The 144,179-nt window shown below is 39.5% G+C and overlaps 3 protein-coding genes across 9 annotated transcripts; 2 read left to right on the forward strand and 1 right to left on the reverse strand.

Annotated features, from left to right (window-relative positions):
* Window positions 1-5,233: 5,233 nt before the first annotated feature.
* On the forward strand, window positions 5,234-31,333 carry NEXN (nexilin F-actin binding protein; the record flags this gene model as incomplete). Of its 2 annotated transcripts, XM_080692307.1 has the most annotated exons (12): window positions 5,234-5,275; window positions 7,343-7,534; window positions 8,272-8,350; window positions 8,437-8,585; window positions 15,411-15,452; window positions 16,635-16,826; window positions 16,915-17,091; window positions 21,277-21,465; window positions 23,451-23,648; window positions 26,263-26,484; window positions 30,590-30,775; window positions 30,965-31,333. In XM_080692307.1, the coding sequence occupies exons 1-12, from the start codon at window positions 5,249-5,251 to the stop codon at window positions 31,331-31,333; spliced, it is 2,022 nt and encodes a 673-aa protein (XP_080548433.1). In that variant the 5' UTR covers window positions 5,234-5,248. The 2 variants fall into 2 exon arrangements, with proteins under 2 accessions (XP_080548433.1, XP_080548434.1); XM_080692308.1 differs by lacking the exon at window positions 7,343-7,534.
* Window positions 31,334-34,440: 3,107 nt separating this feature from the next.
* On the reverse strand, window positions 34,441-72,191 carry FUBP1 (far upstream element binding protein 1; the record flags this gene model as incomplete). Of its 6 annotated transcripts, XM_080693184.1 has the most annotated exons (22): window positions 34,441-34,471; window positions 35,378-35,424; window positions 37,975-38,120; window positions 46,346-46,420; window positions 49,179-49,307; window positions 53,311-53,390; window positions 53,473-53,624; window positions 56,566-56,726; window positions 58,115-58,256; window positions 58,848-58,948; window positions 59,037-59,139; window positions 59,621-59,722; window positions 59,853-59,951; window positions 60,048-60,210; window positions 62,627-62,684; window positions 62,790-62,861; window positions 62,961-63,010; window positions 64,032-64,071; window positions 64,531-64,569; window positions 65,345-65,407; window positions 66,152-66,242; window positions 72,072-72,191. In XM_080693184.1, the coding sequence occupies 22 exons, from the start codon at window positions 72,189-72,191 to the stop codon at window positions 34,441-34,443; spliced, it is 2,064 nt and encodes a 687-aa protein (XP_080549310.1). The 6 variants fall into 6 exon arrangements, with proteins under 6 accessions (XP_080549310.1, XP_080549312.1, XP_080549311.1 ...); XM_080693186.1 differs by lacking the exon at window positions 65,345-65,407; XM_080693185.1 differs by lacking the exons at window positions 34,441-34,471; window positions 35,378-35,424 and adding an exon at window positions 36,361-36,399 and having other exon boundaries at window positions 49,170-49,307; window positions 62,961-63,013.
* A 27,085-nt stretch (window positions 72,192-99,276) lies between these two features.
* On the forward strand, window positions 99,277-115,114 carry DNAJB4 (DnaJ heat shock protein family (Hsp40) member B4; the record flags this gene model as incomplete). Its single annotated transcript, XM_080693218.1, has 3 exons — window positions 99,277-99,487; window positions 110,793-111,361; window positions 114,881-115,114. The coding sequence occupies 3 exons, from the start codon at window positions 99,277-99,279 to the stop codon at window positions 115,112-115,114; spliced, it is 1,014 nt and encodes a 337-aa protein (XP_080549344.1).
* Window positions 115,115-144,179: the final 29,065 nt, after the last annotated feature.

Consider the following 144,179-nt stretch of genomic DNA (forward strand, 5'->3'; position numbering starts at 1 on the left):
ATTCTTTATTTTTGAAGCAGGGTCTCACTGAGTCGTGAAGGTCCTCGCTAAGTAGCTGAGGCTGTCTGCGAACCCTGATCCTTCTGTCTGCCTCCCAAATGCTGGGATTACAAGCATGCTTCACCACACCCTGTTAAGATTTTTTTGTGTGTGTGGTTTTTTTATACTGGGCATTTAACCCAGGGACATTATACATCTGAACTAAACCCCCAGCCATTTTAATTAATTAATTTATTTATTTATTTATTTATATTTTGGTGGTACTGGGGTTCCTGGAAGCCCGTCTATCTCCGGACTACACTCCCAGACCTATTTTATTTTTGGAAACAGGGTCTCCTAAGCCAGCACGGCTGGCTTCGAACCTGCGCGATCCTCCTGTCTCTGCCTCCCAAGCGCGGGGATTACAAGCATGCGCCACCACGCCTGGCATTTTTTTTTTAATTTTGATACAGGGTCTCACTAAGTTGCTGAGGGGTTTGCTAAATTGCTAAGGCTGGTTTCAAATTCTGAGATTACAGGCATATACCACCACATCCTGCAAAACAGTCTTTTCAACAAATGGTGTTGGAACAACTGGACACCCACACGCAAAAAAAAAAAAAAAAAAAGAAAGAAAGAAAGAAAGAAAGAAAGAAAAGAATCTAGTCACAGATCTTATATCCTTTACAAAAATGAACTCAAAATAGATCACAGATTTAAATATACAACCCCTGGATGATAATACAGGCAAACATGTAGATGACCTGAGATTTGGAGCTGACTTTAGATACAATACCAAACACCAATCCAGGGAAGAAAGAACTGACAAGGCTGGACTTCAATAAAATTTAAAATTTCTGCTGTTTGAGAATCAATCCCCAGCACCAAAACACCAACAACAAAAGAATAAAAAGTAATAGCCTGACACCACATCACAGTGCGTACATTATTCACCGTGCTTCATCTTATCTTATAGGCATTGTATAGGCCGGCAGAAAATATTTGTAAAACACATCAAAGAAAGGAATGTTACCCCAAATATACCAAAAACTCTTAAAACTCAATTAAAAAACACCCCAAAACAACCTGATTAAAAAATCAACCAAAAGCCAGGCATAGTGTCATATGTATATAATCCTAATACTTGAGAGGCTGAGATAGGAGGAACACACGTTCAAGGACAGTTTCAGCAAGTAGTAAGACTCTTATCAACCTAGTGAGACCCTGTTTCAAAATAAAAACAAAATAGGACTGGGGGTGTAGTTCAGAGGTAAAATTCCCCTGGGTTCAATTCTCAGTAACACACACACACACACACACACACACACACACACACACACACATTAGCCAAACTGAGCATGATGATGTATTCTCAGTACTTGGCAGTACTTGGGAGGCTGAGACAGGATTGCAGGTTCAAAGCCAGTATGCTCTAATTTCACAGGACCCTGTTTCAAATTAAAAATAAATAGGACTGGGGATATAGTTGAGAGGTAGAACACCCCTGGGTTCAATCCCTAGTACTACAAAACAAAACAAAATCAGCCAAAGACCTTATAGACACCCCACTGAAAAAGACATACAGATGGTGAATAAAAATATAAAAGATGCTCAACATCGTATGTTGTGAGGGAAATGCAAGTGAAAATGGCAATGAGATACCACTCTGCTCTTACTAGAATGGCCAAAATCCAGCACACTAAGACACGAGCTGGTGAGGATATAGAGCAACAGAAGCACTTATTCATGGCTGGGCAAAGATTATAGGCACTTTGAAAACAGTTTGGTAGTTTCTTATAAAACTAAATTATTATTGCCACATGATCCAGCAGTCACGCTTCTCGGTATTTTTACACAAAGAGAATTGAAAAATTATACTCACACGTAACCGGCACATGAATGTTTCTATCAGTTCTATTTACAATTGGCAAAACTTGGAAGCAGCCAAGATGATGTTGAGTAGGTGAATGGATAAATAAAGTAGTACATCCAGACAATGGACTATTATTCAGTTTACAAATACACAAGCTACGGATCCCTGAAAAGACACGAAGGAAACGTAAATGTATGTTATTCAGTAATAGAAAACAATCTGAGAGGTTTAGGGGAAATGGGTCAATGGAAGAAGAGCATATGCTTAGGCTGTGAGGGACCTTGGGGGGATCCCCAGCAAGGAAGAGTCAAAAGAAGAGGAAGGAGGGAGGAGCAAGAGGAGGTGGAGGGGAAAGAGGAAAAAGGAGAGAAAGGAAAGAAGAAAGGGAGGGAGAGAAGAAGAAGCAGCTGCTGCCAATCTGTAACGTGTACATAGTTCTAACTATATGACAATCTGGAAAAGGGAAAGCTATGAAGATAGTAAACAGATCAGTAGTTGCTATGGGTTGGGGAAGAGGAAGGATGAATAGGTGGACACAGGATTTTAGAGCAGTGAAACTATTCTGTATGATATTATAATTGTAGTTACATATTATTGTACATTTATCTAAACCCATAAGATGTACACCAGGAATGAATCTTAATGTAAACTATAGACTCTAAATCATAACCATGTAAGCCGGGCGTGGTGGCCCATGTTTATAATCCCAGCATTTGGAAGGCTGAGACCAGAAGACCGTCATTCGAAGACAGCCTCAGCTACTCAGTGAGGCCCTTTGCAATTCAGTGAGATTCTGTTTCAAAATAAAGAATAAAAAATAGGGCTGGGGGTATAGCTCGGAGGTCAAATGCCTCTGGGTTCCATCCCCAGACCCGCAAAAAAAAAAAAATAAAATAAATCATAACCATGTGTTGGTATTATTTCAGTTTAACAAGTGTACCAGCCTGGTGGGGGAATGTTGATAATGGTGGAGGCTATGAATGTGTGAGGGTAGGGTATACATAGGAAATATTTTAATTTGCACTTGATTTTGGTGTGAAACTAAACTGCTCTAAACTAATAAAGTCTATTTTTTGTGTAGTACTGGGAAAGGAACCCAGGGACATTCTACCTCCAAGCTATTCCCCAAGCCTTATTTTATTTTTATTTTAAAACAGGGTCTCACTAGGTTGACGAGAGTCTCACTACTTGCTGAGGCTGTCTTTGAACCTGTGATTCTCCTTTCTCAGCCTTCTAAGTACTGGGATTACAGGTATGCATCATCATGCCTGTTTTATAATAAAGTTTATTAAAAATAAAATAGCCTTATGTGGTGGTGCACATATGTAGTCTCAGCTACTCAGGAAGCTGAGGTGAGAGGATCACTGGAATTTAGGATTTGAGACCAGTCTGGATATCATAGAACGATGATGTCTCAAAATTAAAAAAATAACATGCAAAATAGTAGAACCCAATCCATTCATATCAATAATTACACTAAACCAGGTGTGGTGGCGCATGCTTGTAATCCCAGCATTTGGGAGGCTGAGACTGGAGGATCGTGGTTCGCAGACAGCCTCAGCTACTTAGTGAGGCCCTCCACAACTTGGTGAGACCCTGTTTCAAAATAAGAATAAAAAAAAAAAATAGGGCAAAAGGTGTAGCTCAGAGGTTGATGCCCCTGTGTTCCATCCCCAGACCCGCAAAAAAAAAAAAAAATAATTATAATAATTACACTAAATGTTAATGAGCTAAACACTGCAACTAATAAGTGTGATGGCACATACATAATTCCAGTATGTGGGAGGCTAAGACAAGAGAATGGCATTTTCCAACTTAACAACTTCGTGAGACTCTCAGCATCTTAGTGAGACTCCATTTCAAAACAAAAATAAATAAAATAGGGCTAGGGATACCGGGCATGGTGGCACACGCTTTTAATACCCATGCTTGGGAGGCGGAGACAGGAGGATCACGCAGGTTCGAAGCCAGCCTAGCTGGCTTAAGAGACCCTGTTTCCAAATAAATAAATAAATAAATAAATAAATAAATAAATAAATAAATAGGTGTTAGGGAGTATAGCCCAGAGGTAGAAGGGTTTCCAGGAACCCCAGTACCACCAAAAATAAATAAATAAATAAATAAATAAATAAATAAATAAATAAATAAAGCTGGGGAGTAGATCAGAGGTAGAAAGCCTCTGGAATCAATCCCCAGTTCTGTATACACAAAAAAGGTAGATATAATCAGAATTTGTAACAGTGTAGTATACCTGCAGTCCCAGCTACTTGGAAGGCTGAGACAAGAGGATCATTTGAACCTAGGAATTTGAGGCCAACCTAGGTAACATATACTCTTGGGACTTGGTAAGTTGCTGAGACTGGCCTTGAATCTGCAATCCTCCTGTTTCAACCTCCCAAGTACAGAATACACTTTTTTCCAAGTGCATTTGATATGTTAACCAAGCTATTCTGGGCCATAAACTTTCTGGGGTCTTAGTTTTGTTTTGGTACTGGGGGATTGAACTTAGAGCAAGTCACCTTTTAGCTATACCTTCAGCCTTATTTTATTTTTATATTTTGAAATAGGGTCTTTCCAAATTGCTGAGAGTCTTACTAAATTGCTGAGGCTGGCTTCGAACATTCGATCCTCCCAAGTACTAGGATTACAAACATACACCACGCCCATATATGGTGTGCACCACCACATATGATGTGTGTGTGTGTGTGTGTGTGTGTGTGTGTGTGTGTGTGTTACTGAGAATTGAAGCCAGAGGCATTCTACCTTTGAGCTACACCCACAGACTGATTTTATTTCTTATTTGGAAACAGGATCTCACTAGGTTGATGAGAATCTCACTACTTGCTGAGGCTATCTTCAAACCTGTGATCCTCTTGTCTCATCCTTTCAAGTACTAGGATTACAACTGTGAGCCACCATGCCCAGCTTTCTGGGATCTTTTAATACCATGCACCTTGTGTTTTCCTTTTTAATTTTTTTTTTCCTTTTCAGTACTAGGGATTAAACCTAGGGGCATTCTACCTCCAAGCTACACCCTCAGCCCTATTTTATTTTTTAAATTTGGAAACAGGGTCTAAGTTGCTAAGGTCCTTGCTAGGTTGTTGAGGCTGGCTTTGAACCTACAATCCTCCTGTCTCAACTTCTCAAGCACTGGGATTACAGGCATGTGCCACCATGCCCAGCTTTACCTTGTATTTTTCATACCCTGGGAAAGGAGCTGAAGGCTATCACAATTTAATACTTGTGTTTTGGTAGGAAAATGAATAAGCTATTTCTATTTATAAAAATATGTAACATGTTAAAATGAAGTCATTAAAATTCTTATGCAATATTAAAATTTTTTACAGGTGCAAAAATATACAAAGCTTTACCAGTCCAAAATCACCTTGAGCAAACATGAATGATATTTCCCAAAAGGCTGAGGTAAGTCTCAAAAGTTAAAACAAAACAAAACAAAAAAAGGGCAATGTAGGCTTGAGTGTAGAATTGTTGAAAAGGCAGTCATGTGGCTGGAAAGTCATGTTGAAGAGTATGGAATTAATTACATAATGTCAAGAAGTAAAACAGGAAGTGTTGGATCAGTATTTTCACTTGGATTCTAGAAAACATGACTATTAAATCTGTGAATAGTAGCAAAGTAGAGATGATAGCTAACATGTTAAATAGAATCTTAAGTATTTTATTAAGCCTTAGAAATTATTTTTTCAAGCCAGGCATTGTGGCATAAGCTTGTAATTTCAGTACTTGGGAGGCTAAGATAGGAAGATTGCAGGTTCACGGCCAGCCCCAGTTACTTAGTGAGGCCCTCCACAACTTAGTGAGACCTTGTTTCAAAACAAAGAATAAAATAGGGCTGGGGGTATAGCTTAGTGGTAGAATGCCCCTGGGTTCAACCCCCAGTACTTCCAAAAAAAAAAAAAAGAAGAAGAAGAAAAAACAGAAAAAGAAAAAGGTATTTTCACCCAATACTCACTAGTTTGGGCATATTAGAGAAAATATATGTCCCTTCTCTTCTGTGCTTGGCTGATCTCACTTAACATAATGTTCTCCAGGTCTTTCCATCTTCTTGTGAATGATATGATTTTGTTCTTCTTTATTGCTGAGTAGAATTTCATTGTGTGTATTTTTATTTCTAAACAGAGTCTTGCTAGGTTGATTCGAATTTCATTACTTGCTGAGGCTGTCGTCACATCTGCAATTCTCCTGTCTCAGCCTCCCAAGTATTGTGATTACAAGTGTGTGCCACCATGCCTTGCTCCTCCTTATCATTTTTAATGTCACTTAAGAAAATTATAGATGGGTAGTAGCAGTAGTAACTACTATATATTACATATATAACTTATTTTGCTTATAGACCCTGGTATACCTCAAACACTAGTGGGGAATAAAAGATTGGCCTTTGGTTTGCTAATATGAGATGAGAAACCCAGTGAGAATATAATATGGGTCTGGGCGTGGTGGTACACACTTGTAATCCCAGTACTTGGGAGACTGAAACATGAGGACCATAGGTTTGCAGCCAGCCTCAGCTACTTAGTGAGGCCCTCCATAACTTAGTGAGATCCTGTTTCCAAATAAATAATAAAAAATAGAGATTGGGTGTGGCTTGGAGGTATAATGCCTTGGGTCCCATCCCCAGTACTGCAGAGGAGGAAGAGGAGGAGGAGGAGGAGGAGGAGGAGGAGGAGGAGGAGGAGGAGGAGGAGGAGGAGGAGGAGGAGGAGGAGGAGGAAGAGATAATATGGGAATTAGGCTTTAAGGTTTTTTGGTTTTGGTTTTGTTTTTGTTTTTGCGGTACTGGGGATGGAACCCGGGGGCATTCTACCTTCCAGCTGCATCCCCAGTCCTATTTTTTAGTCTTTATTTTGAAACAGGGTCTCACTGAGTTGTAGCAGAGGACCTCAGTAATTGGCTAAGTCTGCCAGCGAACCACAATCATCCTGTCTTAGCCTCCCAAATGCTGGGATTACAAGCGTGCGCCACCACTCCTGGCAGGCTTTAAGTTTTAAAGCCTAAACTTTTACCCCATTTTCAATTTTATCTAATTTACCCAAGTTAGTCTTGGTACCTTTTAAGCAAGTGATAGCAAATCTGAATCTTTAATAATGGAATAAATTAGAACAGTAAAATGCAAATGGTTTTTTTCATTGGATTTTAGTATTTGATTTTCATATTTTATTGGCCTTTAGCTTCTGCAGAAGACTGCCTATAAGATGGAACTTCCTTACTAAAGAAGAATTTTATATTAATAGAATATATATTACTGAATATTTATATGAATAAAATGTCTGCTCTCATATTTCCTGTAATTTCACTTTTCATATTTAGATTTTAAAGCATATCTAATTACTTTGTGTTGTTTCAAATAAAGGTTTCCAGCTAGTTTCTATTTTCTGTTTCAATAAGTATTTTCACATTGCTTATTCTTATCTTTAATTTCTTCCTATCTTTTTTTTTTAACTTTCTTCTCTTTATTTTCTTCTAATGAAGATTCTGCTTTCTTCATCTAAACCTGTCCCCAAATCCTATGTGCCAAAACTTGGCAAGGGTGATGTAAAGGATAAGTTTGAAGCCATGCAGAAAGCCAGGGAAGAAAGAAATCAAAGGAGATCTAGAGATGAAAAGCAAAGAAGAAAAGAACAATTTATTAGAGAGAGAGAATGGAACAGGAGAAAGCAGGAGGTTGTTTTCTTTTATTCTTGTGCAAATATTTATTTTTAATCGTTTTGGTTTTATTTTATTTATAGTAACATTTCATATTAACTGTATTTGAAATAGTTTTCTGCATTTGTAAACTAATTTGAACTCTGCATATACAGTAGTCACCCCTTAGCTGCGGTTTTGCTTTCAACCATTTCAGTTGCCTGCAGTCAGCCACAGTCTGAAAATAGTAAGTGGAAAGTTCCAGAAATAAGTCACACATAGGCTTTAAATAAATTTTGCTACATTGTTATCATCGTTATATTTTGTAATTATTGAGCTGGGCGTGGTGGCGCACGCTTGTAATCCCAGCGCTTGGGAGGCGGAGACAGGATTGCGCAGGTTCGAAGCCAGCCGCGTTGGCTAAAGAGACCCTGTTTCCAAATAAAAAAAGTATAAAATAGGTCTGGGAGTGTAGCCCGGAGGTAGAAGGACTTCCAGGAACCCCAGTACCACTAAAAAATAAAAATAAAAAATAAATATTTTGTAATAATTGTTTTTATTTTCTGACTGTGCCCAATTTATAAACTAAACTTTATTATATATCTATGTATATATAAGAAAAAACATAGTATATACAGGGCTTAGTACTCTCTTGTGGTTTCAGGCACCTATTAGGGGTCTTGGAAAGTATCACCTGTAGATAAGGGGAGGCTACTGTAATATGATTTGGTCTAATTTGTGGACATGTGTTCATATTTATTTATGTAATCATCTAGATGAAAGAAATGCTTGCTTCTGATGATGAGGAAGAGGTATCTTCTAAAGTAGAAAAGGCTTATGTCCCAAAGCTAACAGGTAAGAAATTTGAGGGGTAAATTGTAAATAAAATTGAAAAAGAAAGAAACATAGCAAAGTATCAAATATATTTTATATATTATTAGGAACTGTTAAAGGTAAATTTGCTGAAATGGAAAAACAAAGACAAGAGGAGCAAAGGAAGAGAACGGAGGAGGAACGAAAACGCAGAATTGAGCAGGATATGTTAGAAAAGAGGAAAATACAGCGGGAATTAGCAAAAAAGGCTGAGCAGGTATACACTAAATATTAAGTTGGTATTTGCTTCTGAAACTAATTATACAAAGGAAAACTAATCAGTATGTTACCTAATTAAAATATTTTAATATAACATAAGCCTAATAATACTAGCTAACCTAAAAACAATATCTTACGTAAAAATATTGAATATTAGATGCCCAGGAGGATGTGGGCAGAATATGCCTATTTTAAGGTAAAATACTGAGATGGTTCTTCTCATTTATGGTCTTATCATTCTGTCCACATACTTTATTTTTCTTGACATGCGAGAGGATTTTACAAAGTTGTAAGACAATTTTCACACATAACTATCTACAAGCAGCAAACAAAATGATGCCATTTTATGGTATTTTATTACATGGTGTTTGTTCTATTATAGAAAAACTTCAGTGCTGTTATTTTATTTTATTTTTATTGGTGCATTATAGTCTCATCTCATAATGCAGCTCATAGTGCTAATGACATGCAAGCACACAGCACTTGGTGAGCTTTCCCCAAGCTCCCTCCCCACCCCCTTTCCCATACAGGATATTGAGATTGGCATTGATATTCTAACATATGTACATGACGTCAATGGAAGTGTTTTAAATCTACTTGCTATGCTTCCTTCAGTTTCCTTCCTTCCTTCCTTCCTTCCTTCCTTCCTTCCTTCCTTCCTTCCTTCCTTCCTTCCTTCCTTCCTTCCTTCCTTCCTTTCCTCTCTCTCCTCTCTCTCCTCTCTCTCCTCTCTCTCCTCTTCTCTCTTCTCTCCTCTCTCTCCTCTCTCCTCTCTCCTCTCTCCTCTCTCCTCTCTCCTCTCTCCTCTCTCCTCTCTCCTCTCTTCTCTCTTCTCTCTTCTCTCTTCTCTCTTCTCTCTTCTCTCTTCTCTCTTCTCTCTTCTCTCTTCTCTCTTCTCTCTTCTCTCTTCTCTCTTCTCTCTTCTCTCTCTCTCTCTCTCTCTCTCTCTCTCTCTCTCTCTCTCTTGTGATACTGGGGATTGAACCTAGGGGTATTCTACCTCAGAGCTATACTCCCAGACCTATATTTTATTCTATTTTTATGTGTGTGTGCAGTAGTGGGGATTGAATTTAAGGACATTCTACCTCTACGCAACACTGCCAGCCCTATTTTTTATCCTTTATTTTGAAACAGGGTCTCACTAAGTTGCAGAAGGCCTCACTAAGTAGCTGAAGCTGTCCTCAAAACCTGCCATCATCCTGTCTCAGCCTCCCAAGTACTGGTACTACAAGCGAGTGTCACAAGGCCAGCCTCCACTTTTTTTTTTTTTTTTTTTTGGTACTGGGGATAGAACTCAGGGGCATTCTAACTCTGAGCTACACCTCCAGCCCTATTTTTTATTCTTTATTTTTAAAACAGGGTCTCACTAAGTTGCAAAGGGCCTAAGTAACTGAGGCTGTTTGCGAACCGCAATCCTCATATCTCAGCCTCCTGAATGCTGCGATTACAAGTATGCGCCACCATGTTCAGCTCCTATTTTTTTTTAATCTTTATTTTGAAACACAATCTCCCTGAGTTGTAAAGGGCCTCACTAAGTAGCTGAGGCTCTCTGAGAATCTCGATTCTCTTCTCAGCCTCCCAAATGCTGGGATTATATGCATGCCCCACCATGCCAAGCCACTACCTTTATTTTTTTTTAATTTTAATTTTAATTTTAATTTTTTTTATAGGTGCACTGTATTCATACATCATAGTGGGATACAAACTTTTGTAGACATACATGCACACATGGCCCAGTCAGCCCCCACCCGATCCCCACCCCAATCTTTCCCCATCCCTCCTTCCCATGCTTGGCTTAGTGGTTGACATCTAGTATTATAGCACTTTATCCAAAATTAAAAATGATAATTTCACATAACAGTTTCATTTGTATGATACCAAGCTTTTGATGACTTAAAGATAACATTTCAATATTTCTTTTTGCTTTCTTTCTTACCAGAGAATATATTTTTTTCCATTTTTTAGGTGAAACTATCATATATTTATATATTTATTTTTCAGAAAAAAAAATCTATCCTAATATGGAATATGGACTCTAGATACCCAAAATGATCTTGAAAAAGAACAAAGCTAGAAGATATATATTTTCTGATTTCAAACCATATAAAGCTACAATAATTGAAACAGTGTACTGTTCTAAAGGCAGATATATAAACCATTGGAGTTAAATAAAAGCCTTGAGCTAAATTCTTCCCTATATTGTCAAGTTATTTTTGACAAGGTTTCCACGAACATTTGGTGGTGGAAATAATAATCTTTTAACTAAATATTGTTGAAAAATAATAATTACATAAAAAATAATAAAATTGGACCCTTACCTAATCCCATATACAAATATTAACTCAAAATAGATAAAAGACCTAAATATAAATCTTAAGACTATAAACTTTTAGGAGAAAATCTGGGTCATAAAACCTCTCAACATTGAAATTGGCAATGATTTCTTGGATATGATTTCTATGGCACAGGCAACAGAAGAGTATACAAACTCCCTAAAAAATAAAAAAAATTGTATATCCAAAGACAATGTAAACAGAGTTAAAAGTTACTAATAGAATGGGATAAAATATTTCCAAATGCTATATATGAAGGTATATTAATATTCCAACTAGAAATCCTAAAAATTAACAACAATAAAGACAAACAATACCATTTAGAGATAGGTAAAAGACTAACATAAATAATGAATCTCCACAGATAACCAATCTTAGTTGTCTGTTGGATGGAAACTCTTGTTTCTCTGGTTCTGGTGTGTGTTACCTATTTCTTCTGTGTAGTTAATCTCTTTGAGTATTTTCTCTAGCGCTGGTTTTGAAGACATAAATTCCTTCAGTTTCTGTTTGTCATGGAAGCTTCTTATTTTTCCATCTAATTTGATAGAAAGTTTTGCTGGGTAGGAAATTTTTGGCTGGAAGTTGTTTTCTTTCAGAGTTTGGAATATGTTACTCCAAGCCCTTCTGGCTCTCATGACTTGGTTTGGGAAGTCTGGAGTGATTCTAATTGGTTTGCCTCTGAATGTCACTTGGCCCTTTGTTTTTGTTGCCTTTAAGATTCTCTGCTTGGCTTCCACATTGGTCATTTTGACAATTATGTGGCGTGGGGATCCTCTTCTCCGATCCTGTCTAAAGGGAGTTCTATAAGTTTCCTGGACCTGTGTATCAACCTCTTGATCTATGTTTGGAAAATTTTCTGCTATTACTTCCTTGAAGAGATTGTTGATCCCTTTGGTTTCACTTTCTTTTCCCTCCTCTATTCCAATTATTCTTAGGTTAGCTCTCTTAAAATGGGCCCATATTTCTTCAATGTCAGATTCCTGCTGTCGTATATTTTTTCCTAGATTAGAAACTATGCGTTCATTTTTGGAATGATCATCTTCTAAGAGCGAGATTCTGTTCTCCATGTGTTCTAATCGGTTGTTTGTGCTTTGAATTGAGGCCTTTACTTCATTAATTGCATCCTTTATCTCTTTTTGGCTCTCTCTGAATTCTTTTCGAAACACCTCTATTATTTCTACAGTTATTTTCCTGATTTGGTCTTCTATAAATCTCTGATTTTCTGTTTTATCGGGTTCTGATGTTGTGGGGTTGTGGGCATTCATTGCTCCAGTGTTATTCCTCTTTCCCATGATTTCGGAAGTTTGTGCCTTCTCTGGGTTCTTCCCTTGGGTCACTATGACTTCACTTAAGGTGCTCTGGATCTCGAGTCTGTAGTATCTCTGACCCCACTACTCCTTTACTGGTTGTATCACAGAGTCTCCGACCCAGGGAGTCGATAGAGGCTGCTTTAGACTGTGGGGGGTGCCAGGTTGCACGTTCTCCTATGGTGTGATATCTCTGCCACCGCCACTCCCCCACTGGGTCAAGTCCCAGGGAGTACAGTACTGGGATTTCTCCTCTGTGGCCTGCAATTTGACTCACTGTTCTTGAGTACGCAGATGTAGCTGTACTGGACTCGGTGAATTCGCTGCTGCTGCTGCCGGTGGCAATATGGCACCGCTGCTACGCCCTCGGCCGTGAGGCTGGCATATTTTTTCTTGGTTTTGAGTTCCACTCTGAGTCCCTGCAGCGTGTGCTGAGCTCAGCCACTGGGAACTTTAGATGCTCCCTGCACCGAAAGATCCCGCCTGGCTGTTCCGCAGCGGCTCACCTCGGCTTGCTGTAGCCATCCGGTGAATTCGCCGCTGCCGCTGGCAGTATGGCGCTGCTGCCGCGTCCTCGGGCATGAGGCCAGTGTATCTCCTCTGTGGCTCTGAGCTCTGTTCTCAGTCCGCTTTCTCTCTGGAGCCTGGTGATTTTTTTGTTTCTCTGGTGATGGTGTTTTCTGGCTATGAAAGGTGCTGATTTTGTGGTACTGGAGATTGGTTGTTAGCGGGGCTCTTAAGCCCCGCTTTTCTCGGTCGCCATCTTCCCGGAAGTCAAGCCACTACCTTTATAAAAGGAAAAGTGGTCATGGAAACAAAGCATGGTAAACCTGTGGGCCAAAGATTTTACTCTGATTTAGCAAATAACCACTTCCGGGGCACAAATAGCCCTTTGTATGGTGGCAAGTGAGACATACCAGGTGAGATACAAAAGAAAATGAGAATTTCCTATATTTTATTACATTATACCTCCTTATCTGAAAAAAATATACTATATTTCTTTCCTATTGCCCCTCTGTTCATTAAAAATTTGTATTCAGCTAGGAGTGGTGGCACACTATTGTAATGCCAGTACTTGGGAGGCTGAGACAGGGGGATTGCCTATTTGAGGACAGCCTCAGCTACTTAGTGAAGCCCACTGCAATTTAGTGAGACCCTGTTTCAAAATAAAGACTAAAAAAATAGGGCTGAGGGTGTAGCTTGGAGGTAGAATGCCCCGGGTTTAATCCCAAGTACCAAAAAAAAAATTTTTTTTACATTAATTTTGCAGTGAAATTTTGCAAAGAAATAAAATTATATAACATAAATCATATATATTACCGAGGCATAATCAAATCAACCATATGTAAGTACATGATTATATTAGCAATATAATTACATTATAAGATAAGGGAATAAGCCAGGTATGGTGACACATGCCTTTAATCCCAGTACTTGAGAGGCTGAGATAGGAGAATCAGAGGTTTAAGGACAACCTCAGCAAGTTGTAAGATTCTCATCAACTTAGTGAGACTCTGCTTCACAATAAAAATGAAAATAGGGCTGAGGGTATAGTTCAGAGGCAGAATACCCAGTGGCTCCCCATATACACAACACTGGAATAAGATTATAATAAAATCTAAAGCCAGGTATGGTGGCGCACCCTTGTAATCCCAGCATTCGAGAGGCCGAGACCAGTGGATCAGGGTTCGCAGGCAGCCTCAGCTACTTAATGAGGCTCTCAGCAACTTAGTGAGACCCTGTTCCAAATAAAATATAAAATAGGTCCGGGAGTATAGCCCGGAGGTAGAAAGCCTCTGGGTTCCACCCCCAGTACCACCAAAACAAACAAACAAACAAACAAACAACCCCCACACACAATTAAGGATGTAAAGGTAGAGTTAAATATTAACTAATTTTTTTAAATAGGTGAAATTTAATTTTAAGCTAGGCATGGTGGTACAAGTCTGTAATTCCAGTATTTGGAGGGCTGAGACAGGAGAATTGCAGGTTGGAGTTCATCCTCAGCAATTTAGCAAGGCCTCCAGCAATTTAGTGAGACCTTATATCAAAACATAAAATGGGCTAGGAGTATATCTCAGCAGTAGAACACCCTGGGGATCAATCCCTAATACTACACACACAAAAATAATAATAATATAGTTTAATTTTAAAATCTAAGTGCAAACTGTGCTGGGCATGGCGGTGCATATTTGCCCAGTACTTGGAAGGCTGAGACAGGATAATTGAAGGTTTAAGGCCAGCCTCAGCAACTTAGACTTTCAGCAACTTAGCAAGACCCTGTTTTAAAACAAGAAATAAAAAGAGCTGGGGTGTACCTTGGAGGTAGAATGACCCTGGGTTCAGTCCTCCATTAAAAAAAAAAAAAAGAGTAAGGCCAAATCAAGCTCACATGTTTTAAATGAGGGTCTTTCCTACTTAGATCATGTTAAAACATAGAGAAAACATGACTATCAGAATTATTTTCCCTTCTACACTAGCCTACAGGTTTTGCCACACTTTGATATTATGTAAGTTCTATTTTTTCCATTTATTTGCCTATAATAACAATTATTCGATTGTTTGTGATAGGTTTTCCTTTTTGCTGGGGGCAGGAACCAAGAATGGAGGAATGTTTCTGTGTAACTTAAATTGCTAATTAATAATTGCTGCTTATAAGCTCACCTCCAGGTCAAAAAAATCTATGGTCAATTATTAAACTTCCAGATTTACAAAGGTAGGCTTTACCTTAAATTTTTCATAATATGCTGTTCCCTGGTATCAAAATGCAAAAGCTAATATGCGGTTTAATCTCATTTAAATGGAAATTTGTCTAATTTGAAGCAACATTAAAATATTTCAAAATTTAAATTTGAAAAAGTAGCCAGGCATGGTGGTGCATGCCTGTAATCCCAGTTCTTGGGAGATTGAGACAGGAGGATCACAGATTCAAGGTTAGCCTCAGCAGCATAGCTGAGGCCCTTAGGAACTTAGTGAGACTTTGTTTCAAACTGAGAATGAATGAATAAATAAGGAAATAAATAGGGCTGGGGGTATAGCTCAGAGGTTTAATCCCCGATACCACAGAAAAAAAATTGAAAAACAATACCATAAACAACAACTAAATTATTTTTCAGTTGTATCTTTAAAGGCAACAAGCAGAAATCCAATGTAATGTAATGATATGAAATTCTCATTCAATAGATTGAGGACATAAACAATACGGACACTGAATCAGCATCAGAGGTAAACAGACATTTCCTTTAATGAAACATTCACCCCCAAATTATCTGAGTCACAAGTTATTTTATAATCTAAGAAAAATCAAAAGGGTATTTAACCATTTTTATTGTAAATATAGCAATAACAACAAAAAAAGAAGAATATTTTACAAAAGCAAGATCATACTTTTGCACTTTCAAACACTCTAGCATAGTGTTTTTAAAGAAAAGTATGTTTTTGTTCTTGTAGTTAGATTAGAAAACTAAGTGTCATCTCGGTTTGGAATATTCTGCCAAGACTGTGTATTTCTTGAACTATTATTACTAACAGTTGAGACTGTCAAACGCTAACATTTTTAAGGGACGTTTTCTTTTCATCATTTGTCTTCTTTCCTCAGAGTTCCTGATAGTGTGTGCTTGGTTTTCATATATGCATATAGCGTGCAGTGTGTGCATCACTGTGTACCAACAACCACAAAAATTGTAGTCATCTCTTTTTAATCTCACAGAGAAAACAAAAAATCAATCAATTTGATGGTGCACCTAAAACTATAACCACTTAAATTGGGAAATTTTTATTTCAGGGTCATCTTCTCTTTATTTTTGAAGAAAGAGGCAACAATAAATTACAGTAGTAGGACTAATTGAAACTGATTTGAAAAAATAGTAAATTTCAAAACATATGAATAGGGTAAAATACTAAATATTTTGATACTACAAATGTTTAATAAGTCACTTGGCTATCTTGTGGGGGTTTTACATCAAATACAAGTTTTGTTAATAATTTAAAAACTTGCATGGGGAGGAAAATCATACAGAAACGTTTTTGTGTGTGTTGAAGTCGAATCTACCCACCATCAAATTGAGTGCACTCACATGCACATTACCTTATGTCGGATTAATGCACGGAGAGCTAAATTCAGGCAGTGTCACTGTGATGTCTTATGTGATCATCAATATTAACTCCATCTTCTCGGAAACAGAATGTTTCTCAAACCTTGTCAACAATGGATTTCAATAAGATTAACTCACAGTACACAGTGAATTTAGAGAAACATATTTAATAGTCATCAGCAAAAACTGTTTTTGTTCTTTGTGGTAATATTGACAACAATGTAATGAAATTCACCAGTGATGGAGGTAAAGTACCCTAAAATCTAAGTTTTTATTAAAAAGATATATGCTAATTGTGGATCTTATGAAATAGGAAGGCGATGATTCACTACTTATAACAGTGGTACCTGCCAAATCATACAAAACATCTGGAAAAGTCAAAAAGAATTTTGAGGATCTAGAACAAGAAGAGAAAGACAGGATTAAGCATGAAGAGGACAAAAGAATAAGATATGAAGAACAACGACGATCTCTCAAAGAAGCAAAGTGTCTTTCATTGCTCATGGTAATTTTTCTTTTTTCTTTAAAAAAACAAATCATACTAGTGAAGTTAGTAGCATTTTCCTTCATGAATAACAGGTGGGTTTTCATAGGATGATGAAATGGAAAACGAGGTAAAAAAAGAATCACTCTTTCCTGGAAAACTGAAACTAACTTTTGAAGAACTGGAACGACAAAGACAAGAAAACCGAAAGAAGCAAGCTGAAGAGGAAGCAAGACAACGTTTAGAAGAAGAGAAGCGCGCCTTTGAGGAAGCGAGGCGGCAAATGGTAAACACGTATGCACAAACCTTACATTAATAGGAGGATGATAACTAGCTTCGGATAAGTTTTATTTTTACAAATTCAAGGTGATTTCCTTTTCTTTTCTTTCTTTTTCTTTTTCTTTTTCTTTTTTTTGGTGGCACTGAGGGTGTAGCCTAGGGGCTTTTCTAACCCCAGGGTATACTCCCAGATCTATTTTATACTTCATTTGGAATCAGGGTCTCACTAAGTTGCTGAGAGCCTCACTAAGTAGCTGAGGCTGGCTTCGAACCTGTGAGATCCTCTTGTCTCAGTCTACCAAGCGCGGGGATTATAAGCGTGTGCCACCACGCCTGGCTTCAAGGAGATTTTCTATTTCAAAGGGCCTGTTATTGAAGCTGTATGCATGTTTTTTGTTGTTTTTTCTTTTTTTGTGTGTGTGTAGTACTGGGAATTGAACTCAGGGATATTACACATATAAACTACACCCCCAGACCTATTTTATTATTTATTTAGAGAAAGGATCTTGCTAAATTGCTGGGAGCCTTGTAAGGTCTCGCTAATTTGCTGAAGCTGGATATGAACCTGTGATTCTCCTGTCTCAGCCTCCCATGTACTGGTATTACAGGTGTGCACTGCCATGGCTAGCTAAACCGCATTCATGTTCTATATATGTTAAATGTTTCTGAATTGTTTTAATGCTTCCACTTTGGGGCATTTTATCCAGTATGCTTTAAATTTTTGTTTATACATTATTATTAATATGTAAATATAAAAAAATCACTGAATGTACTTAGTTTATATCTTCAACCTACAATATACTTAATGACATGGTTGCCTAATAACATTTTAATTTTTATAGTACTAGGGATTGAGCCCAGGGGCATTCTACCTCCAAGCTACACTCTCAGACCTATTTTGTTATTTTGAAACAGGTTCTCACTAATTATCTGAGGCTGGCTGTGAACCTATAATCCTCCTGTCTCAGCCTCCCAAGTACTGGGATTACAAGCATGTGCCACCGTGCCCAGCTTAACATTTTCAAGTCTAATTATAAGTGTGCATTTTGTTTCAGTCTAGTTTTCATAATATTTTGTTTTTTTTTTTTATGGTACTGGGGATGGAACCCAGGGGCATTCTACCTCCGAATGACACGCCCAGCCCTAATTTTGAAACAGGATTTCACTGAGTTGCAAAGGGCCTCACTAAATTGCTGAGGCTGTCCTCGAACCGCAATCTTCCTGTCTAAGCCTCCCAAATGCTGGGATTACAAGCGTGTGCCACCATGCCTGGCCAGTTTTTTATAATATTTCAATGTTTAAAAATAATACTCTGGCACATACTTGTAATCCCAGCATCTGGGAGGCTGAGACCGGAGGATCGCAGTTCCCAGACAACTTCAGCTACTTAGTGAGGCTCTCTGCAACTCAGTGAGACCCTGTTTCAAAATAAAGAATAAAAAATAGGTGTGGGGATGTAGCTCGAAGGTAGAATTCTCCTGGGTTCCATCTCCAGTGACGCCAAAAAAATAATAAAATAAATAAATAAAAATAATACTCTAGCCGACACAGTGGCCAAGGCCTGTAATGCCAGTATGTGGGAGGATGAGAAAAGATTACAGGCTTGAGGCCCAAACAGGGTAATTTAGCCACACCTTGTTTCAAAAAAAAAAAAAAAAAAAAAAAAGAGTTGGGGATGTAGTTCAGAAGTAGAATGCCCCTAGTTCCATCCTTGAACATCTATAATTTTAAGTGCTAAGACAACTTTTTGTGTGTGTGTGTGTGGGTCTGGGGATGGAACCCAGGGGCATTTGACCTCCAAGCTACATCCCCTGCCCTGTTTTCTATTCTTTATTTTGAAACAGGGTCTCACTAAGTTGCAGAGCGCCTCACTAAGTAGCTTAGGCTGTCCGTGAACTGCAATTCTCCTGTCTCAGCTTCCCAAATGCTGAGATTACAAGCATGCACCACCACACCTGGCAAAATTCAACTATGTTTAACAGAGGTTTTTGGTAGTTACATTTCTCATTTTGTAATTTTTATGAAAATTCTTATTATAAGTTATGGTGCTTTTCCATATACTACTCAGATAAAAATTATTTGGAAATATTTTATATAAAATTCAAGTTTCATGATTTTATATTAATTTAATAATTTAAGTATACATTATAATTTATTTGATTGACAATATTTCTATTTATTGACTACCAGTGATACCTAAAAATATGAAGTAGGCCGGTTGTAGTGGTGCATGCCTGTAATCCCAGAATTTGGGAGTCTGAGACAGGAGGATCAAGGTTTGCGGACAGCCTCAGCTACTTAGTGAGGTCCTCTGCAACTCAGTGAGACCCTGTTTCAAAATAAAGAATAGAAAATAGGGCTGGGGGTATAGCTCAGAGGTAGAATGCCCCTGGGTTTCATCCCCAGTACCACAAAAAATAAAATAAAATATGTAGTAGGAACTATGCCACAATAATTACCCCAAAGTAGTAACATTTTCAAATAAATGTCTAGAAAATAAAAATTTTGGAATATAATCCTTAGAATCTCATTAATAAAAGCTGATCAAGAAAGTTGTCTTAAGCCGGGTATGGTGGTATATGCTTATAATCCCAGCATTCAGGAGGCCGAGACTAGAGGATCATGGTTCACGGACAGCCTCAGCTACATAGTTGAATTTCAGTTTAAGTACACAAACATTTTTGTCACTAGTGATTGTGTCCAGGAGCATTCTGCCTCCAAGCTACACTCCTCTATCCCTTTTTACTTTTTATTTTGTTTTGTTTTTATGGTACTAAAGATTGAACCCAGGGTCATTTTACCTTTGAGTTACACCCCCAGCCCTAGTTTATTTTTATTTTTACACAAGGTCTTGCCCATCAACATGAGCATCTCACTACTTGCAGAGGCTGTCCTCAAACCTGAGATCCTCCTGTCTCAGCCTCCCAAGTACTGTGGTTACAGACATATGCCACCATACCCAGCTTATTTTTTTTAATTTTGTAATCAAGTCTCACTATGTTGCTGAGAGTCTGGCACATGCGTATAATCCCAGTACTTGGCAGGCTGAGACAGGAGGATTACAGGTTTGTGACCAGCCGCAGGTACTTAGTGAGATCCTGTTTAAAAAATAAAGAATAAAAATAGGGATGGGGGTATATCATCTTAGAGGCCGAATACCTCTGGTTCCAATCCCCAGTACTACACACACACACACAAAAAAAAAAAAAAAAAAAAAGTTGCTGAGGTTTACCACATTGCTGAGGCTGGCCTTGAACCTATCATCCTCTCATCCTCCTCCCAAAAGTTGGGATTACAGATGTGGGCCACCACACACAGCTATGTACATACACATTTTATGTTTGCTTTGGGAGAGTTAATATTCAGTGTGACTGCTTTAAAATTGTCAAATATTCTATCTTATTTACAAGCTTGATTTGATTGAGAAACTTTAACTTGAAATACAGTGTGTGTATGTGGTACTGGGGATTGAACCCAGGGGTATTCTATCTCTGAGCTACACTCCCAGCCCAATTTTATTTCTTATTTAGAAACGGTCTCACTAGATTGATGAGAGTCTCACTACTTGATGAGGCTGTCCTTGAGCCCGAGAGCCTCTTTGTCTCAGCCTCGCAAGTACTGGGTTATAGGTGTGCGCCACCATGTCTGGCTTTGAGTAAATCTTTATTTGGAATGTCTCCAAATTTGAAGATTTTATCATATAAGACACTAAAAAGAAAGGGGATTTTGAGAATACTAAACATTGAAATATTCCTGTTTGAGACAGCTAGTCCTGGGCCTTTTGATCATTTATTTCTACTTTTAACGAATCTCAGTTCTTAGAATGGTTTCTTTGGTTAGGTAAATGAATTGGTAATTCATTTCTGCTTTTTTTTATGTGTGTGTAGGGGGGTATTGGGTATTGAAAAGGAGGATTTTACCTCTGAACTATACCCACAGCCCTATTTTATTTTGCAACAAGGTCTCCCTAAGTTGCAGAGAACCTCACTAAGTTGCTGAGGCTGGCTTTGAACTTGCAGTCCTCCTATCTCAGCCTTCCAAGTACTGTGATTACAAGCCAGGTTCATTTCTGCTTTTAATGAATCTCAATTCTTAGTAATGGATTGTTTCTTTGGTTAGATAAATGAATTGATAATTCATTTCTGCTCTTAATGAATCTCAGTTCTTAGTAATGAGTGGTGTCTTTGGTTAGGTAAATGAAGAAGAAGAAAACCAAGACAGAGAAAACATTTTTAAAGGGTACCGCCCTGGTAAACTCAAACTCAGTTTTGAGGAAATGGAAAGGCAAAGGAGAGAAGATGGAAAAAGGAGAGCAGAAGAAGAAGCCAGGAGGAGAATAGAGGAGGAAAAGAAGGCATTTGCCGAAGCAAGGCGAAGCATGGTGAGGCAACCCCACTGCACAACGTCCAGGAGTCAGCCTCGGAGCATGTTACTAGGAATTGTTAAATTGGGGGATACCCTCTTAATTCTGGAATCGGTGCTAAGAGTAGGAATGGCAAGTAGGTTTTAAAGTCTCCCATGGAATAACACCAGGCAGGGGGAAGCCATTCACTTCAATTTTCTTTTGGGAAGCTTTTAATTAAGTAAGTCATCATGTGTGGTATAAAGGAATGCATATCATCTTCCTTCTCTGGGAAGGTGTGTTTTCCAGAACTGAGTGTCTAAGGAAGAAGCAGAGCATTTCCTCTCCACACGTTTCCCTCCTTCTTCTCCGTCCACACTACCTCTAACTCTCCTCCATCCTTTTTTTCATTTGTCCTTTTCTTTTTTTCTTTAAATTTTCATCCCTTCCAGTGCATGTTAAATCACCAGAGCCATTTATTCTTAATTATTTAACTCTCCAAAGTGCTTGCCCATTGCTCCAGGATACTGATACCTAACTTTCTGTCACAAAAAATTTTATACCGTTTTATTTTTTTAATTTAATTAATTAATTTTTTGTGGTACTGGGGATGGAACCCAGGGACATTCTACCTCCGAGCCATACCCCCAGCCCTACTTTTTTTATTATTTTAAAACAGCATCTCACTGAGTTGCAAAGGTCCTTACTAAGTAGTAGTTGAGGCTGTCCTCCAACTGTGATCCTCCTCTCTCAGACTCTCAAATGCTGGGATTACAAGCACGCACCACCATGCCCGGCTTTTATATCATTTTAAAGTTTGTAAAATTTTGCAGATCTGACTTTACTATATAAATGTATTTCTCCCTTGTTTATTGCTTTTTACCTTTATGCTTAATGAGACCCTGCCTCAAAATAAAAGGTAGAGATGGGAGTGTAACCGGAAGTTCTATTTTAACCTAATTAAATGTTCTCTCTCTCTCTCTCTCTCTCTCTCTCTCTCTCTCTCTCTCTCTCTCTCTCTCTCTCTGTCGAGGATTGAACCCAAGGGCTTTCTACCTCTGAACTACAACCTCAGCTTTTGTGTGTGTGTGTGTGTGTGTGTGTGTGTATGTGTGTGTGTGTGTGTGATACTGGGGGTGGAACCCAGGGGCTTTTCTACCTCCAGGCTATACTCCAAGACTTATTTTATACTTTATTTGGAAACAGAGTCTCACTAAATTGCTGAGAGCCTCACTCAGAGGTGAGGCTGGCTTCGAACCTGTGCGATTCTCCTGTCTCAGCCTCCCAATAGGATTACAAGCGTGTGCCACCATGTCCTGCTGATTTTTTATTTTGAAAGAGTCTTGGTACATTGGGAAGCACCTCATTAAGTAGTTAAGGCTGGCAGTGAACCTATGATTCTCCTGTCTCAGCCTTCCAAGTACTGGGATTACAGGAGTGTGCCACCACACCCTAATGTTCTCAATATTTAATAGCCAGGCATGGTAATCCCAATATTTGGAAGCTGAAATAGGAAGATCACAGGTTCAAGTCCAGCAAATTACTCATAGTGTAATGATATTCCTTTGTGTTACTGGAACTGTTAATAGATTGTTATCATTTCCTACATAACCACAAAATACATGAGTCTTTTTTTTTTTTTTTTTTGCGGTACTGGGGATTGAACCCTGGGACATTCTACCTCCGAACTATACCCCCAAGCATATTTTTTATTCTTTATTTTGAAACAGAATCTCATTGAGTGGCAAAGGGCCTCTAAGTAGCTGAGGTTGTCCTTCAACCGTGATCCTCCTGTCTCAGCCTCCCACATGCTGGGTTACAAGCGTGTGCCACCACGCCCGGCCAGTCTTTTGTTTTCTAACAATTCCTTCCTTGTCATTGCTTTATACTTTTGAAAAGAATATATGACTTCCTGGTTTATTAATTCAATGTAAAACCTTTCAAGTTCAATCCCAGGTCCTATTTGAAACATTCCCATTTTAGTATGTATAATTATGTCAAAGGTGATAATTTTTCTAAAATAGGTATTAGATGATGACTCCACAGATATATATAAAACCATTTCTCAAGAATCTCTTACACCGGGGAAACTGGAAATTAATTTTGAAGAATTATTAAAACAAAAAATGGAAGAAGAAAAACGACGAACAGAGGAGGAAAGGAAACACAAGTTAGAAATGGAGAAACAGGAATTTGAACAACTGAGACAAGAAATGGGAGAGGTAAGATTTTAAGAAATATCCATTTATATTTAATCTAAGTATATTTCCTTACAGCAATTATATAAGTATTATAAAGGGTATTCAACATACTCCTACAAAGCATATCCTTGTTATGGGCTTCAAACCTGTGTGATCCTCCTGTCTCAGCCTCCCAAGTGCAGGAATTATAAGTGTGCGCCACCACGCCTGGCTCTTCAACCCTACTTTATTTTGAAACAAGTTCTCATTAAGTTGCTGAGGTTGGCCTCAAGCCTATGATCCGCCTGTCTCAGCCTCCCCTTCATTGGGATTACAGGTGGAAACCACCATGCCTGGCTCCCTCTCTCTTTTCTGACAGATTATATAATTGAAAATATAAGTGAATACACAGGGACATATAGGCATTACAAGCATGTGCCACCACGTCTGGTTAGGTGTGATTACCGTTAAAGCCAGACTGCATCTCCAAATGTTCTCGAGTATTAAGTATGTATAGTTGGATATGGTTGTGCACACCTGTAATCCCAGTACTTGAGAGTCTGAGACAGGAGGATTGAGGGTTTGGGGACAGCCTCAGCAATTTAGCCAAGACTTCAGCAACTCAGCAAAATCTTGTTTTATTTATAAATTTTTTTTTTTTTTTTGCAGTACTGGGGATGGAACTCAGGGGCATTCTATCTCTAAGTTACATCCCCAGCCATATTTTTTGAAACAGGGTCTAAGTTCTGGAGGGTCTAATTAAGTAGCTGAAGCTGGACACGCACCTGAGACCCTACTGTCTCAGCCTCCCAAGTACTGGGATTACAGATGTGCCCCACCATGCCCAGTTTAAGACCTTGTTTTAAAATAAAAAATAAAATAGGGCCGAGGATGCAGCTCAGAGGTAAAACTGCCCTGAATTCAATCTCCAGTACCATACCCTTCAGAGTTTGATACTCATTGGATGTGTATTATGTACATATATATTATATATATAGAGAGAGGGAGAGTGTACGTGTGTGTGAGCATGTGCATTGAGGAGGGGGGACAGGAGATTGAACCCAGGAGCATCCTACCTCTGAGATAGATCTTCAGCTTTTAAAAATTATTGTTATTTTGAAATAAGATCTTGTTAAGTGCCCAAGCTGGCCTTGAACTTGTGATCCTCATGTCTAAGCCTCCCAAGTACTGGGATTATAGGCATGAATCACTATGTCCATTTAAAATTAATATTTAACTTTGCCAAAATTATAGAAAAAATTTTATAGAGATACTCTGGCTTTAACGGTAATCATACCTAGCCGGATGTGGTGGCACATGCTTGTAATCCCAGAGCTTGGGAAGCTGAGACAGGAGGATTGCACAGGTTCGAAGCCAGCCTCAGCTTAGTGATTTCCTGTTTCCAAATAAACTATAAAATAGGTCTGGGAGTATAGCCCGGAGGTAGAAAAGCCCCTGGGTTCCACCCCTAGTACCCTCCCCCCACGATTCATACTTTGTGAATTAAGCAACTAAACAAATGGTTATAAAGCTGAGCTAGAACTAGAATTCCTAACTTACTCCTAGCCCAGTGTTCTTACAATTCTATTTCTTTGCCTTCCCCTAACAAAAATCTTACCATTTCTTGTAAAAATTATCTTGCCAAGCATGTATATTTTCAATTTAGCAAATAGGTTATTAAGGGATATTAGAGATTTGTAGTCATTTTTCCTGACAAAAATATTTTAAATGTTTTCACCATTTTTATGGTGAAATATTTTCCAACAAAAAAAAATGAACACATTTTGAACACATTTAGATTATTATACAAATGATAGTAGCTGCTCCCCCCTTACCTGCAGTTTCCCATCCTATGGCCAACCATTTCCATGGTATAGAAATATTAAATGAAAATTTCTGGAAAAAAGCAATTCACAAGTTTTTTTTTTTTTTTTGGTGGTACTGGGGGTAGAACCCAGGGGCTTTCTACCTCCGGGCTATACTCCCAAACCTTTTTTATATTTTATTGGAAACAAGGTCTCACTAAGTTGCTGAGAGCCTCACTAAGTAGCTGAGGCTGGATTCGAACCTGTACAATCCTCCTGTCTTAGCCTCCCAAGCGCGGGGATTACAAGCGTGCGCCACCGTGCCCGGCCGCAATTCGCAAGTTTTGAACTGCACATCATTCTGTGTAGTATGATAAAATCTCTCATTGTTCCATTCCATTCTGCCTGGAACATCAATCTTCATCTCTCTGTCCAGCATATCCACATGTATACACTATCCCCTGTAGTCACACAGTACCCTCCTCTGTTATCAGACTGTTGGAGGGCAGCAGTGCTGGTGTTCAAGTAGCCCATATTTTACCTAGTAATGGGCCCAATGTGCAAAAGTAATGATGCTGGCCATTTAGATACATCAGAGAAGCTGTAAATGGCTTTCTAAAAGTCAAAAGGTAAAAGTTCTTATAATAAGGAAAGAAAGAGATTTGTATGTTGAAATTTCTGAGATCTATGGTAAGAATGAATAGGCAAAAATTAGTACATATAGGATTTAGTACTATCTTTGGTCTCAGGCATCTACTGGGTATCTTGGAACATATACTCTGTGGATAAAGGTGAGTGAGGAAACTACTGTAATTTTCTGCATTCATATATAAAATATTAAATTTTTGAAGGAAGAAGAAGAAAATGAAACGTTTGAGTTGAGCAAAGAATATGAAGAATTAATCAAACTAAAAAGGAGTGGTTCTATTCAAGCTAAAAACCTAAAAAGCAAGTTTGAGAAAATTGGACAGTTGTCTGAAAAAGAAATACAGAGAAAGATAGAAGCAGAACGAGCAAGAAGGCGAGCCATAGACCTTGAAATTAAAGAGCGAGAAGCAGAAAACTTCCATGAGGTATGTTATTTTTATATTTACTAAAGTTATTGTACAGTAGTGATTTAAAATAACACTGGCTAGCCGGGTGTGGTGGCACACACTTATAATCCCAGCATTTGGGAGACTGAGACTGGAGGACTGCACTTCACAGACATTATCAGCTACTTAGTGAGGCCATTTGCAACTCAGTGAGACCCTGTTTCAAAATAAAGAATAAAAAATAGGGCTGGAGTTGTGGCTCAGAGGTAGAATGCCCCCATCCCTAGTAGTGAAAAAAAAAGTAGTACCAATGGCTTTGAAATAAGTTTTAAGTACTTACAATTAACCATTGATTATATATATATATATATATATATACACACACACACACACACATATATATATATATATATATATATATATATATATATATATATATATATATATAGAGAGAGAGAGAGAGAGAGAGAGAGAGAATGTGTCTGGGAACTAGAAAGCAAAAGCACATTAAGATCTAGCACATTAAGATCTTTTTTTTTCTGGTGGTACTGGGTTTCCTGGAAGCCCTTCTACCCTCGGGCTACACTCCCAGACCTATGTTATACTTTTTTTTTTTTTTTTGGTGGTACTGGGGTTCCTGGAAGCCCTTCTACCTCCGGGCTACACTCCCAGACCTATTTTTGCATTTTTATTTGGAAACAGGGTCTCCTAAGCCAGCGCGCGGGGCTGGCTTCGAACCTGCGCGATCCTCCTGTCTCTGCCTCCCAAGTGCAGGGATTACAAGCGTGCGCCACCACGCCCGGCTATGTTATACTTTTTATTTGGAAACAGGGTCTCTTAAGTCAGAATGGCTGGCTTCGAACCTGCGCGATCCTCCTGTCTCTGCCTCCCAAAAGCGGGGATTACAAGCTTGCGTCACCATGCCCGGCTACATTAAGATCTTAATAGACTTTGAACGACTTCCCCGCTCCAGCACTGTTTCAAAATGAGCTTTATTAGTGCTAAAACCGATAGTGGACATCAAATCCAAAAGTGGTTTAAAAAATATTGGTAGCGGGTGTGGTGGCACATGCTTGTAATCAGCATTTGGGAGGCTGAGACTGGAGGATCAAGGTTCACAGACAGCCTCAGCTACTTAGCAAGGTCCTATGCAACTCAGTGAGACCCTGTCTCAAAATGAAGAATAAAAATTAGGGCTGGGGGTGTAGCTTGGAGGTAGAATGCCCCTGGGTTTTTTTTTTTTTTTTGAAGATTTAAAGAAGTTTATTAGAAAGATAGAAATACAGAAAATAAAAGTACAGCTCCATACCAGACTGGCATGGAGGGGTGACTCGAATGAGTACACCCCTGCCCCTGGGTTCTATCCCCAGTACTGCAATAAATATATAAACAAACAAACAAAGACTGGAGGTATAGCTCAGAGGTACAATGCCCCCGGTTCCATCCCCAGTACAAGAAAAAAAATGTTTTTTAAAGTGCTAGGAGTGTAGCTTAGAGATAGAATACCCATGAGTTTGATCCCCAGTAATGTCTGTCTGTCTGTCTCTCTCTCACACACACACAGACACACACACACACACTTGAAGTACCTTCATATGTAATACTCATTGACCAGTAATGTCCTTCATTTCATGTTATGACTTTGGTTTAAATGGGATCTGAGGTTGCTTTTTTTTTTAAATTAGGAAACATCTTTAAATAATTGAATTGGCATTCTATAATATTTAACCTATATTTGTCTAAAAATACTTCTCAGTACTAGTGATTGAACTCAGAGATGTTCTACTTCTGAGTTACATCAGCTCTTTAAATTAGTTTTGGGACAGGCTGGGCATGGTGGCGCACGCTTGTAATACCAATACTTGGGAGACTGAGACAGGAGGATTGTACAGGTTTGAAGCCAGCCCCAGCTACTTGGTGAGGCCCTCAGCAACTTAGTGAGACCATTTCCAAACAAACAAACAAACAACAACAAAAAAAAGCAAGCTAGGTTACCACGTGCTGCCCTTGAATCTGGAATCCTTTTGTCTCAGCTTCCCAAGTACTGGGATTATAGGCTTGTGCCACCATGCCCAGCTCAGGGTGCTAGGGATGAAACCTAAGGGTATTCTACCTCCAAGCTATACCCTCAGCCCTGCGATCCTCCTGTTTCAGCCTCCCACGTACTGGGATTAAAGTATGCCACCATACCCAGATGCACCTGGTTTTAAAAGTACATTTTTAGCTAGGTTTAGTGGCACACACTTGTAATCCCAGTGCATGAGACGCTGAGATAGCACAGGGTTAACACCTTATTTTGGCAATTAACACCTTATTTCAAAATAAAAAAATATAATAGGCCTTGGGATATAGCTCAGAGATAGAATGCCCCTGGGTTCAATTCCTCCGGTCTGTCCATGCTTATCTGTCTCTGACACACCCACACACACCACACATCTTATTTTTGGTGGTACTAGGGATGGAACCCCAAGGGCATTTTACCTTTAAGATATTACCCCCAGAGCTTTTTTATTTTTGGAAACAGTGTCTAAGTTGCTGAGGGTGGCTTTGAACCTGTGATCATCCTGTCTCAGCCTTCCAAGTACTGGGATTACAAGTGTGCCACCACACTCGGGTCAAAGTACATTTGTGTGTGTATTGTGTGGTACTGGGGATGGAACCCAGGGGCTTTCTATCTCTGGGTTATACTTCTAGACCTCTTTTTTTTTTCCTTTGGTGGTACTGGGGTTCCTGGAAGCCCTTCTACCTCCGGGCTACACTCCCAGACCTATTTTTTTTTTTTATACTTTATTTGGAAACAGGGTCTCATAAGCCAGCATGCGCGGCTGGCTTCGAACCTGCGCGATCCTCCTGTCTCTGCCTCCCAAGCGCAGGGATTACAAGCGTGCGCCACCACGCCCGGCCCCAGACCTCTATTTTATTTGGAAACAGGGTCTAAGTTGGTGAGAGTCTCACTAAATAGCTGAGGATGGCTTTGAACCTGCGAGATCCTGTTTTAGCCTCCCACACCCAGCTTCAAAGTATCAGTATCAGCCTAGCATGGTGGGACGTGCTTGTAATCCTAGTACTTGGGAGACCGAGTCTTTAGAACGCTTGATTACCACATACTTTTAGCTTGTGTACTGGGATAGAACCAAGAACATTCTCTGATCCACATCCTCAGCTTTTTAAAATCTTGCAAAGGGCCGGGCGTGGTGGCGCACGCTTGTAAACCCCGCGCTTGGGAGGTGGAGACGGGAGGATCGTGCAGGTTCGAAGCCAGCCGCGCACGCTGGCTTATAAGACCCTGTTTCCAAATAAAAAAATGTATAAAATAGGCCTGGGAGTGTAGCCCATAGGTAGAAGGGCTTCCAGGAACCCCAGTACCACCAAAGAAACAAACAAAAAACTTTGCAAAGGGATTAAGTTGCCGTGGTCTGTTTTGAACCTGTGATCCTACAGTCTCAGCCTCCACTTAGTGAGGCCCTCTGCAACTTAGTAAGACCCTGTTTCAAAATAAAGAATAAAAAACAGGCTTGTTGGAGGTAGAATGACCCTGGGTTTCATCCCCAGTACCGTAAAAAAAAAAAAAAAAAAAAAAAAACCAAACACATAAGCCAGGTGTGGTGGTACGTACTTGTAATCCTAGTACTTGGAAGGCTGAGATAGAAAGATTACAGGTTTGATGACAGCTTCAGCAATTTAGCAAAACCTGTCTGTGGCTCAGAAGTAGAATGCCTCTGGATTCAATACCCAGCATCACAAAACAAAAAAAATGTTACAGTAAGTGTAGCTGTTACTTTCCCAAAAGTGAAAAATCTGTATTTCTGCATTATAGCAAAAATTTTTCACACCAAACATGCCTTTAAGTAACAGAACTATTAACACCTCCATTCTTGGCTTTTGTAAGATAAGTAATTGTGCTGGGCATGGTGGCACATGCTTTTAATCACAATACTTGCAGGACTGGGACAGGAGGATAGCAGGTTTGAGAACAGCCTCAGCATCTTATCAAGGTAGCAACTCAATGAGACCCTGTTTCAAAATAAAAGTAAAATTGGGCTGGGAATATAACTCGGTAGTAGAGTATCCCTGGGTTCAACCCCCAGTACCAAAAAAACAAGAAAAACTGAACAACTGTTACTTGTGGCCAAACTTCTTGAAGGAAGAAGATGTTGACATAAAGCCAGCAAAAAAAAGTGAAGCTCCATTTACTCATAAAGTGAATATGAAAGCTAGATTTGAACAAATGGCTAAGGCAAGAGAGGAAGAAGAACAAAGAAGGATTGAAGAACAAAAGCTACTACGAATGCAATTTGAACAAAAAGAAATCGATGCAGCACTACAAAAGGTATCAAGATGTACATATTTTTCAAGAATGCTCTTAAAAATGATAGTTTTGGCATTCAGGTCACTGGAATAGTAAAATACTTTGTAGTGAACATGTTCTTTACTTTTACCTTTACCTTTTACGACTATGTTACTGCTCTGAAAGTACTATGATATCAATTCCTATCTAAATGCATTTATTTTAATATAGAAAAGAGAAGAGGAGGAGGAAGACGACAGTAGCCTCATAAATGGCTCCAGTGTTGAAGATGAAGAGCAAACCAGATCAGGAGCTCCATGGTTCAAGAAGCCTCTAAAAAACACTTCTGTTGTAGATAGTGAGCCAGTAAGATTTACCGTTAAAGTAACAGGAGAACCCAAACCAGAAATTACATGGTGGTTTGAAGGAGAAATACTGCAAGATGGAGAAGACTATCAGTACATTGAAAGAGGAGAAACTTACTGCCTTTACTTACCAGAAACTTTCCCAGAAGATGGAGGAGAGTATATGTGTAAAGCAGTCAACAATAAAGGCTCTGCAGCTAGTACCTGTATTCTTACCATTGAAAGTAAGAATTAATCAATCTTTTCATCTTTCGTTCAATTAAAAAATTTTTTCCTTTAAAAAATCATTCTTCTTTTTCTCTTTTTTAGCTGACGACTACTAGGCTCCATTCTCCTCCCCTCGGAACTTTCTCTCTCCAACTTTCTTTCTTACTACATCCATCTTTTCTGTGGCGGGGCCAAAAAGGAAACCAGAAGTGCCAATAGGTTGAATTCTTAATTCCTTTTCCTGTGTTTCTTCACACACAAGCTCATCTTTCCCAAGTGATTATCAGATTTACCACCATATTTTGCAGTAGTCAATAAAATATATTTAACATAGTGGGGGAGTTTACTCAATTATTCTGTCAGAACCTAATTCAAAGGCAGTGTGTTACCCTTAAGTTTATAGCAATTGTTTTTTTTTAAAAAATAAACATCATTTTGCATGAAATTGTCATTTATGAGCGCTTACACCTAAAATTAGTCTCAAATAGCTGAGACAATGAATCAATTTGAGTAGGCTTTTTCTTATAGTATAATTTTTGATGGTTGTAGTTTTAAAGCCTTTCTGAAGCAGATATATGCAGGGAGAAATTGATCATCCCTCCCACCCCCGCCAAGGGAAAAGGAGAGCATGGAGAAAAATTAAAAAGTAGGATTTTAAAGAAACAATAAGCAGAAAATGAGATAGAAATCACTGCCTAGAATATTTAGTATATATTTTTCAAATGTGTGTAATGTATCAGACTTACAAAGCAAATTTACATTGTGATCTTGCCTAAAATTTAATGAGGAAGCTTTATATTAAGTTTGTGCAGGAGAAAACATTTTCAATATAATTGAAGGTTTCAAGATCTAAGAAGATTAGACATACATAGCCTTCAGTTCAAATATTAGTCTTTAAGTTTGTAAATAATTAAGGTGTTTTATATTTTAATTTTTTGGGAAAAATTTTATTTTACAATTGTAAACCCACAATAAAGTAACTTGTATATTAATACAAGAAAAAAGTCTTTGTTTTATTTATTTATTTATTTATTTTTTGAGGTACTGGGGATAAAACCCAGGGGCATTCTACCTCTGAGCTATATGCCTAGTCCTATTTTTTTTTTTGTAACAGGGCCTCACTGAGTTGCAAAGGGCCTAAGTAGCTGTGGCTGTCTGAGAACCATAATCCTCTTGTCTCAGCCTTCCAAATGCTCAAATTACAAGCGTGCGCTACTATGCCCGACCTTTCCTTTTATAAAAAGACTTGTACAATCAGAGCTGTGTGTGGTGGTGCACACTTGTAATGGGAGGCTGAGACAGGAGGACTGCGCAGGTTCAAAGCCAGCGGAGGCTGGTTTAAGAGACCGTTTTCAAATAAAAAATATAAATTAAGTCTGGGAGTGTATCCCAGAGGTAAAAGGCCCCTGGGTTCCATCCCCAGTAACAACAAAAAGAAAAAACAAAACAAAACAAACCAAAAAAGACTTGTACAATCAGATACTTACCTACTACCGATCATTAGAATTTTACAAAACTCAGTATTTTCTCATGGCAACCTTTTAATGACAGTCAAGTATAAAGTAGAAAATTCTTTACTGAGTATTGTGTATAAAAGACACAAAACACTCCCATATAATATTCATCAAAGTACATTTATTTATTTTTTATTGAGACCACAGTGAATACAAAATTACAGCAAGCACGTGTTCTTTTACATACAATATCATTAAAGCAAACTCCAAACCACAGTTTGTAAAGTATTCAATTTACCTCAAGTCCAAGCTGCATCTCCCTAAGACACTGTTCCCATCACAGTAGCCATTTTAAGCCAATCTTCTTTTTACACACGGGTAGTTTCTGTAGAGAACACTTTTCTCAGGACGAAAATGCATCGAGCATGCATAAGAAAAAATATATATATTCGCAAATACATTTAAGAGTTTCTTTAGGGGTGTTACTGAAGAAAACAAAACCCTGGGATTTATTTGCTTCTTAAAAGCACTAATTTTAAAAAATCCCTTGGAAGTTTTATTGTGGTAAGAAAAAGTGACTGATTAAACAAAATGTTAAGGTTATTTTCAGAATCAGAATTATCTTTAACTAGGTACTGTTAAAATGCATTTTATAAATGAGGCAGAATTTGCAGAAAACAAAACTAAGACATCCTCATTGATTAGTAAACTATATCATTAGACAACATGTAACTTTCTATGTAGAACTTGTTCTATTGGCAGAGTATCTACACAACTAACAAAATGTTAAGACTTGTAATACACTCCTATTTCCTCCTAAGGTACTCTGCTACTCCTAACCAATCCCACCCTTATGAATTAACTACCAATATATTTGTTTAAGAATATATTTTACCATGTTAATAAACAACTAGTACCAAATCACTAGTTTTAGTATTAAAACCATTTTCATTAATTATAAAACAAAACTACTTCTCAATTCTAAAAGAAACATCAAAACACAGAATTCTAAGTTTCACCACACTGTCTTAATTTGCTTTAAGTGCTAAATCAAATAAATCAGTTCAATTTAAACTAAACATTGCATCTACCACTCCTAACATCCACTGCATTCACATCAACTGGCTCACCTTTTCTGCTTTCCGTTTATTCCAATGTTAATATTAGTGCCATTTAAAAAAATGCGTATAGTATCAGTGAAGGCTTATGGTAAAAGGAATTAAAAAATTTTCATGAGATAAAACAATGCCTCAATATCTACCAGTATTAATTTAAATTTTCTTTCATAAAAATGCAAACTACAACTAACCAAAACTCAACAGGCTTTCTTAAGGTTGAAAGAGCCTTTTAAAAGCATCTACTTCAACATACCTAGCATTGACTATCAAAACACACATACACATGAATGTGGTGCAGTAACTATGTAACTTAAGAAATTTAACAGTTCATGGAACATTTAAGATCAAGTGAATAGCACTTTAAAATGAGAAGTGATCAAAAGCAGGTACATTACACCCTAAATCATATGTATGGGAATACATTTCATATTTCTCAATTATGATTTGCCAATTTTACCTTCTACATTGAGCCCTTCTATGGTCCATGCTCATCGGCTCACCAATGGCATACACTCAAAGGATTCCTCTTTATGGGTAACTATCTCAGGACCTGATTTTATGAGCTATGATTTGGTGCTTGCAGCATCTTCAGCACTGTGTGTGAAAATGAAGGCAGTATTTTTGAATATTTTTCTTTGTTGTAGAGATAAGCAGGAGTTTTAAAAGGATCAGCACATTTTAGAAATTGAATAAACAAAACTGATAGGATGCTGCCTTAATACATTCATCTTAATTAAAAATATGTACCAGTTAAAATAATCTATAAAAACACACAAACATTTTAAACTGGCAAAAATAAAATAAATGCACCGTCAGTTATTAAAATATTATAAATCAGAAAAATATTGGTTGCTACACAGATTATGAAAGGTTATTTGCTATACAGTTAACATTTCACTGATGTACATGCCTTTTATGAAAACATACTGCCAGTATTCCATAAATTTTTTTTTCAGCATATAGTTAGGAAAACAGAACTGTCTAACAAAAAACCATAAAACTGTCTCATGTTCTTACTGAATCACTATAGTTCAAGGAAAAAAAAGAACAAAAGAAAAGAGAAAAGAAAAAAGAAAAAACCTATAGCTCCAGGGGGGCAGAAAGAAAACGTCCTGTTAATCATATATAAACAGACTGTGAAGGCTGTTGAAGTTTCTGACCAAATGATTTCCTATATTCTAAAAACTATGTTAACTGCCCTTTCTTAACTGTAACACTTATATTTAGGGAAAAAAAATGCAAAAAGGTTTGGATGTAGTTCAGTTACAGCAGCAATCTACTCATTATTTTGTTTTTTAAAAAAAATTAAAATAAAAAACATTACCCAGAAATGTACACAGTTGCTTGAACAACTTAACAGACTTTCCACTAAAATGGTAGCATAACAAAATACATTTTGGGGAAGCAGATTGCTTTCGAGTACACAACCACAAAAACCTCACAGGGACAACATTAATGTACTGAAATATTTATTTATATATGTCCTTAGGTTGTGCTTACCTGTTGCTTTTTGCAGCAGAACCTAAGGTGGAAGGTCTGGGAAGGCACTGTGAAGTATAAATAATTGCACTGTTTGCAATTAATAAAGATTTTAAACCTTAAATGAATCAAAATCAACAGCCTCCAATTTGTGAGTTATGATAGATACTGAATCCAACTGAACTATTTCTTCAGTTTAATTAATAAATGCACCACTTTCCTAAAAGGTCATCTATACAATAGTATCATGCAAAATACTGAAATTGTTTATGTCAATACCCTACTCTTAAAGATAATAAATAACTCCTTAACTATTAAAACTTCAAACTAGAACTACACATCCAGATCTAAATAAGGGTAAGGGAAGTCATTCTAAGTTATATAAAACAATCAAAAACATTTAAAAATATCTACAATGAACTGTACTGCTATTTTCCACCCTATATGTAATCTCAACATTAAATGTTCTTGTACATCTTCCTGTATAGTATATTTAAAGCAACAAATGGTGCTCCCTACAAATGACTGAATATATATTTATGAAATGGTGTTAAAAGTGCTACATTGCTTATTATTTGCAAACTGAAAACCACTTTTCTGTCTTAAACAATTTAAGTTTTTCATATTAATATAAGGATATGCATAGTTTACACTGAAAAACAATATTTTAGGAGCACCCATGAGTAATACTATTCAACTTTGTTAATGATCAGTTTTCTTTAGCTATAGCTAAAGCATATAAAAAATACTTACCCATTAAAGCTCACTTAAGAAAAATACAGAACTATGTATTATTCTATGTTAAGAAGCAATTATGGTTTTCCAATATATCAGCACTGTATTCCAACATAATATTCACACAAAATATGGCATTTGCATTATGTGGAACATTGACAAAAAGATACTGTTGCAGTTCATCAATTTGTCATTCTGATGTACTTACAGTGCAATGCTCCTTGAAGGAACACAATCAAGGATGATACACAGCACAGTCCTCCTCACCCCTACAGAGCTAGTTCTATACTGGCTGGATCAAACCTGCACTTCAACAGACAATGGCAAGACAGACTGTATTTGCATGTAGTCTAATATATTAATATGCAAAGAGCCAACAAATACGCAGAGTAAAACAATGGATTCAACAAAATATCAGAATTTCAGCATGAGTGTTAAAGAGTAATAAAATGAGTTCAAGTACATAAAAAATTAAGTTGATTCAATGACTGGACTTGTGCATTTACAAAACAAACCTTATCTATACTGCAAAAAGAAAAAAAGAAAAAAAAAGGAAAAAGCTTGAACGTTTCCATACCCCAATTATGTTTCAATGGCAGATGCAATGTAGCTATACTTTTTGCATACTATTCACTTTTCTACCCTAAATTTAGAAAGAAACACACTAATATTATATACATTAAAAGAGTTGCTTTACATAAAAAAAACTATTAGACTACTCAAATTCACTATCTGAAAACTGTTTAAAATCAGTTATGCTGAAACAGTCTTGGAAATCAAGTAATAATCAAATCAAGAACAGAAAGGTTAACTGTTATAGCAGCAGTACAGGTCTGAAACAGTGGTCATGTATAAAAGGAAATTTCACTGTTAATGCAATGGAAGTATGCCAAAAGGTCATTGTACACACATGCAGTTTTTAATCAAACAGAAGAAAAAAATGAAGATATCAGGATTACTTGTGCTGAAATAGCCAATACAATAAATGGAAAAGATCCTCCAATCTACCACTATACTGCGAGGGGGAAAAACATGCCAGTGTTTAAAAACTCAATAGTTCACGGGGAAAGCTTATATATTTGTGTATATGTATCTTAATTTATCATTGCTAAGAAATTATGAATCCTTTAAATACCCACATATCCAACTTACCGACACAGGAGGTTTCATATCATTTATTGTAAAGCACAAAACAGGCATTTTAAAAGTGAAAGTATACATTGAAAAAGTACATTTATATCACAAAGCATTGACCACATAATAGTTGCAAATACATATGCTGGAATGTGTACATCTACACTAAATACTAAAAACAAACCAATTTTCATTTCTACACAGAAATATTAACCTCCTATCAGTAGTGATAGATATTTTGTACATTTTCAAAAAAAAGAACTACTTTAAACCAAAAACAAAATTAAGATCTTCATCAAGTCGTCTGCATCCATATATTTAACAAAGGTTTTTTTCCCCCACACAATGAAGCAAATACTGTATTGTCCACTTCTTATTATTGGCCCTGTGCAGAAGAGATACATAAGAAATACACAAAAAGTTAAAGAAAATCCTTTAAATGGAGCTAATTCAGGGGTGAATCCTTTAAGAAAGAAAACTGGTTAATATAAATGGTGGTGGCTTCTTGCATGATTTGCAAATCCCTGGGGGGAAGAAAATTTATTTTTAAAATCAAAGGCATTATAGAAATACTCAGCACTCAGATGCCAGAAAGCATTGTAAAAACAAAAAACCCAAACAATACAATAGTTCAGTTATACTTTGCAAAATAAAAATTAAAAAAGGTAAACATTCCCAAACAGACAAACAGTAAACATGCAGAAAATATGATTGGAATGAAAATTCAACAATTAGCAAATTTAGTATACCTGAGGTGCTGGGGGATGCTGTGGCATTCCCTGGGGACTTGTTTGGGCATAGTAGGCTGCTTGTTGTCTATAGTACTCAGCCCAAGCTGCACTATAATCTGGCTGACCACCTGGTGGAGCCCCAGTAGGAGCAGGAACTGCTTGACCTTCAAGAAAACAGAACAACTTTGTTGCTGTAACCACAATTAAAAGTCCAAAAGAATCTCATTTCTAATAAAAACAATACCTTGCTTCTTGTAATATTCCTCCCAAGCCTTTGAATAATCTTGTGTCTGCCCTTGTTGACCTAAAAAAAACCCCCCTACATTTTAATACAAAATTATATCCACTGTAACAGGTCATAATGACAAAAGTATAGTGAGTCAGAATTGTTGTTTATCTTGATAAGTGTTGGAAAACTATCCAGCAGGTTAAAAAAAAAAAAAAAAAAGAAAAAAATCGTTCGTATGTTAACCATAAATTTTAGTTCTAGAGCATTACAATTTAAAAACAAAACCCTGCTCCAAAAATCCATATAGCTTTAAGTAAAGGCAAAGAGGCATACTGCTTGCCTCAATTCCAGAGTTAATGAACTGTTTTTGTTCTAAAAATATTTCAGAAAGTGCCCTAAATAAGTAGTGTGTAAACCTGTGAATGGTGCCCTGGCAGTAATGGTGAACAGATAGTTAAAGAGGGAAGGAAACCAACTATTTTTTTTGGTCTCATCCATTTAGACTAAGCTGATACACTACTAGTCTTCAACTGTAAGTCCTCAGTAGAGAACCACAAAAGAACATCTATGAAAATCAAACAAAATTTAAGGACCATAATATAAAGACTTGGTATGTTCAAATCCCAACACAATTTCATTAAAAATAATCTGGAAAATGACATAAAGCATAAGAGCAATGAACACACACAAAACAGTTTTCATGAGATAGAGAGGATTATCTTACTGAAGAGATTACAATAATGAAACAGTGCATGAAAACTGAATGGACTCTTGCAATTAAAACAACAAAAATCATACATATACATAAGTACACATGAATCACTTTGGAAAACTGGTGAAATGGGGTGTTTGTCTTACTATTTTCCCAATTTTCTAAAAGTGTAAAAGTTCTCCAAAATAAAAAATGAAGAGCTGGTCACAGTGACATACTCTTGTAATCATAGTTACTCAGGAGGCTGAAGCAGGAGGACTGCAGGTTCGAGGCCAGACTGGGTAACCTGGTAAGACCCTGTCTCAAAATAAAAAAGCAAGCCGGGCGTGGTGGTGCACGCTTGTAATCCCCAGACTTGGGAGGCTGAGACAGGAGGATCACACAAGTTCGAAGCCAGCCTCAGCTACTTAACTGGGGATCTCAGCAACTTAGTGAGACCCTGTTTCCAAATAAAAAATATAAAATAGGTCTGGGAGTATAACCCGGATGTAGAAAGCCCCTGGGTTCCACCCACAGTACCACCAAAGAACCCCCCTCCAAACCAAAAGGGCTAGAGACATGTGTTTCCTATATAGCTTCTTTACATGGGCATGTGGCTCATAATTATAGATGAAACATATTAGAGCACTCTTTTGTTCCTAAGGACTGAACCAGGGGCGCTTTACCTACAAGTTACACCCCAGCCATTTTAACTTTTTGTTTGAAACAGGATCTAGCTAGGTTGCTAAATGTATCACTAAATTCCAAGGCTGATCTTGAATCTACAGTCCTCTTCTTTCAGCCTCCAAGTACTGGGATCATAGGCCTGAGCCACCAGCCACCAGGCAACTTTGTAGTTTTAGAAAGTAGGGTATTACCATTGTAAAACTAGCCATAGAAGCAGCGAGTGAATAAAAATTTAAGATGCATGACTACTAGCTCTAAGAATGAATGAAAAAATAACCTCTTTGTGAAAGAGAAAAATTTCATGTTACAAAAAAAGTCTCACATTTGCCTTTTCTTCCATAAAAAACTTTTCTCAAAGAATGAGTTTAACATTTTGATCTAAGGAGATACAATTTAAGCAAATCTGAAACAAGTCTGTTATAAAATCACATAATGAGCTGGGCGTGGTGGCGCACCCTTGTAATCCCAGCATTTGGGAGGCTGAGAACTGGAAGACCGCGGTTCGTGGACAGCCTCAGCTACTTAGTGAGGCCCTCTGTAACTCAGTGAGACCCGGTTTCAAAATAAAAGAATAAAAAATAGGGCAGGGGATGTAGCTCAGAGGTCAAATGCCCCTGGGTTCCATCCCCAGACCCGCTAAATAAATAAATAAATAAATAAATAAATAAATAAATAAAACCACACAATGTCTCAGTTGGGCTTGGTGGTGCATGTTTGTAATCTCAGTGCTTGGGAGGCTGAGACAGGAGGACAACACAGGTTCAAAGCTAGCCTTAGTTACTTAGTGAGGCTCTCAGCAACTTAGTGAGACCCTGTTTGCAAATAAAGTATAAAATAGGTCTGGGAGGATAGCCTGGAGGTACAAAAGCCCCTGGATTCTACCCCCAGTACCACCAAAAACAACAACAATAACAAAACACACACACACAAAAGTGCACAATGTCTCTTATAAACTACACTTGAAAATAAACCTGGTTAAAGGAATAAAGGAATAACAATTCCTATTTCAAGTTTACAAAAGAAATTAAACCTCATTGTAACACTCATTTTAGAGGCAAAATAATATTGGATGGGGAAAAAAAAAACAGGCACACATGTGAAGAAAACTTAATCAGACTCAAATGTTCCCTAAAAAAAAACCCCCCAAAACAAAACAAAACAAAACACCCTACAAAGCCTCAAACTTAAAAATGTTGATGGATGGCCGGGCGTTGTGGCGCACGCTTGTAATCCCCACGCTTGGGAGGCAGAGACAGGAGGATCACGCAGGTTCAAAGCCCGCCGCGCGCGCACTGGCTTAGGAGACCCTGTTTCCAAATAAAAAAAAAAAAAAAGAAAAAAGAGTAAAAATAGGTCTTGGAGTGTACCGGAGGTATAGAAGGGCTTCCAGGAACCCCAGTACCACCAAAAAAAGTTGATGGATAGCTAAGTTTTTATGTTAGACTCTAAGAAAAACACTCAGTACATAAATTGACATCTGACATTCCAATCTTAACAGTATATTCAAGCCAGGCATGGTGGCGCACACTTGTAATCCCAGTATTTGGGAGGCTGAAACAGGAGGATCGTAGGTTCAAAGCCAGACTCAGCAACTTGGTGAGGCCCTCCACAACTTAATGAGACTGCTTCAAAATAAAAGAATTAAGAACTGGTGGTATAGCTTGGAGATAGAATGCCCCGGGTTCCATCCCCAGTACCACACAAGAAACTCATTCACCCAATCAATCTAAAGGCCAAAATGTTACTGTTCTGCCCAAACAAAAGTAGCGAAAGAATTTTCTTGCTTCTGTACTCCTTATTGCTTTTATTGTTTTGATGTCAGAGGTTAGCCTTCAATTTAGAACAATACATCATATATACATATAGCTAATATGCACATAATAGCTTGTGTTTTACTTCAATCTAGCTAAAGTTATCTATTATAGTTCAAGAGTTACCCTTAAATAGATTATAGCACTCAACATTCTCTCCAAGCATCTTTCCAATGCTTCACATTCTCCTGCCAAAGCCAAGTTTCCAGTCCACCATTTCAGTGATTTCCTTATTTGCTCCCCTCCCAACAGGAATTACCTCTCTCCTTTAAAGCTTTTGTTTGTTCTTTTAAGAGTCTTTATTAATTACAAAAGTTCCTTTTTACTGTAGCCTCAAAAATACCAATACCTACCTTTAGATTGCTGCCATTCCTTCTATGACATAAACTTTTTTGTCACACTGGGAATTTAGCCCAGGGGCATTCTAACCCTGAGCTACACTCCCAGTCCTATTTTATTTTCATTTGGAATCAGGGTCTCACTAGGTTGCCAAGAAGTCCTCGAACTTGTGATCCTCCTGTCTCAGGCTCCCAAGTACTGAAATTACAGACATGAGCCAACATACCTGGCATAACTCTAACTCTAAAATTTCATTCTTAAAAATTCATTCCTATAAACTGGGGATAGCGGTGTATGCTTTTAATCCTTGTACTTAAGAGGCTGAGGCAGGAGGATCTGGGTTCACGGCCAGCCTCAGCCACTTAGGCCCACTGCAACTTAGTGAGACCCTGTCTCAAAATACAGGGGGGTATAGCTCGGAGGTAGAATGCCTCTAGGTTCAATCCCCAGCACCACATACAAAAACAAAACAAAAGGGAATAGGGGTGTAGCCTGATGATGAACATGTCCCTGGGTTCAATCCCCAGTGCCCATCCCCTGAAAAAAGAATTCTCTCCAGAGTTCTCTATGTTTTATCCTAAGAAATTCAGAATTGTTTCAGAAAACAAGACTAATTTTTAAAACTTAACTAGCACAACATCAGCTTCAAAAGAGGTTTACTTATTAGTAAGTGAATAATGACAAATTTATAGTTGATGAATGGAGTTTTCTATTTTTAACAGGAAAAGCTGAAATTAGGCTTCAAAAACTATGACATCCTGCCTAGTTTGGTGAGAAGGACATTGGCTGGGGAATTAAGAAATCAGAAAATCCATTGTCTAGGAAATCCTAGACAGGATACTAAGAATCAACATTTTACCACTCCCCTTTCCCTTTCCATTATTAAGACACTTGAAAACTGAACTATCTTAGTTTTATATCTTAAAGTCTCTCATCTGTGGTTATCCTAAAAAGATCCTGAGATGGTAATATACCTATGGAAGAAATTATAAATTGATAGAGTAGTTAATACACAATGAAACTGTGCATTAAATATCTGACTATATTAGCATTTTTTCCTTTGTTTACATGAGAGGAAACTGCCCATTCAGTCAACACAGGTACATTTTGCTCATAAAATTGACATGCTACCACTGTAGTGCTACATAAAAACATAAGACATTGGGGAGAGAGGATTTTTAGTCAATTCTGTTAATTTATTTCCATGACATCTTTTCATAAAGGATTCCAAGATAGTCTATCAAAATATCTCTAAGATTAGGATTTTAAAGAACAGCTGGCAGGAAAATGTAGTAGGTAAAAAATTAAAACAAAGCAAGTTAAACCACTTCCCTTAAACAAGGAAAAAAAAACTCCACAATTTAGCACATCCACACACATTTCTGACATATAAGAGCTGAACAGAAAACTGTGTGTATGTGTGTTAGTGGGAAATGAACCCAGGGGCATTTAACCTCTGAACTATATACCCTCAGCCCGATTTTATTTTTTATTTTGAAATAGGGTCTTACTAGATAAATGAGTTTCACTACTTGCTAAGGCTGTCCTTGAATCTGCGATCCTCCTGTTTCAGCCTCCCAAGTACTGGGATTACGAGGGTGTGCCACCAAATTCAGCAACAGAAACCAATTATGGTCATGTTGGAAAAAAAAAAAAGATATAATAAAGGACACAACTCATTCCTCAGTTAAAATTACCTACATCCATTAAAATTGCTCTATCTGTCAGTGGTGGTGTAACACCTCTAATTTCAGTATTTAGGAGGCCGAGACAGGAGGCTCAAGGTTCAAAGCCAGCTTCAGAAACTTGGTCAAGACTGTTTCCAAATAAAAAATAAAATAGGGCTAGGGTTGTAGCTTGGAGGTAGAATGTCTCTGAGTTCAATCCCCAGCACCACAAAAATAAATGAATAGGCTTTTTCATACAATAATAACAGAGAAACCTATCTAGCATATTATACATTGTGATAACACAAATTGGAGTGAATGGACCATAAAATGTTCAATCCTTTTAAAATGGTAGACTATCCATTAGTGTTAAGGTGGCTCTAGGTACTGACTACCATATTGCTAGAGTATAATTAATAGCATCCTCCTGCATTTCCAGATGGGTATGGTGCTACATGCCTATAATCCTAGTACCTGGGAGGCCGAGATAGGAAGACTGCAGGTTTAAGGCCAGCCTTAGCAAGTTAGTGAGACCCTGTTTCAAAACAAACATACAACACAAAGAATAGGGCTGGGAGTGTTAGCATGCCTCTAGGCTTAACCTCCAGAAAAAAGAAATACCCCAATTCAAACAATAAATCATGTAGAGTCACTCTAATTAGATTGTATTGGCCAAAGGTCAAGTGATTTCTTTTTGCAGCAGTTACAGGTATGCTTGAGATAAAATAGGTCACAGAAATAAATTAATCTGTTCTATCCTCAGAAATATGTACCACAACACTCCTAGAAGGCCATTCTAACTGGAGAAACCATCACCATTCTGAAAATTTTTCTTTTTATGCAAAATGACATTCTCTCTTTTTAGGGTACTAACCCCAGAGGCATTTTACCTTCAAGCTATATGTCCAGCCTGATTTTTAAAACTTATTTGAAGTGCTGGGCGTGGTGGCGCACGCTTGTAATCCCTGCGCTTGGGAGGCAGAGAGGAGGATCACGTAGGTTCGAAGCCAGCCGTGCTGGTTTAAGAGACCCTGTTTCAAAATATATATATATATAAATATAAATAAAAATAGGTCTGGGAGTGTAGCCCAGAGGTAGAAGGGCTTCCAGGAACCTCAGTACCACCAATAAATAAATAAATAAATAAATAAATAAATAAATAAAAAACTTATTTGAAAACAGGTTCTCACTAGGCTGCTGAGAATCTTGCTAAGTTGCTGAGGGTGGCTTTGAACCTAAAAATCCTCCTGTTTCAGCCTCTCAGGTTTTGAGATTACAAGTGTGTGTCACTATGTCTGGCAAAAAAGAAAATACTGAAATTTACATTAAGTACTATCTTATAACTAAATCTTACCCCTTTCTATGCTAGTGACAGATGTACCAGTTTCTGTTTAGCTTTGGTTTGTAATAACTGGCTATGGCTCTACGTATGTTACTTTTATTTTTTATTTATTAATTATTACTTGACTTACAATTGCATCTGTCATTTGGTCAATTAAAAGAGTTTCGTTCTCTTCCCCCACCCTTTTTTTTTTTTTGTGGTACTGGAGATTGAATCCAGGGGCATTCTACCTCCAAGCTACAACCCCAGCACTATTTTTTATTCTTTATTTTGAACCAGAGTCACGCTGAGTTGCAAATGGCCTAAGTAGCTAGGGCTGGCTATGAACTGTGATCCTCCTGTCTCAACCTCTCAAATGCTGAAATCACAAGTGTACAAGTGTGTGCCGCCACGCCCGGCTCTTTTTATTTTAAAACAGTGCCTCACTGGGTTGATGAGTCTCACTACATGCTAAGGTTGTCCTTGAGCCTGTTAAGTATTGTGGTATTACAGGCATGTGCCACCAGGCCTGGCTCTTTCCTTTTTTTTTTTTTTTTTTTTTTTGGATACCGGGGATTGAACACAGGGGTACTTTATTTTGGAGACACACCCAAACCCTATTTTAACATTTTTATTTTAAGACAGGGTCTCGCTAAATTGCGGAGGCTGGTACCCCATCTGAAATCCTCCCATTTGAGATTCAAAAGTACTGAGTTTATAAGTGTGTGTCACCATGTCTGGCTACACATGTTATTTAAGTAACTAATTTCTTTTGTCACTGTAGGTTGCTTCTTAACAGACTTATTTACTTGTGGTGCTGAGGAAATAAAACCCATGGCTGTTAGCATGTCAGGAAAGAACTCTATCACTGAGCTCCAAAGCCAATCCTCAATTTTTCCTTAGTGCTCTAAAAGTGAACTTCATGCAATTTAGGCTAGTAATGGATGTATGTGTCTCTAACAATAAAGTGTAGCAATATTCAATGTCATATATAAAAGTGAGAATTTCTAGTTACAATTAATAACTGGTTGGCAAATACATGTGTCATATAAACACAACTGGGAGTAGTACTAAAAACCGAACCCAGGGGCATTCTATCTCTAAGCTATATATACCCATCCTTACTTTATTTTGAAATAGGGTCTCACTATGTTGCTGAAGCTGGCATCCCACTTGTGATTCTCCTGTCATTCTCAAAAGTACTAGAATTATGTGAGCCATTGTATCTGACTAACCACAAAGCTAATATTTGTAACAGCTCTATAATGTCTTAAAATTGATTTTATTACTGTTACTGGGGTTTGAGCCCAAGGGTAGTTTACTTCTGAGCTATACACCCAGCCATTTAAATTTTTTTTTTTTTGAAACAGGGTTTTATTAGGCTGAGGTTGACCTCAAAGCTGTGATCCTGTCTCAGCCCTCAAGTACTGGGATTATAGGTTATCTGTTACCACCGCGAGACCAGTGATTTTAGAATGTAATCTTGTTCAACTATTTTCTTTCTCAATATTTTAAGTTAATTAACACATCAAAGTCAATGAAAAACATGATACACATATGCTTTATCAGGATCTCCAATATTCTAACGTATAGTTACTAAGTGCTTCAACTTAATTAAAGAATATTTCAATATATACAACCTACCCATTTTCTTGTAGTACTCTTCCCAAGCCTTGGTATAATCAACCTGTCCAGCTGGAGCTGGATTCTGCTGATCTCCTAGTTCAAGAAAACAAACCAAAACAAAGAAAAGAATATTAAAAGTTTTTAGAGGCAAGTTTAGGTCTTTCCTTGTGTTCCTTGAATATAGGAGTTGGCAGTAGTTTGCGTGCCATGGAACAGTTAGGTAGAAAGGAAGTACTGTATGGCAGTGGTAAAGATATAAGATGGTGAAGGCATAAAAGGTAGTAGACAAATAAGACTCGTAAATTTATGTCCAATAATACACATATGGATATTTATTTACTTCTGTGGTATTAAGGATTGAAACCAGGGGTCTTCTACCTCTGAGCCATACCCTTTTATTTTTATTTTATTTTGAAGTACTAGGGATTGAATCCAAGGGCATTCTAGCTCTAATCTACACCCCCACCCCTATTTTATATTCTTTATTTTGAAACAGGGTCTCAGCAAATTGTGGAGGACCTGAGAAATTGTTAAGGGTGGCTGTAAATCTATGATCATGCCTCAGCCTGCACCACCATGCCTGGCTGCCCCTTTTATTCTGAAATGTGTTTCATGAAACTGCGGAGGCTGGCCTTAAACCTATGATCCTCCTGTCTTAGCCTATGTATTAGAATTACAGGCATGTACCAATGTGTCTAGTTTACTTATATGTCTTAAATACATGGGTGTAGGTATGTGTGTTTAAGTATATTCCTAGATATTTTTTTTGAAGGGGGAGTGATATTAGGGAACAAGTCCAAGATTTGTCACTGAGCTACATCATCCCACCTCTTTTTAACTTTATTTTTGAGAAGGGTCTCACTATATTGCTCAGTCTGGCCTCCTGTGACCTTCCTACCTCAGCCTCCCAGTAGCTGGGAGTATCGCATGTGCCAGTTTAGTTACTACTTTATTGTTCTGTGTCCTGAAAGAACCTAGAAGCAACGACACCTCAGTAAGAGTAAGCATACTGAGTTTGGTTTCTAAATGCCATCCTCTACTCAAAGTAAATCAGGGATCCTTAAAGAAATGACTAATACATGGGCTGGAGCCCCCCCCCCAAAAAAAAACAACCAAAAAGCATCTTTATGCCAAAGAATAAGGAAGAACTTAATGAATGACAGGGTTTTCAAAACAATACCAGAACAACCCTGAAGATACTCTTGGCTGGCCAAGTTTGGGACAATCGGCTTGTTAAAAAAGTATTAAACACAGTTTAATAAAAGAACCTACTGAATAAAATAGAAATCCATCCTGATATGAAAAACCAAAACCAAAAAGAAAAAAGGATGACAAATCTCTTCTTTCTAGTAAAATAACAATTAATAAATGTAACATGTTAGAAATAGAAAATCACCCCCATAGTAGTAGCTGAATACGGCAAGTGTGTTAATGAAGGTATTAACGACAGAACTTTTGAGGTTTTTTTTTCCTGCTAAATATTACCTCATAGTCATAAGAAACTGTAAAACATGCCAGGTAAAGTGTTACACATCTGTAATCCCAGCTGCTTTTGAGGCTGAGGCAAGAGGATGGCTTGAGCCCATGTGTTTAAGATCTGCCTGAGTACCATAGACAGGCCTCCTCTCAGAAAAGAGAAAAAAGCAAAGATTGAGGAATTATTTCAGATTTGTGAGACTTAACTGGCCTGATAACTAAATATGAGATGTTATCAGACAGAATCCTGAATCCAGAGATAAGATATTGGAATACTGGGTAAAATCTAAATAAAGAATGCATAATGGGACAATAATATCAACGTTGAGTAATTCGCAGAGCTATATGGTTAGTATATTTTGAGAAGTACATTATTTAAAGGTAACATGGCATCATACCTAGAGTGTAATTTTTTTGTGTGTGGAATTGGGAATTGAAAACAGGGGCATTCTACCTCTTAGCTCCACCCTCAGCCCTATTTTTTCTTTATTTTGAAACCAGAATCTTAGCTGGGTATGGTGGTGCACACTTGTAATCCCAGCAATTGGGAGGCTGAGACAGGAGGATCGTGGTTGGCGGACAGCCTCAGCTAATACTTAGTGAGGCCCTTTGCAACTCAGTGAGATCCTGTTTCAAAATAAAGAATAGAAAAATAGGGCTGAGGGTATAGCTCGAAGGTAGAATGCTCCTGGGTTCCATCCTCAATACTAAAAAAAAAAAAAAAAAAAAAAAAAAAAAAGCCAGGCATGGCGGTACGTGCTTGTAACTCCAGCATTTGGGAGGCAGAGACCAAAGGACTGCAGTTCACAGCCTCAGCTACTTAGTGAGGCCCTTTGCAACTCAATGAGACCCGGTTTTAAAATAAAGAATAAAAAATAGGGCTAGGGATATGGCTCGGAGGTAGAATGCCCCTGGATTACAACCCCAGATCCCCTCAACCAAAAAGGGAAAGAAAACAATAGGATCTCACTAAGTAGCATAGGCTGGCCTTGAACCTGTGATCCTCCTGTTTCAACCTCCCAAGTACTGGAATTACAAGTGTGTGCCACCACACCCTGCCCTTTAATTTTCAACGATTCTTTTCAGAAATAACAGACACAGACATATACATATATGAAAATGGGGGTAATGCAGTATATGAAGGATAAAACATCAATGGCTGGGCTACATGGATGTTCTTGGTACTGTTTTTACAACTTTTATGAGTTTGAAATTATTTCAAAATAACTTATTTAAGAAAGTAAGTCTGCTTGCTGAAATTGTAATTGAATAATGTCAGAAATTTTAGATATTACATAGTGATATACTTCATATATAATCCCAAACACATTTTGGCTTTCCAATAGAAAATAAAGTTGCTAGTTACCATAGTTACCTTGTCCATTAGTCTGCGTTGTAGTTGGTGCACCTGCAGGAGCTGCAGGTGGTGGCTGTGCTTGCTGTTGATAATAGTGAGCATAATAAGCAGCCCAAGCTGCTGAATTTGGATCCGTCCCTGCCTTAGCTAGAATAAACAGAAACACAAGGTTTGTATTCAAAGTTTATAATTACCCCCCACGCCTACACACCCACACCACTCTCCACTCTAACATATAGACCCCAAATTAGACACAAACAGCAAATATACACTTTTAGATGGGCACAGTGGCACATGCCTGTAATCCTAGTGCTTTGGAGGCTGGAAGATCACAAGTTTTAAGTTTGCATTCAGTAATGTAGATAGACTGTTTAAAAAAGGGCTGAAGTGTAGCTTAGTGGTAGAGTGCCCCAGAGTTTGATCCCAGTGAGAAACTCACACACACTTTCAAAAAAATTTCCCCCCCTGGGATTGAACCCAGAGGCATTCTACTTCTGAGCTATACCCCCAGCCCGATTTTATTTGGAAACAGGGTCTCGCTAAGTTGCTGAAAGCCTTACTAAGTTGCTGGGGCAGGTTTTGAACCTGTGATCCTCCTGACTTAGTCTCCCAAGTACTGGGATACAAATGTGTACCACCACACCCGGCTCACTTTCAAGTTTTCTAATATTTTAATTGGTTTTTATTAGAAAATTGGCCTTCCTAGGTTACAAAGCTTTAGTAACAGAACTGGGATATGAATTGGATGAAATGCTCCAATTCCAATGCGTTGTCTCAGACTACACTGCTCTTGTCTTTTCTAAACCAGTTTAGAATCAAGCCTAAGAGTTCTAGGTGGGAAATGACTAAATTAAGAGGCTTTTAAGGGTTAATCTGTAAAAAAGGGAAACTATTTTACAACTATGAACTTTGTATTGTTTTCAGTGAAGAGGTAAAAACCCTCCTATCAATACCTCTCTAATACTCAAATTCCAGTCACAACAAATTATTTTACTTTTCAGAAGACATCATGCTCGTGCTGGGCCTTTGATTATCAGTTTCCTTGTAGGTGGTTCATCTTCACTCACCCCTTATAAATGAATTGATGTATGAATAGTTTGAGACCTCTTAGATACCAAAAGTTCTTGTACCGATTCTGTCCATTTTTTTTTTGGTAGTACTGGGGATTGAACTCAGGGATTTTTGTCTCTAAACTACACCACCATCGCTATTTTACTTGAAATAGGATAATTACGGCACACTGGCCTTGAACCTGAGATCCTCTAGTCTTAGCCTCCCAAATAATAGGATTACAGGATGTGCCACAAGGTCAGGCCGATTCTGTCCTTCATAATAAACCATGGATATTATATAACACAACAGACATATCTTTATTATTGTACCAGTAAGACTATTATTTCCTTAGTCTGTTATCTATATGTAATCTATTTAGCCTTCATTCCAAACTAACAGCAATTCCCAGCTGCTTAATAAAGGTTAGTAAAGTATGAGGAAAAAGAGGGATCAGTTTCTAGAAAGGAAAAAAAAAAAAAAATCAGGTGATACAACCTTAAGGTTGTATTAGATCATTCTCCAAACCTTTCTCAACTGCTCAATGCAACAGGTTTTCTATGTTGGATATTTATATGCCCCAATCATGCCATTATCTGTACAGTAGCTAATACATATATTTCACTTGACACAATGTCTTCTGTATAGAGAGATTAAGATACAATACTTTTCTTTTTTTCCCCTAGGCAGGATCTTATTCAACTTGTGCAGGTTGGTTTTGAATTCCTACCTCAGCCTCCCAAGTAGCTAGGGCTACAAACAGCTGCATACCACCATGCTGGGCAGATAGAACAAACTTTAGTAATCAATACTTGTACTCCTTCATTGTAAACCATAAAGAAAACCAGTCTCACAGTTACATGTAACTAATATGTATGAGAACTTAATATTCACCCAACACAACATCCATTTATTATCATTTAGTAGATGACAAAACTGGGTTAGAGGGTTTCAGAAACTTCCTTGATATCCTACATTTAGTAAGTTATAGGTCTAGAACTGCTCTAGGTCTGTTTAACTCTACAGTATAAGTTCTTGACCACTATACATATGCAACAGATTATTTTACAGAAGTACTCTAGAGAATACTGACAATAAAATATTACACAATTCTTTGTCTAATAAAAGCAGTATCTCACTCAGATACTGAGTAACCCTACGGTAAACCTGAACTGGACCAACTAGCAGTAATATTTCAGCTAAATGAAATTACTTATCTGCCAAAGGCAATGACAGAAGCCATATTCATTGGTCATGTTTTACAATAGAGACCTCATTACTACTAAGACTGTGTTAAGACCACTCCTTATTCCCATTTTTTCTTAATCATATTAACTACCAACCAGTGTTCATAGATGCAAATCCTATAAGATACAAAGTTACTCAACTGAAATATGCCCCTTAATCTGCTCAAACTCTTTACTGTGATTTTTTGCTTAATCATACCATTCCAATTGGCTTACAAGAGAAAACTTTATGTTCTTAAAAGACTGACCTTTTAGACATTTAGACACATTTTATGCTTCTGTACCCTGTAAGCTTTTTTTTTTTTTTTTTTTTTTTTTGCGGGTTTGGGGATAGAACCCAGGGGCTTTCCACCTCTGAGCTACACCTCCTGCCCTACTTTTTAAGGGGAGTAAATGGTTTACTGGAAGCAGCAGGGAAAAGGGAAAAGTGGCCGAACACCCCAAAGGTGCTGCCGGGGCTCTGGTGTCCAGTAGCTGTCTGCAGGTCACTACCCGAGTGTAGCCCGAGCCAAGTGCCGTCAGTTACAAACTACTGTCTCCCAGGGTCCACGCGATCTGCCAGAAAAAAGGTACAGGTCACGCCTAGGGGCCCTGGTCGGCCTTGATGTCCAGCAGAGGCCTTCAGGTCACCACCCGAAAGTAGCCCGGGCCACGTGCCGTCCGTTACAGTCCACCTTCTCTCAAGGCTAACACGATCTGCGAGAAAGAAAAGCTCCCCAAAGGGAAGGGGGTAACTGAGAAGGAAAAACCCCCTATTCTTTATTTTTGAAACAGGGTCTCATTAAGTTGCGGAGGTCCTCACTAAGTAGCTGAGGGTGTCCGTGAACTGAAATCTTTGGTCTCAGCCTTCCAAATGTTGGGATTACAAGTGTGTGCCACCACACCCAGCTTACCTGGAAGCCTTTTGATCAGTTTTTCTTACAGTGAAGTGCATTCATTTGATATAGAATATAAACCCATCTTTGCATTACCAGATGCTAACATTAAAATTGTTTCTATTAATGAAACGATGTGGTTATTTGTTGACTGTCACGTATGTCATCAGACTTCATAAAGCAAAGTTACAAAATTATAAGTATTTTAGAATATGGGGTCACATTTAAATACTTTCATTAAATGAATAACTTTGTTTTGTATAAACTAATCCATAATTCAATATACCTTCTTAAAACTACTCCAGTGAAAGGCCTAAAAGGTAGGTAGCAGGTGGAAAAAGGAATAATTTTTATGTGTTATAAACTGGTGGTTTCAGAGGCCTCTGATCAAGATGGAAAAACTATATGGCATGCGAAGGTGTTAAGAGAACAGAATATAATAGATACAGACACACACATGTACATATAAATACACACACATATATATTCTAGATGAATACTTAATGTATTTTAGAGTTCCAGCATAGTTATGAAATATGGACCTCATTTTTACTAATGTGTGAAGCTGCCTTACCAAGAGTACTAGAAAAGACAGCTTTACTTGGAAGTTTAATGGCCAAGTATTCAAATGTATTTAAAACACACCATCATCTTAAAATACAAATTCTCTAAGTATAATGTCGCAATTAACACTATACACTCAAAGCACTGGTATCTAAAATCTAAGCCATTGTACTTCTTCCTGTAGCTTCTGTTTTTGGTACGCCACTGTATTAATTTAAAAACTGAGAAAGCTAGAAAAGTTTTATAAAAGCAAATATAGGATCAATCTTTTACACTGATGTAGAAGCACTAACACTCTGCTCAAAGAATAAAAAAGTAAAGACAATGCATACATATGTAAAATCAACAATAGAACAGTAATAAGGGATAGCAGACATACAATACAGAAAACATAAAATGATAAGTATCTTTTACCGGGATCAGGAGGAGCCTGTTGTTGCCAATGTGGATATGCATTTCCCCACCCCTGGGGAGCATATGGGGCTGGAGGTCCACTGAAAAGATAAGTAATATTAAAAAAATTCACCAAAAGATAGAATCTTTAGGAAAATGTCTACAACTAAACCTAGTACTTACTGAGGAGCTGGGCCAGGTGGTCCTGGATTATAAGGTGCAGGATTGTATGGTCCCATTGGGGTTCCAGGCCCTGGAGGCCCAGGAGGCCCATGGGGGCCTGGGACACCATGAGGCCCATGGGGTACAGGTGGCCCTAAAGGATTTACTGGGCCCTGCAAAAAACAAAACAAAACAAAAACAAAACACCAAGATAACATACAAAATCAGAATAAAGGTGAAAGTTAACAACTCAAAGGCCAAATAATCTACCTCTACCCTCTCATAACCTATAAGGAAAAAATTTTAGATTATCCTTCCTTTCTTCATACTGCAAAGTATTATTTGTGTGTGTGTGTGGGGGGGGGGTATTGGGGGTGGAACCCAGGGGCTTTTTCTACCTCTGAGCTATATTCTCAGACCTATTTTATACTTTATTTGGAAACAGGGTCTCACTAAGTTGCTGAGAACCTCACTAAGTAGCTGAGGCTGGCTTCGAACCTGTGCGATCCTCCTGTCTCAGCCTCCCATGCACTGGGATTACAAGCGCGCACCACCATGCCCAGCTGAAGTACTATTTTAGCTGTCATTACTGAGACATGTAAAATTCATAAAAATAGCGTTAACAACTGAATGTGCAGATTGATGCATTTTGTTTAGCTACTATTCTATTATTTGCAGACAGTATTCTTTCTCTTTCTTTTTACAATTTTTTCTCTTGAATATCAAACTATATTCTGAGCTGTATCCTCAATTTCAATTCTTTTTATTTTGCAACAACATATTGCTAAGGTAACATATATTAGCATTGAACCATCAATCTTTCTGGTCTCAGACTCCCAAGTACTGGGTTTATAGGCTTGTGCCACTCTGTCCAGCTCCTTTTACAATTCTTATATTTAATATTTCTAAATCATCTTAATCATTAAAACTTATGACAGACCAGGCTCTTATCTATACTTTGCTCTATTTCCAAGTACTTAACAAAAAAGGGTAAACATTTTTTAGGGCTCTGTGCCAAGTACCTTTTAAAGTGAAACACAGACACACTCAATGCCTACAATTCTATGAAGAATGTACTGTTTCCTCATTGCATAGATGGGAATGGAGACACAGAAGAGAAAAACCTCTCTAAGGTCACACAAAAAGTAAATGGTTCACAGAAATTTTTTTGTATGTGGCAAAGGGGATTGAACCCAGGGGCATTCTACCTCCAAGCTATACCCCAGCCCTATTTTTTTATTCTTTATTTTGAAACAGGGTCTAAGTTGCAAAGTGTCAAACCGTGATTCTCCTGTCTCAGCCTCCTGAATTCTGGGATTACAAGTGTATGCTACCACTCCTGGCTTAATTTTTTATTCTGAAACAGGGTCTTGTTAAGTTGCTGAGACTGATCTTGAACCTGCAAGTCTCCTGTCTCGGCTTCCCATGTACTGGTATGTGTCTCCATGGCCAGCAGATTCACAGGATTTTGAATCAAGGTAGCCTGACTCTAGAAAAACATGTTTATTTTTGTTTTGTAATTTATTTTTATTTTACTTTTTTGCGGTACTGGGGATGGAACCCAGGGGCATTCTACCTCTGAGCTACACTCCCAGCCCTATTTTTTCTTTATTTTGAAACAGGGTCTCACTGAGTTGCAAAGGGCCTCACTAAGTAGCTGAGGCTGACCGTGAAACTCAATCCTCCAGTCTCAGCCTCCCGAATGCTGGGATAAGCGTGTGCCACCACGCTTGGCTTTATTTTTAACAAATTTATTTTAAAAAGAATACATGTTATGGGGTGCTGTATTATGTTTCAATACAGGTTATGTATATATTGAGTGATATTTAAATTGGGTGAATAAAATCCATATCCTTAATTACTATACCATACTAATTTCTTTTTTTTCCTTTGGTAGTACTGGGGTTCCTGGAAGCCCTTCTACCTCCAGGCTGCACTCCCAGACCTATTTTATGCTTTTTTATATTTGGAAACAGGGTATCTTAAGCCAGTACGGCTGGCTTCGAACCCACACAATCCTCCTGTCTCAGCCTCCCAAGCACAGGGATTACAAGCGTGCGCCACCACGCCCCATACTAATTTCTAAAACTACTTATTTTCCATAAATCATCTGCTAAGCTAATAAAACAAAATGTGATATTCAGTTTTCACCCTTTGCCATTAACTAAATCCACAAACATTTTTGAAACACTTAGTTCATACCACAAATGTATATGTATACTTTTGTAGGACTTTGTCATGTCTACATCTATTTTTGTAGTCTCAAGTAGATGAACAGTTTCAAATATCCTTTTCACCCCACTTACAGCATGACAAACACCAAGAAGAATCTGCCTTTTAACTTATTAGAACCACCTGGAACATCTTTGTAAAATGAGGATGTAATCCTAGTACTTGAGAAGCTGAGATAAGAAGATTGTGGATTTTTTGACAGCCTCAGCAATTAGTGACTCTCATCAGCCTATCAAGACCATGTTTCAAAAATAAAATTAAGGCTGGGTGTGTAGCGTGGAGGCTCCCGGGTTCACTCCCCAGCACCACACCAATAAATAAATAATAAATAAAAACAAGTAAAATAATAACAAATAAGAAACAAAGAGTTTCTGTTTAAAAATACACATATTTCAGGTGCAATCAAGAATGCCTGTGTATATTATATATTATGTTTAAGAGTGTGAAACAAAGAATGCATTTTAAAATCCTAGATGACTGTGACCCACTCTAAAATTCAGAATTTACAAATTTCTACCATACAGCGAGAGGATTCATCGTTTTTGTCTCACTAGGGATAGGTATAAATTAAGACCGTAACACTGAATTCCCATAGCAAAGTCCTTCAACTACATTCTACAATCATCTGACAATACTAACATGTATATAATGCTCCCATCTCTTATCTGAGCACACCCAAATGCAAGGCTATAAACACCTGTAGATGTATATTTAATTATGCTATTCTTATTCCTGGACAACTTTCCTATTATCATTCATATGTATTATTCATGAAACCTGTAATTTTAGTCTAGAAATTACATTTTCCTATGATGCATCTGAAGTAGCTTATATAAGGAACAGGGTCTATGTTATATAATTAGAAATTTAAAGCATACGCACACCAATCTTTTCTTCTATTAGTTGCCGAGCATAGTCTATTTGCTGTGGAGTGCCACGAATTGTAAATAACTTCATATTAGGATCTGCATTAGGTGGAGGATTTCTCTGAAGTTCTATTCTGGCACCAGATTGCTGGCTTATACTTTTTATGGTTTCACCTCCTAAAATGAAAAGACAGTTAATTTCCCTTAAAGTCCAAAGGATGTTAAGAGGCACAATTCAACAGGAAACAGCCATAATTAAATGAGTCATATTAAAGAAAAAAATTTTTTTTGGTGGGTTTGGGGATGGAACCCAGGGGCATATGACCTCCGAGCTTCACCTCCTGCCCTTTTATTTTTATTCTTTATTTTGAAACAGGATTTCACTAAGTTGCAGAGGACCTAAGTAGCTGAGGCTGTCAGTGAATCGTGATCCTCCAGTCTCAGCCTCCCAAATGCTGGGATTACAAGCATGTGCCACCATGCCTGGCTCATGTTAAAGAAATTTTGGTCACCATTCTCTCTATTCTCTATTAGGATTTTCTAGTCAATCTACACATAATTATACCAAGAGTCTCATGCTTCTCTTAAGATACATTAAAGTTCACTTAGTACATACACACTATAATGTGGATTATAACATACATATCTGGTTTGAAGAAATTATCTTAAACAATGTACAAACACTTTTTTGGGGGAGTAGTACTGGTGACTGAACCGAGGGGCATTCCACCTCCAGCCTTATTTTATTTTTATTTTGAAACAGTCTTCCTAGGTTGATGAGACTTACTATTTGCTGAGACTATCCTTGAACCTATGATCCTATTCAGCCTACTAAGTACTAGGATTACAGGCGTGTACCACCACAGCCAGCTGAACACATCTCTTTCTTTTTTTCAGTGCTGGGGATTAAATGTAGGGGCATTCTACCTCTGAGCTACACCCTCAGCCCTATTTTTTATTTATTTTGAAAATTTAAAAATGTGATGCAGGGAAAAATCAAACAACTTAAAAGCAAAAACACCCACCCAAACCACTTTTTTGAGTCAAGTTTTTTACACTAGTAATTAATTATGGTTTCCCTTTCTCTTGAAGCCAGTGAAATTCAATCCCATTCTAAGCATACAAAAAAATGTTTTGTTACATATCAACATAAGAAAACTCTGCTGGGCATGAGGGTGCATGCTTGTAATCACAGCATTCAGAAGGCTGAGACTGGAGCATGGCAGCTCGCGGACACCCTCAGCTACTTTGTGAGGCCCTCTGTAACTTAGTGAAACCCGGTTTCAAAATAAAGAATAAAAAATAGGCAAGGGGTGTAGCTCAGAGGTAGAATGCCTCTGGGTTCCATCCCCAGACCCGGGGGGGGGGGGGGGGAGGAGAAAAAATAAAAGAAAAAAACCCCAAACAAAAAAACCTCTTCAACTAAAATGCAGCCAAGGGCGGATGGCAGGGCAGGGTGGGGGAACACAACTGACTGCCACCTGTTTATAACAGCAACAGAAATCAGGGTTCAGAAAAATTGTACAAAAAAATCCCGAACATTAAGAATTTAAAATATATATTGCCTTTTCCTATTATTAATCCAGTTTTCCCAGTTGGCACAATGAAGTTAAATTCCTGTAGTCCACCAGGTGGCCCCATATTCCAGTTGCCTTGACCTCTACCTCTTCCTCTACCACCAGGTCCAGGTCCACCAGGATTACCAGCCTAAGGAGGAAAAAGACAAGAAAGTCAGCATAGAGATAAACTCATCTATGTTAAAATTATGTTATTCTTGAGTAAGAAATTATGAGATAACTTCAGAGATTATGTGATCAACATACTCTTCAAGTAATAAATGCAATGTTTTAAAACAGGGGTGAAAAAGGCACTTATGCAGTAATTTTTCCTGGTGCAGGAGGTCTACCTGAACACAATTTAAACTTTCAAGCCATTAATTTGGGCATGGTGGCACAGCCCTATAATCCCAGTACTTGGGAAGCTAAGACAAGAGAAATAACAGTTTTGAGGCCAGCTTCAACAGTATAGTGAAACACTGCTTCAAAAATAAAAAGGGCTGAGGGTGTAGGCTGGAGGTCCAACAACCCTGGATTCAATTCCCAGCACCCCTCAAAAAAACCAAAAACCAAACCAAAACAAACTAAAGCACAAGAAAACCCACAAACTCCCATTAATGCCCCATTAATAAAGCATAATTAAGAGCAATCCCTAATATGAAAACATAAGGGGCACTTAAGATTTGATAAAAAAAATATTTTTCCAATAAAGACAAAATGAAATGTTAACTCTCTATCAAACCTGAACACTTCGAAGAAGGTCTGTAATAATTTCTGCAGCATGTTGACATCGGTCTGGAGGTCCTGTTATCTGTGCTATTCTATCAGGTGTTGTTCCATCATCTTTGAAAAAAACCAATTGAAATTAAATATTAGTGTGTGTCAAAACTAGCTGCTACCAATATTAAGAAGATGAAATATATGTACTCACCTGGCTTAAACTGAATCCGAACACCAGCATCATTTTGTATTTTTTTGATCATCTCTCCATTTCTTCCTATTACAATGCCAACAGCAAATCTTGGAATGGGGACCTTATGCAAAGAAGCATAAGTGTTAAGAAAGCCATTTCTCCAAAATTAATCTGCATCAAATCATAAAAGCATAAGCAACACTATGTTTCTCCAAATAGTGTAATAAGAGAGAAAATACAACCTTAGCCAGGCATGTTGGTGCATGCCTGTAATCCCTCTAAGTTGGGAAGCTGAGACAGGAGAATCACAAATTTGAGGGCAGCCTCAGCAAGTACTGAGACTCTCATTAACCTAGGAAGACCCTGTTTTAAAAAAAGAAATAAAACCAGGCTGGGGGTGTAGGTTGAAGGCAGAATGCTTCTGGGTTCAATCCCCAGTAGCACACACACACAAAAAAACAAAACAAACAAAAAAAAAACATTCTGACATAGGAAGAGAAAGAAAAAGGAATACACTGATAGAGAAGGCATTCTAACCCAAAACAGGAAAAATGCTTATTTATGGATTAGTATACTACCATTTCTGAATGGGTTTTACTTACATCTATTCCTTCATTTCCTCCTATTCTTGACCCATACTCATTTCGAACTTCTCTGAAACCACCTTGATCACGAATTAGTTCTAACACCATTTCCTTTGCTTGCTGAAATAAAAAAATAAAAAATAAAAAAAAAATTAGCCAATTTAGAAAGCATGCTTTAAAACTTTTTAATTATTCACACATATTTTGACTGACGCACCCAACCCCTTTATAAAGCATAAGGTGAATTTACTTGGACTTTGTATGGGTCTCCTGTGATTCTAAGAGGTTTGTCAGCACCAGTGTTCTGAGGTCCATCTTGAATCATAACCATTTTAACTCCAGCCCGCTCCTATTAAAAAAAATATCATGTGAATTAACAAAAAGAGAGAGGAAGAAAACTGGCTTCAAATTAAACAGAAAGCAATTGTTATACAATATATAATACCTGAAGTTGCTTAATAGTTTCTCCTCCCTTTCCAATAACTAATCCTGCCTTGCTAGCTGGTATCATAATTTCTTGAACTGCATTTCCAGGTCCATCGCCATGATGAAAGCCAGGGGCTGGCCTTCCCTTTTCAACAATCTGGTCCAGTAGCCGTTTTGCTGATCTGTTAATATTCAAATAAAAAAGAGTAATATACAGCTTATCTGAACAGAGAAATATAAAATAATAAAGCCAAGTAGTATTCCAATTCTAATTTACGATTAGATACTTGAACCTAATTTTAGCAATGTTCATACTGTTTTTGATGGTCTGGGGATTTAACCCAGGGACATTCTACCTCAGCCCTATTTGTCACTCTATTTTTAAACAGGGTCTTACCAAGTTGCAGAGGAACACACTAAATAGCTGAGGCTGTCTGTGAACCTGTGATCCTCCCGTTCTAGCCCCCCAAGTATTGAGATTACAATTGCGTACCACCACACCCGGCTATGTTCTTACTTTTAAGTACTTAGGTGCTTTGCAACTCGGTGAGACCGTTTCAAAATAAAGTTCCATCCCCAGTACCACAAAAAAGGAAAAAGAATGTATAAAAATTCCCTTTTTATATAGTACTAGGGACTGAATTCAGGGCCTTGAATATGCTGGAAAGAGTTCTCCCACTGAGCTACAAATCTAGCCACTACTTTTTTTTTTGGGTATTGGAGATTGAAAACAGAAGCATTCTACTTCCAGCCCAATTTTATTCCTTATTTGAAAAGAGTCACACTAAGTTGCTGAGAACCTCACTTAGTTGCCGAGTTTGAACATATGATCCTTCTCTCTCAGACTCCCAAGGAATGGGATTACAAGTGTGCACAACCACGCCAGGCTTGAATTTGTAATCTTAAAGTTCCAGTTTTCCAAATAACTAATCAGCATAGGCCACCATGCCTGTAAGACTATGCAATAGGTTTTCTAGGCATATATATATATATATATATCTGGTGGTACTGGGGTTCCTGGAAACCCTTCTACCTCCGGGCTACACTCCCAGACCTATTTTATATATTTTTTTATTTGGAAACAGGGTCTCTTAAGCCAGTGCGGCTGGCTTCGAACCAGTGCAATCCTCCTGTCTCCGCCTCCCAAGCACGGGGATTACAAGCGTGTGCCACCACGCCCGGCTAGACATATAATTTTTAATTTTGAGAATAGTCCAGAATTTTCAAGAAGCACATTAATTCTTGAATTATCTCAGAATTAAGATGATTCCTTGAGAACTGAAATGATTTACTTTTCTTTGGTGCTGGGGATCGTACTCAGTGCTTCAGGCTAAGCATGTGCTCTGCCACTGAGCTATACCATAAATCCCTATTTACATTTGTGTGTGTTGACTGAACCCAGGGACATTCTGAGTTACACCCACAGCCCCCTTCCCTTTTGTTTGGAAACAGGGTTTTGGTAAGTTGCTAAGGACCTTTTAAGTTACCAAGACTGGCTTCAAATGGGCTATCTCTATTATACCAACCCTGCAAATACTGTGACTAAAGGCATATGTCACAATGCCCAGCTATTTACATTTCCAACCCCAATTACTTAGTGAGGCCTTTTGCAACTCAATGAGACTCTGCTTCAAAATAAAGAATAAAGCCGGGCGTGGTGGTGCATGCTTGTAATCCCCAAGCTTGGGAGGAGGAGACAGGAGGATCCCCGCAGGTTCAAGCCAGCCGCACTAGCTTAAGAGACCCTGTTTCCAAATAAAATATAAAATAGGTCTGGGAGTGTAGCCCGGAGGTAGAAGGGTTTCCAGGAACCCCAATACCATCAAAAAATAAAAAATAAAAAAATAAAAAACAGAGCTAGGGGTGTAGCTCGGAGGTAGAATGCCTCTGGGGTTCCATCCCTAGTACTGCAAAATAAATTTTTGCTAAGGTAGATAGACTTTCAAAATATGTCTGTGCTATTAAAAATTACCTAAAAGAGAAAACTACTAATGCAGGCAAAAATCAGTTTATTTGTAGAAATAAAGTCCTACATTGAGGTAGGAAAGGCTGGCCTCAGGTGTAGGAACATAAAGGAAGGCATTTATCTGAGTACTGCACATATATTTTTACAGATGAAAGCTGATAAATTTTAGTAGTAGGGGAGGTAGAAAAAAGTTTGTTTCTATGTTCTCAGAAAATAAACTTAAGAAAAAAGGTTGAGATGCTAAAGATTTGGAGGTGGGGAGTTGATAAGAGAGCTTTGCAAGAATGGAAGAAAATGAATGGAATAAGGGAAGGGTAGGCAACACAAATGTCCACTTGAGCTTAATGGTTATGAGTTCTAGGTGAAACTGGTCAATATAATTGCACTTTTTTCCCAGGCCACAATCAAAGCAGAGGTGGAAGTAGATATAAAAATCAGTTTTATCTTTTTCTCTGTTCTATGATTTAGATAACAAACACTAATAGAGAAGGCATGAGGCATAAACTTTTAATTAAATTTTCAGGAAAGAGGGCAGGAAGACAATTATGTACAAGCAGTAGTAAAGAGCAAAGACAAAGTTCAGCATCATCAAATTATTGCTATAAGTAAATCTTTAAGATCTGTATACTTACTGGACAGACTCAGGTGTTCCAGTTAACATACAAGATCTTTCTGGAAGACCACCACTATCTACAATTAAAAAAGAAAATTTTAGATCAAGAAAATATAAGCAAATAACATCATTATCACTATTCAACTTTTCTAGTCACACTGAAAATACCAAGAAAATGTTACCAGGAGCTATCTGTATTTTGCATCCAGATTCCTGTTGTATGCGTGAGATCTGTTCACCTCCTCTGCCAATTACTAGTTAAAAAAAAAAAAAAAAAGGAAAAAAAATTTATTCCCTGAAAGACTACAAAGTATACTTTTTGTTTTCAAAACTTTAAATGTTAGGTTACTTACTAAATCCAACCATTCCATCTGGAACTTTATATTCTTCTGTCATTACAGATCTGCTAAGAAATAATAGAAACATTTCTTTCAAATAAAGAAAATTTGTTAACATATAAAAGGCAACCTACAAAATGGAAGTCTAATGTCTCCGAAAGGCTTAAACTAAAGCTCTAGGCACACATTCATGACCAAAACATGGCTTTTTACTTGCGAGATTAAATCAAGAATCCCATGTTTTTGGTGTTAAGGACTGACCGGGGAAGGGGGGCTTTACCTCTAAACTCTTAGCCCTTTTTAATCCTGAAATCATTTGTCACTTAATTGCTGAGTTTCGAGTTGGGCATGGTGACACAAGCTTATTATCCCAGTACTTGGGAGGCTGAGACAGGAGGATCTCAAGTTTACAGCCAGCCTCAGCAACTTAGTGAGGCCCACTGCAACTTAGGGAGATGCTGTTTCAACACAAAAAATAAAACAGGGTTGGGGGTATAGTTGGGGGCTAGAATGCTGCTGGGTTCAATCTCAAGAACCAAAACAATAAAATAAAATAAAGAGGCTGGCCTCTAATCTGTGATCCTCCCAAGTACTGGGGTCACAGGCATGTGCCTTGTCTGGCTTAAACTAAGAATTTTCAGCTGGGCACGGTGATGCACTCTTTTATCGCAGTACTTGGGAGGCTGAGCTAGAAAGGTCGCAGGTTTGTGACCAGCCTCAGCTACTTACGCCCTCCATAACTTAGAGAAACCCTGTTTTAAAGAATAAAAAACAGAACTGGGGGTGTAGGTTGGAGGTAGAGTGCCTCTGGGTTCCATCCCCAGGTTCAGGGGGAAAAAAAAAAAAACAACAACAAAAAAAACAAAACTAAGAATCTTAAAATGGTGAACTGAATAATCTGAAGACATGCACTGAAAAGGAATTAACACGATTCAGAGAATGTCATTTTAGCAGTGATTTCAATTTACCTTCGTTGTTCTAAAATGTCAGGAATTTCATGGTCTTTCCAAATTACAATTTATCATATTCAAAAAGAAACAAGTAGAGAAAAATGAACTACAGATATAAAGAAGCTTTTGACTATACCTTTGTTGCTGATGCATCGGTGGCAACTGTGTTCCAAAAGCTACCAAAAAAATTAAAGATTTTAAATTAAGTTTGCTCATACATTTATCATATTAAGCAGTCTAAAGTCTTTCCCGTAGGCAGACATGATGGAGAATATGATTTTATATTGACTACTTAAATCGTCACTGACAATGGCAAAAAAGCCAGAGAAGAACAAATACCTTAGCAATAGCAGAACAAAGCATTTTTTCTCCAAGTGTTTCAAGCATAGATTAAGAATTAAGAGTGGTTAAATAAAATGGATATATGTAATAATTTAGCAATCCATTTTTATACCTGGCCATAATTAAAGAGGAAGACTGCAAAAAGTGGTAGGTATATATTTACAAGGAAATTCAGGACATTCTAAAATACCTTCAAAATAACTTCAAAACCACTCACTAAAAATAACAAAACCTTAATATTAAAATTCAGGTATTTTTCGCTTTTAATCCAGCTTAAAATACATAATACTCACAGTCATTTTGAGGAGCAACTTTCTTAGCATCTGGTTGATCTGCAAAATTAACAGTCTTTTAATTGTTTTGTAAATAAGCACAAAGCTTCCCTCCCCCAAGCAAAGTTAATATAAACATTTATTGAAGTATATGGTGTAATCGTTTAAGGCTTGAACAAAATTGCCCAAACTCAACCCATACCCAATAATCCAAAGAAAAACTACATTCTTTCATTTGCAAGTTTAAAAAATGCACAGACATTAAAAAAAATTTGATGGTATCAAATCACTGACCTTAATGTATGTTAAGTACTTTAGAATAATATAAAATAAAGTATTGAGCTCCATTACTAGGAAAATATCCAAACTATCACATGCTAAAAGGCTAATGATGCTTCCACTGTAGTAAGTGAAGATTGGGGAACTATCAAGATGTAAAAAGTCGACGTATCAAAAGTGTATGACAGTGACCACAAAGCTACACCAAAAAAAGAAATAAAAAAATCACATTACATGACAATCTCAATTTAAATTGTTATATTATTCCTAAACATTTCACTACATAAAACTTCAGAAAAACTCAAAACTCAAAGCAACTACATGACTACCTTCATCTAAATCCATTTCACAGATGAATAAAATGCATAGCTTAGAATAGACACCCTGTGGCTGAAAGTGCTATATTCTCCTCCCCCCTCAAACTTGAATTAAACGTAAGACTGTTGTGCAGAAAAAATTCAGACACAATCCAAGAGATATTTGTGTCCATTTAAGAATCCACTGGTTTTATTTCACGTTTACATACTAAACACAGGTAATAAATAAAAATTCCTGCCTTTAAAAGGAGAGGGCATTCCCTCCCAGTGTGTTGTACTGCTCGGACTTGTCCAAGAGCCATCTACACATAAAATAAAAAGAATACATTACATATAACATCTGAAGCATCATTAGCTTACTTTTTTTCTGTATATTAAAAACCTCACTATAAATACAAAAGGCACTTAAATAAAAAGGAAACCAAGTACTCCTGGTCAAAAGCTACTAACACATTCTGTAGGCGTGGTCAGAATTCTCCTTTAAAAAAAACAAGGGCAAAAGAGAAAGTGTATCAAAATTCATTTATCAAAACTAAAACAAAAACATATGTGCAGACTTCTAAGTTCAGAAGCTTCAACAATTATTTTTCAAAATATAATTTGCACCATAAATCCAATTTTATTCCACATTTCAAGTTAAGTCAGAAGCCCAAAGTACTAAAACCAAAGAAATAACATAAAAATTACATAACCTACAACAAAACACACCAGAGTAGCTAACTATAGCAACCTTAACCTTTAAAAAGTGACATTTTAAAGAATGAAAACATGGTATATAAAAGCTCATTCATATACAAGAAAAACTAGCAAAGTGTTTCCTAAACAATTAATAGTTTTGTTTCCAATGTTACAAGTCTGTGCAAATTCTAAATCTGGCACAATCATAAAGGAATGATCTGTTTTCTAGTAAGACAAAACTTTCTGGCTAACTTAAATTTTACTTACCTTGCCTAAGTTTTCCCTTATTAACCTTATGTGTATTTATGTTTCAATAAAATTACACTGAAAAATGCTAAAAAAGAAAAAAAATCACAACTATAACTTACCTCCATCTTCTAAAGGTCTTTTTTGTCCCCCATAACCATAGTCATTTGAATTTAATGATGTACCAGCATCACCACCAATTTTTGCTGCAATCTTAAAAAACAAAAAACTATAATTAAGGATAGAAACACAATTATATCTAATTCTAGATTTCATTTATAATACCTATATATGCTAAATATTTAGTGTCACAAAAAAATTCACTAGATACAATAACAAGCTAAAACTGCAGTTCAATTTATTACTACCATTAATACTTCAAGGAGTTAAAATAAATAACCACGGCCTGGCCAGGCGTGGTGCCTCATGCTTGTAATCCAAGCATTTGGGAGGTGGAGACCTGAGGAGTTTGGTTCACGAACAGTCCCAGCACTATCATACACAGCTACCCCAGTCTTAAAGTTAAGAATAAAGTGACTTTTAAGCCACATGTGGTGGCTCATGCTTGTAATACCACTATTTGGGAGGTAGAGACAGTAGGATTGCAGATTTGAGGCCAGACTCAGCAATTTAGCAAGGCCCTCGGCAACTTAGCAAGACCCTGCCTGCCCACACACACACATAAAGATAAACTCGGGCTGGGGTATAACTCAGTTATAATGCCCCTGGGTTTGATCCCAGTGCCACAAATAATTAATTAAAGTGACTTTAACAGAATTATGATTCTGTAGTTAAAATTTTCTTAGACTAGGGACCCCCAGGCTTCTGCATGTGTGCTTAGAACATCATTGTCCAGTAGAAATATAATGCAAGACACATTTTTTAATGTGTGTGTGGTACTCGGTGGGACCCAGAGGCTTTTCTACCTCCAGGCTATACTCCCAGACCGATTTTATACTTTATTTGGAAACAGGGTCTAAGTAGCTGAGGCTGACTTCAAATCTATGTGATCCAAGCACATGTATTTTAACTCAACATACTCAAAATATTATCCTTTTTGTGTGTTTAATATACAAAGTTTGGATGCTTTACTTGTGTTGGCTCTAATTTTTCAGTATCTAGTGCAGATTTTACATGTGAGTATGGATTAGCCACAATTCAAGTACTCAGTAATCACACATAGCTAATGACAACCTTATAAGACACCACTGTACTAGAGTACCAGAAAGTAGTTACATTCTTTCTGCCCACACACTTTAAGAGTCCTGGAAGATAGTTTCACTTTTAAAGACTCCCGATTGCTTTGTTGATTCTCAAAGGAATAGATTAGAAGTTTAATTCCAGACTGGGGTGGGTGTGTGTGTGTGTGTGTGTGTGTGTGTGTGTGTGATGTGTTTTGTTTTGTCGGGATCTTTTTCCCTTCTTTTTGTGGTACTGGGGATGAAACCCAGGGACATTGTACCTAAGAGCTACACTCCTAACCCTTTATTTTTTGTGTGTGTGGCACTGGGGATGGAACCCTTCTCAGGCTTCACTCCCAGACCTATTTTATATTTTTAATTTGGAAACAGAGTCTCTTAAAGCCAGCAAGGCTGGCTTGGAACCTGCGTGATCCTCCTGTCTCCGCCTCCCAAGCGCAGGGATTATAAGCATGGGCCACCACGCACGGCTAACTTTTATTTTTTGAGACAGGGTCTCACTGAGTTGAAAAGGTACAGGGATTTCAGGCCTGTGTCACACCACACCCGGTTTAATTTAAATGGTCATTTAGAGCTGGGTGTGGTGGCACATGCTTGTAATCCCAGTGCTTCAGAGGCTGAGACAGGAGGATCCCCACAGGTTCAAAGCCAGCCTCAGCTACTTAGTGAGGCTTTCAGCAACTTAGTGAGACAGTTTCCAAATCAAGTATAAAATAGGTCTGGGAGTATAGCCCCGAGGTAAAAAAAAAAAAAAAAAAAAAAATCCCCTGGGTTCCACCCCCCAGTACCACCAAAACGTAATTACAGTACTTGGGAGACTGAGACTGAAGGATCGCAGGTTCAAAGCCTTAATTTAGCAAGGCCCTCAACAAATTAGTGAAACTAGGTTTCAAAAAAGCTGGGTGTGGTGGCCCATGCTTGTAATCCTAGTTATTAGGGAGGCTGAGACAGGATTGAAGGTTTGAGGACAGTCTCAGCAAGTAGTGAGACGTATCAAACTTACACTATTTTCAAATAAAAATAAAATAGGCCTGGGATATACCCCAGAGGTAGAATGCCCCTGAATTCAATCCCTGTCACAAAAATAAAAATAGAGCTTTGAGTATAGATCAGAGTGTTGAACATTCCTGGGTTCAAACTCAATAAATAAATAAATAGTTCCTTTGAAGCCTAAATACACTGTATGGGATTTATAGCCATGGATGTTAAAAGGGAAGTATTTCAGGCCAGAGGGAAAATGGTATCACCAATGATAGGAAAAGCAGTTTAGGCCATGATCACCTTTTACAATTAGTTTTATTTATGGGTTTTGTTTTTTTTTTTTTTGGTACTGGTGATTGAATCCAGGGGCATTCTACCTCCAAACTACACCCCAGCCCTATTTTTTTTTTTTTTTTTTGGTGGTGCTGGGGTTCCTGGAAACCCTTCTACCTCTGGGCTACACTCCCAGACCTGTTTTATATTTTTATTTGGAAACAGGGTCTCTTAAGCCAGCACAGCTGGCTTGGAACCAGCGCAATCCTCCTGCTGTCTCTGCCTCCCAAGCACAGGGATTACAAGCGTGAGCCACCACGCCCGGCACCCCAGCCCTATTTTAATTCTTTGTTTTGAAACTGGGTCTCACTAAGTAGCAGAGGTTCAGCATCTCACGTACAGGGATTATAAGCATGTGCCATCATGCCCAACTCTGCAGTTAGTTTTATAAATGCTCAGGATTTGCAGAGCTGCACATGCTTTCTTGTACTCCAAGAACTCCTGCACAAGGAAAGAATACTTATAATACCTTACTCACTCACCAGTTCTAATATTATCCAAATGAAAATGAAAGTTGACACTTAGATTCACTTAGAAGAACCAGTAATAGCTCAAAATTAGAATTATACAAAGAATCTAGGAGAGCGTTTAGTGTAAATATACCACAGATTTTTAGCAATTCTTCAGGATCAATAAAAAACACGTTTTGTTACTACAAATAGAATTTAAGAAAAATAATTCTTAAAAATCAACTTCCTAGAACGGATAGTGGTGGCATACACTTTTAATCCCAGCATTCGGGAGGCTGAGACCAGAGGATCGCGGTTTGCAGACAGCCTTAGCTTAGTGAGGCCCTCTGAAACTTAGTGAGACCCTGGGTGTAACTCTGAGGTTGAATGCCCCTGGGTTCCATCCCCAGACCCACAAAATAGTCAACTTCTTAATATATTCAATTCTTATTAGACACAATATTAAGTAGAACTTCTTTATTTGATTTTAATCTACAAAAGAAAATTCCAGCTTTCCATTTGGACCTTGCTTTATTTCTTGAAATTTTCATCCATGTATACGAAAGCACATAGAAAGCTGATTCTTACAAGATAAAATTAAGTAAGCTACCTAAGGGTCCAAATGTCTATTTTCTAGCTTTCATTCCACTAAATGCTTCTCTTGGGCTTTGGAGTAAGGCTGAGAATCTGGTTCTACTGCTTTTCTAGAGGTCTGTGTTCTTGTCAAAATTGGTTTTAAGCATTCGGTGCCTCATTTACTACATCTGCATAAAATGAAGCTGGGATAATAGTTTCTACACTTGTAGGATGGCTGTGAAAATTAAATGAATTAACACAAGATATGCTCGGCACAGAGCCTAGTATGTAGTATATATCCTCAATAAATCACTCATTACTCTGACAAGTCCATTACATATAATTCAACATTCAAGAAAGGTGCATAAAAATTGATTTAAACTATTTAAGAGGTTCTTAATCTTCCTGATCAAAGATTCAGTGGCACTGTACTTGTGAAAAATCTGCCCCGAGGCTAAAAAGATATGTATACAACTTTTCTCTGTATTCCTAAGATCTGACATAGCCACATATTGTGCATTTTAAAGGAACATAATTATAAGCCGGGCATGGTGGCACACGCTTGTAATCTCAGCATTTGGGAGGCTGAGACAGGAGGATCACGATTCGCGGACAGCCTCTGCTACTATTTAGTGAGGCCCTTTGCAACTCAGTGAGACCCTGTTTCAAAATAAAGAATAAAAAATAGGGTTGGAGGTGTACCTCAGAGGTAGAATGTCTCTAGGTTCCATCCTCAGTACCGGAAAAAGGAACATAATTATTGTCAAAACAGATTCATTAAAGGATATGTTGGTTCAACTCAATAAATACAGAGTACTTATTATGGGCAAGGTCCTTATGAAGTTAGTTGCCATACACCTGAAACATGCAGAGGTATGATGGACACCTGCAGCATTATGCCATCATTTGTTTATTATCACAATCAAGCCTTGTTAGCAACCCAAGGTCTCAGAACTTGGATCCATCTGCACCTCTTCTCACTTCAGTTTCCACGTTCTTCCCCCTCAATAGTATGCTCCAGTGACTTTACTCTGGAGTCCTTGCCATTCCCCAAATGCCTCACACCTTTGCTTCTTCTCTCTACTGGCCCACTCTGCTTTCTCCAATGTCTTGTACAAATGTCACTCTTAGGTGGTCAGGGTACCCCTTTCTCTAGTATCCTGTATAACGCCCGACTTTTAAATTTTAAATGCTACGTTTACAGAATGATCTTATTATTCAAAATATTAATCTGATAACTCTGTTCATTTACACTTGGTTCCTTGGCTCTAATTACCTAGAGGGAACCAAATTTGCACATTAAAAAATTCCCGGTTATCTATTAAGTGTGTGGCATAACTAAATATTTTTAATATAAGACTGGTAGGTCTTCCAGCCCAATCTAATAAAACCTAACAGTTTCTGTCAGTTGATGTTTCAACTACTACTTTAAAGCATGTCAGAAATTTAAAAAATGAACTAGCATTAAAGATGACCTTTTGTTGACTTTCACCTAACATTTTAGGTTATAATCAAGCAGAGGTACGTTTTTACAATGTGTTCACATAGAAAAATAAGGGCAATGTTACATCACTATCGACTTTATGAATTTTGACTCAGTGATCTTTAATCATACTGAAGGGTTAAAAAAAAGTTAACACCTAAAATGCTTAGCGCCTACTCAATATGCAGTCATATTAAGAATTCTACTTTAATTTACAAGTCCAAACCAACATCATATTTTTAAAACTAATCTTTCAGTTTCCTGGTGTACATGTATTTTTTTTTCTTAACAGCTTTCTTCTTAGAAGTGCCTTCGGGGAAAATGTACGCACCTACGTAATATAAGGAGGTCTGGTCAGTTTACGACTCTGAACAGAGAGGCAGATTCAAATTGAAACCCCGGGTATAATGGGCCTGAGGCCATTTTGAGAAATGAGGAGGAAGGACTGGTAGCTCTGAATGACACACAAATCCCGCCCAAAGAAGGCTGCTCTCGGGTCTTCTCCTGGTGGCAGTGGAGCGTTACAGAAAGCTGCTTCACCTGCGAGGGAGAACTGCAGAGGAGCTAGGGGCTGGAAGCTGGAGAGGGCTGCTTTAGGGTCACGTCTCTACCCTACTACGTATTAGCTCCTGCAGACCGACCCTAATCCCTTCCCAGACGAGTCACCAGAACCTTCCCCGCTATTGTGTCAAACCACGCGGGCTTCGTGCCAAAGACAAAGATGTTCCTTCCGCGGAGAGTGGGAAGCCAAGCTAACTTCTCGCAGGAGCGGAGGGGCCGCACAAGTGGGGTCACACTTCAGGCCATTTTAGCAGCACGCGTCGGGTCCCGACGCTGCCAGCACAGAGCTGAGTCCTGGCCTCCAGTCGCTGCGGTCGGCGCGGGGGACACCTGAGTGCCTTCACAGGTCCGCGCGGAGGGGCGCCTAGTTCCCCCTTCCCCTGGCGCAGGGCCCGCGGCCTACACAGCTAGCGGCCCATTGCGAGAGCTCGCGGGAACCCGCCGCGCGGTCCAGACTTACCTGCCGGGCTCTCTGCAGCGCATCTTTGAAAGCATCGTTAACTCCTCCGCCGCCACCGCCGCCACCGCCGCCACCAGCTGACCCAGAGGAGGGTGGAGGTACTGTCGAATAGTCTGCCATGGCTACCCTACAGTAGCCGCTGCCGCTTCCCCACGGAGATTTCCTTCCAGCTAACTGCTAAGAAAGAAAGAAAATGGCGGCCGTCGAGGCTCTATCACATTCTTGTGCGACCATCGTGCCGTAAAGGGGCGGAGACGGGAAGACGGAAATCCCGCGAGATTTCCGAGGCGACGCGCTGCTGTGGGGGTGGGGCCGAGAAAGGAGCGGAGAGCATCGCGAGAGTTGGGCTTATGGTTTCGCGAGAATAGGGCTTATCTTCGCGCCTCTTCTCCGCGCGTTGCTGGGGTGAGGCTCGATACTAGTGCCTGGGTAGGGGGGTGGGTGGATGAGAGGGGCGCGGCGACCGCGGTTGGGCTTGGGTTGCGGAAAGCTCGAGGAAAGGGAGACCTCGCCCTGGCCGCCGCCTGTGGGCTGCGATGCGGAAGTGTCGTCTGCCCTCGCTCTTTGTGTCCGCGGGGAGCGTGACGCTGGCGGGCGTGACAGCCACGCCACAGTGTCTCCAGACCGCGCCGGGGAGGAGCGCGCCGGGGCCGCCGCGCGGGATGCTCCCGAGAACGTCTGCCGGGCCCAGGCGAACCCAGCATGACTTTCAGGGTAGTAAAGTGCCCCTGTAGTTTGCTTTTGGAATGGCCGATTCCCGAGTTTACCGCAAATGGGGATGAATTCAGGCTCGGAGGTCTCGTAGTTCTGGAGCCCACGTCCAAGTTTTCATTTGAGATAATGTGGGGGAGTAGGCTGTGATGATATCTTTATCATCTTTATCTTTTAAGAACGTAACTATTCATAAAATGCAGTGTTAGACTTGGTAATAAGATATTAAGTGTGCCTGATTAGCTTTCTTTCTTTTTTTTTTTTTTTTGAGGTTCGTATAATTAACAGCATGCGTTTCTTGGCCAAAATTGACTTTGTGGTTGTTTTTTTCTATCCACCTGGTAGTTTTTTTTTTTTTTTTTTTTTCTGACCACCTAAGAGTACTCAAAATAAGAATGTTCTGAATTGTTTTCCCTGGACTAGATGGGAGGGGGCAGTTTCTATTGTCCAGTGTATTTACCAGAAGACATTTCTGTAGACCTTCTGAGCATATCTTGTGTAGTGTGCCTTAGTAGTAGTAGGCGTTCCAAGGATGAGTAGACTGCTTTGGAAATAATTCTGTTTATACTTGGGTGTATTACAGTGGGCTTCGCCCCACCCCCCAAATTGTTCTATCTAGGTAAAGAATGAGCTAAGATCAATTTTTCCAACTTTGTGGCTTTTTTTTTTTTTTTTTTTTGCGGTACTGGGGATTGACACCAGGGGCTTTCTGCCTCTGAGCTACACACCCAGCCCTATTTTTTGGTCTTTATTTTGAAACAGGGTCTCACTAAGTTGTGGAGGGTCTCACTGAGCTGAGGCGAGCTGGGAACCTGCACTACTCCTATCTCAGCCTCCCAAGTCCTGGGATTACAAGCGCGCACCACCACGCCCGGCTGGTGGCATTTTCGCTCTCTGTGAATTTATCTAAAAATACTTTTGCCATTGCAAATCTTAAGACTGAGAGAAATGTGTGCAGTAGTCTTCCTGATAAACTAAAACAAATATGCCCACTTCAAGGCTCAAAATAAGTCAGGTAGTGGACCATGGTAGATGCAAGTGGACCATGACCTCTAAATCAGCTTATTCATTAATATCTCTGATCATTTTTTTCAGTGTTTTAAATTCTTATAGGTATTCTATTTGGAAAGCAGTGAATGTTTTGGACTACAAATTGAAACATAGTATATAGAAAAATGAAAAAAGTAATATTGGATGATATTACTAAATATTTTTTGGGGGGGAGTGGTGTCCTAAAGATTGAATCTAAGGGCATTTTACCTCTGAATTACACCCCAGCCCTTTTTTTTAAACTTTGAGCTGGGGTTTTGTTAAGGTATTGAGGCTGGCCTTTGTGATCCTCCTGTCTCAGCTTCCTAAGTACTGGGATTACAGATGTAGGTCACCATTTTGACAATGTCTGATGATCAACATTATTTAGTACTGAGTTATATAATTTGCCCACCAAACTATCTCATATATACCATAGTTTAGTTTTTTTTTTTTAATATTGAAAATAAGGACCTCCAATTTGGAAGTATGGGTATTCTAGAATTGGGACAAGTTGGAATCAGTCTAGAGCAGAAAATTTCAACCCAGCACTATTAACATTTTGGACTAGATAATTCTTTGTTTTTGCTATACTATTTTGCATTCTAGTATGTTTAGCAGCATCCTTGGCCTCTAACTGCAGATGCCAGTAGCACTTCTCCAACCTACCACCAGTTGTGACAACCAAAAGTATCTATTGGCTAAGCACTGATCAGTCTTGATTTCTGTCCCTACCACCTTTATCCGTTAAGACACCAATAACAATAGTGCCAATATATGTTATAAATTCCATTACTTTTCACTCCCAGTGTCCCAGTCTAGTTCAAGTTACCATCACTTCACTCCTGAGTTATACTGGTTATAGCAGTATTCTAGCAGGTTTCTTTGCTTCTACCTTTACCTCTTTACAATTTGCTTTTTAAAATGAATTATGAAATTTGTATGGAAACGTATATTACAAGGTTTCAAAAGTCACACACAGCCGGTAATCCCAGCACTTGGGAGGCTGAGACAGGAGGATCACACAGGTTCGAAGTCAGCCTCAGCTACTGAGTGAGGCTCTCAGCAACTTAGTGAGACCCCGTTTCCAAATAAAGTATAAAATAGGTCGGGGAGTATAGCCCTGAGGTATAAAAGCCCTTGGGTCCCACCTCCAATACCACACACATACACACAAAAAGTAACAAGCAAACCTGGGTGTGATGGCACACCCTGTAATCCCATTACTTGGGAGGCTGAGACAGGAGGATTACAGGTTTGCAGTCTGCCTCAGCCACCTAGGCTCTTTGCAACTTCATGAGACCCTGTTTCAAAATAAAGAATAAAAATAGGGCTGGGGGTGTAGCTTGGAGGTAGAATGCCCTGGATTCAGTCCCCAGTAACACACACACAGACACACACACACACACACACACACACACACACACACACACGTAAGCACCTATGTCTCGAAGTCTCCAGATTATAGACGAATACATACTTTTGAAGCTTGAGAGTGTTTTTATTAAATTGTATTACAATTCATTACTCATACAAGAGCTTAATGATTTAGAAAAAAAAAACAAAAACATCAGTCAGACATGGTGGTGCAGGCCAGTATAACCCCAGTAACTGGGAGACTGAGATGGGGAATCACAGGTTTAAGTACAGCCTCAATAACTTAGCAAGACTTTCAGCAACCAGGTGAGACCCTGTTTCAAAACATAAAAAGGGCTGGATATGTAACTTCAGGTAGAATTTTTTGGGTTCAATCCCTAGTTCCACAAATAAAATAATAAATAGATAACACTAAGGCCGGGCGTGGTGGCGCACGTTTGTAATCCCCACGCTTGGGAGGCTGAGACAGGAGGATTGCACAGGTTCGAAGCCAGCCTCAGCTACTTAGTGAGGCTCTCAGCAACTTAGTGAGACCCCGTTTCCAAATAAAGTATAAAAAAATAGGTCTGGGAGTATAGCCCGGAGGTAGAAAGCCTCTGGGTTTCACCCCCAGTACCACTAAAAGAAAGAAAGAAAAAGAAAGAACACCACATCTCACCTGAATATTTCCAATTGCACTTTAAATCCTGTTTCTTAAGGCTGGGGATATATCTCAGTAGTAGAGTGCTTGCTTAGCATGCACAAGGCCCTGGGTTCAATCCCCAGTACCACACACATACATAGAAAATTCTTAAAATGGTCCATGGGCCCTTATCAGGCTACTGTATCTAAAATATTCCTCCCTGTTATTCTATTCCAGTTATTTGTCCCTCTTGTTTAAGATCTTCCTGCTTCTAGGACTTCATACTTCTCTCCTCTGCCTGGGATGCTCTTACCTTCACACGATTGGTCTTCATTCAGGCTTCAACCTCAGATGCTATTAGACCGCTCTGATCACTTTGATTGTGCCATACTGCAATTACTAGCAATTTATAAATAAATGCTAGTATAATGCATTTATAAATAGATAAATGCAATTTATAGCATTTATCTGAAATTATGCTCTCTGTATTTGTTTTTTTGTGTGTGGAACTGGGAAGGGAATTGAACCCAGATGTACTACCACCAAGCTATACTCCAAGCCTATTTTTATTTTTACTTTTGAAACAGAGTTTTTCACCAGCTGGGTATGATGGTGCATGCTTGTAATCCCAGTACTTGGTAGGTGAGACAAGAGGATCATGCAGGTTTGAAGCCAGCCTCAGCTACTTAGTGAGGCCCTGTTTCCAAATAAAATATAAAATAAGTAGGTCTAGGAGTATAGCCCAAAGGTCGAAAGTCCCTGGGTTCCATCTCCAGTACCACAACAAAACAAAGCAAAACAAAAAAAGTCTAAATCATTAATAGTCTTACTAGTTGCTGAGGCTGTCCTCAAACCTGCAATCCTCTCATCTCAGCCTCTTAAGTACTGGGATTACAGGCGTGTACCACCAGGCCTGGCATTGTAATAGTTTTGATAAAACTCAGGATATAATGTCAACTAAATTGTGGGAAAACTATAGCTGGTGACTTTCTTAAGTTACTTATGTATTAGGTCTGAGTTCATGTGCTCTTCTCAAAGCCATTTGTAGTCTGCTGATTTCTCGAGGTTAATTTTATTAAACTGATAAAATGACTTTCATAACTAAGTCTATTCCCTTTTCAATATAAATTCTCTTTAAGTGGGCATATTCTTAATAATCTAAAACTGGTTTGTTGTGCTTTGTGAGATTGGCTGAGTATCCAGCTGAATTATATTTGATAATCATACTCTTAGAACTATTTAGATTTTAATTCCTTTAATATTAAAAAATAAACTTCTGGTAGGTATTCTATATTTCATTCTCAGGACGAAGCAAGAATCAGTGTTTTTGAAAAAGCTCATAGAAATCTAGCAGAGCCACTTAGATCTGCCAAATAACAGAGTAAAAAAGATGAATACAGTTGAGCTGGCATGGTGGTACATGCCTGTAATCCCAGCATTCGGGAGGCTGAGACCTGGAGGATCGCGGTTCGTGGACAGCCTCAGCTACTTAGTGAGGCCCTCTGCAACTCAGTGAGACCCGGTTTCAAAATAAAGAATAAAAAATAGGGCAGGGGGTGTAGCCCGGAGGTCAAATGCCCCTGGGTTCCATCCCCAGACCCGCAAAAAAAAAAAAAAAAAAAAAAAAAAAGAATACAGTTGAGCTGGGCATGGTGGTACATGCCTGTAATCCCAGTTCTTGGGAGGCTGAGACAGGAGAATCACAGCTTGAAGCCAGCCTCAGAAATTTAGTGAGACCCTGTTTCAAAATTTTTAAAAAAGATATGAAAAATAGGACTGGGGTGTAGCTTGGAGATAGAATGCCCCTGGGTTTAATCCCCAGTACCCCTTCTACGGGATTAATAAAAGTTAAAAAAAGATTAATAAAGTTCATAGAAGTTGGATTGTTAAATGTACTAGTTAATTTCTTTTACCTTCTGATTTGGTTAGTGAATTACTTTTTAGCACAACTTTTCACTGTTGGATTTCTTAGGCTTGTTCGAAATATTGATGAGTTCTTTATAGCTAATGGAGAAAAATAGCCTATTATTAGATTTTGAATAGGCATTTAGATGGCAAAATTGTGTAGCCTTCCTGCCGGACCTTATCCTACCACATATATCCTATGTTTAGCCAAAAGGCTCTTATTACTTTATGCTATCATGTTATTCAGATCAACTCTTTTCCCAGTGCACAGTCATAGATTCAGGTTAGATATAAAGAGGCTAGGAGCTACTTCAAAGTAAAGTGATATTCTAGGATGTTGTTAAGATATTTGAGCCTGGCGTGGTGGCACACGCTTGTAATCCCCATGCTTGGGAGGTGGAGACAGGAGGATCACGCAGGTTTGAAGCTAGCCTTGCTGGTTTAAGAGACCCTGTTTCCAAATGGGAAAAAAAAAATATGTACACATATATGTATGTGTGTGTGTATATATATATATATATATGGGAGTGTAGCCCGGAGGTAGAAGGGTTTCCCAGTACCACCAAAAAAAAAAAAAAAAAAAGATATTTGATAATTAGGTGGATGATTGGTTTTTATGACTTTTCTCTCTCTTCTGTTTGAGTTTCTAGGATTTTATTTGTATTTTTAAAAGACAAAATTGTTAATACAAATGTAACTTTGGAACATTGTAGAGAACAACATTTTGACCAGTGTTTGAAACTGGGAGCAGCCCAATGTAGTGGAAAAGATTCTGGACTCCATCCCAGAGGATCTAGATTCAAGTGTGACCCATGTGTCTTTTGGTAAGTCACGAGTTCTTTTCACAGTATAACACAAAAAGAGGGCAATTTAATCTTTCGTAAAAGTAGTGAAGCCAGGTGTGGTGGTGCATGCTTACAATCCCAGGATTTGGGAGGCTGAGATGGGAGGATCACAGTTCGCGGACAGCCTCAGGTACTTAGTGAGACCCTGTTTCAAAATAAACAATAAAAGCCGGACATGGTGGCACAAGCTTGTAATCCCAGCATTCAGGAGACAGAGACCAGAGGATCGCGGTTCACTAACAGCCTCAGCTACTTTGGCCCTTTGCAATTCAGTGAGACCTGGTGTCAAAAATAAAGAATAAAAAATAGTGCTAGAGGTGCAGCTCAGAGGTAGAGTGCCTCTGGTTTCCATCTCCAGTACCACAAAACAAACAAACAAGAATAAAAAATAGGGCTGGGGATGTACTTGGAGGTAGAATGCTCCTGAGTTTTATTATTTATTTATTTATTTATTGTAGTGCTGGGGATAGAACCCAGGGGCATTCTATCTCTAGCTACACCCCAGCCCTATTTTATTTTTATTTTGAAATAGTTTGACTAGGTTGACAAGAGTCTCAACACTTGCTTACGCTGTCCTTGAACCTGTGATTCACTTGTCTCAACCTCTCAAGTGCTGGGATTATAGGCATGCACCACCACACCTGACTCAAGAGATTTTAACCGGAGCCTTAAAATGGTAAACTTTTAAGAGCAGAAGCTCTTATATCCAATACTTGGCACCTACTGTTTTTTACAACCTAGTGAAAATGTTGGTGTTGTGCTAGGTGCTGGAATTAATAGTAGTAAACAGAATAAACAAATATCCTACCCTTATAGAGTATGTTGTAGTGAGTGAATGTTGAATGGAATCATGAATCTTTGCAGAGATTCCTTGTTTGCTTTCAGTTATTTGCATTAGTCTTCTAATAACAGTCTACAGTTTATTAAGCCCCAGCCTGCATCTGGTCTTTATCCAGACTTTTCAAACAATAAAAATCTTCAACTCTGAGCTGGGCATGGTGGCTCATACTTGTAACTCCAGTACTGGGAAGGCTGAAACAAGAGAATCACAGGTTTGAGGACAGCCTAAGCAGCTTAGCTTCTCAGTGGCCTGGCTAGACACCATTTCAAAAAATAAGGGCAGGGAGAGGGTATAACTTGGAGGTCGAATGCCTCTGGGTTCAATCCCCAATACCACCATAAGAAAAGATTAAATGGGATGATTGTATCTAGAGACTTTTGACTCTTAAGTAACAACCCTTATTATGGCTTAAACAATAATAACCATGTTCTAAATGACCCTAAGGCTGGCTAATTTAGGAGTTTGGAAGTGTATGAGAGAGCCGGGCGTGGTGGCGTATGCTTGTAATCCCCGTGCTTGGGAGGCGGAGACAGGAGGATCTTGCTGGTTCGAAGTCAGCCCCTCTCTGGCTTAAGAGACCCTGTTTCCATATAAAAATATAAAAAATAGGTCTGGGAGTGTAGCCCGGAGGTAGAAGGGTTTCCAGGAACCCCAGTACCACCAAAAAAAAGTGTATGAGGGATACATGTGTTTTTCATGTTTGCCCTCTGCCACCCTCAGTTTATTGGCTAAGCTTCCCTAATGACTACTTAATGACTGCCACAATTCCATGTGCTACACAGTCATGGCTGTTAAATAGAAAAAGAAAATTTCTTCTACCAAACACTCCTTTTCTCTTTATCTTAGCCCTATGAATCAGATTAACCCTGCTTATACCAGAGATTGGTTACAGGCATAAGCTTTTAAGTATTATACTTGGTTTTGAATAATTAACATTCTTCAGCTGGGTGTGGTGGCTCATGCATTTAATCCCAGTATTTGGGAGGCTGAGACAGGAGAATTGCTGGTTCAAGGACTGCCTAAGCTACTTAGTGAGGCCCTTTGCAACTCAGTGAGACCCTGTTTAAAATCAATAATAAAAAAATAGGGCTAGGCAGCCAGGTGTGGTGGCACATGCTTGTAATCCCAGCATTCAGGAGGCTGAGACTGGAGGATCGTGGTTCGTGAGGCCCTCTGCAAATTAGTGAGACCCTGTTTCGAAGAATAAAAAAATAGAGTAGGGGGTATAGCTTGGAGGTCGAATGCTCCTGGGTTCTATCCCCAGACCCGCAAAAAAAAAAAAAAAAAAAAAAAAAAGGCTGGGGATGCAGCTCAGAGGTAGAATGCCCCATGGGTTTCATCCCCAGTACCACTAAGTAAATAAACAAACAAATAAATAAATAGATAGGTAGGTAGATAGTCTGGGGGTATAGCTCAGAGGTAGAATGTCCCTGGGTTCAATCCCCAGTACACATAATAATAATTATTATTATTAAGATTCATCTCTTAGGGTGAGGGAGAAACCCCACTTTTCTAGTAATAGTTATTATTACTACTACATTTGTAAATCCTAAGATTCAGTTTTTTTTTTTTAATTTTAGCTCTAATACTTTCCTTTAGTATGATGGTCTTATAGGTCATCTCTATTTTCAAATTTTTGTCTTCTGTTTGGACTGCTCTGTGAGTACCAAACTCTTACTCAAATTCCTAATAAATTATTTTCATGCATATTAAACTTATTATTTCTGATATTGAACTCCCAACTTCCCTTCTTCTGCTCTTTTCTATTTTAGTAATAGCAATTCTGTTCTCAGTTTGCTGAAGCTGAAAAACCTTGGTTTCATTATTGATTTCTCTCATATCCCACATCTGATTCATCAGGAAATCCTATTGACTATCTTTAAAGTATGTCCAGAAGTCGACTGCTTCTCACTACCTGCCGCCACTGCTACATCATAGTTCAGAACACCTGAATTATTCCAATGCATTCTTACTGGTCTTTATTCTTTACCCCCCATCCTTCCCCATTCTCTTCTTAACATAGACTCCAAAGTGATCCTGCCATTCTACATAAAATTCTCCAATGGCTTTTCATTTTTCCCTCAGAATACTGGACACTTCCAGTTCTCAAAGTTAACCAGTAATCTCTTGTTTTTAGGCTTTTATAGTTGGTGTTTCCTTCTACCAGTAGATTCATGGCTTTCCCTTTTTCCTTTCAGGTTGTAGGACAAATGTCATTTTCTTTGTGAAAGCCTGTCTTATCACTCTATCTAAAATTTTAGACTCCTTGTTTTCCTTTTCTATTTATTTATTTATTTATTTATTTATTTGGTGGTACCGGGGGTGGAACCAGAGGCTTTCTACCTCCGGGCTACATTCCCAGACCTATTTTATATTTTATTTGGAAATAGGGTCTCACTAAGTTGCTGAGAGCCTCACTAAGTAGCTGAGGCTGGCTTTGAACCTGTACAATCCTCCTGTGTCAGCCTCCCAAGCACTGGGATTACAAGCATGCGCCACCACGCCCAGCTTCCTTTTTTATTTTATTTTTCTTAGCTTCTACCATAATCTTAACATACTTTATAGTTTTGTTTGGGACTACTGGAGTTTTAACCCAGGGGCATTCTACCTCTGAGCTACATCTCCAGGCCTATTTTAATTTGGAAACAATTTCACTAGGTTGATGAGAGTCTCACTACTTGCTGAGGTTATCCTTAAACTTACGATCCTCCTGTCTCAGCCTCCTAAGTACTGAAATTACTGTCTTGTTTATTATTATTTTTTTATTTTTTAAGTGGTACTTGGGTTCCTGGAAGCCCTTCTACCTCCGGGCTACACTCCCAGACCTATTTTTACATTTTTATTTGGAAACAGGGTCTCCTAAGCCAGCGCAATTCTCCTGTCTCTGCCTCCCAAGCGCGGGGATTACAAGCTTGTGCCACCACGCCCGGCTTGTTTTTTATTTTTTAAACAGGCTCTCACTAGGTTGCTGAGAGTATTACTACATCGATAAACCTGTGATCTTCCTGTTTCAGCCTCCCAAGTACTTAGATCACAGGTTTGAGCCACCATATCTGGCTCTACTTGATAGTTTGGTAATATTTTCCCTCCATAGTTCTAGGGATTGAACCTAGGGACATTCTACCTTTGAGCTAAATTTCCCCCTCACCAGCATTTTTTTTTTTTTTTTTTTTTTTTTTTTTTTGTGGTACTGAGGGTGGAACCCAGGGGCTTCTCTACCTCTGGGCTATACTCCCAGACCTATTTTATACCTTATTTGAAAACAGGGTCTCACTAAGTTGCTGAGAGCCTCACTAAGTAGCTGAGGCTGTCTTCAAACCTGTGCAGTCCTCCTGTCCCAGCCTCCCAAGCGCCGGGATTACAAGCGTGCACCACCACACCCAGCTCTCACCAGCCCTTTTTAAAAAAAAGTTTTCTTTGAGTGGAGCATGGAGGTGCATGTTTGTAATCTCAGCATTTGGGAGGACTTGGACAGCTTCAGCTACTTAGTGAGGCCCTTTGCCACTCCATGAGACCCTGTTTCAAAATAAAGAATAAAAAAAAATAGGGCTGGGGGTGTAGCTTGGAGGTAGAATGCCCCTGCCTTCCATCCTCATTAACACACATACACAAAATTATACACACACACACACACACACACACACACACAGTCTTGCTAGGTTGTCAGGAATATCTCTACATTGCTGAGGTTACTTTATAGTTTGGGTGGGGGTGGAGGTGGGGGTGGTACTGGGGATTGAACCAAGGGACATTCTACCTCTCAGTTATACCCCCAGCCCTATTTTTTTTTTTTTTTAATTTTTGAAGTCTCACTACTTGCTGAGATTGTCCTCAAACCTGTGATCCTCTTTGTAAGTACTGGAATTACAGGTGTGTGCCACCACACCCAGCTTTTCTTTATAGTTTTTGTGGTACTGGGGATTGAACCTTAGAGGCATTATACCTTTGAACTACACCCCTAGGCCTATTTTATTTATATTTTGAAACAAGGTTTCACTACTTGCTGAGGTTGTTCTTGAGCCTGTGATCCTCCTGTCTCAGACTGTGAGACAGATTTTTGTTCCTACTATATTCAAGCTTTTAGAAAGGTGCCTTGGCATATGAAATATCCTTAATAAAATATTTGTGAAGAAATGACTATCCATTCAATTGTGTTCTTAGTGAGACATAAAAATTCTTTACTTGTTTCTTCTCTACTTCCTATAATTTCTATACCAAAGCATCTCCATATATTTTTATGTAGGTAACATATAATATTTATATTTATTTATGCATATATATATATTTTTTTGAGTATTGGGGATTGAAGCCAGGGTTTTTGTGTACTAGGCAAACTACCACTGAGCTTCATTTCTAGCCCCAAACCATCAGCATTCATATTTGATATATCAAATATCATACTTTATTCTCAACTGCTTGGTGGTAGATACATTTTTTTGAGAGGATTGGCTGGACATGGTAGAACATGCTTGTAATCTGAATACTTGTGAGGCTAAGAAAGGAGGATCAATTTTGCAACCAGCCTCAGCAACTTAATAAGGTCCAACAAAATTTAGTGAGACCCTTTTTTTTTTTTTTGGGCAGGTCTGGGAATGGAACCTGGAGGCATTCGACCTCCGAGCTATATTTCCTGCCCTATTTTTTATTCTTTATTTTGAAACAGGGTCTTACTAAGTTGCAAAGGGCCTCACTAAATAGCTGAGGCTGTCCATGAACCGCAACCCTCCATTCTCAGCCTTCTGAATGCTGGGATTACAAGCATGCGGCAACATGCCTGGCTGGTGAGACCCTTTTTCAAAGTAAAAAAATGAAATAGGCTGGGATGCAGCTCAATGCTAGAATGCCTCCAGATTCAATACCCAGTAACCCCACACACACAAGAAATAGAAAGTATTGAGAGTATCTAAAAATTTGGTCTTTCTAATCCTTTTGCCTTCAAATTTATAAATTTTTCTTTATTTCCTTTTGCTCTCAGAGCTGACCTTTAGCTTCAAATTTCTTGGCATTAAGCCTTGTCTTCTCTGAGACATGACTTAAACAATTCTTATGTGTCTAATATGTTTTTAAAAATCTCTTCTTCCTTTATATCATTTTTTCCTCTCAACCATCTTAAAACTTTTTTGTCCCTTCTTACAACTCATCTCTTTTTTTTTTTTTTTTTTTTTGGCAATACTTGGGTTGGAACCCAGGGGTATTCTAGCTCTGAGTCATGTCCCAGCTCTATTTTTTATTCTTTATTTTGAAAGAGGGTCTGACTGAATTGCAAAGGGCCTCACTAAATAGCTGAGGCAGTCCGCAAACTCGGATCCTCCGGTCTCAGCCTCCCAAGTACTGGGATTACAAGCATGTGCCACCATGCCTGGCTTTTTTTAGATACTTAAATTTACTATCTCATCTAATTTTCCTCTTACTGTGCATTTCATTGCAATGTGGCTTTTGCTTTTATTGCTTACCATTCTTTATACTTCATAGAATTATTGTGAGAGATTAAATGTATGTGTTAGGTTTTTAGAATAATGTTTTCAGGTAGTTAATTTTTTCTTAGTGCTTACCATGATTACCGATTACTACTAAAACTAAAATTATTCTATCATCCTCCTTGACTTTTTTTATATTCTTTATGAAATCCTGTCCTCCTTTTGGTCTTGACACTAGAGATGTCAGGATGATTTCAGCTCCAATTAGTAGAATCTCTTTTTTTTCTTTTTTGATACCATGGATTGAATCCAGGGGCATTTTATTTCCTAGCTACACCCCTGAGCCCTATTTTATTTTTATTTTGAAACAGGGTCTCACTAGGTTTTAAGAGTCTTATGACTTCTGAAGGCTGTCCTCAAACCTGCAATGCTCCTGTCTCAGCCTCCCAAGTAATTGGGATTACAAGCGTACGCCACATGCCCAGCTCAAGTAATAGAATCTCTTAACAGTCTACTTAGAGTTAAGTTCCAAGATTGATTGAGAGATGCAGCAATACTGTCAAGAACCCAGCATCTTGCTATTTTTGTATCCTGCCATTCTCACTGTGTCACAGATACCTACTTTCAGGTTGTAAGAAAGCAAGCATTGTATTTTCATCCCAAACCAGGAAGGCAATGCTGGAGTTCTTCTTTTTAGGGAGGAAAAACTCCCCAGAGAATTTCTTTTACATCTTGTTGGGCACCAGTTACTGGCAAAAGGAAATGTGGTTGTTGTGATTGACTTGAACCAACCATGAGTCATTTCTCAAGGACTAGAGGAAGTACCAACTTTCCTTATTACTCTATTCCTGAAAACAATTAGATAACTGTTAGCCAAAAAGAAGCTATGAATGGCTGTTTCACCTGGTCATTTGCTAAAGGTTTAATCTCAGTTGTTTTCATTGTATTCTCTTAACTGATTTGATCTTTAAATTCTGGTCATTCTAAAGTTCTTTCTAAATATCATTCCTTTTTCACACTTGAAATTAACATTTAAGGATTAATAATATTTGTTATATATAGATTATCCCTTTTAAAAAAACTCTTATCTCCAGTTAAGATTTCATTCTAAGCTTTAGTTCATAATATCTATTTTCCGTGTATCTTTATCCATATTTAATAAAATTGAATATTGTACTATGTTTTAGGGAGTGAACAATAAACCTTGCTCTGTATGATTTTATATTTTAGTTGGGGGAGTTGTTCAGAAAAACAGGTTATTACAACACAATAGTACTTAAAACACAGTCACACAAAATTTTTCAAATAGATCCAGGATAGGTGAAGGGGATTTGTTTGGAGAGTTATAGCTGGGTGTGGTGGCATACACATGTAATCCTAGTATTTGGGAGGCAGAGACAGGAGGACCATTGGTTTAAGACCAGCTTCAGCAACTTAGCAAAACCTGTTTCAAAATCAAAAATAAAAAAGCTGGAGCTATATCTCAGAGTTAGAATGCCCCCAGGTTCAATCCCAAATATAAAAAAAAATGACAGAGAAGTCGAGTGTGGTGGCACACACTTGTAATCCCAGTACTTAGAGGCTGAGACAGGAAGGTTGCAGGTCTATGGCCAGCCTCAGCTACTTAGGCCCTTCACAACTTAGTGAGATCATGTCTCAAAATAAGGAGTAAAAAATAGGGCTGGGGTATAGCTCAGAGGCAGAATGCCCCTGTTTTCAATCTCCAGTTCTGCAAAAAAATAAAATAACAGAGAGCCATAGGCTGTTCGTAATGGATTTTGCCTTTCCCTTCAAACATCTTATATTTTATAATTTTATTAGTAACATAGCTACACACCTTTTTTCAATCCAGAACTAGGCAGTCTGAAAGTTTTACTTGTCTGGATGCACATCTACATGGCTGGCAAATTATTTGACTTCTACTTTTTATTGTTTAAACTTTATTATTTAATATTTCCTATTTATATCATAGTCATCTTACTTTAGGTCCTTGTAATTATTCTTTGACTCAGTAAAAGTGCATTGAGTAGCAGTATATTATAAAAATCTTCTATTGGTTCTAGAAAAAAAAAGCATAAAACAGAATCCCTCAGGGAGACTACAACCCAGTGAGTAAGGTGTGAATAGGCAGTTAAATGGGTAATATGTGATGGAATTGAGCTTACGGGGTAAAGTGTGGTCCAGGGGAACCTAACCCAATCAACACAATTAGAGACTGAGTCTGAAAATAGAAATAAACTAAGTGAAGGGTACTAGAGTAGGTAGGAGAGGAATATACCTACATACAAACAGTCTATTTCATTTCTCTATGACAATGTCACTCCAAAGGCATAACCTTTGATGTCCATGTACTTGTTATTGCTCACAAGCATTTTTAAAAACTGGTCATAGTTAATTTAGAAGATTCTTAGTAGTGGCACATAATTATATGTTGATCTTCATTTCTTGCCAATTCTGTATTTGTGAATTTACCTACTCACCAAAATTTATTTTTATCCCCGTATCGATACTGAAGGTTCTTTCGAGGACATTTCCAGACATATGCATGCATAGAGTAGCAGTTTGAGTTTTATGAGCCTGCTGAAGTTGAACAAGTAGCATTTTGCATTTTTGTTCCAGCTCTTATTATACATGGGGCTCCTTTTCACAGTCTATTTAGTGTCATGGTTTTTTTTGTATGTTTGTGATTTTGTTGATTTCAGTTTAAAATGGGCCGCAAGTATGGTGCTGAAGTGCTATCTGGTATTCTTAAGCACAAGAAGGCCGTGATATGAGGCCAGACTGAGTGGTGTATATCTGTAATCACAGCTACTTAGGAGACTGAGGCAGGAAGATGGCAAATTTGAGGCTAGCCTAGATAATTTAGTGACCCCCTTCTCAATAAATAAGCAAAAGGGGTTGAGGTAGAAAATTTTCCTAGTCTGTGCAAGGTAATCCCCAAACCACCAAATGAAGAAAGAAGAGGAGAAGGAGGAGGAGGAAGAGGAGGATAAAAGGCTATGTTGTGAGAAAATATGTATGTTAGATCATCAGGAGGAGGAGGGGAAAAAGCTGTGTTGTGAGAGAAAATATGTATGTTAGATCATTTTGACCAGGTACAAGTTACAGTGCTATTGGTCATGAGATAATGTCAGTAAATCAAATACATATATATATATATATATATATATATATATTTGTGTGTGTGTATGTGGTACTGGGCGTGGAACCTGGGGGCTTTCTACCTCCAGGCTATACTCCCAGACCTATTTTTATATTTTATTTGGAAACAGGGTCTCACTACGTTGCTGAGCGCCTCACTAAGTAGCTGAGGCTGGCTTTGGACCTGTGCGATCCTCCTGTCTCAGCCTCCCAAGTGCTGGGATTAGAAGTGTATGCCACCATGTCTGGCTAACAATATATATTTAATCGAGGGTCTTTAAGCAGATGCACATCAAAGAGGTTATGTATTAGTTGGTTGGTTGAAAATGTGACTAGAGCCTGTCAGGAGTCTTAACTCTTTTTTGTCTTAAGGATAATGATTCAGAATTCACTAATTTAGCATCTGCTGCAATTTTAAGGAATGTGACTATGGCAGATCAAGAGAATCGCCTACTTTAGGGTAAATTTGATTCTGGAAATGGTCAGGCATATATGGCCAGGACTTTGAGGAATTATATGTTAATGGACAAGCTGAGCAAAAGAGAATATGATTATTAAGCAGTCTTTCTCAGTTTTTTATAAGTGGTACTCTTTTGGTAAGCAAATATCACACTTCATACTCCAAATATTCTAATATATCCTCCTGAGTAGGCATATCCAGGTTAAGAATCATTCTACAAATTTTATTTTACCATCAGTGAGGTCAAAAGATGTTGACGTTAACCAGGCGTGGTGACACATGCTTGTAATCCCAACATTTGGGTGGCAGAGACCGGAGGATCACAGTTCACAGACAGCCTCAACTACTTAGTGAGGCCCTCCACAACTTAGTGAGACCTGTTTCAAAATAAAGAATAAAAAAAAAAAATAGGGCAGGGGGTGTAGTTCAGAGATCGAATGCCCCTGGATTCTATCTCTAGACCCATACACACAAACACACAAAAAGATGTTGACCTTTTATTTTCTGAATTCTTTTTTTTCTTTCTTTCTTTTTGGTGGTACTGGGGTTCCTGGAAGCCCTTCTACCTCCGGGCTACACTCCCAGATCTATTTTTTACATTTTTATTTGGAAACAGGGTCTCTTAAGCCAGCAAGGCTGGCTTTGAACCTGCGTGATCCTCCTGTCTCCGCCTTCCAAGCGTAGGGATTACAAGCGTGCGCCACCATGCCTGGCTATTTTCTGAGTTCTTATAGTGAAAATTAGTTTAAAATTTTTGCCAGATAGAATAAAATCTTATTGTGTTCAGTGCTTTTTTAAAGACTGCCTTCTACCTTGCTAAAGAATAATTTATATAAAGCAAGAGTTGGCAAACATTTCCTCTTAAGGACCAAACAGTAAAAATTTTAGATTTCATAGGCCATACATTTGCTGCTACAACTACTAAATTCTACCACTATATAGCAAAAAGTAGCAATAGACAGTGGGTATTACTTTATACATTTGTAGAATTAGCCTCTTGAAAGCCAGGAACTATGCCTTATACTTTTTTATCCTTCATGGCATAGATAACATATAGCATTATTTGAAACAGGGTCTTACTAAGTTTCAAAGGGCCTCACTAAGTAGTTGGGGCTGGCTGCAGACCCTCCTTTCTCAGTCTCTTAAGTACTGAGATTACAAGTATGTGCCACACCCAGCTCCCACCCCTTGCCCTTTTTTTGTGGTACTGGGGGTTGAACTCAGGGAAATTCTATCTCTGAGCTATACTCCTAGCCCCCCCCCCTTTGGAAATACTGGGGATGTAACGGGCATTCTACCTCCAAGCTACACCCCCCCCAGCCCTATTTTTTATTCTTTATTTTCAAACAGGATCTTGCTAAGTTGCAGAGGACCTCACTAAGTAGCTGAAGCTGGCTGAGAATCCCACCCCTTTTATTTTTTATTTTGAGACAGAGTCTTACTAGGTTGCCCAGCCTAGCCTTGAATTTGCTATCCTTCTTGTCTTAGCCTCCCAAGTACTGGGATTATAGGTGTGCATTGCTGCTCCTGGCAAGTCACACCACACTCACATGCACACACACACACACTTGAACCCAGGGGCATTCTACCTCTGAGATTTTTAGTTTAAAACTGGATCCAAGCCGGGTGTGGTGGCACACGCTGGTAATCCCAGCATTTGGGAGGCCGAGACCAGAGGATCACAGATTGCAGACAGCCTCAGCTATTTAGCAAGGCCCTCCGCAACTTAGTGAGACCTTGTCTCAAAATAAAGGAATAAAAAAATAGGGCAGGGGTATAGCTCAGAGTTCGAATGCCCCTGGGTTCCATCCCCAGACCCGCAAAAAAAAAAAAAAAAAACTGGGTCCATACTTGGGTTTAATGGTGCATGTCTGTAATCCCCATACTTGGGAGGCTGAAACAGATATAAGAATCACAGATACAAGGATAGCCTGAACAAGTGGTGAGATTCTATTCAATCTAGCGAGACCCTAATTCTTTTTTTTTTTTGGTACTGGGGATTGAGCTTCCAGGCATTCTACCTCCAAGCTATAACCCCAGTCCTAATTTGAAACAGTGTCTTGCTAGGCTGATAAGAGTCTCACTACTTGCTGAGGCTGTCTTTGAACCTATGATCCTCCTATCTCAGCCACCCAAATAGTAGGATTACAGGTATGTGCTGTCATGCCTGGCTGACCCTGTTTCAAAATAAAAATAAAAAATGTGGACTCCCTACATTGCTAAACCTGTTCTCAAACCTGCTATCCTCCTGTCTCAGCCACCCTAGTACTGGGATTATAGTTATAGGCCACCACTCCTGTCCAAGGCTGTGTATGTGTGTGTGTGTGTGTGTGTGTGTGTGTGTGTGTGTGTGTGTGTGTGTGTGTGTGTTACCAGGGATAGAACCCAGGGGCATTCTACCTTTGAACTACACCCCCAGCCCTATTTTGTTCTTTATTTTGAAACAGGGTCTCACTGGGTTGCAGAGGGTCTCACTAAGTAGCTGAGGCTGTCTGCGAACCGCGACCCTTCCGTCTCAGCCTTCGAATGCTGGGACTTTATGTATGTATGTATGTGTGTGTGTGTGTTTTTGTGGTGCTGGGGGTGAAACTCAGGCTTTCTACCTTTGAGCTACACTCCCAGACTATTTTCTATTTTATTTGGAAACAGGGTCTCACTAAGTTGCTGAGAGCCTAAGTAGCTGAGGCTGGCTTCGAACCTGCGCAATCCTCCTATCTCAAGTCTCCCAAGTACTGGGATTACTAGCATGCGCCACCACACCCAGCTGGGACTATATTTTTAAAATAATAAAAAACTCAAACATTAAAACATCAATTTAAGCTGGGTGTGGTGGCGCATGCTTTTAATCCCAGCATTAGGGAGGTTGAGACAGGAGGATTGCTGTTCACAGACAGCCTCAGCTACTTAGTGAGGCTCTCCGCAATTTAGTAAGACCCTGTTTCAAAATAAAGAATAATTAAAAAAAAATAGGGCTGGGGATGGAGCTCAGAGGTAAAATGCCCATGGGTTTCATCCCTAGTACCACAAGATAAAACATATCAATTCAAGTTGTTTAAGAAATTTTTTTAAACCTATAAATTTCCTACTTTAGCTAATATTACCACTTTGAGCTCATTGTATTTGGAATTAGGCAGTCAGTGACTTACTTTGATAGTTAGTTGGGAAATATTTTAGAATATGTTGGTTTATTTTTATAAATGTTCTAATTTCTGCCAGGCGTGGTGGCACACACTTGTAATCCCAGTACTCAGGAGGCTGATACAAGAGGATTGCAGGTTTGAAGTCAGCCTCAGCTACTTAGGCCCTCCCCAACTTAGGGAAACTGTTTCAAAATAAAGAATAAAACATAGGTCTGGGGCTGTATGTTGCAGGTAGAATGCCCCTGGGTTCAATCCCCAGTTCAGCAAAACAAAAACAAGAACCAAAAAAACAAGTATGCACCACTTGGGAGGCTGAGACAGGATGATAGCAGGTTCATGGCCAGCCTAAGATGCTTAATAAAACCCTATATAACTTAGTAAGACCCCATTTCAAAATAAAACAATAGCCAGGCGTGGTGGTGCACGCTTGTAATCCCCGCGCTTGGGAGGCTGGGACAGGAGGATCATGCAGGTTCAAAGCCAGCCTCAGCTACTTATTGAGGCTCTCAGCAACTTAGACCCTGCTTCCAAATAAAATATAAAATAGGTCTGGGGGTGTAGCCCAGAGGTAGAAAGCCTCTGGGTTCCACCCCCAGTATCACCAAAAAGAAAAAAGAAAAAAAAATAGAGCTGAGATGGAGCTCAGAGGTAGGATGCCCCAGTCTTCAATTCCTAGTTCTGCAACACACACACACACAAGCACAGTTAAAACTTCAAATGCCAGCTGGGCATGGTGGTGCACACTTATAATCACAGCATTCAGGAGGCTGAGACCAGAGGATCATGGTTTGCGGACAGCCTGAGCTACTTAGTGAGGCCCTCCACAACTTAGGGAGACCCTGTTTCAAAATAAAGAATAAAAATAGGGCTGGAGGTGTAGCTCGGAGGTAGAATGCCCCTGGGTTTCATTCACAGTACTGAAGGAAAAAAAATTCTAATGCTTACTTTTGGCAGATGTCAATAAAATTTTTGAATTATAGTTAAGTCTATAGTATCAGTAGTTATAATTATATCTTCATGTATGTAATATATATAATTTATAGTTAGCCGGGCATGGTGGTGCACCCTTGTAATTCCAGTAGGTAAGAGACGGAGACAGGAGGATTGAGGGTTTGCAGCCAGCCTCAGCTATTTAGTGAGGCCCTTTGCAACATAGTGAGACCCGGTTTCAAAATAGAGAACTAAAAATAGGACTGGGAATGTAGTTCAGAGGTTGAATTCCCCTGGATTTAATCCTTGGTACTGCAAAATTGATTAAATAAATAATAATTTATAATTAAAATTTGGTACTGATATAAATGAAAAGAAATAATTTTGCAGTTTTATATAATTGAAGAACTAAACAAACTTGCTAAGTAATCAGTTTGTTAAATTCTTGGCTAAGAGCCTTCTCCTCCCCCTGTTTTACCTCATATACTGCAGATATGACCTCCCCACCTGCATTTTTTTGTACTGTTTGTCTCAGAAGCTGCTGGTTTCCGTTTAGCCATTAAACTACTCCATTCTTTTGACCAGTCAATTAAGATTTCTTCTCTGGTAAGGCATGGTGACACATACCTGTGATCTCAGTATTTGGGAGGCTGAGACAGGATTATTGCAGGGTTAAGGCCAGCCTTAAGCCGGGCGTGGTGGCGCACACTTGTAATCCCCGCTTGGGAGGCTGAGACAGGAGGATCACACAGGTTTGAAGCCAGCCTCAGCTACTTAGTGAGGCTCTCAGCAACTTAGTGAGATCCTGTTTCCAAATAAAATATAAAATAGGTCTGGGAGTATAGCCCGGAGGTAGAAAGCCCCTGGAGCCCCAGTACCACCAAAAAAATAAAAAATTAAGGCCAGTCTTAATAACTTAGTGTAACCCTCAGCAACTTGATTAGACCCTGTTTCAAAAGAACAAATGAGTCTGGTTTGGTGGCACATGCTTGTAATCCCAGTACTTGGTGTGTTGAGATAGAAGGATCCCAGGTTCATGGCCAACTTAAGCAATTTAGTGGGGCCCTCTGCAACTTAGTAAGACCCTGTTTCCAAATAAAAAGTAAAATAGGGCTGGGTTGTAGCTTAGAGGTAAAATGCCACTTAGTTCAGTCCCAAGCACCAATAATATAAAATAACAAAGTAGGGCTGCGGGTATAGCTCAGTGGTAGAATGCACTTAGATTTCATCCCGTACCCACTCCCCATATACATTAGTGAAAGATGCCTTTTCTGACCATGTATGAGAAAAGAAACTAGGAGAGACTTAAATTTCTCATTTCTTAGTGTCACTTTCCTTTATGAAATATGAAAATATGCCAACTGAACATGTATAAATAGGGTCATTCTGCTACTATATTCTAAATACAAAGTATTTTTTGTAGATGAAAAATGGAGGCTGGGTGTAGTGTCGCATGATTATAATCCCAGCACTGGGGAGGTGGAGACTGGAGGTTTGTGGTTCACAGATAGCCTCAGCTACCTAAGAAGGCCCTTTGCAACTTAGTGAGACCCTGTTTCAAAAATTAAAAAGACTAAAAAATAGGGTTGGGGGGTGTAGTTTGAAGGTACAATGCCCCTGGGTTTCATCCCCAGTACCACAGACACACAAAAAAAGAAAAATGGAAGCCGGGCATGGTAGCACATGCTTGTAATCCCTGCACTTGGCAGGCTGAGACAGGAGGATCGCATAGGTTGGAAGCCAGCCTCAGCTCTTTAGTGAGGCTCTCAGCAACTTAGTGAGAACCTGTTTCCAAATAAAAATAGAAAATAGGTCTGGGAGTATAGTAGGAAGCCCCTGGGTTCCACCCTCAATACTACAAAAAAAAAAAGTAATACTATTTTATAAGTAAAAACTTCTTTAGAGTTCACCTGCTAAGGCTTTATTTCCCCTAAATATGCATTTGACAGGTGTATATGTATTATGTACCTAAGTTCGCAGACAGATTTCTGAAAAATTGGGTCATTAGCAAAAATTGGGTGAGTAGAAGAAAGTGCTCTATCTGCATTCTGTAATACAATAATCACTAGCAACATGATAATGTTAAGCTTCTGGAATGTAGCTATCTGAATTAATATGTGTATGTGTAAAATGCACACTGTGTTTTGAAGATTTAGTCCCCCAAAATGATTGTAAAGTATCTCACTGTCAGCTTGTATGTTGATAACATGTTTTGATGATATCTTGGATTTACTGGGTTAAATAAAATTATTAAAATTAATTTCATCTTTCTTTTTACTTTTAAAAATGTGTATTTTGAAATATTTAACTGTTTTACTTGGCCTACATTTGTAGATTGTTTTGTTTCTGTTGAACAGCACTGCCCTAAATTATGTGATCTCTTAATAAACATAAAGTATTATAATCAAAGCTGGGCATGGTAGCATACACTTTTCTTTTTTTTTCATTTTTTGCAGGTCTGGGGATGGAACCCAGGGACATTTGACCTCTGAGCCATACCCCCTGCTCTATTTTTTATTCTTTATTTTGAAACAGGGTCTTGCTAAGTTGTGGAGGGCCTCACTAAGTAGCTGAAACTGTCTGTGAACCAAGATCCTCCTGTCTCACCCTCCCAAATGGCCACCACGCCCGGTTTAGCATACTCTTCTAATCCTAGTATTTCAGAGGCTGAGTCAGGAATATCTCAGGTTTCAAGCCAACTTGAGCAATTTAGTGAGGCCCTCCGCAATTTAGCGAGACCTGGTTTCTAAATAAAAAATAAAATAGGACAGAGGGTGTAGTTTGGAGATAGAATGCCCCCAGGTTCAATCTGTAGCACCAAAATTAATTGACTAGGTAATTAATTAAATAAAATAGGCTGGGGTACAATTTGGAGATAAGAGTACCTCTGGGTTCAATCCCCCACACTAATAAAAGTATTATAATCAAAGATCGGTTTATCAAGACCCACTTAAAATAACCTAGAAATTTTTCTTTGGGCTATCTAATTCAGTTTTAAAAATTAGTGTAAAGAATATGTTATTTATGTATGTATGTATTTATTTATTTATATTTTTGGTGGTACTGGGGATGGAACCCTTCTACCTCCAGGCTACAGTCCCAGACCTATATTTTATTTGGAATTAGGGTCTCTTAAGCCAGTGAGGCTGGCTTCGAACCTGCGTGCTCCTTCTGTTTCCACCTCCCAAGCACAGGGATTACAAGCGTGCACCATCACGCCTGGCCAATATTTTATTTTAGATAGGCTGGGTATAGTGGCACACACCTATAACCGTAGTACTTAGGAGGCTGAGATAAGAGGATGCGTGTGTGTGTGTGTGTGTGTGTGTGTGTGTGTGTGTGTGTATGTTACTGAGAATCAAACCCAGGGGTATTCTACCTCCATTTTACCCCCGGACCTCAGCCAGCCCTATTTTTATTTTTATTTTGAAACAGGGTTTTGAGTCTTACTAGGTTGATAATATCACTAGTTGCTGAGGCTATTCTCGAACTTGTGAGCCTCCTGTCTCAGCCTCCCAAGTACTGGGATTACAGGTATGTGCCACGCTGCCCTGCTAAGAATGCCAAGTTTGAGATTAGCCTCAGAAATTTAGCAAAACCCTGTTTTAAAGTTTTTTAAAAAAAAAGAGCTGGGCATGCGGGTGCATGTCTGTGATCCCAACACTAGAGAGGCTGAGACAGGAGGATCGTAGGGTTGAGGACAGTCTCAGCAAGTAGTCATACTCTTGTCAACCTGGCAAGACCCTGTTTCAGCTGTGGTGGTACACAATTGTAATCCAGCATTTGGGAGGCTGAGACAGGATTGCTGTTTGCCTCACCTACTTACTGAGGCCCTTTGCAACTCAGAACCTGTTTCAAAATAAAGAATAAGAAATAGGGCTGGGAGTGTAGCTTGGAGATGGAATGCCTCTGGGTTCCATCCTTGGTACCAAAACCAAAAACTAAATAAATAAATAGGACTGGGGGTGTAGCTCTGAGGTAGGTAGAATGCCCCTGTTTTCAATCCCCAGAACCTTCCATTTTTGTTTAAAAATTTCTAAATGAAAATGATTCCAAAATAGAAATAAAGTATATTAGCTGACTATATGTTTACTAGTTCTCTAGTAAGCTCTTCAGTGACTTCTTAGAGAATAATGAAGGTGGACTCGTTGTTTCTTGGAAATTTTACTAAATACATTTTACTGTCAGAATGTGTGTGTGTGTGTGTGTGTGTGTGTGTGTGTGTGTGTGTGTGTGAATTTAACTCAAAGGCATTCTACCTCTGAGCTGCACCCTCAGCCCAATTTTATTTTTTATTTGGAAATAGTATCTCACCAAGTTGCTGAGGCTGGCTTCGAACCTGCTATCCTGTCTCAGCCTCCCAAGTACTGAGATTATAAGTATGTGCCATCACTCACAGCTTTTGTGTGTATGTGGGGGGGGGTGCTGGGTATTTAAAACCACGGTGTTATTACTCTGAGCTACACCTCTAATCTTGTTTCATTTTATTTATATATATATATTTTCATATTTATAAAAATATAAAAGATATACTTTTATATTTATTTATTTATGATTCTGGGAATTGAACCCAGGGGCATTCTATCTCCAAGCTCCACCCATCCATATATATATATATAATTTCTTTGTGGTACTGGGGATGGAACCCAGGGGCTTTTCTACCTCCGGGCTGTATTCCCAGGCCTATTTTATACTTTATTTGGAAACAGGGGCTCACTAAATTGCTGAGGCTGGCTTCGAACCTGGGCTCAGCCTCCTAAGTACTGAGATTACAAGTATGTGCCATCACTCCTGGCTTTTGCATGTGTGTGTGGTGGGGGGTTGCTGCGTATTAAAACCACGGTGTTATTCCTCTGAGATATACCTCCAGTCCTATTTTATTTTTTTTTTGAAACAAGGTCTTGCTAGGTGATGAAAATCTCACTACTTACAGAGACCTGTGATCCTCCTGTCTCAGCCTCCCAAGTACTAGGATTTCAGGCATATGTCACCATACCCTGCTTATTTTTTGTTTTGAAACATGGTCTTACTAGGTTGCTACACATCTCTAAGTTGCTGGGGCTGGTCTTGAACCTGTAACACTTCTATCCAAGCTTCCATACCTAGTACTGAAGTTATAGGCATACTGCACCATACCCTTAAAATCAGTATATTTCTGATCCCTGAGTATCTCCAGATAACTCTGATAGTTTTTATAAACTTCTTAAAATAATTTTATTTTTACCTTAGTTTTTAAAGAGATATACTTTTATGTTTATTTATTTATTTATTTATTTATTTATTTATGATTCTGGGAATTGAACCCAGGGGCATTCTATCTCCAAGCTCCACCCTCAACCCTTTTTACTTTTTGTTTTCGAAACAGGGTATCACTAGGTTGCTGAGAGTCAGGCAAGGTTGATGAGGCTGGTCTTGAACCTGTGACTCTTTCTCAGCCTCCCTAGTATTAGGATTACAGGTGTGTGCCACCATCTGTAGCTACTTTAATTGTTTCAGCAACTCAGGGAGAACCTCAGCAACTTAAAGAGACCGTATTTCAAAATACTAAGAGCTGGTGTGGTGGTGCACATTTGTAATTCCAGTTCATGGAAAAACTGAGACAGGAGGATCGCAGGTTTGTGGCCAGCCTGGCAATTTAGTGGGGCTCTCTACAACTTAGTGAGACCCTGATCAAAATAAAGATTAAAAAATAGAGCTGAGGGCATAGCCCAGAGATAGAATGCCTCTGGATTCAATCCCTAGCACCAAAATAAATAAATATCTATAATGAACATGAGTTATGTACTATCTGTAACCTAATACTTTCTTTGCAACTTTCTTTTGGTACAAAGTTTTTAAATAGTGACCCTGGCAGGGGTGGGGGGGTCTCATTCTGTCTTAGTTGAAGTTACTAAATTCAGATATTAAACTTTTTCAAATGAATACTGGTTCCCTAGAACTCATATATACTTAAAGAAAAAGAAAAAAAACTAGTTAAAATTATATTTACATGTATAATTTATTTTAAAATTCTGCTTTTAAGTTTCATGATAACCTTTTTAACAATGTGAAATTAGTATATTGACTTCCTTGAAATTCAGATTGAGAGACCCCAGGAATTTTTAAATATTGTAAATTTTTTAAAAATTTTAATTTAAGCAACCTATATTTTAGGTTTTTTGTTTGTTTGTTTGTTTGTTTGTTTTTTACAGTTGAATAACTTAAAATTGAAAAGACCCAAAATAAGTTCAAGGCACTTTTATTTGCTTAATTGGCAACTTATTTTTAACATAGGATACTTAATGGCCATAATGATTTTTGTTGCCTTTTCACCTAGAATAAATAAATATGTAGTCAAGACATTCTTTGTTAAAATTCAGGTTCATTAAGTCTATTTGGCCTCTTAAATAGGAAACAAAAATGATAGAGCCAGCAGGAAAATGAATAGTTAATCATGGGGGAGGAGAAAACATAGCCCGGTACTTTGACTAGAGGCAGCTGGGAGAGTGACGTCCTGTAGCATTTGCTGTTCTAGAAAGTACAGACACACGTAGTGAAAATGGGAGGATCTAAGAGGAGGCCGTCTCCTGTGTAGTGTATATTTATCTGTAAGTGAGCTGTTGGGAAGGAATTAAATACAGAGACGCTGTCTGCTTGCTGCCTTACAACAGCTAGCCGAATTGCTGATTCCTTTAACTTTTTAAATACCCAGCTTGGTTTATTTTTCCTAGAATCATTTTATTGCTAAGACTGGGGACGCTGTTTTCTTTTACAAAGGGAAATCTAAGTTCGTTTCAAAGCATTCGAAATGGGGAAAGACTATTATTGCATTTTGGGGATCGAAAAAGGAGCTTCAGAAGAAGATATTAAAAAGGCTTACCGAAAACAAGCCCTCAAATTTCATCCGGACAAGAACAAATCTCCTCAGGCAGAGGAAAAATTTAAAGAGGTCGCAGAAGCTTATGAAGTATTGAGTGATCCTAAAAAGAGAGAAATATACGATCAGTTTGGGGAAGAAGGTAAGTGTTCTATGTACATTTTTCTGTCTATTCAGTTCTGTTTCTTTTCGTCTTTTTTATTTTGCTTTCCCTTTTAGCCTTCTGGTTATCATTAAATTAGATTCTCAGACATGTCAAAAACAGAAAGACAAATAATAGATAAAATAAGATTTCGTTCTTGATTATGTGAATGAGTGGTACATAGCTTTGAATGAAATGTCCTTGTTTGCTTTTGGGGGGATTTTTGTATTATACTTATTCTACCATTAGACCTATGTTGTTAACGTTTTATATTTTAAAAGAAATCTTAAATTCCCATACCTATAAATGAATTGTGTCAAAAGTCTTATGCAACCTGTTTTGTTTTCTAATGAATTTTTCTGCCAGAAAAAAATAGAGTCTTCAGTCATTTAAGATCTTAAGATTGGCAGTTCAAATTCTGGGTGGTTTATATTTTATTCACAAAAACAAAAAGAAGTGTTTTTTTGTTTGTTTTGGGTTTTTTTTTTGCCTTTCTTGGAGCAAGGTTAGTTTAGACTGAACAAGACGGAGTCGTCTGTCTTAGAAGCAAAAGGCACAGGCATTTAGCTTCTAGTTGTTTTTGGCATTTTGCCTGGAGAGGAAAGAATTTTCCTGATGTCATAAAATACCAGAACAAGTTTTTAGCTTAATTGTAAACAGTAATTGTGTGCCAAGAAAATGAGATCCCAGAAATACAGTTTTTGACCTAAAATGGCCACCTAGTTAGAACAATTACTAATTTCTTTTAGGTAACTGTTTCTTTTGAAATTTTACTATCTAGGTAGAGAGGAAAGCATGACAACTTCCCTTTTCTTTCCCTGTCATACTTTTTGTTTCTTACATTGTACAGTTGGAAATTAATGAACATAGTAAATGGGGGAAATTTAAAATTCTTATGTCATTCTGGATTTGAAATCAGGTTTGTTTTTACCATCTCCAGTATAATGTAGCCATAAAGAATATTTTAATTTGCTACTTAACAACAACAACAAAAAAAAACCTCTTTAATTCCCCCAGGTTCTGGGATTTTTAATTTTTAAAATCAGGAACTTTATTATTACTTTTTCTCCTAAAATATTTTAGATTATTGTAGCTATAAAAACTTTTTTGTTACCCCTTTGCTTTTTTTTTGCATTGTTTAATGCAAATTTTATTAATTAGAAATATATCCTCAATATAGAATCAAGCAGTGACTACTCATTTTGAATTGAGTCAAGCAGGGTGATTGTGTGTAGAGGGTTTTTTATTTTTCTCTTGTTCTATTTTCTTTCTGGTCATCAGTTGCCAAAAATTGAAGTTTATGCTGCTGTTTTTGTGTGATGTGGACCTGCAGTGTCAGGTTTTTACAGAATAACTATTGAAAAGGGCAAATAGTGAACTGTGAATTGTTCAATCTGCATATTTCCTTGGCTATACTACTGAATATAGCATGATTCGGTTCATCTCAAAAGCTAAGCAGGATTCTAAGATATTACCAATAATCTACTCCTCTCTCTGAAGGAGTTATTTTATAATTTTGTAAATAAATCCATAAACATGGGGTAGCACTATACATTTCCATAATAAAGCAGATATCCTCTGATTTAAATATAAGATATTTGATTATATCTCATTCATTGTTTAAATTTATCTGTGACTAAGCCATAGAATTCAAGTTTGTTAAGAATATTTTTCTTCAGAATTTTCAAGTCACCATGTAATATATTTTCCTTGTCTTAGCAGTACTCTTTTTTCTTTTTTTTTTTTTTTTGGTACTGAGAATTGAACCCAGGGACATTCTATCTCTGAAGTACACTGCCAGACATTTTTAATTTTTTTTATTTATTTATTTTGCAGTACTGGGGATAGAACCCAGGGACATTCTACCTCTCCCAGCCCTATTTTATGTTCTTTATTTTGAAACAAGGTCTCACTAAGTAGCTGAGGCTCTCCATGAACCAACAATCCTCCTGTCTCAGCCTCCCAAGTACTAGGATTACAAACCTGAGCCACCACACTCTGCATATTATTGTTTTTGTTTTGTTTTGAAACAGGGCTTCACTAAGTTGTGAAGGCTGGCTTTGAACCTACGATTCTTCTGTCTCAACGTTCCAAAAACTGGGATTACAGGTATATACCACTAAGTTCAGCTAGCAGTACATTTTAAGTGTTTTCCTGAGTGATTCGCTCTCCTCCCCTTCCCCTGGCAGGATATAGCATTAAAGGGAACTGCTATTTGTCAGACCTTCACTGAATTCTGCCTTCTGTTTCTGGCAGTACCACCTGTTTGATTTTTGCTGATCATTGTCAGTGAGTAAATTTTTAAACTAAATCAGGGCCATCTGCCTGGCCTGAGTTTTTTTGTTATTTTTCTTCTTAACTCAGATAATTGATATATGCAATGAAAGGGAAGAGTGAAGGGAGGATATGTTTTTTAAGGCATTAAAATGTTTTTGTTTTGTTTTTGTCTGTGTTTGGTACTGGGGATTGAACTCAGGGACCTTCTACTTCTGAGCTACACCCCTAGCCCTATTTTATTCTTTATTTTATTTTATTTTTTTGTGGCACTGGGGATTGAACCCAGGGACATTCTACCTCTGAGCTATACCCCCAGCCCAATTTTTTTTTTTTAAACAGGGTTTCACTAGATTAATGAATCTCACTATTTGCTAAGGCTGGCCTCGAACCTGTGATCCTCCTGTCTCAGCCTTCCAAGTACTGGGGTTACAAGCCTGTACCACCATGCCCAGCTTGAAATGTTTTTTAGAAATATTTCATAGTCGTAGGTTTCTTGAAAATACAATTAAATGAAGTTATTTAAATTCTTTTTAGAGTTACTCTTCCTTCACAGAAAAGTGTTTTCTTATTTACCCTTTATTCAGAATATCTCACTTTTTAAAATCCCTTACAAGGGATGGCAGTGTAGCTCAGTGACACATGTGCTAAATTCCATTCCCAGCACCTCCCCAAAAAGAAAAAAAAATTCCCTTTAGGTACACTGTGGAATTGTGGGAAAACATTTCTCCTCTTTGTTTTCACCTGTGCCTGCAGGCCTGGATCTATAGGTTTCTTCAGTAGTAACAAAATACTGAGTTTTAGGGCTGTGGGGACACAACTGACCTGATATGCTTTTTTTTTAACTTTTGATGATTGTACTCTTGGAGGTGGAGCAGTGGAAATGAGGAACCATTGACTGAGTTGATGATCAATTTGTATATTTAGGAATTGAGAACCACTGATCCAGTTTATTCAAGATCTGAAAGGCTCTACTATCTATATTTTTGGGGGCAGTGATACTGGAGATTAAACCCAGGAAGCATTCTACCTCCAAGCTATGCCAACATTCTTTTTTTAATTTCACACTGAGTTATCAAGCATCTCCCTAAATTGCTGAGGCTAGCCTCAAATGTACTATCCTACTAGCTCAGCCTCTCAATTGCTGGGATTACTGGTGTGTGCCACCATGCCCAGCTTATTATCCATAATTTAAAATGCTTTTTTGTTTGTTTGTTTAGCCAGACATAGTGGCACACGCCTATAATCCCAGTACTTGGTGGGCTGAGACAAGAGGATTACAAGTTAGAAGCTAGCCTCAGCAACTAAGTGAGACTCGCATCAACCTGGACCTTGTTTCCAAATAAAAAATAAAATTGGGCTGGGGGTGTGGCTCAGAGGTAGAATGCCTCTAGGTTCAATTCCCAGCACCACACAAAAAAAGCTTTTTTTTTTTTTTTAACAAAATTGTATGAAAATAGAGGTACTTTAAATTTATTATATTCCCCAGCAATTCCACTCCTAGGAATCTATGAAAGAGATAGGAAATATATGCACACAGATATGCCTGAATGTTCAATAGCAGGATTATTTGCAATAGTCCAAAATTGGAAACAACCCCAAAGTACCATCGATTAGTGAATAAATAAACAAAATATGTTTATCAGTGGAGTACTGTTTTGCAGTTAAAAGGATGTGTGTGTGTGTGTGTTAGGTACTGGAGATTGATCCCAGGGGCACTTGGACACTTTACCTCCAAGCTACACTTTTCTTGCTTTCTTGCTTTCTTTCCTTATTTTGTGGTACTGGGGATGGAACCCTGGGGGCATTCTACCTCCAAGCTACATCCTCAACCCTATTTTTTTTTTTTTTTTTTTTGGTGGTACTGGGGTTGGAACCCAGAGGCTTTCTACCTCCAGGCTATACTCCCAGACCTTTTTTATATTTTATTTGGAAACAGGGTCTCACTAAGTTGCTGAAAGCCTCACTAAGTAGCTAAGGCTGGCTTCAAACCCGTGCGATCCTCCTGTTTCAGCCTCCCGAGCACGGGGATTACAAGTGTGCGCCGCCACGCCCGGCTTCTCAACCCTATTTTTTTATTCTTTATTTTGAAACAGGGTCTCATTGAGTTGCAAAGGGCCTCACTAAGTAGTAGTTGAGGCTGGCACAAACCTGTGATCCTCCCATCTCAGTCCCCCAAGTACTGGGATTACAAGTGTGTACCACCATGCCTGGCTTAACTTATGTATTTAATCAACTAGATTATTTCTTATTTATTATGTGTTCTAAAACTATGTAAATCAATTGGATTTTTGTGAATTAAAACTTTAAAGGATCTCATTTTATTTTATTTTATTATTTTTTTTGTGTGTGTGTGGTGCTGGGGATGGAACCCAGAGGGTTTTTACCTTCGGGCTACATTCCCAAACCTATTTTCTATTTTATTTGGAAGCAGGGTCTCACTAAGTTGCTGAGAGCCTCACTAAGTAGCTGAGGCTGGCTTCGAACCTGTGCGATCCTCCTGTCTCAGCCTCCCAAGAGCTGGATTACAAGCGTGCACCACCACGCCCAGCAAGGATCTCATTTTATAATCCTATGAAATCTTACTATAAATCAGTATTTTTATATACTTGAACTTAAAATAAGAGTTATTAAAGTGCTGCTGGGCGTGGTGGCACATGCTTGTAATCCCAGTATTTGTGAGGTTGAGACAGGAGGATTGCAGGTTCAAGACCAGCCTCAGAAACTTAGCAGGGCTCTCAGCAACCTAAGGAGACCTGTTTTCAAATAAGGTAAAATTGGGCTAGAAGTGTCGCTTGGAGGTAGAATGCCCCTGGGTTTAATCCCTAGTACTAAAAGAAGAAAAGAAAAGGAGTTATTAAAGTGCTATCATTTTTTTCTTTGGAATTCTAATTCTTGTCCAGTTGTTTCTTCTTTTGTTAAATTTTTAGTCAGGTTAGTCAAGTTAACTAATTAGTGGAAGTCATGCTATGGATAATATTCCAAACACATATTTGTTTGTTTGTTTTGGATTGCAAATTGGTTGTTTTGCTGATTGGCTTTTAAATAATAGTCTGGTTGCCAGGCGTGGTGGTGCACGCTTGTAATTCCCACACTTGGGAGGCTGAGACAGGAGGATTACCCAGGTTCGAAGCCAGCCTCAGCTACTTAATGAGGCTCTCAGCAACTTAGTGAGACCCTGTTTCCAAATAAAATATAAAAATAGGTCTGGGAGTATAGCCTGGAGGTAGAAAGCCTCTGAGTTCCACTCCCAGTACCACAAATAATAATAATAATAATAATAATAATAATAATAGTCTTGCTAAAAGCATAGGCAGATGTTGATTCCAGAGTACATTCTTTGATCACAGAACGTGATGATGTCTAGAAAACATTTTGGATAGCAGAGGGAATCCAGTTGAATATTAAAAATTTCCATTAGCAGTTGAAGTGCGTATAATTGAAATTTAACTGTATAGTTGATGACATGAGTGTTATAATTCAAGTGCTGGACAGTGCAAGTGGTACTTGCATAATAATTCATGTTATATAATAGTGGCATGGATTTTGATAGGTTTTCTCATTTGTTAGAATAGCTTTATTTTTTTATCTGAGCTACATAGCTGACCATTTAATGTCTAGGAAAACCTAAAAGCTGCCTTGGAAGCGTTTATTCAGTTTCAGTAAGTCATTTCAGACTATGTGTGGATCTTAGGGACTCTATAATACTGAGTTACCGTGTGTGTGTGTGTGTGTGTGTGTGTGTGTGTGTGTGTGTGTGTGTTTTGGTAAGGATCGAACCTGAGAGCATTCTACCTCTGAGCTATACCCCAGCTCTATTTTGAAACAAGGTTTTACTACTTACAGAGGCTTTTTGTCCTTAAATATGTGATCCTCTTCTCTCAGCTTCCCAAATACTAGGGTTAGAGTGTGTGCCACCATGCCTGGTTCCAAAGCATTTTTATTTTTGTCTTGTAGAGGGTTAGATTGGTCAAGCTAATTTATCCAATTTACTTAACCTTCTCAACACACACACATACTGGGGATTGAACCCAGAACCTTATGCATGCTAGGCAAGTGCTCTTCCACTGAGCTACTTCCCCTCAACTTACTTAATACCTATGAAGTATTATACTTCATGAAATCAGTGGGGTTCAGGATAAAATGATTGAAATAACTTAAGCATTCATTTTATTTTATTTTATTTTTTTAATTTTATTTTATTGGTGCACTGTATTCATACATCATAGTGGGATACAAACTTTTGTAGACATACATGCACACATCGCCCAGTCAGCCCCCACCCGATCCCCACCCCATTCTCTCCCCATCCCTCCTTCCCATGCTTGGCTTAGTGGTTGACATCTAGTATTATAGCAATTTATCCAAAATTAAAAACGATAATCTCACATAACAGTTTCATTTGTCTGATACCAAGCGTTTGATGATTTAAAGATAGCATTTCAATATTTCTTTTTGCTTTCTTTCTTACTAGAGCATATTTTTTTCTGTTTTTTTAGGTGAAACTATCATATATTTATATATTTATTTTTCAGAAAAAAACTCTATCCTAATATGGAATATGGACTCTAGACCCAAAACAATCTTGAAAAAGAACAAAGCTAGCAGATATATATTTTCTGATTTCAAACCATATAAAGCTACAATAATTGAAACAGTAGTACTGTTCTAAAGGCAGATATATAGACCATTGGAGTTAAATACAAGCCTAGAGCTAAATTCTTCCCTATATTGTCAAGTTATTTTTGACAAGGTTTCCACGAACATTTGGTGGTAGAAATAATAATCTTTTAACTAAATATTGTTGAAAAATAATAATTACATGGAAAAGAATAAAATTGGACCTTTACCTAATCCCATATACAAATATTAACTCAAAATAGATAAAAGACCTAAATATAAATCTTAAGACTATAAACTTTTAGGAGAAAATCTGGGTCATAAAACCTCACAACATTGAAATTGGCAGTGATTTCTTGGATATGATTTCAATGGCACAGGCAACAGAAGAATATACAAACTCCCTAAAAAATAAAAGAAAATATTGTATATCCAAAGACAATGTAAACAGAGTTAAAAGTTACTAATAGCATGGGATAAAATATTTCCAAATGCTATATCTGAAGGTATATTAATATTCCAACTAGAAATCCTAAAAATTAACAACAATAAAGGCAAACAATACAACTTAGAGATAGGTAAAAGACTAACATAAATAATGAATCTCCACAGATAACCAATCTTAGTTGTCTGTTGGATGGAAACTCTTGTTTCTCTGGTTCTGGTGAGTGTTACCTATTTCTTCTTTGTAGTTAATCTCTTTGAGTATTTTCTCTAGCGCTGGTTTTGAAGACATAAATTCCTTCAGTTTCTGTTTGTCATGGAAGCTTCTTATTTCTCCATCTAATTTGATAGAAAGTTTTGCTGGATAGGAAATTTTTGGCTGGAAGTTGTTTTCTTTCAGAGTTTGGAATATGTTACTCCAAGCCCTTCTGGCTCTCATGACTTGGTTTGGGAAGTCTGGAGTGATTCTAATTGGTTTGCCTCTGAATGTCAGTTGGCCCTTTGTTTTTGTTGCCTTTAAGATTCTCTGCTTGACTTCCACATTGGTCATTTTGACAATTATATGGCGTGGGGATCCTCTTCTCCGATCCTGTCTAAAGGGAGTTCTATAAGTTTCCTGGATCTGTGTATCAACCTCTTGCTCTATATTTGGAAAATTTTCTGCTATTACTTCCTTGAAGAGATTGTTGATCCCTTTGGTATCACTTTCTTTTCCCTCCTCTATTCCAATTATTCTTAGGTTAGCTCTCTTAAGATGGGCCCATATTTCTTCAATGTCAGATTCCTGCTGTTGGATATTTTTTTCTAGATTAGAAACTATGCATTCATTTTTGGATTGCTCATCTTCTAAGAGCGAGATTCTGTTCTCCATGTGGTCTAATCGGTTGTTTGTGCTTTGAATTGAGGCCTTTACTTCATTAATTGCATCCTTTATCTCTTTTTGGCTCTCTCTCAGTTCTTTTCGAAGCACCTCTATTATTTCTACAGTTATTTTCCTGATTTGATCTTCTAGAAATCTCTGATTTTCTGTTTTATCAGGTTCTGATGTTGTGGGGTTGTGCACATTCATTACTCCAGTGTTATTCCTCTTTCCCATGATTTTGGAGGTTTGTGCCTTCTCTGGGTTCTTCCCTTGGGTCACTATGGCTTCACTTAAGGTGTTCTGGATCTCGAGTCTGTATTATCTCAGACCCCACTACTCCTTTACTGGGTTGTATCACAGAGTCTCCGACCCAGGGAGTCGATAGAGGCTGCTTTAAACTATGGGGGGTGCCAGGTTGCACGTTCTCCTATGGTGTGATATCTCTGCCACCACCACTCCCTCACTGGGTCAAGTCCCAGGAGGCCCAATACTGCGATTTCTCCTCTGTGGCCCGCAATTTGACTCACTGTTCTTGAGTACGCAGATGTAGCTGTACTGGACTCGGTGAATTCACTGCTGTTGCCGCCGCCGGTGGCAATATGGCGCCTCTGCCACGCCCTCGGCCATGAGGCTGGCGTATTTTTTCTTCTCTGGTTTTGATTTCCACTCTGAATCCCTGCAGCGTGTGCTGAGCTCAGCCACTGGGAGCTTTAAATGCTGTCTGCGCCGAAAGATCCCGCCTGGCTGTTCCGCAGAGTCTCACCTGGCTTGCTGTAGCCGTCCGTTGAGTTCGCCGCTGCCGCCGGCAGTATGGCACTGCTGCCGCGTCCTCGGGCGCGTGTGTCTCCTCTGTGGCCCTGAGCTCTGTTCTCAGTCCGCTTTCTCTCTGGAGCCTGGTGGTTTTTTTTGTTTTTCTGGTGATGGTGTTTTCTGGCTATGAAAGGCGCTCTTTTTGTGGTAATGGAGATTGGTTGTTAGCGGGACTCTTAAGCCCCGCTTTTCTCGGTCGCCATCTTCCCGGAAGTCTTAAGCATTCATTTTAGTCATCTTGGTCACGACCTTATTTATATATGTTTTCTTTCCTTTAAAAAATATGTAGGACTGGGTGTGGTGGTGCATACTTCTAATCCCAGTACTTGGGAGACTGACACAGGAAGATGGCAGGTTCCTGGCCAGCTTCTGCTACTTAGCGAGATCTTCTACAACTTAGTGAGACCTTGTTTCAAAATAAAGAATAAAAAATAAGGCTCAAGGTGTAAGTAGGAGATATAATGTCCTTGGGTTCAATCTCTAGTACAGAAAAAAAAATGTTATTAGCTTCTTAACAGTTGGAGTTAAAAATTTTACTGTGAAAATTTATAAACTGGGTTTGGTGGCGTGTGCTTGTACCCCTGCATTTGAGAGGCTGAGACAGGAGGATCCGCAGTTCATGGCCAGCCTCAGCTACTTAGTGAGGCCATCTGCAACTCAGTGAGACCCTGTTTCAAAATAAAGAATAAAAATAGGGCTGGGCTTGTAGTTCAGAGGTAGAATTCCCCCTGGGTTCCATCCCCAGTACTGCAAAAAAAAAAAAAAAAATTATAAAGGCAAAGCTGGACACTGGCCCATGCCTATAATCCCAGCTACTTGAATGATTTTTTTTTTTTTTTTTTTTTTTTTTTTTTTTTTTTAGGCCTCTGGCAGCTATACATAGCACTCTATCACTGAGCTACACCTACAGCCCAATCCAAGCCACTTGGAAAGCTGAAGCAGGAAGATAACAAGTTCAAAGACAGCCTTAGGCAATTTAGTGAGATACTGTCTGAAAATAAAAAAAAGAAAGGGCTGTAGATATAACTCAGTTGTCGAATGCCACTGGATTCACTCCCCAATACCACACAAAACAAGGGAGGAGAGGGGAGGAAGGGAGGGAAGGAGGGAGGAAAGTAAGAAGGAAGGAAGGGAATTATAAAAGATATTTAGATGAGCTGCAAATTAAAAGTTCTTAAACTAGCTAGATGTGGTGGCACACACCTGTAATCCCAATACTTGGGAGGTTGAGACAGCAAGATCACATTTTGAGGACAGCCTCCACAACACAGTGAGACTCTCAGCAACCTAGTGAGACCTAGTTTTTGTTGTTGTTTGTTGTTTTGCAGGTCTGAGGATGGAACCCAGAGGCATTCGACCTCTGAGCTACACCCCCTGCCCAATTTTTTTATTATTTATTTTGAAACAGGGTCTCGCTGAGTTGCAGAGGGCCTCACTATGTAGCTGTCTGCGAAGTATGATCCTCTGGTCTCAGCCTTCCAAGTGCTGGGATTCGGGATTACAAGTGTGCGCCACCACACCCGGCTCAATGAGACCTAGTTTTAAAACAAAAAATAAAATAGGACTGTGATCCAGCTCAGAAGCAGAGTGCCCCTAAATTCAAACCTCAGTACCATAAGCAGGTGTAGTGGCTCATGCTTGTAATCCCAGTACTTGGGAGGCTGAGACAGGGGGATCCTGGTTTGCAGCCAGCATCAGCTACTTGGTGAAGCACTCCACAACTTAGAAAAAAACCCTGTTTAAGAATAAAGGATAAGAAATCAGGCTGGGGTGTAACCCAGAATGCCCCTGGGTTCAATCCCTAGTACCCCCCAAAAAAATTTTTTTAAATTTCTTATGTATTATGAGATGATTACAGAATGAATTGTTGTTGTTGTTATTCTTTACTTGGGAGACTGAGACAGGAGGGAGAGCAGGTTCTCTGCCAGTCTCAGCAACTTGTGAGGCTCTCTGCAATTTAGTGAGACCCTGTTTCAAAATAAAGAATAAAATTGGGCTGGGGGTTGAGCTCAGAAGTATAATACCTCTGGCTTCAATCTCTGATAAAACACACACACACACACACACACACACACACACACACCTAAGGATTTGGAGTAAGAGTTTGAAGATAAAAATTTAATTTAGGATGGAATTGTCAAAAGTTATATAGTTGTTATATACTTAGTTATAACATTTCTGGCCATTAGTAAATTGCAACATAACCTGACCAAAGTTTATTGGCAATATATTTTTGAAAGTTGAACTGTTAAGAGTTGCAAACATTTTTCTAATTATGCTAATTTCTTCAACTAGGGTTGAAAGGAGGAGCAGGAGGTACTGATGGACAAGGGGGGACCTTCCGGTACACCTTTCATGGCGATCCTCATGCTACATTTGCAGCATTTTTTGGAGGTTCCAACCCTTTTGAAATTTTCTTTGGAAGACGGATGGCTGGTGGTAGAGATTCTGAAGAAATGGAAATAGATGGAGATCCTTTTAGTGCCTTTGGATTCAGCATGAATGGGTATCCAAGAGACAGGAATTCTGTGGGGCCATCCCGTCTCAAACAAGATCCTCCAGTTATTCACGAACTTAAAGTATCACTTGAAGAAATATATAGTGGCTGTACCAAACGAATGAAAATTTCTCGAAAAAGGTTAAACCCTGATGGAAGGAGTTACAGATCTGAGGACAAAATTCTCACCATTGAAATTAAAAAAGGATGGAAAGAAGGCACCAAAATTACTTTTCCAAGGGAAGGAGATGAAACACCAAATAGTATTCCAGCAGACATTGTTTTTATTATTAAAGACAAAGATCATCCAAAGTTTAAAAGAGATGGATCAAATATAATTTATACTGCTAAAATTAGTTTACGGGAGGTAAGTTAGCAGGACCTATGATTCTGAGACCAAACAGATTTATGCAGCTGATTTATTTTAAATAATTATTTAAGTAAGAGCTAGCATTTATTTAGTGTTCATCACACATTGTTTGAATCTTCGTAACAACTCTGAGATAGTGCTACTATTAATGCCATTTATGGAATATAAGTTTTTAAAAATTTTTTATTGGTGCATTGTAGTCATACATCTTAATGGAGTACATGATAGAATATAAATTTATAATTATAACTTACAAGTTATATAAGTAATATATTCATTACTTCTCCTAACCATTTAAATAACAATTTTAAGTACAAACTGGGTTATGTAGTATGAGGCCCAGTTTTGAGTTAACTCCTGTGTGTGTGTGTGTGTGTGTGTGTGTGTGTGTGTGTGTGTGTGTGTTTACTGGGGATTGAACCCAGGGTTATTTTATCTCCGAACTCCACCCCCAGCCCAATTTTTCTTATTCTTTATTTTAAAACATGGTCTCACTAAATTGCAAAGGGCCTCACAAGTTGCAAAAGCAGGCCATGAACCTGCAATCCTTTTTCAGCCTCCCACGATTACAAGCTTGCATCACCATGTCTGGGTATAACTCTAGTCTCTTTTTACAATTGTGGTTTATAAGAACTAAATTGAGCCAGGCGTGGTGGCACACCTCATAATCCCAGCATTTGGGAGGCTGAGACAGGATTGCGGTTCGCAGCCAGCCTTTGATGCTTAGGGAGGCCCTCTGCAACTCAGTGAGACCCTGTTTCAAAATAAAGAATTAAAAAAAATAGGGCTGGGAGTGTAACTCGGGGGTAGAATGCTCCTGGGTTCTATCCCCAGTACTGCAGTGGGGGGAAAGAAACTGAATTGATATTTCAACATTTTTAGTTTTTTTTTTGTTTTTTTTTTTTTTTGGTACTGAGGATTGAACTGAGCAGTGTTTGAGCTACAACACCCCAGCCTTTTATACTTTTTATATTTATTTATATTTTTGTGTGTGTGTGTGGCACTGGGGATGGAACCCAGGGGCATTGTACCTCCAAGTTACACCCCCAGCCCTAATTTTTAGTCTTTTTATTTTTGAAATAGGGTCTAATTGAGTTGCGAAGGGCCTCACTAAGTACCTGAGGATGTCTGCGAACTGCGATCCTCTGGTCTCAGCCTCCCGAATGCTGGGATTACAAGTGTGAGCCACCATGCTCGGCTTACTTATTTATTTATTTACTTATTTACTTACTTATTTATTTACTTATTTTTGGAACTGGGGATTGAACCCAGAGTTGTTCTACCTCTGAGCTACACCCCCAGCCTTGTTTTTGTTTTTGTGTTTTTCAGTACTGGAGATTGAATGCAGGGGCATTCTACCTTCAAATTATAATCCTAGCCCTATTTTTTATTCTTTATTTTGAAACACAGTCTCACTAAGTGGTGGAGGACCTTACTAAGTAGCTGAGGCTGGCCATGCACCTGAGATCCTCCTGTTTCAGCCTCCCAAGTACTGGGATTGTAAACATACACTAGTATGCCTAGCTTTATTATGTATGTATGTATGTATGTATTTTGCAGTACTAGAGATTGAACCCAGGTGCATTCTGCCTCTGAGCTACATCCCCAAACCTTTTTTTGTTTTTTGGTGGTACTGGGGATGGAACCCAGTGCCATTCTATCTCCGAGCTATACCCCCAGCCCTATTTTTCATTCTTTATTTTGAAACAGGGCCTCACTGAGTAGCTGAGGCTGGCCTCGAACCATGATCTTTCTGTCTCTGCCTCCCAAATGCTGAGATTACAAGTTTGTGCCACCATGCCCAGCTTTTTTATTCTTTATTTTTAAACAGGGTCTCACTAAGTTGCAGAGGGCCTTCGCTAGGTAGCTGAGGCTTGCCGCGAACCTGCAATCCTCCTGTCTCAGCCTCCCAAGTACTAGGATTACAAGCATGCATCGCATCGCCATGCCTGGCTTTTTTTTTTTTTTTAATTGAGTCTCACTAAGTTGTACGGGGCCTCACTAAATTGCTGAGGCTGACCTTAAATCTTCAATCCTCCTGTGTTAGCCTCTCAAGTACTGAGATTACAGAAGTGTTCCATGGTGTCTGGCATACCTTAGTCCATTTTTAAAATTTGTTCTAGCTGGGCGTGATGGCACACGCTTGTAATCCCTGCACTTGGGAGGCGGAGACAGGAGGATTGCGCTGGTTCGGAGCCAGCCTCGCTGGCTTAAGAGACCCTGTTTCCAAATAAAAATATAAAATAGATCTGGGCGTGTAGCCCGGAGGTAGAAGGTCTTCCAGGAACTCCAGTACCACCAAAAAAAAAAAAAAAAAAAAAAAAAATTGTTCTGAAATTAATTTGAAGTAATAATGGTATAACTAAAATATTAAATTAATATATAAATAATATATGATATTACTACATTAATATATCTTATTTGCACTGTTTCTGTTTCTTAGACTGGATTGTAACCTATGAAATGTAGCCATATCAGTCAGGTGTGGTGGTGCACATTTATGTAATCTTAGCATTTGGGAGGCTGTGACAGGAGGGTCATGGATTGAGGACAGCCTCAGCTACTTAGTGAGGTCCTTTGCAACTCAGTGAGACCCTATTTCTTTTTTTTTTTTTTTTTTTTTTTTTTTTGGTGGTACTGGGGTTCCTGGAAGCCCTTCTACTTCCAGGCTACACTCCCAGACCTATTTTTATATTTTTATTTGGAAACAGGGTCTCCTAAGCCAGCGCGCGCGGCTGGCTTCAAACCTGCACGATCCGCCTGTCTCTGCCTCCCAAGCACGGGGATTACAAGCGTGCACCACCACGCCCGGCTCAGTGAGACCCTATTTCAAAATGAAAAATAAAAAATAGGGCTGGGGTTATAGCTTGAAGATAGAATACCCCTGGGTTCCATCCCTAGTACTGCAAAAATAAGGAAAAAAAAGAAAGAGAAAGGAAGAAAGGAAGAAAGAAAGAAGAAATGTGACCATATCAATTCCCTGCTTAAAATTCTTAAATGAAGCCGGGTGTGCTGGTGCATGCTTGTAATCCCAGTACTTGGTAGGCTGAGACAGGAGGATCACACAGGTTTGAAGCCAATCTCAGATACTTAGTGAGGCTCTCAGAAACTTAGTGAGACACCGTTTCCAAGTAAAATATAAAAAATAGGTCTGGGACTGTAGCCTGGAAGTAGAAAGCCACTGGATTCTATCCCCAGTACCACTAAAAAAAAAAAAAATTTTTTTTTAAATGAACGCCGGGCATGGTGGTACATAGTTGTAATCTCAGCATTTGGGAGGCTGAGAAAGGAAGATTGCAGTTTGAGGCCAGCTTCAGCTACTTAGTGAGGCCCTTTGCAACTCAGTGAGACCCTGTTTCCAAATAAAGAATAAAAAATAGGGCTGGGGGTGTTGCTTGGAGTTAGAATATCCCTGGGTTTCATCCCCAGTACCACACACACACACACACACACACACACACACACACAAAAGATAGTTTTGGAGTTTGTTAACAGTATTTTATTTGGCCATTTTAGGCATTGTGTGGCTGCTCAATTAATGTTCCAACAATGGATGGAAGAAACATACCTATGTCAATAAATGATATTGTGAAACCTGGAATGCGGAGAAGAATTATTGGATATGGGCTGCCATTTCCAAAACATCCTGACCAACGTGGTGACCTTCTAATAGAATTTGAGGTGTCCTTCCCAGATACTATATCTTCATCATCCAAAGAAGTTCTCAAGAAGCATCTTCCTGCCTCATAGAATGAAGAATTTTGTTACTAACACTTTGATAAGGCACTGAAAATATAAAAGGACTGGCAGTTTACTGATGTAGATGTGAATTCTGTATAAAGACGTGTAAATTCTTTTGAGGGTTCATTAAATTGCATGAATAGAGACGGGTCAAATAAATAGGCAAAAGGGATTTTTACAGTTAGAGATGAGGAGAGAAATCACCTACTGTATTTTATTTTCTTTCTCCCAAATCAGAAATTTTTAGTATTTTGCTTATATATGAGTTATTTTTGCGGAGTCAGTAGATACATTTCTAATAAAGTACTATACAATCTAAGTACTTTATTTCTTGTATCTTTAGATGATCAGTATGGTAAGCTCCCGTTTATAATGGAAACTAAAATTCTTAACTATACATGTTATAAATATTTCTAGAAGAGAATAAAAGCTAAAGTCATTTGGAAATGTGGTTATTAGATTTAAATCACCTTCTTAAATGCTATTATGAACTGTACTGACCAATACTGAATATACTGACAAATATTTCTCACCATTTTGATTTTTAAAGGATGTGGTAACATTTCTTAATAACTTAGTTATAATGTTCTTAAAGCAGACCTTTTCTTCATAAAAACAAAATTAATGACATTTTATCTCCTGTGGAAATCCCAATTGCCTGAATTACTGATATTTTAGAAATAGACTTTTTAAAAATGCCCTATGTAATTTTATGCAAGTTGACTATATATATCTTGGACTTAATAAATTATAGGTTAATTTTGTTGTTCACTAGTTTAATTTGTTTAATAATAAATATGTTTTTAGAGGAAACACTGTTACTTGGAATTAATTTTCCAATTATACAGTCTTCTATAACTTATAATATGCTATATGTATCTTATATAATTTCCCTAAAAAAATAAACTACCATTATGGTATTAAACCAAAATATAGGGAAAATAAATACTAACTGCTGCTTATGGATAATATTGCTACTACTTGTTATGCATATAAATATTTTACTTTTCATATGTATAGATTGCATTTCTTAGGTGTTTTAATTTTTTAAATATATTTACGTTTAAAATGTTTTGTCTTCTGTTTTATAATTATTGAGACTAATATTTTAAAACATTTTTTGGTTAAAAGGCACTTATTAGAATGACTCATAAAGCTGGGTGTGGTGATACACAACTGTAATCCCAGTACTTGGGAGGCTGAGAAGGAGAATCGCAGATTTGAGGACAGCCTTGGCAATGTAGTGAGGCTTTCAATAACCTTGTAAGACCCTGTTTCAAGAAAATAAATAAAAAGGGCCAGGAGTGTAGCTTGAAGGCAGAATGTACCTGGGTTCAGTCCCCAGTATCAAAAATAAATAAATAAATATACAGTTCAACTGGGCAAGGTAGCTCATGCCTATAATTTAGTACTTGGGAGGCTGAGATAAGAGGATCCCAGATTCAAGACCAGCCTCAGAAATACAGCAATAGTATTTTGAAATATTTGTTTCAAAATAATAAGCCAGGCATGGTGGCACACATCTGTAATCCCAGTACTTGGGAGGCTGAGACAGTAGGATCACAGGTTCAAGGACAGCCTCAGCTAATAGGGAGACTCATCAACCTAGCAAGACCCTGTTTCCAAATAAGAAATTTTAAAAAATTGGTTTGTGGCTATAGCTTGAAGTTAGAAGGCCCCTGAGTTCCACCCCAAGTACCACAAATAAATAAGTAAATAAATAAAAAAGGCTGGCAACGTAGCTCAGAGGTAGAATGCCCCTCAGTTCAATCTCCAGTACCACAAAAATAGGTAATGTATACAAATCGGTGTTTTTAGTATGATCACAGGTTTGTACTATCATCACTAATTACAGAATATTTTCATCATTCCTTAAAGAAACCCTGTATCCATTAACATTCACTCACCATTTAGTCCTTTGTCCAGTCCTTGAAGAACACTAATCTGCTTTTCATCTAATGGGTTTATCTGTCCTAGATAGTCATATAAATGGAATCAATATGTGGCTTTTTTGTTTGTTTGACTTTAATTTAGCACAACATATTCAAGGCCTAACGATGCTGCATCATTTATCAGTACGTCATTCCTTTTGGTGGCAAAAAATATTCCATTATAAGGATATATTACATTTTGTTTATCTGTCACTTATTTTGGACATTTGGATGATTTCCACATTTTTTTGTGTGTGTGGTATTGGAATTGAACCCCAGGGGCCTTCTATTTCTGAGCAACATCCCCAACCCCTTTTTTTTTTTTTTTTTTTTTTTTTTGCCGTACTGGGGATGGAGCCCAGGGGCATTTTTATATCCAAGCTACACCCCTAGCCTATTATTTTATTATTTATTTTGAAACAGGGTCTCACTGATTTGCAAAGGGCCTCACTAAGTAGCTGAGGCTGGCTTCAAACTGCAAGCTTCCTGTCTCAGCCTCCCAAATGCTGGGATTACAAGCATGTGCCACCATGCCCAGCTTCCAGTTCTTTTTACTTTATTATTATTATTATTGTTTTGTGTGTGTGTGTGTGTGTGTGTGTGTGTGTGTGTGTGTGTGTGTGTGGTGTGTTGTGTGTGTGGTGGTACTGGGGTTCCTGGAAACCCTTCTACCTTCGGGCTACACTCCCAGACCTATTTTTTTTTTAATATTTTTATTTGGAAACAGGGTGTCTTAAGCCAGCGTGGCTGGCTTTGAACCTGCACAATTCTCCTGTCTCTGCCTCCCAAGCGCGGGGATTACAAGCGTGCGCCACCAAGCCCGGCCTTTTTATTTTATTTTGAAACAGGGTCTCACTAAATTGCTGAGGGCATCACTGAGTTGCTGAGGCTGGCTTTGAACCTGTGATACTCCTGTGTCAGGCTCCTAAGTACTGGGAGTATAGGCGTAAACTACCAGGACTGGCTCCCGATTTCCACTTCTTTCTTCTGTTAACATTTGTGCAAGTTTTTGTATGGACATATCTTTCAGTTCTCTTAGTGTACACCTCCTTAGGTGGAAATTTTTGGAAATAACCATATACTTCTACTGCAAATGGAAACTGTTCAAAAACCAGCCAAGGAATTGAGCTTATTGTACTTATTATTTTATCTGATTTATAAATTATTTCTTTAAAACTTTACTTATTTGAGCCGGGCGTGGTGACGCACGCTTGTAATCCCCACGCTTGGGAGGCAGAGACAGAAGGATCGCGCAGGTTCGAAGCCAGCCGCGCTGGCTTAAGAGACCCTGTTTCCACATAAAAAAGTAAAAAATAGGTCTGGGAGTGTATCCCAGAGGTAGAAGGGCTTCCAGGAACCCCAGTACCACCAAATAAAAAAATAAAAATAAATAAAACTTTGCTTATTTGAATAACAGAATGCCCTTGGGTTGTTCCAGCACCACAGGGGGCCAGGATCATGGTTTGTGGACAGCCTTAGCTACTTAGTGAGGTCCTTTGCAATTCATTGAGACCCTGTTTCAAAATAAAGAATAAAAAATAGGGCTGGGGTTGTAACTCAGAAGTAAAAATGTTCCTGGGTTCCATCCGCAGTGCTGCCCAAAACAACAACTCGTTAATTCAATGAGTTATTGCACACTGGAATGATTTTGAAGTACTATAGATCCTGGTAAACTAACTGGCAGAGATGCTTATCTTTTCAAGAAAACCCACAAATTACTTAATTTGAAAATAACTGGCCAGACTTGGTGGTGCATGCTTGTAATCCCAGTACTTGGGAGGCTGAGACAGGATTATTTCAGGTTGGAGGCCAGCCTCAGCAATTTATGAGGCCCTCCGCAACTTAGACCTTGTTTCAAAATAAAGAACAAAATAGAGGTGCAGCTTGGAGGTAGAATGCCCCTGAGTTCAATCCCTAGTTTAACACCCCCTCAAAAAAAAAAAAAAAAAAAGAACAGAGCCAGGCGTGGTGGCGCACACTTGTAATCCCAGCATTTGGGAGGCCGAGACAGGAAGATAGACAGGTTCGTGGACAGCCTCAGCTACTTAGTGAGGCTCTCTGCAACTCGGTGAGACCCTGTTTCAAAATAAAGAATAAAAAATAGGACTGGGCGTGTAGCTCGGAGGTAGAATGCTTCTGGGTTCCATCCCAGTACCACCAAAAAAAAAAAAAAAAAAAAAAAGAAGAAGAAGAACAATTGTCAGCCAGGCATGAGGGTGCATATCTGTATTCCCAGTAGTTAGAGGCTGAGACAGAAGTCAGGAGGTCCCAAGATTGAGGCCTTCCTTGGCAATTTAGACCTTAAGGTAAAATGCACTTATATTCACACACACACACACACACACACACACACACACACACACGAACTGTAGACAAAGATTATTGATGGCTTGCCAATTAGAAACACTGTTTGGCTAACTCAGTAATTTAAAAACATTTATTAATTTATTGTGGTACTGAGGATTTAACCCAGGGGCATTCTATCCCTGAGCCCTATTTTTTATTTCTCTGTTTTGAAACAGGGTCTCACTAAGTTACTGGAGGGCCTCACTAAGTAGCTGAGGCTAACTGTGGACCTGCCATCCTCCTGTCTCAGCCTCCCAAGTACTGGGATTACAAGTGTGTGCCACCATGCCTGGCTAGAAACCTTTTTTAAGGAGGATGTTTCTGAGCAAGGTATGAACTCTACACTCCACTGACCTACTCCTCTGCTCTATTATGTAAAGCTGCTTCACACTTCCCACTCACTTGCTTTTGGTCTCTCCGAAAGCATCTGAGTTTGTGACCCCTGCTTTAGATTATCACTCCTGCCTATTATTAGCTTCTCTTAGAAGCAAGGAATTGAAAATCCTTCAGCTTGTTTATTTTTAGGAAACTCACTTGAACAGTTATGATGGATAGAGTGAAATTAATATGTGTTATTGGATTCAGTAAATGGCACAGAAGTAACTACTCATATTTCAAGGCCTTAACCTCAGTTAAAGCTAAATTAAAATCATCCTTAACCTAATAATTTTTGCTCATTAATGTATAAGGTAGCATATTCCCTATACATCTGGCTTCATATACATATCAGCATACATACATACATCTAAATATGTGCATATGTATATAAAATTTCTAGCCTGGTGTGGTGGCATATTCCTGTAATTTCAGTACTTGGGGAGGCTGAGACAAGAGGATAATAGGTTCAAGGACAGCCTCAGCAATGTAGCAAGATTCTCATCAACCCCATGAGATCCTGTTTCAAAATAAAAATGAAGTAGAATCAAGTTGTAGCTCAGGTAGAATGTCCCTGGGCTCAATCCCCAGTACCACAAAAAACAAAACAAAAAAGCTGGGCATGGTGGTTCACACTTATAATCCCCAGTACTCAACAAGCTGAGATAGGATCACAGGTTTCGCAGCCAGCCTCAGCTACTTAGTGAGGCTATCTGAAATTTAGTGAGACGCTGTTTCACAATAAAGAATAAAAAACAGACACCCCGAGGACTTCCGAGAAGATGGCGACCAAGAAAAGCGGGGCTTAAGAGCCCCGCTAACAACCAATCTCCAATACCACAAAATCAGCGCCTTTCATAACCAGAAAACACCATCACCAGAGAAACAAAAAAATCACCAGGCTCCAGAGAGAGAGCAGACTGAGAACAGAGCTCAGAGCCACAGAGGAGATACACCGGCCTCACGCCCGAGGACACAGCAGCAGCGCCATACTGCCAGCGGCAGCGGCGAATTCACCGGATGGCTACAGCAAGCCGAGGTGAGCCACTGTGGAACAGCCAGGCGGGATCTTTCGGTGCAGGGAGCATCTAAAGTTCCCAGTGGCTGAGCTCAGCACACGCTGCAGGGACTCAGAGTGGAACTCAAAACCAAGAAAAAATATGCCAGCCTCATGGCCAAGGGCGTAGCAGCAGTGCCATATTGCCACCGGCGGCAGCAGCAGAGAATTCACCAAATCCAGTACAGCTACATCTGCGTACTCAAGAACAGTGAGTCAAATTGCGGGCCACAGAGGAGAAATCCCAGTACTGTACTCCCTGGGACTTGACCCAGTGAGGGAGTGGCGGTGGCAGAGATATCACACCATAGGAGAACGTGCAACCTGGCAGCCCCCATAGTTTAAAGCAGCCTCTATCGACTCCCTGGGTCGGAGCCTCTGTGATACAACCCAGTAAAGGAGTAGTGCAGTCTGAGATACTACAGACTCGAGATCCAGAACACCTTAAGCGAAGTCATAGTGACCCAAGGGAAGAACCCAGAGAAGGCACAAACTTCCAAAATCATGGGAAAGAGGAATAATACTGGAGCAATGAATGACCACAACCCCACAACATCAGAACCCGATAAAACAGAAAATCAGAGATTTCTAGAAGATCAAATCAGGAAAATAACTGTAGAAATAATAGAGGTGCTTCGAAAAGAACTCAGAGAGAGCCAAAAAGAGATAAAGGATGCAATTAATGAAGTAAAGGCCTCAATTCAAAGCACAAACAACCGATTAGACCACATGGAGAACAGAATCTTGCTCTTAGAAGATGATCATTCCAAAAATGAACACATAGTTTCTAATCTAGAAAAAAAAATCCAACAGCAGGAATCTGACATTGAAGAAATATGGGCCCATTTTAAGAGAGCTAACCTAAGAATAATTGGAATAGAGGAGGGAAAAGAAAGTGAAACCAAAGGGATCAACAATCTCTTCAAGGAAGTAATAGCAGAAAATTTTCCAAACATAGAGCAAGAGGTTGATACACAGGTCCAGGAAACTTATAGATCTCCCTTTAGACAGGATCGGAGAAGAGGATCCCCACGCCACATAATTGTCAAAATGACCAATGTGGAAGCCAAGCAGAGAATCTTAAAGGCAACAAAAACAAAGGGCCAAGTGACATTCAGAGGCAAACCAATTAGAATCACTCCAGACTTCCCAAACCAAGTCATGAGAGCCAGAAGGGCTTGGAGTAACATATTCCAAACTCTGAAAGAAAACAACTTCCAGCCAAAATTTCCTACCCAGCAAAACTTTCTATCAAATTAGATGGAAAAATAAGAAGCTTCCATGACAAACAGAAACTGAAGGAATTTATGTCTTCAAAACCAGTGCTAGAGAAAATACTCAAAGAGATTAACTACACAGAAGAAATAGGTAACACACAGCAGAACCAGAGAAACAAGATTCTCCATCCAACACACAACCAAGATTGGTTATCTGTGGAGATTAATTATTTATGTTAGTCTTTTACCTATCTCTAAATGGTATTGTTTGCCTTTATTGTTGTTAATTTTTAGGATTTCTAGTTGGAATATTAATATACCTTTAGATACAGCATTTGGAAATATTTTATCCCATTCTATTAGTAACTGTTAACTCTGTTTACATTGTCTTTGGATATATAATTTTTTTTATTTTTTACAGAGTTTGTATACTCTTCTGATGCCTGTGCCATTGAAATCATATCCAAGAAATCACTGCCAATTTCAATGTTGTGAGGTTTTATGACCCAGATTTTCCTCTAAAAGTTTATAGTCTTAAGATTTATATTTAGGTCTTTTATCTATTTTGAGTTAATACTTGTATATGGGATTAGGTAAGGGTCCAATTTTATTCTTTTTTATGTAATTATTATTTTTCAACAATATTTAGTTAAAAGATTATTATTTCCACCACCAAATGTTCATGGAAACCTTGTCAAAAATAACTTGACAATATAGGGAAGAATTTTGCTCTAGGCTTGTATTTAACTCCAATGGTTTATATATCTGCCTTTAGAATAGTACTACACTGTTTCAATTATTGTAGCTTTATGTGGTTTGAAATCAGAAAATATATATCTTCTAGCTTTGTTCTTTTTCAAGATCGTTTTGGGTATCTAGAATCCATATTCCATATTAGGATAGATTTTTTTCTGAAAAATAAATATATAAATATATGATAGTTTCACCTAAAGAAATAGAAAAAAAATATTCTCTGGTAAGAAAGAAAGCAAAAAGAAATATTGAAATGTTATCTTTAAGTCATCAAAAGCTTGGTATCAGACAAATGAAACTGTTATGTGAGATTATCATTTTTAATTTTGGATAAATTGCTATAATACTAGATGTCAACCACTAAGCCAAGCATGGGAAGGAGGGAAGGGGAGAGAATGGAGTGGGGATCGGTGGAGACTTGTATTCAGGAGAAGCAGATCGGAGCCCACCAACCATATTTTTTTTTTTTTTTTTTGGAGAAATTACACCAAAGGTCGAATGCTACCGTTGCACATGCTTAGGAACACTGGACAACATTCAGAGTGGAAAAAGATTTGAAATGGTGGAGACAGTGGCAATGGCAGTGGCCAGTACTCAGGGGAGGCAGAGATCTGATGCATTACACCTGGAACCTTTGAAGTAATGACCCCAGAGGCAGAATGCTACCACCACGCACCCTCGAGAACGTGGGACAAATGGTTCGGAAAAGAGGGTGCTCGGATTAGAGCCTGCCGAAGGGTGAAGCCAGCGACAGACACAGCAAAGCTGGGATTGGAGCCTGTCGTGAGGCAAGGCCAGTGCTGGAGCCTCCGAGGCCAGGATTGGAGCCTGCCAAGCGGTTAGGCCAGTGCCGGGGCCAGTGAAGCCAGGATCAGATCATGCCGTGAGGCAAGGCCGGTGCTGGGGCCTACGAGGCCGGGATCAGAGCCTGCTGAGGGGTTAGGCCGGTGCCGGGGCCAGCGGCCGGCATCGGATCCCTCCGTGAGGCAAGGCCGCTATTGAGGCCTCCGAGGCTGGGATTGGAGCCTGCTGAAGGGTCGGGCCAGTGCCAGGGCCAGCATGACCAGGATCGGAGCCTGCTGTGAGGCAAGGCCGGTGCTGGGGCCTCTGAGGCCGGGATCAGAGCCTGCTGAGGGGTTAGGTTGGTGCTGAGGCCAGCGGCCGGCATCGGAGCCTTTCGTGAGGCAAGGCTGCTATTGAGGCCTCCGAGGCCAGGATCGGAGCCTGCCGAGGGGTTAGGCCGGTACTGGGGCCAGCGAGGCCGGGATCAGAGCCTGCCGTGAGGCAAGGCCGGTGCTGGGGCCTCCGAGGTCGGGATCAGAGCCTGCTGAGGGGTTAGGCCGGTGCCGGGGCCAGCGGCCGGCATCGGAGCCCTCCGTGAGGCAAGGCTGCTATTGAGGCCTCCGAGGCTGGGATTGGAGCCTGCCGAAGGGTCGGGCCGGTGCCAGGGCCAGCATGACCAGGATCGGAGCCTGCTGTGAGGCAAGGCCGGTGCTGGGGCCTCTGAGGCCGGGATCAGAGCCTGCTGAGGGGTTAGGTCGGTGCTGAGGCCAGCGGCCGGCATCGGAGCCTTTCGTGAGGCAAGGCCACTATTGAGGCCTCCGAGGCCGGGATCGGAGCCTGCCGAGGGGTTAGGCCGGTACTGGGGCCAGCGAGGCCCGGATCAGAGCCTGCCATGAGGCAAGGCCGGTGCTGGGGCCTCCGAGGTCAGGATCAGAGCCTGCCGAGGGGTCAGGACGGTGCCAGGGCCAGCATGGCTGGGATTGGAGCCTGCCATGAGGCAAGGCCGCTATTGAGGCCTCCGAGGCCGAGATCGGAGCCTGCCGAGGGGTTAGGCTGGTGCTGGGGCCAGCGAGGCCGGGATCAGAGCCTGCTGTGAGGCAAGGCCAGTGCTGGGGCCTCCGAGGTCGGGATCGGAGTCTGCCGAGGGGTTAGGCTGGTGCTGGGGCCAGCGAGGCCGGGATCAGAGCCTGTTGTGAGGCAAGTCCAGTGCCGGGGTCTCGGAGGCCGGGATCAGAGCCTGCCGAGGGGTTAGGCCAGTGCCGGGGCCTGCGGCAGGCATCGGAGCCTTCTGTGAAGCAAGGCCGGTGCTGGGGTCTCGGAGGCCGGGATCGGAGCCTGCTGAGGGGTTAGGCCAGTGCCAGGGCCCGCGGCTGGCATTGGAGCCTTCTGTGAAGCAAGGCCGCTACTGAGGCCTCCGAGGCCTGGATCGGAGCCTGCCGAGGGGTTAGGCCAATGCCAGGGCCATTGGCTAGCATTGGAGCCTGCCGTGAGGAAGGCCATTGCTGGGGCCTCCTAGGCTGGGATCGGAGCCAGCTGTGGGGTTAGGCCAGTGTCAGGGCCAGCGAGACCAGAATCAGGGCCTCCCATGAGGCAAGGCTGCTGCTTGAGCCAGCGAGGTCTGGATCAGTCCACCAGGTAGCCAGGCTACAACTGGGGTCGTCAAGAGTGGGATCGATATTTTCAACGCAGCATGCACAGAGAAATATCGCAGAAAATTAAAACCAGATGCTTCCCCTAATCAGCAATAACTAGGAGGAAAGGGGCAACAGGAAGTGGTCGAGCTATAGAAAGGGCACTATGGTGAAGCAATTAAGGTGACCAATCAGAGGGTATGGAATAGGGGAGGATGGAGCCTCTTTAAAAAGCAGGAGGTACATAAACATATGTATCAAAGTTAATCACCAAACAAGCATGGGATGGAGGGAGGGGGAGGGAATGGGATTGGGACTGGATGAGGGCTAATTGGATGATGTGTGCTTGTATATCCTCTCAAGTCTTGTATTCCAATGTGATGTATGATTACAATGCACCAATAAAAATAAATTAATAATAAAAAAATTTGAAACAGGCTCTCACTAAGCTACAAGAGCCTTACAAGTAGCTGAGGCTGGCGGCAAACCTATGATTCTTCTGTCTCAGCCTCCCAAGAACTGGTATTACATGCACAGGCCACTGCATTCAGTTTATGTCAACCCTTTTAACATTTCCTTTTCCATGCTGGGTGTGGTGATGCACACTTGTAATCCCAGCATTCGGGAGGTTGAGACTGGAGAATCGCGGTCCCAGACAACCTCAGCTACTTAGTGAGGTCCTAGAACTACCATATGATCCAGAAATCCTACTATTGGGCATATATTTAAAGAAAAATCAGTATGTGAAAGTGATACCTGCACTGCATATTTATTGAGGTATTGACAACAGCCAAGATATGGATTCAACCTACATTTCTATAGATGGATAAATGGATAATAAACTGTGGCATATATGTGTACTGCTATAGTTTGGATTGGAAATATCCCCCAAAGGTCCATATATTAAAGACTTGGTCCCCAGCTTGGTGCTATTAGGAAGTGGTAGAGACTTTAGGATGTGTGGTGTAATGGGAGATCTTTAGGTAATTGGGGGTGTACCTCAAAATGGATTATGAGACTCTGGTGTCTGTCTCTCTTTCTCTCTCTCATTCCTTCCTTTTGTGGCACTTAGGATTGAGCCAGGGGCATTCTGTCTCTGAGAGAAACCTCCAACCCAATTTTATTTTTTTTTTTATTTTGAAACAGGGTCTCACTAAGTTGCAGAAGGCCTCATTAAGTTGCTGAGGCTGGCCATGAACCTGTTATCCTCCTATCTCAGACAGTCCCCCAAGTACTAGGCTTACAGGCATGTGCCACCACACCCAGCTGTTCTTCCTCTCTTCTATCTTGGTCATGAGATAAGCAAGTTTACTTTGCTGCACACTCTTACTATGATGTGCTTCCCCTGTGCCTGGCCATTTCTCATAATGTATCCCTGGTGTTAAGCAGTGCATGTTTGTATGTAATATATAGCAACATTTTGAGGATTTTCTAGTTATTACTGTTTTTACTCTTTCCCAGTAAGAATACATTTACACTATGTTCTAATTGTTTATATTGTGTGTGACTGTGTGTATATTAATATGAACCACATGAAATTGCAGTGCTGGGTGTAACTCTGTGGTAGAACTCTTGACTACCATGCACAATACCCCAGTTCAATCCACAGTACTTAGAAACAACAAATAACGCATATGAAATTGCAGATATGAAAAAACTTTTAGCTGGATGTGATGACACATGCCTATGATCCCAGTACTTGGAAGGTTGAGACAGCAGGATTGAAAGTTTGAGACCAGACCCAGCAAGTTAGCAAGACTCTCAGCTACTTAGTGAGACCCACTGAAAAATGTTTTAAGTTTTAGAAAAAAAACTGGAAAAATTTCCAATTTTTCCAAATTAAAACAAACAAACAAACAAATAAACAGGGCCAGGTGTGGTGGCACATACTTGTAATCCTAGTACATGGGAGGCTGAGATAGAAGGATTCCAGGTTTGAGGACAGCCTCAGCAAGTAGTGAGACTCTCATCATCCTAGTGAGACAGTTTGAAAATGAAGATAAAAAATAGGGCTGGAGTTCAAACCCCAATACCAAAACCAAAAACTTTTCTATAAAAATAGCAATATGAGCTGGGTGTGTGGTACATGCTTATAGTCTCAGATATTCTAGAATCTAAGGTAGGAGGGTTGTTTGAGCCCAGGAGTTCAAGAGCAGCCTGGGCAACATGGCAGATGTTCCATGTACAAAGGGTAGATAATGTTTTATGAAACTTCCATTTTATTTATTATTTATTTATTTTTTTTGCAGGTCAGGGGATGGAATTCAGGGGCATTTGACCACGCCTGGTGAAACTTTCATTTTATATATATTCATGTGTAGGGGTGCTGGAAAGCAGGCTGGAAGAAGCGCTTTCCCCCCAGTATGAGAAGTTAACTAGAGAAGTCTTCTTCCATATTAGGATTAGAAATAAGATATTAAAATATAGAGTTAAGATATAGAAGTAAGGTAGGATTGGAAATAGAATGAAGATCATAAGCCCAGCTGCCCAGGTTGCAGGATTCAAGGATGAGGGTAGGGGACCCACAAGGTCAAAGCCTCTAATCTCCAGCTTGCCTGCCAAGGTCTTTGTAAATGGGACCCCTTCCCCATATCTGATCTAGATCAGCAAACAAATCCAGGCTAATCTGCTCTCCAGGCAGATTCTTCAGTGCAGAGATAAGCCTGGCCCAGCCAAGGTGGGTGGGAAAGGCAGAGCAGGCTCTGACGTGTGTGGATGCATGTTTTAAAATTATTGGTTGTACTTGTTTGTCCTTGTATCTGATTGGTTGTATTCTAAGGTTGGCGGGCTCGAACTTTTGGCGGGCTCTGACTTGTGTAACCACTCCCTCGTGTGTAACCACTCCCTCCTAGGGTTATAAAATTCAGAGCGTGGAGTGGGGAGGGGTCGAACCTCAGCTATAGTGTCTTGGTCTGACCCCTGGCTAGCCAGGACAGCCGCAGCACAATAAACCTCGCTTGCATTTTACATCTCTTGTGAGTCCTTTGATATTTGGGTTGGTGGGCAATTCTCGGACCCTTCACATGTAAAAGTATTTCATAGGTCAAAAAGTCAGATAATTTCATATTAATATTTTAATTATTTTCTGATTGATTTTGAGATTAAATCTTTTTTTTTACTTGCCGGGCGTGGTGTCACACACTTGTAATCCCAGCATTTGGGAGGCTGAGACAGGAGGATCTGGGTTCGCAGCCAGCCTCAGCTACTTAGTGAGGCCCTCTGCAACTCAGTGAGACCCTGTTTCAAAATAAAGAATTAAAAAAAAAAAAAAAAAAACCAGGGCTGGGAATATAGCTCAGAGGTAGAATGCCCCTTGCCCCTTGGTTTCATCCCCAGTACTACAAAAAAAAAAAAAAATCTTTTTTACTCTATTAATTTTTTTCTAATGTGCCCCACTACAATTATTTCATGATCTACATTTGTATAATAGCTCTACATTTTGAAAAATTCTCCTAGGAATTCTCATAAGGGTAGAATGTAACCCTAAAATTTAAAACAATTGTCAATTTGTTTAAATTCTTTTTTAAACTAAGAACTCGTAGGATATTATTTGTGATTTGACTGTTGGCATAGCAATAGATAGAACTATTTGTGGGCATGAGACAAATTCTAATAAAAGACCATATAGTCAGGTTCGGTGGCATGCCTACAATCCCAGTGATCTGGGAGACTAAAGCAGGAGAATCCCGAGTTTGGAGTCAGTCTCAGCAATCTTAGTCAGACCTGGCTTCAAAATACAAAATAGGAAGGGCTGAAGATGTAGTTCAGTCTCTCAGTCTCCAATACAGAAAAGGAAAAAAATCAAAGACCATTATTACTATTATTTGCTTTAAGATTGAATCCAGGGGCACTCTACCACTGAGCTATATTCCCTCCTCCAATTTTTAAAAAACTGAAATAAAGTCTCCCTAAGCTTTACAAGCTAGCTGCAAATTTATGATCCTCCAGCTTCAGCCTCTCCAGTCTCTGCATGCCTGATGAAGACCATTTTAATTAATTTTTAGGAGTTAATTTCCCTCAACTTCAGATAGTTATGATTAGAAAAATACATTTGTATTAAATTTACCATATTTGCCGGGCGTGGTGGCGCACGCTTGTAATCCCCGCGCTTGGGAGGCTGAGACAGGAGGAGCGCACAAGTTCGAAGCCAGCCTCAGCTGCTTAGTGAGGCTCTCAGCAACTTGGTGAGACCCTGTTTCCAAATAAAACATAAAATAGGTCTGGGAGTATAGCCCGGATGTAGAAAGCCCCTGGGTTCCACCCCCAGTACTACCACCAAAAAAAAAAAAAAAAAAAAAAATTTACCATATTAAAGGCTCCATTAGTGGGGCATGGTGGTGCACACCTGTAATCTGGTACTTGGGAAGCTGAGACAGGAGGATTGAGAGGATGAGACAGGAGGGTTGCAGGTTCAAGGCCAGTGCATGGAAACTTAGTAAGACACTATTTTAAAATAAGAAATAAAGGGGGGAAGGGTGACCAGATATGGTAGCATATACCTGTGATTTCAGTATTTAGGAGGCTGAGGCATGAGAATTCTAGTTTTGAGGTCAGCCTCAGCAACTTAGCTGAGACCTTTTTCAAAATAAAAAATAAAAAGGTCTGGGTGCCAGGCATGGTGGGTGGCACATGCTATAATCTCTGTATTTGGGAGGTTGAGACAGGAGGATCGCAGGTTTGAGGACAGCCTCAGCAAGTACTGAGACTCATGTACCTGAGGAGACCCTGTTTCTAAGTAAAATCGGATGAGGGGTGTAGCTTGAGGGAAGAATGCCTCTGGGTTCAATCCTCAGTAACACACACACACACACACACACACACACACACGGCTAGGGGCATAAACTCAGAGGTAGAATGCCCCTGTGTACAATTAATTTAAAATTTACTTAAAATTTTTCCATTCTGAGCTAGGTGCATACCTGTAATCCTAGTATTTGGTAGGCTGAGGTATGAGGATCACAGTTTTGAAGCCTGCCTTAGCAATTTAGTGAGGCCCCTTGAAACTTAGTGAGACCCTGTTTCAAAATTAAAATAGGGCTGAGGGTATAGCTCAGAGGCAGAATGCCCCTGGTTTCAACCTCCAGTAACACACACACACACACACACACACACACACACACTTTTCATTGTTTGCTAGCATCACAACCATTTTTATTTTTTTGGTACTGGGAAATAAACCCAGGGGCATTCCTACCTCTGAGCTACACCCCCGGTCCTTTTTTTTTTTTCTTTGAAATGGTCTTGCTAAGTTACTGAGGCTGGCCTTGAACCTGAGATCCTTCTCTCAAGTACTGGGATTACAAGAGTGAGCCATTGGACCTGCCTACCAGCATCACAAGTATTTCTCTCAGTACTATATATAAGAAAGAAAAATGCTATTAATTTATTTGTGGTACTGGAGATTGAACTGAGGAGCATTTTACCTCTGAGCCACACTCCCAGCCCTATTGCTTATTCTATATTTATTTTTGTGCTTTTATCGGTGCATTATAGTCCGGCATCATAATGCAATTCATGTTGACAATGACATACACACACAAGCTCTTGGTGTCTCCCTCCCCATTTCTCTCCCTCCTAATACAGAGTGCCCAAATTGAGCTGGTGTATATTCACATATATACACATAGTCTACGGTAGTATTTCTATTAATGAACCTTTGTCTTCCTTCAGTCTTCCTTCATCCCTACCCTTATATCTCCCCTCATCATCTGGAGTCTCTCTTGTATCCCAATTACTCCCCATTCTGCACATATTAAAGAAAACATATGATTATTCTTTTTGTGTGTGTGGTACTGGGGTTCCTGGAAGCCCTTCTACCTCCGGGCTAGACTCCCAGACCTATTTTATATTTTATTTGGAAACAGGGTCTCTTAAGCCAGCGTGGCTGGCTTCGAACCTGCGCGATCCTCCTGTCTCCGCCTCCCAAGCGCGGGGATTACAAGTGTGCGCCACCACGCCCGGCTATGATTTTTCTTTATTTTGAAATAAGGTCTGAGTTGCTGAGGGCTTCACTAAGTAGCTGCGGCTGGCCGCAAATGTGCGATCCTCCTGTCTCAGCCCCTGAAGTACCGGATTACAAGTGTGTGCCACTCAGCTGGAAAATGTTTCCCCAAGTTGTCCTATCCAGTGGTTTTCATTTGTAAGCATTCAATGTAATCTTTGTTTCAGGTGACTGTACATAGTATTTATGTGTAGCCTGTTTGAAGTCATAAATTTAAGGGAAGTGTTCTCTTTATTAATTCTATTTTAGTACAAAGTGTACTTTTGGGATATACATAAATGGGCCACATGAATGTATCTCTAAGGCAACAGTGAAGAAATAGTCTGATAACTATTCTTGTAAGAAAAATAAAAAACTAATAGTTAATTTGCATTATGTGGTGTGTCTGTGTGTCTGCATATATCACCTATAATAATATATAATATTATCAATAATAATATATATTATTTAGGATATATGTGTGTATCTCTCAAAGTCATGAAAATGTATTTTCAGAAAAACTAACAGCTTTTTAAAAATTAGACTACTGTTGACTAAATTTATTTTGAAGATATTACATATACTAGGTAAATCATTATATATAACTTGGGTAGGTGGTGCAAACCTATAATCCCAGTACTTGGGAAGCTGAGGCAGGAGGATCGCACGTTTGCAGTCAACTTCAGCAACCTAGTGAGACTGTTCTTGAACCTGTGATCCTATCATTTTAGCCTCCCAAGTGCTGGAATGGCAGGCGTGCACCACCACACCCAGCTCCTTTAAAATTAATCTTTCTTTCTTTCTTTCTTTCTTTCTTTCTTTCTTTCTTTCTTTCTTTCTTTCTTCCTTTCTTCCTTTCTTCCTTTCTTCCTTTCTTCCTTTCGTTCTTTCTTAGCTTATTAAAAAATAAAATGTGGTTGGGGGTGTAGCTCAGAGGTAGAATCCCTCTGGGCTCAATCCCCAGAAAATTAGGAGTGGTGGTACATGCCTGGAATCCCAGTACTTGGGAGGCTGAGACGCGAGGATCTCAGGTTCAAGGACAGCCTCAGGAAGTAGTGAGGCTCTCATCAACCTAGTGAGGCCCTGTTTCAAAATAAAAATAAAATAAGGCTAGGGTATAGCTTGGAGGTAAAATGTTTCTGAGTTCAATCCTTCAGTACCACAAAAAAAAAAAAGAAAGAAAAAGAAAAGAAAAGGAGTTGAAGATGTCCATTTTTTGGACAAGATAGGAAAGTAGTAGGAGCTTGAAGCTCCCTCCATGATCAGCCCCACATCAATCACAAAATGTAGAGCTGGATGCAAGGAGGAACCCTGTGCAGATCTAAGGCTCCTTTGAACCAGTGTGTGTTAGAGTTGGTAGGTGGCAGGCTGTCGAGAGACTTAGTTGAAGGGAAGCTTTTTAAGTTGGCACTTGACTTTCTCCAGCTTTTGCTGGTAACAGACATTGCATGAAGCGTTTCTGCCAAAATTGGAGGCCAGAGCTGAGGCTGCAGATGCTGAAAGGGGTGGAATGTCAGGCAGTGAAAAGGTCTTGGGGGTCAAAGGGTGTGGGTGAAAATCAGCTTAGGCTGAATTACGAGTCCTTGGAGAATCGTTCCTCTTCCTTCTGTCCAAAGCCCTTGGACTGGTGAACTATTATTATTATTTTTTCCCAAGGAGGCTTCTATAGACTTAAAGGTAAAACTATAGCTGGGCATGGTGATGCCCGCTTGTAATCCTAGTACATGGGAGGCTGAGACAGGAGGATTGCAGGTTGGAGGACAGCCTCAGCAATGTAGCCAGGCTTTTAGCAACCTAGGGAGACCCTGCTTGAAAAAACAAACAAACAAATAAAGTAGCCAGGTTCAGGGTGGTCTGTGCCTGTAGTAATAGGACCTGTGAGGCTAAGACAGGAGGATCACAGGTTTGAAAAGTCTCACTAGGTTGCCTAGAGTCTCACTCTGTTGCTGAGGCTGTTCTTGAACCTGTGATCCTATGGTTTTAGTCTCCCAAGTGCTGGAATTACAGGCGTGCACCACCACACCCAGCTCCTTTAAAACTTCTTTCTTTCTTTCTTTCTTTCTTTCTTTCTTTCTTTCTTTCTTTCTTTCTTTCTTTCTTTCTTTCTTTCTTAGCTTATTTCTTTTTCAGGTCTTTATGAAACTGGGGATCGAACCCAGAGCACCACACCTGCAAAGCAGGCACTTTGCCACTGAGCTACATCCCGACACCCGCCCCCCCCTTTTTTGGTGGTACCAGGGATTGAACCCAGGGGTATTCTGCCTCTTGAGCTATACCCCCAGTCCTCTTTTTTCCCCCTTTTTTTCCCCCAGTACTGGGGATGGAACTGAGTGGCATTCTATCTCCAAGTGACACTCTAGCTCTATTTTTTTTCTTTATTTTGAAACAGGGTCTCACTGAGTTGCAAAGAGTCTCAGTAAGTAGCTGAGGCTGGCTATGAATTGTGATCCTCTTGTCTTAGCCTCCCAAATCCTGGAATTACAAGTGTGCACCACCACGCCCGGTTCCTACTTATTTTATTTATTTTTTATTTTTTATTTGCAGTACTGGGGGGATGGAACTCAGAAGCATTCTACCTCTGAGATACACCCCCAGATCTTTTTTTTTCTCTTTCTTTCTTTCTCTCATAGTACTGGTGTTGGAACCCAGGGGCTTTCTACCTCTGAGCTACACCTCCAGCCATATATATATATATATATATATATATATATATATATATATATATATATATAATATAAACATACATACACACACATACATATATACACATATGCACATATATACACATATACTCTCTCTCTCTCTCTCTCTCTCTATATATATATATATATATATATATATATATATATATATATATGGTACTGGGGTTCCTGTAAACCCTTCTACTTCCGAGCTACACTCCCAGACCTATTTTTAGACTTTTTTCTATTTGGAAACAGGGTCTTTCAAGCCAGCACGGCTGGCTTCGAACCTGTGTGATCCTCGTCTCCGCCTCCCAAGCGCGGGGATTACAAGCATGCGCCACCATGACTGGCCAGCCATATTTTTTTTTATTCTTTATTTTGAAACAGGGTCTCACTAAGTTGTAAAGGGCCTAAGTAGCTGAGGCTGTTCTTGAACCGTGATCCTCCTGTCTCAGCCTCCCAAATGCTGGGATTACAAGCGTGTGCCTCCACGTCTGGCTTATTATTATTTTGACACAGGGTTTCATGGAATTGCAGAGGGCCACACTAAATAGCTAAGGCTGTCTGCAAACTGTGATCCTCCTGTCTCAGCCTCCCAAATGCTGAGATTTAAAGCATGTACCACCACACCTGCTTTTATTTATTTTTTTTAAAGAGCATCTCACTAAGTTCCAGAGGGCCTCACTGAGTAGCTGAGGCTGGCCATGAAGCTGTGGTCCTGGTGTCTCTGCTTCCCAAGTACTGGGAGTATAAGCATGTACCACCAGGCCCGGCTTAAAACTTTTGTTTTGAAACAAGATCTTGGTAGGTTGCTGAGAATCTCACTACATTTCTGAGGCTGTCCTCAAACCTTCAATCCTAATGCCTCAGTCTCCCAAGTACTGGAATTACAGGCATGTGCCATTATACCTGGCTTCTATATGGATCTTGGATGATTAAAATATATGACCTTTATTTTTTGGTACTAGAGTGTGGGAAACCATTAAGGCTTTCCCTAAATTAATATCTCTGACTCAGCTGACTGTCCTTCTCCCAGAGTCAACAAGGTTTGGGGAGAAGATCAGATGGTGATGGCACGAGGGTACTGATTAACCTATCTGTAATATATGTGCTTTGGATTGGTCTTTATTGTATTCTGGTGGTGGTAGCACGAGGATATTGATTGACCTGTGACTGTATAAATACCTCTGGAAAAACAAGCCCAGCATCAGCGCAATAGAGACTACTGACCCAGGTGTAGTCATCGACCAGTTGGAAATACTGACCCAAGAACAGGGGTTGGCCAGTAGAGATAGTAGGCTGGCGGCTCCTCCATGTTAAAATAAATTAAATATTCTGAGAATCAAATTCTTAGAGATAAATTCTTCATCCTCACGCCTCTCTTCAGAACCCGTACTTTTGTTGGCTGGCTCCAGCAGGTGGTGGCCCGTACGGGGAAACTCTGAAACTGAGGATCCCATGAAGGAAACCGCTGAATAGAAAAGGAGCACGCTCAAAGATTTGTAGTGGTGGTGAAATGTGGGAAGTGTAATATGTAATAGGTCATTAAACAAGAAGCTTTGCGCAAAAGAAACTAAGAAAATGAAACTAAGATAGAAAACAAAGGCACCTAACGTGTAAATAGTAATATACAATGGGTCAGAAGATTCGTTTTTTGTTTTTTTGTACATAGGTTAAAAGATATGCTTTGTGTTAAGCTTCCTAAGGAAGAAACTGCTGCTCAGTACCATAGAGATGAGTTGTTTTCTTTAATATCACCACTTCAAACAACTATAAATCGGGCTGCAAAAAATGGAGAAGATAATAGGGGATTCGGAGTTTTCCCGGATACTGAAGCCCCTGATGGTTAAGGAAATGTTATTAGATTTCTTAAATACTGACAAAACTGGGTCAAGGAGGTGTTATTAAAGGACATAGACCCTTTCTTTTCAAACAATCTGGTTACTGAAGATTCTGACGGTCAAGGAGGTGTTCTTAGAGGACATAGACCCTTTCCTTTCAAACAATTAAAAGAATTAAAAACGGTTTGTGCTCAATATGGGCCAACAGCACGTTTTACTCAGCCATGTTAGAATCTCTTTCCAGGGAGGCTTTGTGTCCTTCTGTAGGGGTGCTGGAAAGCAGGCTGGAAGAAGCGCTTTCCCCCCAGTATGAGAAGTTAACTAGAGAAGTCTTCTTCCATATTAGGATTAGAAATAAGGTATTAAAATATAGTTAAGATAGAAGGTAGGATTGGAAATAAAATCAAGATCCATCCAAGGACAAGGGTAGGGGACCCACAAGGTCAAAGCCTCTAATCTCCAGCTTGCCGTCCAAGGTCTTTGTAAATGGGACCCCATCCCCATATCTCTGAGCTAGATCAGCAAACAAGGCCAGCCTAATCTGCTCTCCAGTGCAGAGATAATCTGTTCTTCAGTGCAGAGATAAGCCTGGCCCAGCCAAGGTGGGTGGGAAAGGCAGAGCAGGCTCTGACGTGTGTGGATGCATGTTTTAAAATTATTGGTTGTACTTGTTTGTCCTTGTACCTGATTGGTTGTATTCTAAGGTTGGCGGGCTCTGACGTGTGTGTAACCACTCCCTCATGTGTAACCACTCCCTTCTAGGGTTATAAAATCCAGAGCGTGGAGTGGGGAGGGGTCGAACCTCGGCCATAGTGTCTTGGTCTCGACCCCTGGCTAGCCGGGACAATAAACCTCGCTTGTATTTTTACATCTCTTGTGAGTCCTTCGATATTTGGGTTGGTGGGCGATTCTTGGACCCTTCATATGGGGGCTCGTCCGGGATCAGCCCCTCCCCATTTAGCGAACGGCACCAAGGGGCAGAGGTTTCATTTTGGGGCCCTCAGGCTGCGAGACGTCGTTGTAAGTCCTGGGATGAGACAAGGGAAAAGGCTTGGGCATCAGGACGCTGTGTTAGGCCCTTGTGACCCTTGATCGAGTCTGGAGGCGACGGCCTCAGGCGGAGGAAAAGGCTTGGGCGGCAGGACGCTGTGGTAAGGCCCTTGTGACCCCCTGGGCTGGAGGAACAGGCTTGGGTATAAAGTCCCTTGTGACCTCCAGTGGTGGTGCTGACCAGGGCCCCTAGCCCGAAGGCACCACCCAGGCCCCGATGCCGGGACGCCGGTCGGAAGTTGGAGGAAGACCCCAGGGGCAGTGCGACGGCACGTAAGACCAGTGACCTCCAATAGGAGGCTCTCGGTGGAAGTCTCTCTGTGAGAGGGGGAGCTCCATTCTTGAGTTTCTTCGTGAGAAGGAAGTTAGAGCTGTTTTGGAATTTTTTTTTGAGAGAGGAACAGTGTCCTCTGTGCTCGAGCAAAGAAGGAATCCTGGCGCCCAACGAAGAAGTTGATCTGCCACCGGTGAAGTGGACTCCATTCGGCCTCATCAAGGATCCTAACTGTGTGTGAGTGTGAGAGTGTGAAAAGGACCGGTCCGTATGATTGGAGAAAGTGGAGTGAATGGAAACAATTGGGATATGTGATTGAATTTGCAATTTTGTTGTTTTTGTTGTATGATATTTTGGAGTATTGGTACCAGGAAATGTATTATAATTAGTGGTTAATTATAATTCTTCTAAATTTAGAAAGTGCTCTTTTAATGATAGTGGTAATTTGCATGCCTAAGTTTTCATGGTATCCATTTAATATTAATTGCTATTCTAAGGTATTTGGCTAGGGAAACAGCCGATTTTGGGTGGGGTTGAGCAACGACATCTGTAGAGCCCATCCCAGACTCTGGTCTAGGTGAAGGACTTCTACCGATTGCCCAGGTGGCTTTCCCACCACCTGTGGCCCTTAAGGATTGGGGGGAGCAATTCGGGGTGAAGGACTAGCCTCCAGAGTTCTAAAATCATACCCCTAGACTTATAACTCCCCCATCCCACTCGGCTGAGAATAATAAGGATTGTGGTTATAAAGCTTTGTAAATACAGTATTAAGTGGTTTTAAGAGAAAAATATAGAATAAGTTGTTTAATTTTAACAATGGGACAAGCACACATAACTCCCAAAGGTCTCGTCCTCTCCCACTTTCCTGAGGTACAGAAGGAGGCTCGGGAAATGGGCCTGGCTATCAAGAAGGGTAAGTTTGACTCTCTGTTTGGCCAAGTGGCCATCGTTTGGATAGGTGTTGGCATTCTTAAATCTTTACCTGGTAGAGCGGGAGGCCATCCTCAGACTGCAGGCTGCCAATTTGGTTTAGTAAGGACTTGAAAGGGGAAAGAGAGGGACAAAAGCCATGTAAGAACTCTGGCTGAGCACAGAAGCCTAGGCTCAAGTCTGCTTAAGGATGGAAAGCAAGGGCATCACTGGAGTAATGCTCTCAACCAGGAGGCCAGAGAGGCCCTCCGAGGCCTGGATCACAGTGCAAAGGGGGACCATTAAATGGCTGAACGCCCCCAGTTCCGAAGGGAAATAGGATCCCCAGACCTAGGTTCCCAGTAAATTACTACCACCTGAGTTGACTAAAAGAGCCTTAGGCGATCATGCAGTGAGATCTCAGAGGCCAGTTCTAAGGCGTTGCCCTTCTTTCCCGACCCAAGATCCAAAAGCTTAGCCTGGGTGGGGAGGGCTTAACAGGCCAGCCCTGAGCCATCTCTTTACTCAAGATTTAGCCTGCAGCATCCAGAATGACCTTCCCCATTCTACCATTCTTAACCACACCAGAGAATTGGGTGGCAGCCACAGGGAACGGTTTCCCAGACCTAATTTCTAAGCACAAGGCCATCATTACTCGTTCTGGTAACCAGGGCCATCCTGATCAGTTTCCATACATTTTAGTTTGGGAGGATTTAGTCCAGAAGCCCCGTCCTGGCTTAGGCCTTTGGTACAAGCTGGTAGCACTCTGGCATTGGTAGTCCAAGAGAAAAAGGGACCCCCAGGTGTCTTTAATACTTATGGAGAAAAGTCTTCGGCCCTGGTGCTTCCAGAAAGCTCATCTCTATATCCTCTACTAGATTTTGAGACAGTTAGGCCACCTCCATATGCCCAAGCAGGCCAAGTAGCTGGGGCAGCCATCCAGGCAGACCAAGCACCTAGTGCTGCAGTTAAGCCAGTGTCTTTGACAACTGGGGGGCAAAATCTAGAAAGAGGACGTAGACCAAGGACTAGAGGGCTGCAGAGACAGGAAGAACAGGAACTTACCTCCTCAACTCCAGAGGAAGACGTCCCAATCTTCCCAGTTCATGTTATAGGATAGGGGGGACTCCCGCTCGGGACCCCCTCCCCTTGTGGGGAGCTGTTCTCTCTCGCAGGTTGTGTTGGCCCTGAGAGAAGGCAGAGTGCATCTGAGGGCACGTGGCTCGGGCGACTCTCGAGTAGTGACCTGAAGGCCTCTGCTGGACATCATGGCTCACCAGGCCCCTAGGGGTGACCTGTACCTCTTTTCTGGCAGATCACGTGGACTCTGGGAGAAAGTAGTTTGCAACTGATGGGCACTTGGCTCGGGCGACACTCGGGTAGTGACCCTGAAGGCAGCTACTGGACCCCGGAGTTCCGATCGCTCCTATGGGGTGTTCGGCCACTTTTCTCTATTCCCTTCTGGCAGATCGCGTGGACTCTGGAAGAAAGCAGCCTGCACCTGAAGGCAATTCGGCGTGGGCTACTCTCAAGTATTGTCCTGAAGGCAGCTGCTGGACCCCGAGTTCCAGCCCCTTTGGGGGTGTTCAGCCACCCTTGCCCCATTCCCTGCTGCTTCCAATAAACCTTTTACTCCCCTTCCTGAGGTCTGCGGGTGTCATTCTTCACTCACCGTAGACAAGAACTCGCCGGGGTTTTCTCGCAAGAAACCCCCGTTTCATTTTGGAGGCCCCAGCGAGATTTCATCTACGGAGGGTGAGTAATCGCGTGGATCTCTCGGTTTCCTAGTTTTCCTGTAGGATGTTTTCTGTAGCTGCTCAAAATTTCAGTAATATTCCATCTGAGTGGAGATTAACTAGTTGTGTCTTTACTCAATCCTAGTGGAGATGCCTTGTGCTTTTGGAAGGAAATGTAGCTCACAGATAATATCAGAAATCCCTCTCCAGAGAAATAGAAAAAGGGAAAGATTGGTAACTTAAAATGTGCTCTAACATCGGGCTTATTTTAGAAGGAACAAAGTTTGAAGCTGGGGATGCAAAATGTAGCAGACTCTCGCCAGGATTCCCTCCAGAGCCCTCTCCTCATCTAACAAAGGTTCTGGGTTTATTCAGCTAGGGCGGAACCAGGCTTATTCAGCTAAAACTTCTTTTGGGAATTTAGGGCCCACAGACAGGCACTAGGGGCACATGCACAGCGGCATGTGCCGACGGTTGTCAGGGTGCTGGGCACAGCTTGCTGACATTCGGCCATTAGACCCGGGCGTCTAATGGTGGCGACGGATGCCAGTTCCAGCCACGCCGGTAGAGCATGGATAGAACCCGGTAGGCTAAAGCATCATCGTTTATGGCCATGCATGAAACGATATGCGAGCCCAGAGGACGCTCTGGGAAGGTTGCGATAGTGGGAAAAACTATGGGACGCCATTATTTTTTCCCCTGTCTTTCCGATGGGAAATCGCCCATCTCCAAAGCTCACCAGCACCCCCAGTAGATTGTGTACGGAACAACTGGGGATCCTTATCCCCAGACATTGAGGAAGAAGTGTTTGGCCGTCTTCTCCAGTCGTGCCTGGCCTCTATCAGGTGGGAGATGGTAGAAGCTGCTCTCCCCCCGAGGAAAATACAAATTGTGATACCATCTTAGATGCCTTTTGCAGGCAGGAGGGTAAATGGGCTGAACTGCCTTATGTACAATTATTCCTGGCTTTAAGGAAAGATTAACAGCATATAAATACATTGGTTGGAACAACTCAAATGCCAGTGGCTCCCCCAGAAACTCCAGAAAAGGAAAAAGATATAGCCAATGTTCCTTCAGCACCTTACTCAGGGACTCTAGATCAGAGAAGGCCTATACCCCATTGTATTGGATGCTCAGGGCACGCACAGACATCCTTTACCCCCTCCAAGCTGTACCTGTTGGGGATAAATTTGGAGAAACTATTTGGGTACAGGTCCCCTTTTTCCCTTCAAGATATGAGACAGATTAAGGCAAATCTAGGAGAATTTTCAGATGATCCAGATAGAAGTTTCAGGAACTTACTCAGACTTTTGATCTTTCCTGGAGAGATGTGAAATTAATAAAGGATCAGACTCTCACAACTAGTAAGAGAAGGGCAATTTTAGATGCTGCTCAAAATTGTTAAAGGTTTTAACCTATTAAAAATTGTTTGTTTGACTTAAATAGAAATTTCAAATACAGAGATATGGTCTTACAAGATATAGAGACTTTAAAATTCCTTTGTGTAATTGGTAATTAATATTGGACTAATACGGCTTGTTTTTATCTAAACTTATATGATAGATTTTCTAAGTGCAGGGGTTTGTGTTTTAACACTTGTGTTAACTAGACTAAGGGTTAGCGTGTCTGACCAAGGTCAATGTTTAAAGCAATGTTCTAACTCTAGCCTGATGGCTCAGACAAAGAAATTTTATTGTTTGGCCTACATCTGAAGGCTTATTCTTGATACTGGTTCAATCCTGGAGGCTCAGTCTCCAGCAGCTTTTGTTCTTAAAGGAAAACTTTGTTAAATGTTAAGTGAGTAAAACAAAACTAAGAAAACACCTTAGTTCAGTTCATGTGGCTTAAATTGCTCACAGTTTAAGTTTGTTAATTTCAAAATTGTCACTAAAAGATGAACATGCTTTGGGTTTCTTCAGGTTAAAACAACCACCATCATACTGTCTTTCTGGTAATAAATGTTTAAATTGTAATGCCATTCTAACGATTTGTTTTGTTAAATTGATGGTTTAATCCACTGGCTGGTTATTAGAAGGGATAAATTAGTGGGCAGATGTAAGTAAACAGATTGTGTCTATACCTGGGACATATAGAGATATTTATCTAAAAACTAAATATGTGTATCTAGAGTCATCTAAATGTGCTAAAAGATTTCAGAAATCAAAAGTTAAAGATTAAAGGTATAAGTTATATTTGTATGTGAACTGACCAATAAGATTTTTGTCTTTAATTCAGAAATTTTAGCCTTAAGACCTGGTTTACATCTGTTTGTCCTGATTGAGTAAATGTCTTCTTGTATAAAAAGTACAGCTGATGGTCGGTCAGGTAACACATTTATTTTAATTATTAAGGTTATTCTCTAAAATTATAAAATTGTTAATGTTATCTAAAAGATAACAAATAGACTTATAGTTACCAATGTAGTCCAATATGGGTCATTGGACTACCAGAGCAAGGCCAGTGTAAAAAAATGGGTCAATGTACAAAAAAAAAAAAAAAAACAAACCTTTAGATATATAGACCTGGCTATTATGTTTGATCTAACAAAAATGAGATACATATCTTGTCTCTGGAATGAATGGTCCCATTAATCAGCTTTTAAGTTTGACCTTTGGGATGTCTCAACAACAGAAATAAGGAGACAAATGCAGACACAGAGACAAGCTCATTTAATAGCCCTACATTTGGGTAATAAGTCTTTGCCCCCTCAAGATACCAATGGCTTCCTATACAGAGAGGAAAGGAGCTAAAGGCCTTATACCTGCCGGCATGGCAAAGGTGCCTGGGTGTCATGTCGAAGACTGCCCAAAGAATCTGTCTGCATCTGGGCAATGCCACCTCTAAAAAGCAAGCATGCTACCCTCACCTTCGAAGGAAAGTGAGGTCAGTCTGCTTCCGGAACGTGGCTACCCTCAAAGCTGAGGACTAAGGATGCCCAAGGCTCGGCAAGGCCCCTCTGATTAGCCCTCTGACCAGCTTGGAGAAAGCCTGGGTAGCTCTTGAGGTGACAGGCAAAATATTGTTTTTTTTTAATACAAGGCTTAGTCCTCTGCTTGCTTTGTCTCTTCTGTTTTGTATCTGGGGTTGACAGCACCCCAAGGCCAAAGAAATTTGTAATGTCTTACTAATTATCTCTTACCCAGAGACCAAGGGGGATCTAGAACAATAGACCCAGCACCCAGTCACCAGTATCTCCCCCTACATCAGGAAAAATAATAAGTCTTCATGGGGAGTACAATGCTTTAAAGTGTTCTTAAATACATAAGGTTTAAAGTGACTCCTAAGTCTTTTAAATGATTTTTAATTGCTGATATATAGACAACATTAAATGATATGCTTCTTTTGGATTTGCTTATATAACAACAAAAGGACAGATGTAGACTGTCTATAGATGTATTTCTTTATATGTTAGTAAATACAGATAAAGAAAAGTTTGTGAGACTAAGAAAGCATATTGTAAGGTTTATCCTGGTTGTCCCAAAAGGGAAATAAAGGACCAGATAAAAGTCAGAGGGTTCAAGCAAGGTGTAAATTATTAATGGAATATTTGTTTGATTGTAAGTTTTATCCTAAGATTGTCCCATATGGGAAAGAAAGGACCAAAATAAGACAAGAAGGCTAAAGTAAGTTGCAGAAGGGGTATGATAGGTTGCAAAAAATGTCTGTAAAAATGTTTGTTTGCATATGTGATGAAGATGGATTATTAACAGGATGGAGATTTCTAATAAACCTACTGTTTGTATATTCCCAAAAGAGTTCAGCAACAGAATATACTATGATACAGTTTTTAAGGTACATGGTCAAATAAGATATCCATTGTTTTTGATATTACTTCTTTGGAAAAATTAAAAATTGTTGCTGGTTTAGGAGCAGGAATTGCCCTAAACGCAGCCTCAGTGGCTAATTTAACTACCTCAGTGACTCCAGTGGCCAGTGACACTAGACTAAATTGAGACTCATTGGTACACATGGTTTTAGATCAGACTAGCCCTTGATTATTTGCTAGTTGACCAAGGAGGAGTTTGTGCTACATACATGTAAACTCCTCAGGAATAGTAAAAACTAGTACTAAGGACATTCTAAGACAAGCTCAATGGCTACAAAAAGGAGCTACAAAATCTCTGTCACCCCAAATATGGGAACAGATCCAAAATATGTTTCCATCTGTTACCTCGTGGCTGTTGCCCTTACTGGGCCCTTTAATCACGTTAATTGTCATTCTCATCTTTGGTCCATGTCTTCTTAAGATACTAACCAAGTTCATCTCGTCTCCTTTAGAAAAATTCAAGCTACAAATGGTCCTTCAAATGGAGCCTCTCATGAATTTCTAAGCCCCAGTCTACCATGGCCATCTAGATTGCCCACCTCCGATGGGGTCCTAACTGCCGCTACCCAACGACGCCCCCTTACAGCAGGAAGTCGCTAAGAGCGGTCATCGCCCCATTTCCCTAACGACAGTTAGGGTTTCCTATTCGGAAGGGGGGATTGAGGAGATAGAAAGGAAATA

Source organism: Muscardinus avellanarius (assembly GCF_963383645.1).
Source record: "Muscardinus avellanarius genome assembly, chromosome: 3".
In the NCBI taxonomy this organism is placed as follows: domain Eukaryota; kingdom Metazoa; phylum Chordata; class Mammalia; order Rodentia; family Gliridae; genus Muscardinus; species Muscardinus avellanarius.